Consider the following 144,179-nt stretch of genomic DNA (forward strand, 5'->3'; position numbering starts at 1 on the left):
TGCAGTTTGGAGGAGCTCGATGAACTGTTGTTATTCTCCTGACTGAGTAGATAAAATATCACAATTACGGCGATGTCTAAACTGCTGCATTAGCTCACACCCACTGACAGAAAAGTTGTTAGGATGAACATTTTTTTTTTTTGTTGTTGTTGTTGTTGTTTACAGTGAGTCTACATCGCTTGGCAGTGCTCTGTGGAGATTGAGAGTGCATCGAGTGCTTGGCAGTATAGGCTTAAGTATTATAACGTGGGCTGGTGCATTAATTTCTTTGTGTGGAGTGGAAACAGGGCCTGCATTGTGAAAGATTGTGTTTTTGTGTTTGTACTGTGGTGTAAGGTGATGTGTGTGTGTGTGTGTGTGTGTGTGTGTGTACGTGCAGTGCATGCCACTAGTTTTTTTTTTTTTTTTTTAAATGGTGGTCGTATGATCGAACCTACTGTTAAAGGGATGCTTGTTAACACACAAATAGCATTCAGATAGAAAATACATTATAAGGATAAAAAGTCATGGTCATTAATTCCTGATGAAGGGGAGGGAGGAGAGGGACGAGGGGAGGGGACGGAGGAAGGAGAATAAAAGGCCTTTTTCAATAATTAGAGTGGATTCCGTTTAGGAGCGATGAGTTCATATAATTATTCCTTGTTACTTCTCCTCCTCTCTCCTCTTCCTCTCCTCCTCCATTTTTCACCTTCTTGACATTCTTCCTCCCCCTCACACCTTTTTAGAGTCATCATTTCATCTCAATTTCTTCCGCTCCGTCCCACCATCAAGGAAAGTGCCCCAAAAAATCACAAGCATGTCAAGTCATCCGTACTGGCCCATCATCTACATCCCATTATTACCGTCTTCATCCCCCTCGTTCGTGGAGCGCGGCTTTCAGAGGAATCACCTCACATCTCTGCTCCTTCCTCTCCTTTAGTCTGAAAGTGAGAGGACGAGCACATCCTCTCCTCCTCCTCCTCTCTTGTCCCCCCAGGTTTGTCCACTCCTGGTCCTCTCGCGGCTGTCTTCAGCAGCTGGAGGTGCAGGGGTTGGGGTTGGGACTCGTCTCCAGACTGCCTTCTGGACTCAGCGGAGGAGGAGGAGACAGAGACGGAGACTCCAAGGCCAAAGTAGGGACTTGGGCTGGGGGTGCTGCCAGAGTCGTGACCTGGATTGGAGACACTGAAGCTGGGGCGGCGGATAAAGAATTTGCGGGAGACAAGGGGACCACAGCTCCACAACATCCTCCTCCTCCTCCTCCTCCTCCTCTGCCATCCCTTGCATCCCTTTCTCGCAGCAAGTGAACCAGGGCAGCATGCTGGGCACTGAGGGTGGCAGAGAGGTGAGCCGGGAGCGCGTTGAACCCAGCAGTGAGCTGCTCCACCCGATGCTCCAAGGACAGCATCTGGCGCTCCAAGTCCTCACTGCGGTCGTTGAGCTCCGACATGAGCTCATACATGACACTCTGCATCTGTGAGAGGCAGAGTATTCAAGGAGGGGAGGCAGATACAAATACATTAACAGGAGCATCATTTCTTTATTAAAGGTCACATAGAGTGGTCCTGTTGCACATATATGTTAGTTATGGAGGTCTACTTACATATATTAACTTGTTTTTATGGTCAAAAACCTCATATATGCTGTAAACTAGCCGATAGAAATCCTCTTTTCTGACGGTGTTTTTCTGCTGCGATATTTCAGAGTGAACTTTCACCCCCAGAAGACAGAGTCTTGTGATTGGCCAGTACTATCCAGCACATCCGTTCTCAGAAGCGCAGCGCCCCCCTCTGGAACGGCGGATGCACTGCTACTCATTATCAAAACATTGTTTTAACAGTGTTTAAAAATAGCTTCTTCACGACTCCCCGCCGCAGTCCCTTTTATGACTTTAAACCAGAGTCAGACCCAGAGTCAGAAGACACTGTTGCTCGTGAAACACCTCCACAATGGACGTTATTCTTCTTCTGCGGTTCAATGTACGCAAACCGGATGTGCCCGGACTACCGCCCGGAGCAGGACGATCGATTGTTCAGGAGAACCGCTGCTTACGTAACTATTACGGGATTTTCAGTGATCTCGTTGAGCCCCGAGATTACAATAAAACACAACGTTCTCAGCAATGGCTGAACTGTTTGTTTCGAACCGTCAGGGCTTCATAAACAAGGTAATGACGCAGATACACACTAAAAAAAACAGCGATAATAGGAACTTCTGGTCTAGTTCCGCTTTAAAGCTAGTTTATTAAAAAAAAATCCTTGCGTATGCAATGAAATAAGACAGATTCATAATGAAGCAAAAAAAAAAAAAGGGCAAGCAAAAGGTTAGAGAGGAGTGAATAATAAAAAAAAAAGAAAAGTCCATCAGGGAGTATGAGCTGGAATCATGAAGAGGCTGGAGGGAAGTCTCTACGTGGGCGTTCTAATGTTGTGAAGAAAGAGAGAATAAGAGACAAGAGAGCATGAAAGAAAGGCGGCCGTGTTCCTGCCTCGTACATCCTGGCCTCCGTAACCATGGTAAACGCACAAGTGGCCAATTGAGATGGAGTCATTGAGATGCTAAAGCTATTGCTCCTTGGAAAGACACACAGTAGCACCCACCATCCATCTTTTTTTCAAGTCTCGTTTCAAGGGAAACAAGAATCATTCTCCTGTTCTCTCTCTCTCTCTCTCTCTCACACACACACACACACACACACACACACACACACACACACACACACACACACACACACACACACACACACACACACACACACACACATGAACACACAAACACAACATTCTCACTCACACACCCACACAGTAACAGAAAAACATGAGCACCCCCCCCCCCCCCCCCCCCTCCCTCCTTCTCATTTCCTCTTCACTCGCTCACTCAGTCATCCCTCTTTCAACACTTTTTTTCCTGGTTGCTAGGCGACACAATGCCACATAAACGGGCTGGTCAACATGGAAACGCAGGACTGTTTTGGTATGGACGCTGGTATGGGTTTTGACTTGTACGTTAAAAAAAAGATGTGTGAGTGTACGGTGTGTGTGTGTGTTGTGTGTGTCTCACCTTTGAAAGGTCCACTAGTGTGTTGGCCTGATCGCTGAGTTTCCTTTGCTCCATTTTTACACTACGTAATCTGCAAACAGAGACACACACACACATTAAATAAACAAACAGACACACATACAAAGTTGAAACCTGCTAAATAGATTGGGCTCGGTCCAGAGAGCTGATCCCTCCAGGTCCAGACAGCGACACAGTGGAGCGGTCACCTTGCCAAATCCTGCCTCATTTCTACACCTGCAGGGCGTCACTGGATATGAATGTACTCTGAAATGTGCTCTGAAACACGGCAATTTTGTAACGCTGGTAAAAAAATATACACATATTTACCGTAGACTGTGACCTTAAGCACTAGAGTAAAACAAACAAGGTTGTGAATATTCATGAACCTTAAGGAAACAATTAAGGGAATGAAAGAAAAAATATAAAAAATTGAAGCAGTTACCTAAAATAAAGTTAATTTTCATTTAGTGAGATCACATTTGAGTATTTTCATGAATGGCTTTTTCCATTTAAGTGAACTGCACACTGATTTTGTAACGCTCCACCTCCAAATGAACTTGTCTCACCAGCTTTGTATCAGAAAATGTACTCAAATCCCCATGAAATCACCCCCGTCAGCCAGTCGTGCTTCAAGATTAACCTTAAAAGAGTCTCTTGACACAATCTTTTCAAGGCACTTATTAACGGTTTCAACTCCAGACTGAAGGAGGAAGCCAAAAAAATAAATAAAATAAAATAAAATAACAGGCAGCTTGACAGTGGCTTTAGGAAAACACTTTAGCAAAGCAACAATTCAGCGTCTCACTGTCAGTTATGGCTGTTCAAATATAACTGAACAACACTGTGAGAGAAATGAAAATGTCCTGTGTGTTCCTGTATTATATTACATGTTTTTGTTTCGATATGGAGGTCAAAGGTCCATTGTGTAGGGATTAGTGACATCTAATGGTAAAACTGCAGATTGTAATAAATGCACTATTCTCACTGGTCAAAAAGCTGTTTAAACTCAGCTTTAAACAGCTTTTTGTACTTTGTCCCAAATGACTCTGAAATGCAGTTTCAGTATCAGTCCTATACTGGTTCTGGCAGATAAAAATGGAAAGTCTGATATGATCACATCACTCACTATGCACTAAGTACAAATGTAAATAAAAAATCAACAAAATCATTTTAGCTGAGTCATGTTTGGGCTATAATTTGTTCCACAGGTGTAGTATTAAGTATTTGAAATGACAAACGTGGTGCTAACCGCATCATAAGTTCATAAATGGTTCTAAAAATGACTGTATCACACTAATATGATAATAGGAGTTTGTGATATCCGTATTCCTACATGAAAAAGTTATATCGTCCCATCTCTAGTTTTTATTGTGTTCAGCTCCAATTGTGAAAATTTCTTTCATTTCTTCTACATCTGCCTCATTTCTTCTCATCATTTCCAGCACAACGCTACAGAGCACAGATATAGAGATAAGATACATTTTCTCGCCGTTAGCGTAGCCTAACGTGCCATTTCTGATGGCCATGAATGTTTTTGGAAAACATTACCTTCTTACTACTTGGGACACCGTATTCATCAGTATTTTTTAAATTTCACTAATTTTAGTGTGAAATAAGCTAAACAAAGAACTCATCTGCTGAAAGCTTCCTCTCCAAAGTGCGTCATGTAATAACTGCGGTGGCCTTCGCATACCGCAAAGGATGATGTTCTTCTATGTTTGCGTGGAAAGCTTTTCATTTCATAACACAAAATGCTCGTCAATTCAAGCTCTTAGAACAGAGAGCGTGGCCACCGTTAAGCGAGGAAAATTAAATTCTGTTTATTTGTATTTTTCTGATTCAGATTGAAATGTTATCTCTAATCGTACACGCAGTCCAGGCCTCACATAACACAACACCTGTATTTGCCTGTAGTGAAGCTGCTCTTTAGCAGCTGATGATTCATTGTGTGTGTGTGTGTGTGTGTGTGTCTGTGTGTGTGTGTGTGTGTACTAGGGATTCATGCACTTCATGTGATTATCAGCATTGATTCAACCTGTGGGTGGATAGAAAGTACAGCTGATTTTTAAAGCTTTCATCAGTTCAGCAGCACTGCTGTGTATGTGTGTGTGTGTGTGTGTGTGTGTGTGTGTGAGAAGTGGCCTCACTGATGTATCGCCTGGAGAAACTTCCGCTGGTGTTTGCGGACCCTGGAGTGGTCGATCTTCTTCATCAGCTTTGTGTGTTTGTAGATGAGCCAGGTCTCCCTCAACACGTTAGCCGCTGCGTTCTTTATCTGCTCCCAGACAACACACACAAGGACACATAGATACACACATATTGTTAGCAACAGGCAGAGGTGGAAAGTAACAAAATACATTTACTCAAGTTACTGTACTGAATAGTTTTTTTTGTGTATTTTGTATTTTTTAAGTACAATTTAAAGCTCACATAGAGTGGTCCTGTTGCACATATATGTTAGTTATGGAGGTCTACTTACATACATTAACTTGTTTTTATGGTGAAAAACCTCCTAGTTTCTGTAAACTAGCCGATAGAAATCCTCTTTTCTGACGGTGTTTTTCTGCTGCGAGATTTCAGAGTGAACTTTCACCCCCAGAAGACAGAGTCTTGTGATTGGCCAGTGCTATCCAGCACATCCGCTCTCAGAAGCGCAGCGCCCCCCTCTGGAACGGTGGATGCACTGCTCCTCATTATCAAAGCATTGTTTTAACAGTGTTTAAAAATAGCTTCTTCACGACTCCCCCGCCTCAGTCCCTTTTATGACTTTGACACCGGAGTCAGACCCAGAGTCAGAAGACACTGTCGCTCGTGAAACACCTCCACAACGGACGTTATTCTTCTTCTGCGGGTTCAATGTACGTAACCGGATGTGCCCGGACTACCGCCCGGAGCAGGACGATCGGTTGTTCAGGAGAACCGCTGCTTACGTAACTATTACGGGATTTTCAGTGATCTCGTTGAGCCCCGAGATTACAATAAAACACAACGTTCTCAGCAATGGCTGAACTGTTTGTTTCGAACCGTCAGGGCTTCATAAACAAGGTAATGACGCAGATACACACCAAAAAAACAGCGTTAATAGGAACTTCCGGTCTAGTTCCGCTAGATTTCTGACCCCTTGTCATATTTCTACTACCCTCACACCACACACAAAGTAACAAAGTAACTTTTACTTCAAGTACATTTCAAATTAACTACTTTTTACTTCTACTTGAGTAATATTTCAACAAGTATTGGTACTTTTACTTGAGTACAATACTTTAGTACTTTTTCCACCTCTGGCAACAGGTAAGCCCTCGGCAGCTGAAGCACTCAACAGGTTTGTAGAACCCTGCTCTCTTTCACTTTACCCCCCCCCCCCATGCTCCGTTGTCACCCTGCAAAAATGAAACAAACTAAAAGAAAACAATACAACATCTTTCTCTTCTTAAAGGATGCCCTCATTCGCTCTCTCTACACACACACACCGACTTCCTTGCCAATGCTTTTCAAGCGTGCATAAACAGCTCGCTCCTTAGGGAGATTTGGCAATGAGAACCAACAGGAGTCTCATTGGCACACACACACACACACACACACACACACACACACACACACACACACACACACACACACACACACACACGCGCACACACTTTGTGTCTGTCTATAAGCCACATTGTGTTTTAGACTAACTCAAATGGACCACATTATCTTGGATGGTGGAAGGTAATTCAGCACATTTCGACGGTGGTTCATTAAAACCAATGATCCTCCATTTAATTATGACAACAAGCGAAAGAAACAACAGTGGAATGAGACGCTGCTCTTGAAGCCACTGTCGGAGGCAAACTCTCAGCCTCCTAGAGAAATGGAACTGTGTCATAACATATCACGTATACGGAAAGTGTTGATAGCCATCAGAGTCAATAGCAGGATAGTTATTTCTCTCCATTTTACTGGTCAGAAAAAGGCTTTTAGTTGATAGCATCTGAACGTGAGATTGCTGTAATTTAATAAAATACAGACTCAAAATGTCAGAGTAGGCTCCCGGTGGATTTCCGTGGACGAGCAGCATCATCAGCATCCTCGAAACACTGCTTTGCATCCATATCTGCTGCTGTGTATTACATGTGTCTGCAGGTTGCTATGTAATTACAACACGGAGGTTCGGAAAGCGTCGAGAAAGGGAGCGAGAGACATTCTGAGGACATAAATTGAATGAAAGACTTCAAAGAGGAGCCGAGTGGCGAACAAAGAACAATTATACCCCCCCCATCTGAGGAGCACAAAAGACCTCATGCAGCTTGGCTCATCAGCATCCATCCACCACAGTCGAGAACTGCTCACATGCATACAAGCCTACACGTATGTACACACACTACAGGCCATAGATGAAGAGAGTACGAGGTCCTGAGTCTTGCAGGCTTTTTTTTTTTTTTCAATAACACAGAGGAAGTCGTACCAAACGGAGCCAACGTTATGTAGATAATAACGATCCCCGCCGGCAGCTTAAGTCGTACTTCAAACCTGCCATATTACCAGTCAATTGCATCACAGTTATTACTTCAACGTGTTTACCGAGAGTTTATTCAAATATAGTATGTAAACCTTATGAAAAGAAAGGCAATGAAATAATAATAATAATAATTAAAAAAAAGGAAATATGTTTAGGGCCATGACAAATATGATTTAAATGTAAAACTAAAGCTGCAGTAGGAGGTTTATCCCATGTCCCTCTGTGTTTGTACAAACAGGATTACAGGGCTGCAAAAGGTCCTAAAGGAGCAGCAGAGAGCACTGTGTTCATATCTTGATGGATTTAATATACATTTTTTTAATCATTTACAAATACACACACGGTTGTAAAAGATATCTATCACCAGCGACGGTGAACAAAGAGTTAATTTGTCTGGATTATGTTGGAACAAAAACACAGATCGGCGAGTTTTAATCACGGCCCAGGTTACCGAAGAGCACATTTAATACCCCTCGTTTCTACAGGCACCATCGGTAAATTGATATGTCAAATCCTATTTATCATTTGATTAATCACTGCGGGGTAAGTGAAATATGATGAATGATGGCATCTCGTGTCCGTTGGGCTGCCTCACTGTGGAAATGTTCACGCAACATCTGTCCAGCGGTGCAGAGGGAGCCTGTTACACGGCTTCAGGACATTTAATTAAGTGATGCTACAGCTTCAACGTTCATTAAAATCCCTGAAACTGCTTCATGTGCAAACAACAGGGACACATAATACCGGATTGTTTGTGTTGTGTAAAGCCAATTCCCTACAATACACTTTATGTCTCCCCCCCCCCCCCCACCCCCACTTTCCCTCTGGGGTTTCTCTTAAAAACAGAGGTAGAGATGGCAACTCCATTAAGAGATATAAAAGACTCAACATGAGCTGCTAAGAATACTCCACGAGGAACCACGTGACGGCAGCAGCAGCCGTTTCTGGGCCATATGGCCTGTAGTTTGGCGACCATGTTGGGACCATATGGCTGCTTTGGGTCAAAGACTTGTTCCGGCTGCGTCCCTACATGACAAACCTTACGGTAAATGGGGGGGTTCCACACCTCAGCATGTTGGGCAGTTAATGACATACTGTGGAACATAAATCAATCTGTACAAATATTGTAAAGAAGGCATTACAAGCCTGGGAGGGTAATAATGGGCACTGAAACAGTATGGTAATTAAAGGTGCATTATGTAATAAATCTAAAGCAACTGGCCATAAAATCCTCCTAATATGTCACAGAGACTCAGGAATAATGTTCATGTAACAAACTGAACTCACCAACAACAACAGTACAGACAAAATATTTGCATTAAAAGAAATATTTTGCAGACTGCAAATCATGTTTATGTTTTGAAATCATGTTTTGGCATGTGGCGCCACCTACCGCCGTCTACCAATCATTGCAGTCAGTAGAGTCTCAGCTGCCGAGCAACCACGGGTTGCCACTTACGTCAGAAAACCAAACCTAAAAGACCTCGGTATTTTGAATTTGAATGTAGTAACTGTTTTTGGCCACATTCTTACATATGGCACCTTTAAAGCTTTTTGAAATAATTCTGCTCCTGTGAACACAGATGATGCAAACGTGAGCAAACTGGGCTCCGTCAAGCAATACTATCAGTGCTGTCCACTACATGATACAGGTGCATTAAGAGGAAAAACATAGACTCAATCTCAATATCAGACCTGATTGAGGGAGCGTTTTTGTGTATACACTGGCGGTGCAGGGGCTGATGGGGGGTAAGAAGTGTTTGTCCCATCAAACTGCTGCATGACTGGGTGAATGGCAAAAAACTGTAGTGTAAAGCAGCTTTGAGTGGTCATCAGTGCTGTATACTGTAAATAGAGACCATTTACTGTATTTTTGAGCAGCATTGAAAGTGTTTTCTGGGCACTTCTTTGTGTTCTCAGTCGTGCTCCAACCTACTTGTGGCTGCCTCGCTTCGCTACTTTTACTCGAATGTGCATGTTGGCATCATGAATTAATTATTAAAGCTCACATAGAGTGGTCCTGTTGCACATATATGTTAGTTATGGAGGTCTACTTACATACATCAACTTGTTTTTATGGTCAAAAACCTCCTAGTTGCTGTAATTGAGCCGATATAAATCTCTCCTTACTGACGCTGGCCCCCAGCCGCGATATTTCAGACATAAATCTCACACCCAGAAGACCCAGCCCCCATAGAGCCTTCCCAACTGTCTTGTGATTGGCCAATACCCGGAAGTGACATAATCAGCACACCAGCTCTCAGAAGCGCAGCTCCCCCCTCTGGAACGGTGGATGCACTGCTACTCATTATCAAAACATTGTGTCAGAATACACTGTCGCTCGTGAAAAAACCTCCACATCGGACGTTATTCTTCTTCTGCGGTTCAATGTACGCAGCCGGATGTGCCCGGACTAGTGCCCGGAGCAGGAGGATCTGCTGTTGAGGAGAAATGCTGTTTACGTAACCAGACCGGGTTTTTTCAGAGATCTCGCTGAGCTCGAGATTACAATAAAAAACAGCGTTCTCATCAATGGCTGAACTGTTTGTTTCGAAACTTCAGGGCTTCGTAAACAAGGTAATGACGCAGATACACACTGAAAAACAGCGTTAATTGGAACTTCCGGTTCTAGGTCCGCTTTAATATTAAAAATAATGAACTTAATTCATTTTTTTTAAAAAGCAGAAAGAGAGTATTCTTTCCCCATTATTTCTGCTGCAGGGGTGGAAATGTTTTCTCTCACAGTCACTCTCACTGACCCTTTCAACACAGTGGGACTTTAATGACCTGTGTATGTAATTAGTAATTATGGTGCTGGGGACACAATTGTGCCACCAAGAAGAGGAAGAAACATAAACAAACAGGCCAATTACCCCGGCAACAACCTCTCACCCCATTCATGCGGCCACACATTCACACAGCGTTTGCTGCTCTGACCATCTCCTAACAGGCAAGGAACGAGTCTCACACACTCACATGTGTGCACCTACACACACAAAGAAGGACAGACACAGACACAGTCACATATTTTTCCTCACATCTAAAGCAAAAACGCTGAGGGGGTTCACTAAAGAATCTAACTCGTGACGCGTTCGCAGCGCTTTTCACGGAGTTAAAATAATTGCATCTGCACTAATAAGGATCCATCTGGCGTGAGTGTGTGAATTGAAAGGCTTTCAGATGAGAAGTTATTTTTACCGTGCGGAGTGAAAGCTAGCAAAGAAGAAAATCTTCGGGGGGGGGGGGGGGGGGGGTATTAGACTGCTCCCGTTTGGCCGGTGGTGCACTGCATCTCCTCCTTGGCCAGAGAACAGAGTGCACTCTGAATATTCACGGGGGGGGTGAAACTCTGATTATGCCACGGCAACATCTGATAATGCATCACGATTAACCAGCGGTTCGATGTGGACAGCGAGTGCACATCCGGAAACACAAATGTACATACACAGAGCTGACATGTTCAATTTAAAAAAACGCTTGACATAAAAGCACTGTCCACAGAAACCGACTCCATTCAACTCCAGTTCAATAGGCTTATTGCTTCAATGAGTGGCGTTGTATTGACATTGTACGGCGCTATCAAATGGAAGGAGACACCACTCCGCCCCACGAACTTAGCACTGACAGTAAAGGCCACATTATACTTCACCGACTGCGTAATGCGTTATCCGTCTGCGTCACCACGGAGACGACTCGAGCCTTTATACTTCTGCGTCGTGGTGACCGATAGGCGCTGCAATTTCCCACCCGATCAGTAGGGGTCGCTACGCAAGGTTGTTGTGCTTTTGGCTACAGTGAGCAATGGCGTACGAGGGAGAAAGACTGTTGTTGTTGAAACAGCGGCCGTTTGTCACTTTTCTGTGTCCCGGAACGCAGTTTTAAGATAATTTGAGGCGAGAAATTGGCCATTTAGAGTCTAAACATGTGCTGTGTGTGTGTATAGATATGACGTATTTATAGTTCGGCAGCGACGAAGTCGGCGGTGTTCAGCTCCGCCCCCTCTGTGGTCGCTCGGTGCTCACTGTGAGCCGGCACAGAGCAGCTTCGCTCGGCCTGTCCTGAGGACCAATCGCAGCCCTTGCCGTCTCCGTTGTCCCTTGACGGAGTGACGGACACTTAAAAAATATTCCGTGCACCCGGAGACGACGCAGAGGCTCTTCGACAGGTTCTGCGTAGACGCAGAGGACTCTGCGTAGCCTACGCAGAGCACTTTACGCAGGAGTATAAATTGGGCTTAAGTGTGTCCTGCTTTTTTCAGCGTCTCTGTGAATGTCTGGGGGCAATATTCTGACCAGATGGATTTCCAGCAGCGCTCTAAATTAACCAGTACTTCAGCCAACGTAAACCGCATGCGCCGTGCCGGCACTTTGAAACACACCTTCAGCTCCGTGTGCAAGGACACACACAAAAAAGAAAAAAAGCCCCGGCATCAAACACGAGCAACTAAACCTCACACGCATAGTTCAGGATATTAACTCTTATTTAATTAACAACCGTGTTAATCCCATCAAAGAGAGACAGAGAGAGAGAGGAACACTTCACTTCAGTGAACGCTGCACGGAGAATTATCCCTGCGCACTGAACTTTAAACCGTGTCTTTAAAGCACAGCGTCCTCCCCGATAAGGCGATTTAAGCCACTGTGCCACTCTGCGTCTGAAACATGTGTCAGACATTTTAAAGACTGCCACGCAGATTTCATTCTAAATATCAACTGCGCGCGGAGTTGGCGCGTGCGTGCAGATTTATCGGTGCTGCCCTGTTCTCCGACAGCGTTGACAAGCACAAGGACATTAGCAGAAACACAGTCTGCTGAGCTAACAGCTTCACTGATTGGCATTTAATTGACATTCTTGTTAATTCTTCAAAGGGAAGAAAACTCATTTCATTGATGGAGAAAGCCAGTGTGTGTGTGTGTGTGTGTGTGTGTGTGTGTACATGAGACTGAGTCTACCATTGCATTATTCATTATAAAACCTTGAGTGATTGTACGCTCTTGTTACGGCGTTATGGAGGAGAACGGCCCCAGCCATGTAAATCAAAGTGCATACAACAGCTTCAATCATTGGGCTCTCAGTAATAGAGGGCAGGAGACAATTACCACTGCATTAAACTCAGATCCCTTTGAAGGAAATGTCAACACACAGCGCGGCGTATTGTGCTGAATGAAACTACTCAATGGCACCTCCCTTATTGGATGATGAGTGTCTTTGATAAGACACTGATTTAACACTTTTGGCTATTGCATTCAATTAAAAACATATAATCAAATCTCTATCCATCCATCCATCCATCATCTACCGCTTCATCCTCATATAATAAAATCATTGAATGAAATTTTATCTCAGCTTGTTATGGCAGAATAAAACTCTAACATATAGGCATTAATGCAGCTAATGCTGTTGTTGATACGAAACAACATATACTTACTAGACAGACGTTCAGCTAGAGGTAGCCCAATTAATCTGTTGCCATTTTTTTTTTAAATAACTGTCTGATAAGTTCTTATTTATATACATTTAAAGGTGCCATATGTAAGAATGTGGCCAAAAACAGTTACTACATTCAAATTCGAAATACCGAGGTCTTTTAGGTTTGGTTTTCTGACGTAACTGGCAACCCGTGGTTGCTCTGCAGCTCAGACTCTACTGACTGCAATGATTGGTAGACGGCGGTAGGTGGCGCCACATGCCAAAACATGATTTCAAAACATAACCATGAGTCTCTGTGACATATTAGGAGGATTTTATGGCCAGTTGCTTTAGATTTATCACATAATGCACCTTTAAACTCCGAAAATTCATAAATGCTGCTAATTTATTACAATTATATTATTTTTCATGTGACAAAGTTGAGTAGCGGCATGGGATCATGAGCTTCAGCTCACTTTCTGATTAAGTGACTGATCCTCTCTGACTTTTTTTCCCAAAGCGGTTTTGTTTTCCACCTCTTTTTTTTTTTCACCACCCAACAAGAAGCTGTTTTTAAACAGCTTGACATTGATGTGACCACTAATCAGTGCCTTCCACAAACACAACACGTCCCGTACCTATTGCAAAGGCGGCATTTCTTTTGAACGAGGCGTTTATTGTGAAATATTTGTGGCACCAACAATTCAGTGGCTTCACACTGAAGAGATCTGGCCTTTTTATCGAGTAGCGTTTTAAAGTTTATGATTTAAGGTGATTTTCAAAGTCAAAACACTTTGAGAAACAGTGCGGCAGCTCTGCAAAACAGATGATGTCATTAAATGGCAAAGAATAAAACAGTCCGTTACCTTCGATAAAAAAAAACCCCAAAATAGATCTCTATGGCAGTGCTCGGCAATACAGACCACAACTGTTGTTCAACTCAAGCTATTTTTGTCTTTATACTGGTCATCAAGAGACCTGCATCAGTCACAGTAAAAACATATTGGTCGACCTCTACCTAAAAGCCCATGGCAACAAATTAGAAGTCATAAGGATTCCTGCTGAGCTGACAACAAATATTAGTACAGAGTTTCACAACAATCCAGTACAGGAGGTACTGAGATATTTTAATCTACTGACAGATTGATATTGAGCTAAAAAAAAAAGCAAAGACAAAAAAAGTTAAGTTTGACAAATCCCTTATTGTTACTTCTTCTTACGCTGGAAAAACAATACATTTTTTGTACCAACAACTGTTGTCAAATGAAGTGAGAAATCCTTTTAAAGTGAGGGTAAAAATCTTCATTAACAACTTCTGTAAAGCTCTCTCTTTCACACACACACACACACACACACACACACACACACACACACACACACACACACACACACACACACACACACACACACACACACACACACACACACATGCACAGACAAAGGTGTTAAATACAGGAAGACGTGGTGACGGCTTAACTGTTAGAGACAGATTAATTAAGGCTCCTCTATCGATATTTCATACCGACTGAAATTATTGATCATTCTGCCCTGTTTAGTTACACAGATATACCCCACTGCCATAATGTACCCTACATATTTGATATGGGAGCTATTTTTAAAACTTGGCTCTTTCAACTATATGAAAAATTGAAAAGGACTAGAGGGGAAAAGGAGGAGGTGAGGAGGGAGGGAGGGAGGGAGGGAGGGAGGGAGGTGGGCAAGGAAAACAGAAAGCAAAAGAAGGAAGGAGAGAAGCTGACGGATGAAAAGAAAGTGACCGAGAGAAGTGTTTACTGTAAAATGTCAGACGAGGGATGAAATGGAGGGAGGGGGAGATAAGAGATGGACGGAAAGAGAGGAGGATGGTAAATGAGGGCGCTGAACAGAAAGAACGAGAAAGGAATGACCTTTTATTGCCTTTACTCACTCAAAGAACACGGCACTGGCTCATAAAGATACACAGTGATAGTGGGCTGTTGTGGTTGGGGAGGTTGTGTGTGTGTGTGTGTGTTCTTGTACTTGTGGCATACTGAGGACCAGTGAGGGTTTTTAACCAACAAAGTGAGGACATTTTTACAAAGTGAGGACATTTTGGCCGGTCCTCACTTTGTTTTCATTGAAATCACTTCCTTAGGTTGTAAACATGCTATAAGTCTATAGAGGTCATCAATTTGGTACAAAAACCCGTTTTTCAAGCCCTGGTGTTTCACACACTTTTTTCTCTGGGGCTCCACCTGCAGACATTTTTTACTTATTGCGCGACAAATATGCGGCGCGTCTGGAGTGAACACAGTTAAAAAAATGTCCCTTTCTTCCGTCTCGACCTCACCTCGCTTTGTTTTTTTCACCCCAACCTGTCTTGGCAGATGCTGCAGCGGAGTCTGGACGCCGATTGGCCGCCGTGTCGTTGCGATTTTCTTTTAGCAAAGGTTGAAAAATTTCAACATGAGCATCAGACATGATTTGCGCGATAGATCGGCCCGGATGACTCGAGTAACGTGCCCGTGCATTGACTTTGTACGTCGACTTGTTGTCCGACAAATTTGCCGCGTGCGTCCGACGTGAACGCAGTAAAAATTGTCTCTTTCTTCCGTCTCGACCTCACCTCGCTTTGTCCTTTCACCACAACCTGTCTAGGCAGCAGATGGTGCAGCGGAGTCTGGACGCCGATTGGCTGCCGTGTCGTTGTTTTTTTGTTGTTTTTTTTCGCAAAAGTTGAAAAATTTCAACTTGAGAATCAGACGTAATTTGTGCGATAGATTGCACCGCTAGGCCCGGATGACGCAAGTAACGCGCGTTACTGACACTTTATGGTTCTGCACCCAGTGGTTCTTTATAGATGTCATTCATGAAGTGGAAATGCTGGTCCTCAATTTGTCAGCACTTTGACCCGGTCCTCAGTATGCAGCAAGTACAAGAGTGTGTGTGTGTGTGTGTAAGGACAAGCCATTTAGATGACTTTTCAAATACCTTGTCGAACAGCAGAGACATTCCCAAATCAACACAGCCAAATCCCACCAAAGGGCATTTACAGATAAAAAAAACGTCAGTTTTACAAATTATACTCCTGTCGGGAGCTCAATTACGTTGCATACAGAGAACACGCCATTTATTTCGCTCACCATTCAGCAGTTTTGCCTCGTTCGTGAAACATAACGACATGTTCATTCATACCACACAGGCCTACGCACCCTCTTGGTGAGTTGCGTGTCCATCATGAAGTTGTGTACGTGTTTCTCAGCCTTGGTCAGCTCCAGCTTCCTGGCTACCACGGCAACCACCAGAGCCGTGCAGCCTGCGCCCTGAGAGAGGGAGGAGCAGAAAACAGAGCACTGAGTCAGTCTGTACAGAGGAGGAATCGGCAAATCGGCGGCTTTTGGCTGGGGAATTAGCCCAGATGATTGAACGGACCAAGGACAAATAGAAAGAAAGAAGGGAGAAGTGAAAAGGAGAGAGGAGAGAGGAGAGGATTAGGAGGGATAGCTCTGTTCCAGATCCACATTTCCTCATGTTGAAATGCAAGCCAAGTCTATTTTCACTTGCAATCCATCTGGTGTGAGATCCTCTCTATATCACCACTACAGCTGAAAGATATGCCCCTTTTATAGATGGGAGAAAAAAAAACACCCGAGATTGACACAACCTAATTTCATTTAATTAGATGCTGTCAATCTGAAGTACGTGGTGTCAATCTTGCGCCGTCGACCGTGGTTCAAGGTTTGCAGGAAGTCGGTCTAAAGCGTTAGGGCTGCTTTGTATGTTTTTCCAGCTTGACCCACATGAAACATATGGCAAAGTCATTTGGGAGAGAGTGACAGCAGTCTCTCATCCAGGAAGACATGCTTGAGAGGAGAAGAGAAGGAAGGAGCATGGTGGGGGGAGACAGACTTAATTAACTTTCAGATTAGACGCTATTTTTCAATGGGCTGTTGAGTGCTAACTGGTTCTCCTGATGGGTGCAGGAAAAAAAGGGAGAAGGGAAGGAAAAGATAAAGAGAGCAAAGAGCTCGGAGTAAATACAAATGGGGAAGGCAGGAAACGTGAAGGGAGGGATGAATGCAGGAGGAGAGGGTGTGTGCGTGTGTGTGTGTGTGCGTGTGTGTGTGCAGGGAGTAGGACGAGAAAGCGAGAGAGCGAAGAAGAAGGCCGTGTTAATGAGGTCACATATCTGATAAGTAATGAATTAAGATTAAGGGCGTTTAATGAAAACGTACGAGTGCTGTTTGTGAGTTTGTGCAACTCACAGTGGGAGAGAGAGAGAGAGAGCGAGAGAGAGAGAGAGTGCGAGTGAGAATAAAGGAGAGAATGGTAGTGAGATAGAGGGAGAGCTTTTTTCGAAGCATGAAGGGAGGGACGAATAGTCGGGTCTTCATCGCGCACACTGCTAAGAGATAAAAGACAGGTTTGCCAGAAATAACTTTGGCTGGGTTCAGTAAAAAATGTAACGCACAAACGGGCATTAGTCTATACACGTCTATACACTCATCTACTCTATTTGTGTTTATTCAACAACTACGATGAATAAAATATGACGAAAACTGACGGGGGGGGGAAAGCCTCAGAGTACGTTCGTACGCGTCTGTGCTCTGGGCGAAAAAGATCCCTCTCGGCGCGTCGAACTGTTCCCAGTTGTGTTTGTGCGCACGTGTCTGCGAGCGTGTTGGAAATTGTCCTTCTCGGTCAAAAACAGCGGGGGTGCTGATTGGTTTGTCGAGGCAGGCTTTGTGCATGCGCCGGCGTGTGTGTGTGTGTAAGAGAGAGCGAGCGTTTGTTTGTGTGCACGCCTGCATCCATTCGATTCCAGCAGGCTTCCCTGTGCAATCTCCACAGAGTGACACGGCTGATGATGGCTGCGCTGTTGTGATTTGTTTCATATGCCTGGGTGTTTCCCCCTCGCTCCCTCCACTACAGCACAGCCGTCTACTGAGCTGTCAGAGAAATGGGGGAATCACCGATCTCTGCCTCTGTGTAATTCACACTCTCCAGGTAACAATTACTATCTATTACTCATCTTCATGAGGGGGGGTGAAAAAAAAAAGAAAAACTCAAGTTTAAAATGGTTCTTTCTCATCCTTCTCTCTCCCCTCTGACGACTGAGTGTCAGGAAGCTGAAGACATAATAATAAACGCTCATTTGTATGGTGACACTTTGTCTTTATGCCACGTTTAGCATGTATAGCGTATACGCTCGTAAGTATATACGATCAGCATAACAATACACAGACATGATAATATTTGGAATGCTTATTTTGATGTATTTTTGGTAGATGGAATCCATTCAAATGTACCAAAAATATTTCATTTTGTTCCCCTTATCATGACTTAAAGGTACCATAGGTAAGAATGTGGCCAAAAACGGTTACTACATTCAAATTCAAAATACCGAGTTTCTTTTAGGTTTCGTTTTCTGACGTAACTGGCAATCCGTGGTTTCTCGGCAGCTCAGACTCTACTGACTGCAATGATTGGTAGACGGCGGTAGGTGGCGCCACATGCCAAAACCTGATTCCAAAACATAAACATGATTTGCAGTCTGCAAAATATTTTTTTTTAATGCAAATATTTTGTCTGTACTGTTGTTGTTGGTGAGTTCAGTTTGTTATATGAACATTATTCCTGAGTCTCTGTGACATATTAGGAGGATTTTATGACCAGTTGATTTAGATTTTTTACATAATGCACTATAAGTGCTAACTTTGGGTCTGCTTATTAATGTATAGCATTTGTCAACAATTATACTCTCTCATACTGAAAATATTTTTTTTCATATTATTATTAACACACGTTTGTTTGTAAGTGTGTTTGTACAATTACCTTATTTTGTTCTATAAACCACATATTGCTTATTAAGTAAAACTTAAGAATCAACACTGCTAACAATGCATGGTTGGATATATCATGAAAAACACATACATCAATCGTGCAAACAAATAGTTCGTGAAGCGCACTGTGCATCATCTGATATGTGCCCTAATTTGGAAATCAGTCATCTTTTGCTTTATGTAAGTACAAACGTTTTGCTGTAGTCTACTCCACCACCATCCGCCTACGCACACACACACACACACACACATGAAAGCGCACACACACACACATCTATGCACACTTACACCTTGCACACCCCCAAGTAGCCTCGGGGCAGTCGTATATTCCAACAATATTGGCCTTCATGTGTTGTCATAGTAACAAGGGCGAGAATTTCTCCTATAGAGACTCATTACAATAATTTTCAACCTAGAAAAAAAAAAAAAAAAAAAAAAAAACTACATCCTGTTTCCTGCCCCCCGACCCGTCACTCGTCACCCCTGCTCCCCACTTTTAAAGAAATCTTCTATTAACTTCACTTCCAGGAAACATGCTGCTGCGCCTGCTCCCCCTTTTCACCTGCATCCTCACTCCCTTTATCTCCGATTATCAACGAAAATAAACCACTCGTGAACACTCTGACGAGTGTGTGTGTGTGTGTGTGTGTGTGTGTGTGTGTGTGTGTGTGACAGGGGAGGAGAGTGTGTGTGGGAGTCATACTAAGAGTGTGTGTCAAGTTCTGTGTCAGTGTTGTGTGGAGGATGCAGTCTGTAGCAGCGGGCTCGGGACAACCCGCGTATCCACCCCCTGTTTTGTTCCTTTATGTGTGTGTGAGTGTGTTAACATTACAGTAAGTGTTCTCACTCTCACACACTAAACACTAAAGCACCGATTGGATGATTCACTTAGCGACTGGACATTTGTGTACGTCTTTGTTAAAGTGTGTGTTTGTTCGGTTAGGGAAAAAAGTGCGCTGACAAATGCAGACATAGTGATTATATAGGAATACACAGAGGTTTTTTTAGTTTAGTTTAGGGTTTAGGTAACTACAGGGAGAGATATCATTTTTTAAATGCACAATAGACACAACCATCGGAGCTAAATTAACAGAAAAATTACATTCTGAATTTGAGGGTCATGTTAATGGATCTCTAAAGGCCATGGTTATACTGCTGAGCACATGCCTCATGCGCCTAGGTGTGCGTCGCATATCGCAGACCCTGGTATACTCTCATGTCAGGGAACTGTAGTATCTCACGTCATCATCAGGTGGCAGTACAAGTCTGGACGCATGTAACAGGACGTATTCCTACTAAAGAAGAAGAGAACAACGCTACAGCTTCCCTGATACGTCTGGTTTGAGCGGCTCACAGCTGAAAGGTCCCTTGGGCAGGGGAGTCAGCTGGTTCCTGGGTTGCCAGGTTAAGGCTAATTAAGGAAATTAAGGAAAATGTTTTTTCTACTTGGTGAGTGGGGCTTATACTCTACGGAGCCCCCAAAGTTACATGAGGAAAAAAAAAAAAATATGACGAATTTTTTTTTAAATCTCAAGTTTCCCAAAAAAATATGAACAAAATTTTTTTATTTTTTTTTAAATAAAAAATGTTTTCATCATGTTTTGGAAACTCGAGATCTCAAGTTTCCAAAAAAAGTTGACATTTTTTTTTTTTCATAATTTTTTGGAAACTCGAGACCTAAAAGTTTCAAAGTCGAGATCTCGAGTTTCTTGTGACTGCCAACTGGTTAAACATTTTCAATTGCACCATGTTCAGGGCTTCTTTGGTTCAGCACTGTGGACAGCAGTTTTTTTTTTAAACATTTTTTTTTTTTTAAACATTTTTTGGAAACTCGAGATTTCGACTTTGAAACTCGAGATTTCAAGTTTCCAAAAATTATGAAAAATATATTTTTTTCCAAAAAAATGCAAAAAAAATGCAATTTTTTTTTTTCATTCTTTTGGTAAACTCGAGATCTCGGCTTTGAAACTCGAGATTTCCCTCATGTCACTTCGGGGGCTCCGTAATACTCCACCTATTGAAATTCAGTTCGCACACGCGCTGTCCACGCGCTCTTTGCAATTCCAAAATCGCGTTGCAGGTTCATGACGCATTTCACATCAGGAAGTATACCTGGGCCTTAATTAACTCTCGTGATTTTTCTTGAACCTTAAACAGCAACTATTAAAGGTTCCAGTTTGTCAGAATTAATGACATCTAATGGTGAAACTGCAGATTGCAACAAACAAAAAACTTCTCTGCTCACCCTGAAACACATGTTCTGGCTTTTTGTCTGTTCTGGCATAATGTAGAAACATAGAGGTTTAAGATGGCAGCGTCTTTAAAGCACGGCCCTTGCCTAAAGCACATAGCTAACGCCGTGTTTCCATCATGGCACAGTTTGGTATAGTACAGTAAGGTACAGTTTGGAACAGTAAAGCCCTGGGTCAGGCTTGTGTTTCGACTAAGATCGGTACCTTTACTTGGTAGATTGTGACGTTGTACCTGTGCAAAAATGGAATGGTTGGAGCCTGTTATTTTGGTCTTATTCCTAATGGAAACGGCAAAAAATACGTACCATTCCGTACTGAACCAAACCACTGAGTGGAAACACGGCTTAATTCTAATGCTACGAAAATGGCATGCTTTTTTTTTTTCATTTTTAGAGCAATTATACACTTATACACACATACTTATGGATATTAAATTCAACTCCTGCCAAAAAAAAACCCTCTTAAATGTTGCACACTGGACCTCTAATTGGTTTTTAATGATGTCAAGACGGTTGCCACTTTATTTCAGGGACACCTTTGCTGAACACTCAAGGGTGTACTAGACATGTAAGTGTGTAAATGGAGCATGGATGTCTGCAGCAGTGATAATAATACTGACAATAAAAAACGCTGCTCAGCAATTACATGGTCAAGAATTAACAATTTCATGATACGAGTCAAACCGTTTGGAAGCTTTGCTTGTTGAATTTATATATCATAATTATAGCATGTTAGTGGACTGATCTGAGTACTGTTTAAAGATGATTTCATCTATGTGAGTGCCATTTCTCTTTTGTATGAAAAACAAGCAAAAAACATTTCCTTGACTTCAATCAAAGTAGAATTACTCAAAGATTGACCAATGGCTGCCTTAGCTTTTAAAAAGGCAACATAAAAAAAAGATAAGAAATAATAATAATAGACTACTTACTCTCATTTGACAAACATGACTTGGTGTGCTTAATGCAATGCACAAGTCTGCAATTGAAGAAATAATGAATTGTTATGTAATTTAGTAATTTCAGGTGAGCACCCACTCTGCAGTGATTTTCACTTTCTAGCTTTACACTCGTCTTCTATTACTCACTGTTCTCTCTCCCCCTGCAACATAAAACATGTGGAACACTGTGTCCTGTGACCAAAGCGTTCCCAGGTAACATTCTATTTTGTCTTTCATCAGCTGCCGTACTTATTAGCACACCTTATTTGATATTTCCCTTGCATTTAAAAAGAGACTAACTCCCTTAAATGTGCCATATATAAGACTGTGGCCAAAAACGGTTACTACATTCAAATTCAAAATACCGAGGTATTTTAGGTTTCGTTTTCTCACATAACTGGCAACCCGTGGTTGCTCTGCAGCTGAGATTCTACTGACTGCAATGATTGGTAGACAGCGGTAGGTGGCGCCACATGCCAAAACATGATTTCAAAACATAAACATGATTTGCAGTCTGCAAAAAAAAAAAAATGTATGCAAATATTTTGTCTGTACTGTTGTTGTTGGTGAGTTCAGTTTGTTATATGCACATTATTCCTGAGTCTCTGTGATTTTATGGCCAGTTGCTTTAGATTTACCTTTAAATAATTCCAAATAGTGTGTGTAAGTGGCAGCATGGAACACAATGAGGGGTGTCTGCATTCACATCAGTAGATTTTTTTTTTGGCCCCCAAAAAGAGGCAAGAAATGAAGGAGAAGACACTTCACTAAAGAAGAAAATAATAAAAACTGAACGCAAAAAAAAGAATTTGGAGGACGGAGGAACACCTGCGAAGTGAAGCAAACAGAGTAGCAGTTGGTAGCTTAAACACTGATACTAACAGATGGAGGGGAGATAGAAATAAACACATGGCCTCAGGGAAGAAGACACGGACGCAGAGGAAGAAAGAGATGGATGGATGTATAGAAAAAGAGAGAGATGAGAGAGCGGTCCAGAAGGAAAGTGACTGACAGACAGAGAGAGATAAATTGAGAGTGGGAGGACATGGCACACTGAAAGGAGGGACCTTCATTATGCAATAAGGGCAGACACACACACACACACACACACACACACACACACACACATGCACACAAAACACAGACACACAGATGCAGGTTAATTCAGAGAGGATTGCCCAAATTACGCAAATGGCGGCATGCTCGCTAATCTGCTGACCTTTGAATGACGCCAGGACGGCTGCAAAAGGGGAGGGAGAGTGACACGGCGAGATGGACAGAGAGGACAGAGGGGGAGGAAAATCTACTTACCATGATTCCTGTGAGGAGACAGACTCCTCTGCCACAGTAGGTGTGAGGGACCATGTCTCCGTAACCGATGGACAGGAAGGTGATGGAGATGAGCCACATGGCTCCCAGGAAGTTACTGGTCACGTCCTGAGCATCATGATACCTAAAAACAAAAGACCAAAGGTTCAGAGGCTGCAGGTAGTCAACTTTATACATATAAACCCTGCCTTTCATTTCTGCAAAATGTGCAGAGCACGTGCCTCCAACACGTGCCCTGCACATTTTACCTGACACGGAACATAATCATGCAACTGCAGCTCATCCTTTTATCATTTCTAGCCCTGCACACCAAAATGGTTACCGTAGTAACTGAGCCTGGTGAAAGATCGGAAAAACAAAGTTTTCACCAAAAGTATTTGGCAGAAATGAAAATGTGTGTGTTTTTCCCTTTCCTTAGTTTGTCTGTGTCATGCCAGACGTTTTTTTCAGCAGCTGTGCAGCGATGCGTTCAAAGCTTCACACCCAACTGATATCGAAGACAGTTAAAAGCAATACTATACAATTATTATAAAAGTCCCTTTAAGTGAAGTTATGTAACTCAAACTCTCTAATGACCGGCCTTTACCATCCGGCTCTTTTCTCCAGTTTGAGCCACATTGTCCTGTTGACTAGTGCAGTAAATGTGAGGCCACTTTACGGCAGTCTGCTTTTCTTAATGCTCCGTTTCCTGGTGCTACGGGGATTCACATTGGCTTCAGCTCTCAAGCCGCGTGGAGTTGGAATCTCATTTGTTGCCTATTCGAAGGACATTTGGAGGAACAGTTCTGCTCTGCCACCATCACTAATCCCCTTAGGTGTTTGTGTTCGAGTTATAAATACTGAAGGAGGTAAGGAGCAAGTAAAATGAAGTTTTTAACAAACTATGATTTGCTGTACACCACATACAATTACACAACAGCCTAATAAAGCACCATTGATTTTAAGGTTTGTTGGCGAAAATTAAATAGAATAGGCATAGTTTATATTTGTATCATTTTTTAATCACTTAAAAATATAAATTCCATTTTCTGGTTCTTGTTCTTCACTCTTAGAAATAAGGGTTCCAAAAGCGTCCTTCTACAAGAGCTGAGGTTCTACCTGGAACCATTTGCTTCCGAATAAACCCTTTCCAGAAGAAAGGGGTTCTTGGGCTAGCTTTACACGATCTGAACACAAACCGCAGAAGTAGCGCTGCGTTCCCACTTTTTATTTTGGCGTTCAGACGAGCGTCTTTGGGTGGAACTCTGCATGCACACGGTGACGCAAAGGTGTGTGAAATTTGATGTAGTATGCATGCCAGGTGGCTAGGTGGCACTGTGAAACTGCCTTCTACTTCTCTTTAGTAACGCAAAGTAGCCCACAGTCGAAAAACCAAAACATTAACTCGGCTTAATTTTCCTGAAATGACTCCTGGACAGGTATCAGAGCAGCTAAGGCAACTTGAATGTCCGACTGATGGATATAATCCGACATGTTTGCCGTCGCCGTCTAAACGAAAGGCACATCTGATAAAACATTTTGTCTGTTTCACGCGGGAGCGTTGTCGTGTAAAGCCAGCCTTGGTAACGCTAATGGTTCCAGTAAGAACCATTTTGATCCAGAGAAACCCTTTTAAACCCCTTTCCTGAATAAAGGGTTTTTAAAAGGGTTCTTGGTGGAACCCTCCAAAAGAGTTCCGGGTGGAACCTTTATAAAATGGTTCTACCTGGAGCCAAAAAGTCCATATACATACAGAAATGAATGAATGAATTATATATTTTCTGGTATGTGAAGGCCACAAACGGAGGTCTCAAAATTAGATGGCACTAATTCTTACACACGTTTAATTCAGCACAACAGACACGCACCACAAACACACACGCAAATGGACCAACTTTGTTACTGACCTCTCACACACTCGCACGGTCCAGGCAGCGATGATCCACAGAGAGATGCTGAAGACCAGCAGCACCGTCCCAGGGCAGATAGTCATGAGGGTTTTCATTACAAACCGCGTGTTGAAATGCACCTAAAATGCATGGACGCACACAAACATACTCACAATTAGTAAAAAAACCAGAGGTGAAAAATAACATCGTAAAAGACATTTGAGTCAGTCAGTCATTATTGTATTGCATTTATGTATTTACTCATCAGAGTAGCTTTGAGCTGGACTCTGCAGTCATGTGAATCAAGTTCCGGGCTCATCCTCTGACCCGGGTCAACCTGGACAATGTCTCTGAGTAATTGGCCTCATTTTAGTGCAGTTTTTTCTTTTTAAATATGTGGCTCATTTGTCAATAAGAGGCAGACCCTCATGTCAGGAAAATAGATCATCAGAGAACAACAATTCTTGCCCTGGAAGGGTAAAGTAGCTGATAAATATGCCGTCACGTTGGAGCTGCACGTCGACGGCGACTTCACCTCTTCTGTCTGTGACTGCAGCCTGAGGGTCAGCATCGTTGCCACGGCAGATACGCTCTCAAACTGCTAAATCACTCATTTGGAATTGACTTCATCTCTTCCACCGTTCTCCTCTCCCCTCTACTTCCTCGTAAGACCGCGTCGTTCCGACATGCCGCAAAAACACCCGCTTCCTGATTTGAGAGTAATGTTTTTAGTTTAAACTCATTAGGGAAACTGGCACCAATCATTTATTACATGCTCCGTGCACGTTTCCCCCGCGCTCGCATAGCAATCTCGTTCTCGTACTTTATTTTTATGCCCCATTTGAGCCGTATGCAATATCTTGTTCCCATTTCACGCCCCCGTCTCATATTGTTTTATGAAACCATAGCTTACATCTAAGTCTCTATTGACAATTATTGCAAAAGAAGAAAAATGGGATTCGGAGTGGTAGATAAAGAGGAACAGGGTGTCTGCAAGGACGTAAAGGAAGGACTTGAGACCGAAGCCGGGGGAACAGCGTGGACACAGTTTTAATTCAGAAGAGAGAGCTCTTGACCTGAATACATCGACAACTCAGTCGCCTATTTCCAGTGAAATGTCTGACAACCACGTTTGGAATGCATCGTGCACAGACACATACCTGCAAGCAAAAAAAAAAACACAATCTAACCTTATTTAGGGCACCTATACTCCTGGAGGAGGCATCGGTGAAGAGTTTACTGTGCAGGAGCATGACTCTGGCGATGAGGTAGAGGCGCAGGAACATGGGCACACTCAGCACCATGTCCAGGTCGGCCTCGGCCTGCGACGGTGCGTACGAGAAGGCCAGCCGCGCCCGCCACTGAAACTTGAAGTCCCCCGGCACCGGATGCACCGCAGACACCAGCAGCTCCAACGCAATCAGCAGGACCCTCTCCATCGTCATGGCGATGCGCCAGTCGTCGGCTCCGTTGTCGATGACAAACAGCTGCAGGGACAGGAAGGACACGAGGAGAATTATAAAAGTGGCGAGGAGTTGTTTTTAATGCAACTGTTCATTGTGATCCTCGGCCGGCACAGTCCACTCATCGGTACAGTCGACCGATCGGATGATTAAAGGAACCAGAGGCAATTTGAAGTAAATGTTGTTTTCTTGAGATTGTGAAACAACATCCATCTAATCAGTAATCCATTCAGTCTTCAGTCAGGGATTCGGCTCATATTCATCTAAAGTCTCAAATTAAACCAAAGATGCCAAGTCATCGGAAGCTGCTGCTCTTTAGTAAAAACACCTTCCTGTTTATCACAATCATAACAATATTCAAATGACAATAAGGGCATTTCTACCAGTCTAAGGACCACAGAACCACTGAATGATATGACTTAATCTGCAGTTTCTGCCTCTGCGCATGGGGACATTTTTGTGTCCGTAATTGCTGCGGTTACTCTTTATATTAACATCAAAGCCTAGTTGTTAAAAGCAAGTGGTAAGAATCGGGTTTCATTAAAAGGAATAAAGATGGCTCACCGGGGGGAAAGGACACCATGAAATATAAATGTTTCTAGCATTGAGAGCTCCAGTTTAAACGTGCCTGTGAAGCGATGTAAAATATCCTCCGACTCTGTCGCCCCCCACAGGAAAATGTCTTACGAACCACTTTGCCAAATTTGAATGATTAAAGAAGGTGCTAAGTGTTCAAAACTAAGGTTTCAAGTCATGCAAAATTCAGCAACATTTTATGCTCTTGAAACGATGTGGACGAATACAGACACAGACACAGACACAGACACAGACACAGACACAGACACGCTTCAGTGGGGACCAAAGCAGGCGAACGTCTCTGTGTCTGTCAGTGTTTGCACAGAACGTAAACACTCCGGTATCAAACTGCCTGTTCATGCAGAAGTGACACTTTCAACCATTTTGGTCACAGTCCTGTCCTCTATTTGCCTCTTTGTCTATCAGCGGTGCCTGCAGCTTCACAGCAGGACTCTGGGGTTTATTACCTTTCAAAGGTAAGACACATTTTTGGGACGAAGAAATCCCAGGTAGCAAGAAAAACAAAAAAGGATGGAGTGTAGGAGCAGGTGCAGTTACTCACGAGCGAACAGGTGAAGTGCTGATAAAGCTGAAGGGTTTGAGGAAGAGCTATGTTTACTATGGCTGCAGTGTGTCATTGAACCATATTTTTAGACACGGAAGACAGAAGAGAAACAGTTTTCAGTCTTTACTCCACAGTTGTCATTTTTTTGTGAAGCAGTGGTCTTTAAGAATCATTTTACTAGTACTTGAACAAATGATTCACTTTGGGAACAAGTTACAAACTTAACGGTAGAGTAACTCACAATATGATACACGATCCACGATACCAATAATATCACGATACACTGATTTTGTGATATGGTGATTTAGGGTGAACTCAAAAATGCGCTGTCCCGGTTCTCAGAAAAATTAAGTTGAGGGGCAAGTTTAAGGGCTGTATCGCCCTCAATATTGAGATTTTCCGAGACTACCCAGAATGCATTGCTCGTTTTCACATAACAAAGATGGCGCTGAAAGCAGCGAAACGAGTACGCTACAAATTAAGCATTTTCTTTGTTAATAGAGATATAAAAATGATGAAAACCATTGTATTATCTTAGTTTAGGCCCATATTATGGATTACTGACGTCATTGTTGCGTAACATTTATTTTTATTTTACGATCTTTTGTCAATAGCCGGCCGGTGCGGACACGCGATGGTTTGCTATGGTTTACTTTTCAATAAGTCGTGGTGTGTGGTAACTGTCAGCTGAATATGTCCGTGGTTGTGGTATTTGTTTGAGTATCATCTTATAACTAACTGACAACCTAATAACTTGACTGACAAACGGATCGTAATAAATAATCCTGACGTAAATGTGTTCTTCTTCTTCTTCTTCTTCTTTTTTTGGAGTTGACAGACTGGACGCAGCTTTCGCGCTATTCTGCCCCCTACAGTCTGAAGATGTCTCTGCATTTAAGGGGTGTCCCATTTCTAAGTGACAAAATAACCCTCAACACTTGGTTTTGAGGACCAGTTAAGATTAAGGGTTGAGCTTGAGGGTTAAGATTGAGGGTTAAGATAGGAATTGGAATTGGCCGTTAAAGTGATAAATCACGATATCGGTCTAACCGAAGAAAACAAAAGGTCAGTGAAAAGTTAAAAGTGCAGTAATTCTCTAATTATTCACAACATAGAGAATATATATAAAGTCTATGTATTAAACGTGGATGGAGCATCTCTTAACGTAGCTTTCCGCACTATTATCCCGCTGTTAACTCACTCTTCTTCAGCCAGGTAACTTCCACCCAAGTTTCCCCTAATTCATTCGAGCAGCGCCACCACAAGGAGACATCAGGTAGCGACGCCCCAGTGAATGAAACTTGCTGACTGTTTACTGTAGAGCGCCCCCTATCAATGATCATATTGCACAAGTAGGCCTGTCGCGATATTCAATAAATCAATTAATCGCACGATAATTAAAAATATCGCGATCATTTTTCTGGCCGCGATAAATGCCATTTGCATGTGTTTTTGTTTTCCCCGTCTCTCTCGGGTCCTAAAGTGTGTGAAATTTGATGTAGTACACCAGGAGCGCGCGCACTCGCTGAAACTTCCTTCTACTTCTCTCTAGTAGCGCCGAGTAGTAGCCCACAGTCGAAAACCAAAACATTGACTCGGCGTAATTGCTGAAATGACTCCTGGACAGGTATCAGAGCAGCTAAGTCAGCGTACAGGAGGATAGCCAGCGTGACGACGCTGAAGTTGGCACCACATTCGTCCCCGGTCCTCTTAAGAGAACCTGAGGCGAATGCGGTGCCAACTTCAGCGTCGAATGTGGTGCCAACTTCAGCGTCGTGCCAGCGTGAGCAGCTCAGAAAACACTTTAGCGTTTTCAACCCTTTAGACGGGAACGCGACAGCGGATCGTTTTTAACATTTCCACTCTGGAGGGTGGGTTAATTTTTTTGCGTTTTTAAGCCCCAAAAAGGCCGTCGCCGTCTAAACGAAAGGCACATCTGATAAAATATTTTGTCAGTTTCACCCGGGAGCGTTGCCGTGTAAAGCCAGAGTAACGATGAGTGTCAGTCACTAGTCAGTCGCATGGTGTGTGTGGAGGCGGGACTCCTGGCGTAGCCTACCACAGCAGAGTGCAGCTAACCCATTTTATTTATTGCTTTTGCTTGTTTGTTAATTTATTGTGTTCTAGTGTTAAATATTCTTTAAAAAATAAAAGTTAATTTCTCTTTGAAAAGGTGTATCTGCATTATTATACCATTATCATTGTATTAGATGAAAGTTATCTCAGAACAACAATATTATCGATTATCGCAATCATTTCTGAGACAATTTATCGTCCGCCAAAATTTGTTATCGTGACAGGCCTATGCACAAGGAAGGACGACAAATAGAAACGTTGACCCACTCCTAAACAACAGCGTGTATTCCCTCCATTCTAATGTCTCAAACGTGGACACGGACGACCTTAATAGGGGATTTTTTGCAGTGGACAGAAAAGAAGCTCATAACAGAGATGATGAAGAAAAGGCCAGGGCTCAGAGAGAAAAATGAGGAACTCCCCTGCTAAAAGTCAGACAAGTTTGTCATACGCTGTACTGCCTCGAGTAACAGCCGGCGCGAGCGGTTGCTCTTTACCACATGATTCATCTCGAGGGGGCTTTCAGCCCACACAAACATTTATTTAGGAAGACAAAACACAGGGACAGGTAAGAGGTTGAATGTCAGAACAAAGCGCGTGGCGTCGCGTCCAAGCGGTTACTGTGAACCGAAGCTCTGTCACTTCTTCTTCTTCAGCCAACATCTACAAACACGGCCGGCTTAATTCTTCATTATCTGTATCCATGGCTCCGCGGCGTGGAGGACGCTGTCTTTGCTCTGCCGTTGTAACACATGTGTGCACGCATGTATTCAAGACACACACACGCACACACACACACACACACATATGAAGCCTACGCACATGTCTGAGTCATTGTGTTAGCTATCATCTGAACCAGGGGTCACACACTGGCTACAATCTCGAGTACTTTCTGTAAATGTGTGTGTGTGTGTGTACTGTATTTGTGTATGCCTGGGTGAGTTTGCGAGAGTGTGCAGACCCAGCCTCATCGCGGTGACTGTTGCCAAGGCGACGACATCAAAGAGCAGCCAAGCTTAATTAGGATCCCCAGCGAGCGAGAGAGAGAGAGAGCGAGAGAGAGAAAGAGAGAGAGAGAGAGGGAGAAGCAGCTTCAGACGAAGAAAGGAACAAGAAGGTGCAGGAAAAAGATGGAGAGGTGTGTGACGAGTGTAGGTGAAGGTGAAGAACGGGGAGGAAGTAAATGTTGTCTCACTCTCATTTTCTTTGCAGTGTGTGTGTGTGTGTGTGTGTGTCACTCTCACTTTGGCGTCAGTGATCTATTCGACAGGGATTTTCCTCCCAATCAAGGACACAAATCTGATTCCCACACAGCTAACGACTGAGAGTCAGGACTAATGATTAGAGTTAGGCATGTACACTTGTGGTTTAAGATTGGAAAAAAAAAAAAAATCTCCAGGGGATGAATGTAACAAATAAAGCAATGTATGCATATGCTTGTTTAAAGGTGCATTATGTAATACATCTAAAGCAACTGGCCATAAAATCCTCCTAATATGTCACAGAGACTCAGGAATAATGTTCATATAACAAACTGAACTCACCAACAACAACAGTACAGGCAAAATATTTGCATAAAAAAAAATCTTTTGCAGACTGCAAATCATGATTATGTTTTGAAATCATGTTTTGGCATGTGGCGCCACCTACCGCCGTCTGCCAATCATTGCAGTCAGTAGAGTCTCAGCTGCCGAGCAACCACGGGTTGCCAGTTACGTCAGAAAACGAAACCTAAAAGACCTCGGTATTTTGAATTTGAATGTAGCAACCGTTTTTGGCCACATTCTTACATATGGCACCTTTAAAGCTTTTTGTTATAATTCTGCTCCTGTGAACACAGATGATGCAACGTGAGCAAACTGGGCGCCGAGCAACCACGGGTTGCCAGTTATGTCTGAGCTAAAATGGAGAACGAAACGAAACGAAACGAAACCTAAAAGACCTCGGTATTTTGAATTTGAGGCTAGTAACCATTTTTGGCCACATTCTTACATATGGCGCCTTTAAGTTTGACATAATACGCCACTAAATGTCTCGTATACTCATTCACACACGCGTATATCGTTCTGTTTTGGGTTTTTTTTTTCACAGAGAGTTTGTGTGTCTGTGCTGCTCCGTCAGCCGTGACCGTCCCTCGTTCTCATCTCTGCTCCACCTCTCCGTTTTTCCTCCTCCTAACATCACTCACACTCCTTTCTCTTCTATCTGAATGACATATCTCCAAATCAAAATAGAGATGATCCAGTCTCTCTTGCCACTGGAGGAAATGAGCACCTCTCCCTTCCTCTTTGCCTCCGCCCGCCCGCCCGCCCTCCCTCGCCGCGCTGTCCTCCCTCACGCTCCCCCTGTCGGTCTTTTCCTGGCTAAATCGCCATGAGGAAGGGATAAATAATTAAATTCCATTAGGAAAGTAATCTGTCAATGGGAGTGAGTGAGCGCCACTGCCCCAACATGACCAGGACAGAGGGAGGGAGTTAGGAGGAGGAATCGTTGGTATAGAGGAAAAGTAGGTAGGGATTGTCAAGGTTTATAAGCATGTGTGTGTGTGTGTGTGACACACCCTGTCAACTCTATCACTAGAAACACCGGACAGGGAGGGAAGAGAACAGCAAAACTAAATAAAACTAGACATAAAGAACAAGCCCCAGAGGATAAATGACAAAAAAAAAACAAGTGTCTTCTGTGGGAGGGGGAAAAGAGAATGTGGACAGGACAGAAAGAGGGCAGTCGGAGAGAAAACACACACACACACACACACAGAGCAGGCCAGTGTGAGATAAGAAGGGAAAAAAGAGACAAATGTGTGAAAATGACAGGAGGAAAGACTGGCAAAGGTATTTTCACAAGGGAAGGTGTGAGTTCTGAAAGGATCCTCTCGACCTCCTTCTGTTCTTGGCACAATATGTAACCTGTTCAAGGAGTTTGCCACCCATCCATCCATCCACCCATCCACCCATCCATCCATCCATCCATCCACCAACTGCTCGTCAACCTCCTCCAGTCCCTGAGGCTGCTGTAGCTTTCGTAATCGCGTTAAGTCCCTTATTGCAGATGTCTCTCATCATGGAACCAGACACAGCGCTGGTCAGACTCCGACGGAGCAAACAAGCGAGAGGCTCTACGAAGAGGTAGAGACTGCCAAATACGTCGGCATTTCTCACGGGAGGGGGAAAAAAAAAGGCTAAATCTCAGTCTGGGATGCAGACACTCCTGATCACTGAAGGAGATGAAGACATAATGAACACTGAGCAGCGTGCACACACACACTTTACTTTGACACACACATAGTCACACCTGTGGGAATTGTCTGGGTGCTACAGCATGGAAATCTGTGGAACGAGGGAAATAAATAACTGGGGCAAGCCACACACACACACACACACACACACACACACACACAATTACACAGGGAGAAGAGAGCAACCCCAGCACAGACGAGACAGAAAAGAGAAGGAGAGGGTGTCAACTAAGTGCAAAGGAAGTGTTGGAAAGAGCGAGCGATGAGGAGAGATTTGTGGTTGTGGTGTCTGCATGAGAGATGTTTGTCTTCTTTGCCACTCGAAAGTCTAAAAAAAGCAACTGCTGTAAAAGAAACGGGGGATTCCACCTGTGGCGTCTTACGACGAGGAATTCCCTTCGTTTGAAATGAAGGGAACATTTTTATTAAAAATGGCAACGTGTGAGCGAGACACAATATAACGTTCACATTTGTTGGAAATAAATTGGTCCAAACGGTTATTTTTGCCCCCTACAGCAGAGGTCTCAAACTCACGGCTCGTGGGCCACACGAGGCGCCTCCAACTGATTTCATGCGGCACTTAACTCATTGGCTGCCGGCCATTTTCAGCGCAGAACTGCCAAGTGTTTTACAGCATTTTGACGGATTTTTCCAAGACGATGACTATGTAAACACCGAAAAAATACTCTCTTCTTTCATCAGACGTCATTGGCAGTGAACGCAAGTATCTATCTATAGACGTCAATGACAATGACAATGAGTTAATGTAGTTGCATTTTGCATTCCAAATATTAACAATTAATCGCTCCAACACTTTTATTTTGAAAATTCTGTAAAATATTATCACAAATATTGCATTATCATGATTTGATAACCCTACTAAACAGTTGCTTTTTTCAACATATTATACTTTGGGTGAATTCCAATTCTTTGCTTAACCCTCAATCTCAAAAATGTGTGCTCCCTCTAGTGCAAGTGCTGTCCCGATTCTCAGAGAAATTAAGTTGAGGGGCGTGTTTAAGGGCTGTATCGCCCTCAATATTTAGATTTTCCGAAACCACCCTTGGGAGCAAGGGCTACCCAGAATGCATTGCGTGTTTTGACATTACAAAGATGGCGTCGTAAGCAGCGAAGCGAGGACTCTACAAATTAAGTATTTTCTTTGTTAATAGAGATATAAAAATGATGAAAACCATTGTATTATCTTAGTTTAGGCCCATATTATGGATTAATGACATCATTGTTGCGTAAAATTTATTTTTATTTTACGATCTTTTGTCAATAGCCGGCCGGCGCGGACAAGCGATGGTTTGCTATGGTTTACTTTTCAATAAGCCGTGGTGTGTGGTAACTGTCAGCTGAATATGTCCGTGGTTGTGGTATTTGTATGAGTATCATCTTATAACTAACTGACAACCTAATAACTTGACTGACAAACGGATCGTAATAAATAATCCTGACGTAAATGTGTTCTTCTTCTTCTTCTTTTTTTGGAGTTGACAGACTGGACGCAGCTTTCGCGTTATTCTGCCCCCCGCAGTCTGAAGACGTATCTGCATTTAAGGGGTGTCCCATTTCTAAGTGACAAAATAACCCTCAACACTTGGTTTTGACGGCCAGTTAAGATTAAGGGTTGAGCTTGAGGGTTAAGATTGAGGGTTAAGATAGGAATTGGAATTGGCCCTTTTTCAGCAGTTTACACAGTACATGGTACCTGGTACTTTTTTTAGTACCTGCACTGACGAGGTGCAAAGCAGGCTGATACCATGCAACATCGTCAGACTGCCGGCAATTGTGTCAGAGTGTTGTCACGTCAAGAGTCACGAACAAGAAGCCCGACATAAGAATGGCACCGAAAAATGCCACAACTGTAGAGCAGATAAAAAATACTTAAAAATGTGGTTTAATCTCCAACATTTAGCAAGGAAAATGTCTTACATCTCATCATTTAACAGAAGAGTCTGGTGTATTATTTGTGCGTCTCGTATAAAACAAAGTCACAGCATTTTCATGCAGCCGTGCAGTGATGACTCCACCAATGTTGAGGAGTTGTTTACACAGTTGTTTACACGACTGACTGTATATTATGCAAAATAACTTGCAGAACTTGACATCATAAAATGACTGTTGAATACATTCCAGGACCTGGGGAAACATTCCTCTATTGAAGGCTTTTGCTCACTCACATTTTCCTAATGCCATCTTGCCTGTGAGTGCCAAGCCGGTGTCTCCTTTATCAATGGATAAAATCCTCCAAAAGTAACCAAATAACACAGTTCAGTAATGCATAATGTAAGTGCACTAATGGACTGGAGAAATATCCCTTTCTCACACTCTCTCAGCATTTCTATTTGATTAATTTCAACAACAATTCAATTTTGCCTCCAAGTCTGGATTTCTTGATTTCTTTTCGTGAGCAAAAATGAATCCATTTGTTTGAGAGTACTTTCTTTCATGTTCCCACGCTTGTAAAAGTTGCTGTTTTGTACGAGTGAAGGAAAGAGGAAGGGAATCATGAGCAGATTAGTGAGTCATGCAACAGAATTTAGAGAAGTAGAAGCCTAATTAAATTAATAGTTAAAAAATTTTAGTGATGTCGAGGTCAGATTGCAAATGCTAAGTTAGTGTATGATTAGATCTCTCTGCAGGTCTATCACAAAAACACTATTAGCAATTAACATACACTGCTTTTCATCAGGGTTTGTGCAGCATGAACATGTGAGACTGTGAGATGGGAGGAAAATCGGGACTCGGAGACAACAAGTGTAGTGCAAAATGTGCCATCATAATAGTCGGCATCGCCCTGAACAAGGATCCGTTGAAAATATTGCAAACCTCTTAAGGAATCATTTTAATTAATTTTTGAAATTCAGGAAATAATCCATTTGCCCTGATGCACTTTGACAGTGAGCTGACTTTTTTCTCAAAAACAAAAAGTATCTCGGAATGACTTGAAATTTACCATCATAATAGTCAGCATCGCCCTGAACAAGGATGCGTTGAAAATAGTGCAAACCTCTTAAGGAATAATTGTAATTAATTTTTGAAATTCAGGAAATGATCCATTTGCCCTGATGCACTTTGACAGTGAGCTGATTTTCTTCTCGAAAACAAAAAGTATCTCGGAATGACTTGAAATTTACCATCATAATAGTCGGCATCGCCCTGAACAAGGATCCGTTGAAAATATTTGCAAAGCTCTTAAGGAATAATTTTCATGATTTTTTGAAAATCAGGAAATTATCCATTTGCCACTTTGACAAAAACAAAAAGTATGTAGGAATGACTTGAAATTTCCCATCATAATATTCGGCACATGTTCGTAATACTGTTAATATATGTAATATATGAAGTGGCCGGAGAAAGGGAAGTCTGGGATTCCCTGCTTAAGCTACGCCCCCCGCGACCCGACCACAGATAAGCGGTAGAAGACGGATGGATGTATGTTCGTAATACTGTTTTTAACATGCAGTTTGTCCAGCATGTGAAGTTTTTACATGTCATCTTTACATTCAAATAAAAGTAAAGTGCAATAAGAAGCTGCTTTTTCTCTTACATTTTAATCACATGAATGAAAAATCACTCAGTTAATTTCATTATGGTTTGCCTTCCGTGCTCGTGGCCAGGTTCAAACAGAGCGCCTTTAACTGTGTGCAATCATATTTTTTTTTAATAGATTATTGAAATGTACAAATAATACAAGCTAAATAGTCATTTAATTGTAAAATACAGTGAAAGTAATTTTAAGTATCAGTTTACACTGTATTTTTCATTTACAGGACAAAACTGTAATTTTCAGTGACAGTAAAAAATTAGTGAGCGTGGAGTTAAAGGATTTCATATTATATCAATAGTAAGGCACTGTAGTTGCTTGCAGCATTTATCTTATAAAACTGTGAAAATACTGTCTTATTAGCAGTAGACTTCATTACTGATTTTTTCCGTGGATGTTAGTAGCAGCAGTCTTGCTTTATTAGCATAATGTTGCCTCCATCTGTCTTCAATGTCAGTGTTGTGTGAACTCGTTTGACATTGGGAACATTTGGTTTCATTTAAAAGTTGCAGCTTTAATATATATTGATACAACTGAGACACTTTCCATTAAAACAAGAAAATATCTTACAATACTTAATATTAAATTGGAGCTAAATAAGACCTAGCTTTAATTGAATATGTTGACAGCAACATTTATTGTACAAATGGCTAATCAGGTCTTGACAGGATTGTTTAACTGTTAATTGAAACGTTCCTGTGACGACTGGCTGTAAACTGGTCCAATGACTCCATTCGTACCACTAAATGTCTGAGGTAATATAGTTTTCTGATTATAACCCTTGCCACATTTGTTAATGAGTTGTGGAAACTTTAACATGTGACACACACAGACAACACAACATTAACAGTGACGGACATAAATCTAATTCAATGATCAATAATTGAATTACTCTCCTTAACACTTGTCCAAATTTCCTCTGTGAAGAAATACCTTTGATCGGAGATGATATGAAAGAACAACAGAGAACAGAGACACACAAATCGGAAAAAACCATCCAGAAAAATGTTGGAGAATGAGAAATAAAAATCAAAAGGTCGTGTATTTTATCAGCAAGTGTGTCACTGTGATGAGATTTAAAAACACCAACAGCTGAACACTAAAGATACAACAGTTTGCTTTTGTCTGGGCTGTAATTGTTTGGGGCTGAATGTGTTTCATTTAAATGAAAAACACTTTTCACTGTAATGCTTGAATGACAAGTGCTGTAACATTTAAAACATCTCATCCCTGTGTTCTTTGGCAGATAATGCAAAGTAAATAAGAACTTAAAGTCTTCAAGGGAATAAGGGTGAATTCCAATTCCTTGCTTAACCCTCAATCTTAACCCTCAATCTCAAAAATGTGCGCTCCCTCTAGTGCAAGTGCTGTCCCGATTCTCAGAAAAATTAAGTTGAGGGGCGAGTTTAAGGGCTGTATCGCCCTCAATATTGAGATTTTCCGAGACCACCATTGGGAGCAAGGGCTACCCAGAATGCATTGCATGTTCACATAACAAAGATGGCGCCGGAAGCAGCAAAACGAGTAGGCTACGAATTTAGTATTTTCTTTGTTAATAGAGATATAAAAATTATGAAAACTATTGTATTGGGGGGCCACATGCGGCCCCCCACTTAATATAATGTTCTAATGAAAACTTGGCCCACGACCTCACCGTCTTTTAAACACAGTGTGTAGCTGAGGCACAGCTGCCATAATATATGTTTGCTAGCAATGCTTTTTATAACAGTAATTTTAAAGACATTTGGTCATCATTATCCCATTATTAAATGTATCATATAGAACATTTAATTACATATATAAATACTCTTGTTAGGGCCCGAGCCACAAATGGCAGTGGCCGAAACGGCTCCTGGTACAAATTTTAATTACAGTTGTCCACACTATTATTTATGTAATTGTAAATAAATGTCTGTTTTTGATATTAAAGGTCACATAGAGTGGTCCTGTTGCACATATATGTTAGTTATGGAGGTCTACTTACATATATTAACTTGTTTTTATGGTCAAAAACCTCCTAGTTGCTGTGAACTAGCCGATAGAAATCCTCTTTTCTGACAGTGTTTTTCTGCTGCGAGATTTCAGAGTGAACTTTCCCCCCCAGAAGACAGAGTCTTGTGATTGGCCAGTACTATCCAGCACATCCGTTCTCAGAAGCGCAGCGCCCCCCTCTGGAACGGTGGATGCACTGCTTCTCATTATCAAAACATTGTTTTAACAGTGTTTAAAAATAGCTTCTTCACGACTCCCCGCCGCAGTCCCTTTTATGACTTTAAACCGGAGTCAGACCCAGAGTCAGAAGACACTGTTGCTCGTGAAACACCTCCACAACGGACGTTATTCCACTTCTGCGGTTCAATGTACGCAACCGGATGTGCCCGGACTACCGCCCGGAGCAGGAGGATCGGTTGTTCAGGAGAACCGATGCTTACGTAACTATTACGGGATTTTCAGTGATCTCGTTGAGCCCCGAGATTACAATAAAACACAACGTTCTCAGCAATGGCTGAACTGTTTGTTTCGAACCGTCAGGCCTTCATAAACAAGGTAATGACGCAGATACACACCAAAAAACAGCGATAATAGGAACTTCCGGTCTAGTTCCGCTTTAATACGTTAATATAGTATTATAAAGTATGTGTGATATTGTGAACAATTGGTTTTTTTCCCACTTTTTGTTCTCTAGGCCGGCCCCCTCTTGACCACAATAGATGTGCATTGGCCCCCAGGTCATTTGAGTTTGAGACCCCTGGACTAAAAGGACAGTGAAGGAGACAGAGAGGATATGTATGTGATGTGAAGTTTATAAGGCAGAGAACCACTGTATGAAAAGAACACACAATTATACAATTGTGTGGGTTTCTACGAGAGAAGTGCAGGTGAGTGTTCAAGTACAACGGGAGAAGGTATCGAGGAATGAGAAGAATCAGAGAAGAAAGGATGTGAAACTCAACAGCACAATTGGATTTAGGGCCCCGTGGAGGAGAAGGAAGACAGATCTAATCTGATAAAGACGGAGAAGCCTGGAGAAGAAAGAAGAAGGGAAAGGAAAGAAAAAAAGAAGCACGCCGGTGGAGGTAAAACAAAAAGATACCGCGATAAAAAGACATGAGTGTGGGGAGAAACTGAGAGAGATCAGGGAATGAGAGCGAGAGAAAGGTGGTATAAATGCCAGCTAAACCTGATAACATCATTCTGATGTGCAGCAGCTCCAGCCTCCTGCACAAGTGTGTATATTATGGCTGTGTGCGCATGAATGGCTGTGTGTGTGTGTGTGTGTGTGTGTGTGTGTGTTGTGTGTGTATACATGTGTGTCATATCCTGTTACATGGGCAAAATGCTGCAGCAGAGTGTGCCATAATCTCACAATGAGATCTTTATTGAAGAATGCCCTTTCATTGTGTGTGTGTGTGTGGTATCAAACCTGCCGTTCCCATGCTAATCATGCATATGAGCAAAAGGCGTTAGCCAGTAAGGGCAGGTGCTGAATATTAAAAATGCAATGAGTATGATTCATGCGTAGCCTTCATGAAAGTAGTTTGTGTAACTGTGTCACTGATGTGACATCTTCAACCACAAATTGTCAATTTTACGCGGCCAAAAGGCATCACATTACATTTTTACGGGTTTAAAGCGGACCTAGACCCGGAAGTTCCAATTAACGCTGTTTTTTTAGTGTGTATCTGCGTTATTACCTTGTTAATGAAGCCCTGAAGTTTCGAAACAAACAGTTCAGCCACTGCTGAGAACGCTGTGTTTCATTTTAATCTCGGGCTCAGTGAGATCTCTGAAAAAAACCCTTCCAGTTAGGTAAACACCGGTTCTCCTGAACAGCAGATCCTCCTGCTCCGGGCACTAGTCCGGGCACATCTGGTTGCGTACATTGAACCGCAGAAGAAGAATAACGTCCGTTGTGGAGGTGTTTCACGAGCGACAGTGTCTTCTGACTCTGGGTCAAAGTCATAAAAGGGACTGCGGCGGGGAGTCGTGACGAAGCTATTTTTAAACATTGTTAAAACAATGTTTTGATAATGAGTAGCAGTGCATCCACCGCTCCAGAGGGGGGAGCTGCGCTTCTGAGAGCGAGTGTGCTGATTATGTCACTTCCGGGTATTGGCCAATCACAAGGCAGTTGGGAAGGCTCTACGCTGGCTGGCCAATCACAACACACTGGGTGTGAGATTTCAGTCTTTAACAGCGCGGCTGACGAGAGCGTCAGAAAAGAGAGATTTCTATCGGCTCGTTTACAGCAACTAGGAGGTTTTCCTAGTTGCTGTAAACCATAAAGACCATAAAGACCATAAAAACAAGTTAATGTATGTAAGTAGACCTCCATAACTAACATATATGTGCAACAGGACCACTCTATGTGAGCTTTAAATCAACAACATACAATGTGCAAATCTCACTAGTGTCACTGTGACTACAGCTAAGCATGGCTAGCCGTTTGCCTTTGCGTTCCTTATTTGTGCTAAGCTAGGCTAAACACAGCCTAGCTCCAGCTTCTTGCGGCTTAATCAATATTTCATTAATGTTACAGATGGTTCACTCTCACTTCATCGGCATGCTTCCAGCAGATGATAAATGGAGTATAAGTGGACTGTTTGTCTCTCAAACAGCAGACAGACACGGTTAGAGACGAGCTGAAAGTCCAGTAGCATTTTCTTTTAACCCTCTTATGACCATCATGATATTCAGGCCGCCTGGATTTATTTTGATTTTATGGCTGTAGAATTGTCAAAAAAACTGTTCAATGAGTGAGTGCTTCTGAAACCTTTTTTTCCAAGATAACTTGTCTGTCATTGGACTGTTTGTTCCGTGGCAGTGTACCATAATGACAATAAGCTCTTATTTCTCTGATTTCCAGTAGTTTTAGAATTTTGTAGATATCACACAGGGTCTAGTAGTTATGGTAATGAGAAGTATGCATGCCAAATCCAAACAGGGTTAAACAGCCAGATTATATAAGTGGGGAAAAACTAATAGAAAAGGAGTGTGAATATCCATCCATCCATCCATCCATCCATTCATTCATTCATCTTCTACCACTTTATCCTCCTCATGAGGGTGCTGGTGCCAAACCCAGCTGACATAGGGCAATAGGCGGGGTACATCCTGGACAGTTTGCCTGTCCATCACAGGGACACAGACACAAGGACACATAGAGACAAACAACCATTCCATACCACCCCTACGGTCAATTTAGAGTGACCCATTTGCCTAATCCCCAAATCTGCATGTTTTTGGACTGTGGGAGGAACCCGGAGAAAACCCGCGCACACACAAGGATAATGCAGAAAGGCCCTTGTTCTGACCTGGTCACAAACCCAAGTCTTCTCGCTGCAAAGAGTCAAGAGTGCTTACCACTTATTATGTAAAGATAATTTGTTTACTACAGCGTGGGTCGTATTTGTTGAGCCATCTTTTTCCTATTGGCCTAATTAACATTGTGCAAATCAGGAACGCTGCTACACAGAATAACCACTGGGCCAAGACAAGAAAGCAGACACATGATCATACAGGTTTTATGTAAATTAACCAAATTACCCAAATGGGACTTCTTGTCTTGAGTTGCTTGACATTCAAAAAATAATGTTGTGAAAATAGCCAATCAATGGTAATACAGCAAGTATTACTCACAAGTTACTTTTACACAAGTTGTACATTTGATGGCACTAACTTCACTTGGCAGTACCCACAGTTATCCTGTGCAAAACATTCAGCTGTATGCACATACTCCTCATTGAACGCTTCATGAATTAATGAATTTGTATTAAGACATAATATAACAAGCGTTAGGAATTGACAAAAGATAAGAATAGGAAACTTGTGTAAACTTACAGTAATGAGCTACTCCTTTTCTAGATTTTGGTCTTTAGTCTCTCATTTACATACACTGCTCAAACAAATCCGATTACCTGGTTAAACTGTTTAGAGCTTGTCTGACCATCTGATCACAACATCTCTCATCTCAGCAGCTATTCTGGTGACTAAGACCTTAGTGTAGCTCAGTGTTTCCTAATCCTGGACCTCAGGGAGCCAGTGTCCTGCATGTTTTAGATGTTACCCTGCTACAACAACACACCTGATTCAAATGAACGGCTTGTTATCAGGCTTCTGCAGAGCTTACTGATGAGCTGACCATTTGAATCAGGTGTGTTAGAGCAGGTTAACATCTAAAACATGCAGGACAGTGGCTCCCTGAGGACCAGGATTGGGAAACGCTGTAGCTGGAGGAAAGGGCAGCTAAAAGAAAAAACAACACAAATATACCAGACATATCTTTTAAAGTAGGAAGCTGCTAGGGGCTGAAAAAATGTAAATTATCATCACCCATACTGAAATGATTATGAAGTGATTTGGGGTTTAATCCCAACATCACCTCCCCCAACCTGCTGTGATTCCCTCCCGTACTTTCACAGCACCCTCGCCAAACTCCTAACTTCATTTAATCAAAAGGAATTATCTCTCTCTCTCTCTATCTGTCAGCGTTACAGTGGCAATACTCAATCCCTTCTTCTCCTGTCAGCATTAGTGCGTCTGTCACGTGCAGCGAATATGACGTCAAACTTGTGAGCAGAAACTAGAGCTTTTTTTAATCATTCATTCATTCATTTTCTATCACTTTATCCTCCACATGAAGGTCAAAGGGAGATGGAAGCCAATCCCATCTGACATGGAACGAAAGACGGTGATTACCCTGGACAGGTCGCCGCTCCATCACAGGGCCAACGGAACACAGACATGAACAACCATTCACTCTCACATTCATACCCATGGTCAATTTATCCATCCATCCATTTTCTACCGCTTTATCCTCCACAGGAGGGTTTCGGGGGGGGGAGTGATATAGGACGATAGTTCGCCAGTCCATCACAGGGACACATATAGAGACAAACAACAATTCATTCTCACATTCACACCTATGGTCAATTTAGAGTGAACAATTTACCTCTGTGTGTTTCTGGACTATGGCAGAAAACCCTCGCAAACATGCAAACTCCACGCAGAAAATCCCTCAGTCGAACCAGTATGAAAGAAAAAGTGGTGACTTGCTTGCTCATTGCTCTACTATGTGACCCAGTACTTAAGTACAGCAATATTTTCTAGCAACTTTTACTTTTACTCGACTACATTTCCTCTAACTATCTTTCTTACTGGTTACTACCAAATAAAATCAGAAGAAGAAGAGTTGGTAATGGTTTGTATTTACACTACCGGTGTAATGTTGGGGTCGCCTATACAACTGTTGACCCCAAACTTTGAAAATGTGTGTTTTCCATTAAAAGTCACACTTTTATTCATCAAAAGAGTTGCAAAATGAATATGAACATTTAGTCAAGACATTGACGAGATTAGAAATAATGATTTTTATTCAAAATAATAATTTTGCCCTTCAAACTTTGCTTTCGTCAAAGAACCAGCACAACTGTTTTCAGCTGTGCTAACATAAAAAGGGTTTTCAAGGGTTTTCTAATCATCCAATAGCCTTCTAACGCGATTAGCAAACACAATGTACCATTAGGAAATGGGTCTCTATACACCTATGTACATATTCCATTAAAAACCAGACGTTTGCAGAGTAGAATAGTCGTTTAGCACGTTAACAATGTATAGAGTGTGTTTCTGATTCATTTAATGTTATATTGTGAGCCAAAACTTTTCACCGGTAGTGTATAAAGAGATTTTCACGCCAACGTGGGGTTAAGTGTCTTGCTCGAGGACACACATAGACTAGCAGAGCCAGGAATTGAACCAACAGCCTTCCAGTTGAAAGACAACGCACCCTACCACTGAGCTGTGTCATATACTTAAAGGGACACTGCATAGGATTGATGGGTTTATATTTTTTATACATATTATGTGCTCCTGCATTGTCTAGTCGCTGTATAATAGTTTTTGTTTCATTTTCGTAGTGTTGTCATGTAAAATAACACGGTCACTGGCCGCTGTTGCATTGCCACTGTTAGCAGCGAGACGCCATGTTTCTACCGCAGCCTGTACGGACAAACGCGAGAGAACAAATCAAGCGTCGCTTTACTTGTAGCGGAAGTCCCACCTCCACTGACGGAGCTAATACGATATACAAAAGACAAACTTATACATCTGAATAAATACTAGAACCTCATCTGCTGACACGGAGAAAGTCGACGATGACGACATTTGACCGGCTGAGGATACCGTAGCGCTCAGGGAAGGGAGGGGGTGAGCAGAGGAGCAGTTCGTTGTCCTCTAGATGTCACTATAAACTACTTACTTCACCTTAAAGATATATTATTTAAAAAAAAAAAGAGACTTCAACTTCTACCAAAGTCATTTTCTGGTAAGATACTTGTACTTTTACTCAAGTATCCCTTTTAGGGTACTTTACATCGAGTCGTCTCCCTTTCTTCACACATCTTAATACGCAGCGCCTGCATGTTATGGAGTGATTACCAGTCTATCAGTCCCTGTGTATGACAGTGAATAAGCAACAGCCAATCTCGTTATTGATCCAAAGATGGAGAGGCCTGAACCTCAGAGCAGAATGCATCAGAATCCCCACCACAGACCTGCTGGAACTTTAATAGACATTTCCAGCAACATCCAAGCTGTGATGTAATGAAAAAAAAAAAGAGCCACAGCACTAAACTAATATGTGGTTAGATGGATGGGAGAGGCTCCATGATTTGGTTGGTAAGAGTAATAGCTGGTGTGGGGGCACTCATTGGGTCTGATTTCCACAAGGCGCCTATAAATAGTCAATGTGTATTGATCGCAAATGGCTTCGGATGAAAACCCCGGCGAAGTGACTGTGGTACCATTATATTAGTGAAATGACAAACAGCAAAACAGATATTACAAAGCATGAAAGCATTTGGGATTGATTGTTTCAGCCTCACAAGAGGTTGAGTCTGTGTGTGTCTGCGAATGCCTCGAGTGAGCGCGAGCGTGTGCGTGTCGATGTGTGTTCTCTCTCCTGCATCTGTCGGATTACAGGACCGTTATTGGCCGAGTGTGCGTTCAACATTTGTTAAACATCTACTTGATGCAAAGCCACGCAGAGTGTTTCGCATAATCCCACAAAGACTCTCATTAATGTCATTAATTGGCTGTAGCCGACACACACCTGGGTCCCCTGGTCTATTTCTGGAGCCTGTGGGACATAATCGACATAATGTGAACACTATGGACACACAGCTATGTGGGAAATTTGGGAAATGTGCTCTCTTGCCAAGAGTGAGAAGCTCAATGCCACTCTCTCTGTTTTTAAATGTGAAGCTTCCACTAGCAGCTGGTTAGCTTGGCTTGGCGCTACGACCGGAGACGAGGCCTGACTGTCAGATATATTCGTGAATAAGAACGATACATATGCAAAAACGATAATTCCTTCAGTTTCAATAGGGTCGTCTGGCCTCGGACCATAAATATAAAATTAAAAAAAGAGGATACAAAGGTTCTCAGTGTTGCATCATCAGTGCATTCATACCCATAATATTCAGCGTACACTCTCATATTTAAATGGACTACAGATGGTTAATCACAGTTATTGCACCGAGTCAAAAGAACCTTTATGAATCGTTTTCTTTGCTGTGTACAGTTGTGTCATTCAGATACACAATTATATACTTAATAGACTGTCGGCAGTCTATTATCTTCCCTGCTGTCTTTATACATGTGTATAAAGGCAGTGTGGACCTCCACAGAGGCTGCAACTCACATTAGTATGTATGGGTGGGGAAAAAAATCGATTCACATATGAATCGCGATTCTATTCATCCAATCGATTCATAAACTTAAATGTTTTTATTTATTTTTTTAAGTTTCTATTTTTCTATTAAAAAACGCCAGTTTCTTATTTGTGTACAGTTTATTTTTGTAACTTCTGGGAGAAAAAGGCAGCTAGTCTAAGCTTTTATTTATGCAAGTTATTTTTTTTGTACAGTAAGTAAGTTTTTATTTGTTTTGAATGAATAAATGTTAACTTTTAGTCTTAAAGGTGAAGTAAGTAGTTTATAGTGCCATCTAGAGGAGAGGCTGAAATTTACAACAAAGAACTGCTCCTCTGCTCACCCCCTCCCTTCCCTGAGCGCTACGGTATCCTCAGCCGGTCAAATATCGTCCTCGTCGTCTTTCTCCGCATCAGCAGATGAGGTTCGTGAGGTGAGGGAGAGGGCGGAGCTACCGCCGCCGTAGCAAACGAAGCGGAGAGAGAGGAGGCGGGACTTCTGCTACAAGTAAAGAGACGATTGATTTGTTCTCTCGCGTTTGTCCTTACAGGCTCCGGTAGAAACATGTCGTCTCGCTGCTAACAGTGGCTATGCAACCGCGGCCCATGTTATTTTACATGACTTTTTGAAACACTACGAAAATGAAACAAAAACTATTATACAGTGACAAGACAATGCAGGAGCACATAATATGTATAAAAAAGTGGATTTTGGGTTATATAAACCCATAAATACTACATATTGTCCCTGTTTTGATGCCATAATTTGCCTTAACACACTATGCATTGTATCAATTTTTGAATCGAGAATCGTTAGAATCGAAATCGAAATCGAATCGTGAGTCACCCAAAGATTCACATCCCTATTAGTATGTTCCGTGCAAAAAAATAGTTTAGATCAACAGTGTCTGCTGATGCATGAATCCATGCAGCATGTCGCATGTTTGCACGTTTGACATTTAAGCCGTAACAGAGATATGGAGAGTCTCTGTATCTCACAAAGTGTTAGTGATAGTGCTCACATCTCTGTTTTGCTTTGTAAATCACGCCATTAAAGTCGCTCAAGCTCGCCACTCGACATCATAAACTCCATTCAGACCCTGATATTAACATCTGTCCTGAAAGCACAGAGCTAAACGCGACCAGTGTGTCCTGAATGTGTCGTATTCAGAGGTGGTTTGGGGACACGAGCCAAAGTCCATCCCTAACGACGTGTTAGAGACTTCCTCTGCAGCTGAGGTCCTCTGACCCACGGCAGATTCACAGTATTTTATTACATTTCTCAGTCGTCGTACATTATTTATATGTAGCCACCACCACAATATTAGCGCTGATCGCCACATGGCTTCTTTCTTTATAATGTTTAAAAGTATTTTTTTCATGTAACAGCTGTAGGAGTAGTGCTTTGATTTATTCATCCCCTCATGACTTTTTCTACTCTCTCTAGCAGTCACTCTCATGGACACACACACACACACATTCTTGTACTTGCTGCATACTGAGGACCAGCATTTCCACTTTATAAATCAACACAATTATAAATATCTACTTCATGAATGGCATCTACAAAGAACTACTGGTTGCAGTACCATAAAATGTCTGCAGGTGGAGCCCCAGAGCAAAAAGGGCTGGAAAACTTTTTAGATTTTTTCAAATTTTTGGTCCAAAATTTTACAAAAACATCACACTATACTATGTCGACCAAAGTAAAAAAAAAAAAATTTGACCAAAAATGTTTGGTCCAAAATTTGACAAAAACGTCAAACTATACTATGGCGTCCAAAATTAAAAAAAAAAATTTGACCCAAAGTTTTTGGTCCAAAATTTGACAAAAACTATAAAAATACTATACTATGTCGTCCAAAATGTGAATTGTTTTTGGACAAATTGAGTATAGCATGTTATAGCAACCTAAGGAAGTGATTTCAATGAAAACAAAGTGAGGACCGGCCAAAATGTCCTCACTCCGTAAAAATGACCTCACTTTGTTGGTTAAAAACCCTCACTGGTCCTCAGTATGCCGCAAGTACAAGAACACACACACACACACACACACACACTGACTGTGGACACATATGTACAGCCAGATCATTTTGTTCTCACCAACAGAATTACAGGGACATGAGATCTGTTGTCGTCAAGTCGTCTGGGTATTGATTCAAGAATTTCAATACGGTATCAATGTCTGAACTCTGAAACCAATACCACACGTACGAGGTGCCGTTTGTAAAGTGGCTCAAGCTGAAAATAATATCAACATTTTGTCACATTTAGCTTCAAACAATGTTTAAAAATGTGTTGTTGTTGTTGTGTTTACACCAATATTTGTTAACTCACACATATATTGTTAAATTTAAATATTACATTCAAATCTAAATGTTAAATCTAAATATTAAATGTTGAATATTACATTTAAATATAAATGTTGAATATAAATGTTGCTGGGTGAAACCAAATATTTAGCTAATATGCAAATTCACAGTCTGTAACCAGAAGTACCAAAATAAAAGCTATAGATAGATAGATAGATAGATAGATAGATAGATAGATAGATAGATAGATAGATAGATAGATAGATAGATAGATAGATAGATAGATAGATAGATAGATAGATAGATAGATAGATAGATAGATAGATAGATAGATAGATAGATAGATAGATAGATCTACTAACATACATTAACTTGTTTTATGGTCAAAAAAAACCTCCTAGTTGCTGTAAACGAGCCGATCTCTAAATCTCTCCTCACTGAAGCTCTCGTCAGTCGCGCTGTTTCAGACTGAAATCTCACCCCCAGAAGACAGAACTATGTTGTGATTGGCCAGCCAACGAGCGCTTTCCCAACTGTCTCGTGATTGGCCAGGTACCTGGAAGTGACATAATCAGCACACCCACTCTCAGAATCGCAGCTCCCCCCTCTGGAACGGTGGATGCACTGCTCCTCATTATCAAAACATTGTTTTAACAATGTTTAAAAATAGCTTCTTCACGACTCCCCGCCTCAGACTTTTATGACTTTGACCCAGAGTCAGAAGACACTGTCGCTCGTGAAACACCTCCACAACGGACGTTATTCTTCTTCTGCTGTTCAATGTACGCAAACGGATGTGCCCGGACTAGTGCAGGACTAATGCTGTTCAGGAGACGGGATCCTAACGATTCCAGGCTTTTTTCAGACCGCTTGCAAAGCCAGAGATTACAATAAAACCCAGCGTTCTCAGCAGCGGCTGAACTGTTTGTTTCGAAACTTTAGGGCTTCATAAACGAGGTAATGGTGCAGATACAAACAAAAAAAAACAGCGTTAAGTGGAACTTCCGGTCTATGGGAGCTTTAACAAAAAAAATCATTGCCCACTAAGGGAAACATTCTTTAGTTTTTGCTGGCGCAGTTGTCTTCTCGTAGCCAAACAACTTCCTGCTCTCGTATTTTTTTTTGTATCAACTGTTTCATTAAATGTGTTTTGTCACTTGAGACCTTCACAACATACCTTCCTTCATAAAAAAAGAACACAACACAACACAGACGCACACAGTCCCTGCCTTCCTCTTCTTCTTTCCACAATGAGCTCCGTCTCTGGTCGTAATTTTGTGCACGCCTCGAGACAGCTAATTACAAGCACTGTTAGATCTTGGTCAAACTTGCTGCATGCATATTGGCTCATTGACGCTGATGAGATGAACTCTTAAGTATTTTAAATATTTCAATATTCTATACCACAAAAGTATTATAAAGTTCAAGCCCCAGCTTCACAGGAGACTGATCCTGGAGCTGTGAACAACCACACTGTCCGCTTATGATCAGATCTCTCAGGACGGATGTTAATACCAGGTCTGAATTGGCCCATAGTTGTGTTTCACAGTGGGTCAAGTTACATGAACTGTGAAACCACAAACAGTTGTTTTTGGACTCTTTCGTGATATTTTTTTGTACAGAGCGAATAAACGAGATATAACATCTTAACGAGTGAGCTTTAGGGGTACTTTGGGCTGATTATGTTACATTTAAACGGCACAGAGTTATGTTTCCCTCAGCTCTGAGTCTTTAAGTCGAGCCGAGCTAATTGCCTTCCAGCTTGAGCTCCATACTTCATGCACAAATATTAGAGCGGTATCGATCCTCCTCTCTAACTCTCAGGGAAAGCGAAGCTATCAAAGCTGGCAAAATGTCAAACGCCTATCTGGGGGTTTTCTTACTGGTTATAGAGGCTATATTATGTGCAGCGTGTGGTGTGTTTTACCTGAACTTCCCGTGCATGGTAGGCGATGATGAGGCCCAGCAGTATGACTGTGGACAGGCTGATCAGACACTTCAGGGCCAGAGAATACATGGAACTCTGTAGAGAGAAAGAAAACATGATAAACATGACTAAAAGAAAACAATACATCATTCAGTTTAACAGTCAGAATACAGTAATAACAGACATTATAAGTGATTTAACTCACAGATGTCACATCGTGCCCATGTCACTCAGCAGCGAGAACGGCATGTGCACCTCATACCCTAGTAGAACGGTAGTATTCTCTCCGTCAATATCTTTCTGCAGTCAAGCTTTAAATCCACTACTTGTCTGGTTTCATAGGGTTTATAATCAATGCACTGGGGAACTTCCGATCAATACAACTCATAGCACTTCAGTGGCTTCTTTAACCCCCTCACCTCACACACAGCGACACGTTATCATACGTGTGCACACACACATCACACACATCACACATTTACATTTACACCACTGCATATCAATTAAAATTTAACTGAAAATAAAAATGGGGAAAAAGTTGTTTCTATAAAGATTATTACAATACAGGAGACAACAGTTTTTTTTTGTCAGCCACTTTACTGCACTGATTTTGTGACAAAGACATCTTAAAGGAGTTTCTTTTGTTCATATAGTGAAAAAACAGTGTTTATTGAGGTTAGACCAATACTGCCTTTATTTGACATTTGATTTGATCAAATTCCACTATATTTGAGTGTTAATATATGGTTTTGAAAGCACTCCCGACCTATCAAGTAACATGTTAGTAAGCAGCAGTTAATCTTCAAAACCATAAAAAAAAAAAAAAAAAACTAGCTGCATTCTGTGTGCAATAGTTTCTGAAGCAACACTGATTCATTTGTCTACATCAGCTCAAGGACTTTGTTCTGAATAGCAGAAAAAAGGAAATATTCAGCTAGAATCACCAGCTCACAGTTGTACGTCTCCAACAACCTGTCAAGTCGGAGGAAATATGGTCACAGTTTCTTGCTCTGTTCCTTTTTGAAGAACATTATAATGACACGGTCAAGCTGATCTTTTCTTATCGTAATTAGTGATTCGTTTGTTGACAAATGCCCCAAATGCGTGTGTAATGTGGTTTTTTTTTTAAACGTCAGAATGACCTTAATGACTTCTCATGGATTTTGTGTCAGATGTCAAGGACTTTGTGACACCTTTGCATTTTCTCTCCTAATATATCACGTACACAGGAGCCCAAGGTGACAGTGACCTTGACCTTCGGGCCACAACATAACTAGTACGTCCTTGAGTCCAAGATTTGCACCACGTTTGATGCCATTCCTTCAACGTGTGTCCGTCATACTGTGCTTATGAGACAGGAGTGGATTTTTACAAACAGATGGACAAACAGTAACAACACACTGCCTCCAGAAAGGGTTGTTTGCCGCATGCAGATGTTCTCGCTATCACCGAGGTTGTAAACAAACACGATAGCCCGTTCAAGAGAAGAGTTGAGCTACTTTAAAGCTACTGGTTTATTTTTACACTCAAGCTGTTTCAGTTCCAGGCATACCGAACACACACACTGATGCACCAGCTACGTTGAGTGACGTTAGACAACAAAGCTCCGTGTGAAAAGCCGCAGTAGCAGCCAACGTGATGGATGACACAGACGGTGTTGCTTGGTCCAATGGGATGTAAAAGTTTCACTTTAACAAACTGGAAGCTAGAGCTGCAACTAACGATTATTTTCGTAATCGATTAATCTGTCGATTATTTTCTCGATTAATCGATGAATCGTTTGGTCCATAAAATGTCAGAAAATGTTAAAAAACGTTGATCAGTGTTCATAAAACCTGGAAATGACGATGTTCTTGAATGTCTTGTTTTGTCCACAAACCAAAATTATTCAGTTTTAATGATCTCTTTGTTATGTGGAGCAAATAAACCAAGAAAATATTCACATTTAAGAAGCTAAAACAATCAGAAATCTTGTTTAAATCATGAAAAAAGCTTCAAAACGATTATCAATTATCAAAATTGTTGACGATTAATTTAGTATTCGATTAATAATCGATTCATCGATTCATCGTTTCAGCTCTACTGGAAGCTTAGACACGAGCAAGGAATGTGCATTATCGCCGAAGCATTTCAAGTCTCCGGTATCACCTCAATGCTAAACGTGTAGCAGCAAGCACAGACTCCAGAGCTAACCTTAACGGTTACGGAGGACGAGCACACAGTGTCGCCAACGCACACTTTGGCCAGATGACGCGTTTCAGAGCCAAGATGAGTAAGTCCATGTCTGACAAATTAACAAACGCACTGGCGAAATGTATCTCAGTAGACTGTAGACCACTGTCGGTGGTAGCAGATGACACACAAACATGTTTTCCAGACAAAAACTAAACTAATCAACGTGATTTTGTTGTGAAACGTATGTCTACGTCTATGCAGTTAGTCACCAATCGAACAAAATCTGTTTAAATTGAGAAATGTTGCTTCCTGTGTCAAATATTGATATGCGATTAACTGCGATTAATTAATTAAAAAGGACCCTAATTAATTAGATTGATTTCCCACCACTAGTTCATACACCAGCAGCAGAGGGGTGGGTCACCTCCTCCTGTCTTGATGTACAACAAATCACTTCCTTTGATTTTAATCAGCATTGTGTGAACTAATTTGACTGTGCCGTACATCCGTATCAGTGACCAGTTTGCTGGTCTTTGAAGCTGGCGAAAGCTCATTTCAGGCCCAGTTATTTATACATCAATTCTGCAAATGAACAACTAGAACAAGGAAAACGCGACAATTATGGAAAACTGGAAATGCTATAATAGTGTTTTTCTATGTCGCCAAGCAAATAACACACGACCAAAGGCTCCACTGTTGTGTTTGTGTTGGTTTCTGCAACACTGTCGACTCAGAGAGAAGCTGAGCTTCCCTGGAAGTAATGATTTTGCCACATTTCCCCAATCGCCGCAGCGAAAAAACCTATTCTGTGTCGTCCCATAGAGAACAGTTAGAGCTTAGCTTCTAGTGGTTTTAATCGGAGGCTGCTACGGGAATATGAAAATCAAGTGTAGTATTGAAACCGAAAACACAACTCAGTGCATATTTGACGACATTTTGGAGGAAGCTGAGCTTCCCTTGCTGACTTCATCACCGCTGATTCATATTTAAAACTCATGCACGACACTTTTTTAACCACTGCCGCATCTCAAATGAGATAATTCAGTAAAGACGCTGTTAAGCATTTATCACCAAAAAACTGTCAACTGTGTTTCTGTCATGACACTACTACAGTACGAAGAACAGTGCCGTGCAATTTGCGCTGCATTTTAAGAATCATGAATTTAAATTGCAAACCGCCTCCTGGAAAAATGGAGAGTGTTAGTTTGTGTTTCCCAGAGATGCTTCATGGCCTTAAAGGTGCATTATGTAATAAATCTAAAGCAACTGGCCATAAAATCCTCCTAATATGTCACAGAGACTCAGGAATAATGTTCATATAACAAACGGAACTCACCAACAACAACAGTACAGACAAAATATTAGCATTAAATTATTTTTTTTGCAGACTGCAAATCATGTTTATGTTTTGAAATCATGTTTTGGCATGTGGCGCCTCCTACCGCCGTCTACCAATCATTGCAGTCAGTAGAGTCTCAGCTGCCGAGCAACCACGGGTTGCCAGTTACGTCAGAAAACGTGACCTAAAAGACCTCGGTATTTCGAATTTGAACGTAGTGACCGTTTTTGGCCACATTCTTACATATGGCGCCTTTAACGTTGTTAATTCAACGCCACACAAACATGCAGTCTAGTTCTTTACTCCTCACGGGTGCGTTCCTCTGTGGTCGTCTTCTCATAATCATCAATGAGTGATTGTGTAGCGTAGATGCCCTTTTCCACCTTTTATATATCACATACACATGCACAAACACATAAGAGTCACATAAAGGAGAACATTCAGTGAGTGTTGTTCATTTGTTGCTTCCATCAGTGCGATTATGGACCGCTGCACACCACTCTAAAATACCATCTCGCTATGACGAGCTAGATTTCCACTGATTTCCTCCATCATTGCACCCAAACCACTCAAACTGTCCCCGAGTCTGTATTAGCTTGTGCTCTTTTTTTTTTTTTTTTTTTTTTTTTCCTCCAGCCTGTCTCTCCTCTGCTAACATCTCATTTGTAGTCACTGGAGCAAACTCGGTGCAATGGAAGCCAACATTGTTTTGCTAATGAGAGAAATGTAGAGTTGGGTTTTTAGAAGCAAATCTGTTTAAATATACTGTCACTCCGGAGAGCTGAAATGAGATTTGCTGCCGAGTTTCCTTCCTCTGCCTCTCACCTCTCTCACTGCGTCGTTTACCTCCAACCGTCTGTTGGATGTGTTTTTTAGTTCTGCCCATCTCATTGTCAAGAGCATTTTGTTTCTGCCTGTTTCCACTTCACTTACTCTATCTTTATAGGAAATGCCTCGACTGTGACAGTCATGTGTGTGTGTGTGTGTGTGTGTACTGTTTATTTCAGATTTTATAGCTTTCCATCAGTGACAGTTGTTGCCTGAAGCACTGCGTTTTGGCGGTTATAAGTCTGTTTGTTACGTCAGTACACATGTCCATCCAACATTCAGGAACATTTTGGGAGGAAATTTTCTCAAATTTGTAACAAAGACTAAAAGGCAAACTGGTTGTTATTTGCTCGCAGTCGCCTGTCCCTGCCATAGACGCTCAGTTTTGCACGTATGTCGCCTGTATTATGTGTGTGTGCAAGTGTGTGTATGTTTGCATTTGCCAGTTTATTTTTGTCCAGCTGTATTTATCAAAGGCTCGGTGGAGAGAATACAGCATTTATTTTGGTTTTTTTTACGTTGTTGTTCTATCAATTAGCGTGCACGCACGTAGCTGAGGGCTTCCCCCGTCTGTCCCCGCGTCACCCTGATTGTCGCAAATGCAAATACACTAACGCTAACCAAACAGAGGCGCAGTTTGTGAACAGGCAAGGCAGGCAACTGCTTTGGGCCCCGAGCAGATAGGGGGCCCCCCGACACTCGGAGCCTGAGGGTTGTTTTTTACTGAAATGTGCAGTGACCAGCCGCCTCCCCGTCCCCCCTTAAAAAACAATGGGCGATTTGCAATGACATCTCAGTAGGAAACCTCCCTAAAGGGGCCCCACCTCACTTTAACCTGTGTGACGTTATCGTTCTGCAAGTTGGAAAATGAAGAGGATTATTTACAGTGTAATGCATATCTTTTTTTAAAAGCTATTTACAGTATTGTATTGTTCTTTACATTTATATTTTCACATACTTTTTTAATTACAAGGTTTTTCCATGTTATTTCATCCATTTTGAAAAAATAATTATTTTGAAATCATACATTTTTTCGTTGGTGTCAGATTATTTGTAACACAATGGTGATGAACACTGGTTGGAAGGAAGGGCCCCCTGGGAATTTTTGCCTAGGGCCCCTTCAGACTCTAGAATCGCCTCTGCTAACCAACACGTTACCCACGTAGTTCTAAGTTGCTCCCAATATGTGTAATAAACATAAATGTGTGTGTGTGCGTGTACGTGTACGTGTGTGTGTGTCCACGCACAGACTGTGTGGTAATAGGTTAGCCTTGGGGTCTGTCCATGTCAGAGCAATGCCTTTTTGCAATCAGTCTCCAGGGAAACAGGCAATAGACAGAAGAGCGATGTCACCTTACTAGGATAATTACACACTCGCACACACACACACACACTCACACACACACCCACACACACGCTGCACCACATTATTATGGCCCTATACACTCAATTAAATCCAGACAAAGGGGGTTATGAACACACACACACACACAAACACACACAATACCAGGTGCATCCACAAGTACTTATATGACAGAGCTCAACACATACGTACAAACACTCCAAAGGTGTGTGTATACACAGAGGAGACGCCCACACACTCAGTGACGTCAATTGTTACCAATGGATGATGCAAGTTTTGTGTACCAACGCCCCTCACACCTGCTCACAGGGGGGAGTCTAGCCGCGTTACCCTGAAACAATCGATCATATTTGCATTAGCGCAAGCGCCGTGATGGCTGACGGCTGCTTTCGAGAACACGGTGGCAGTTAGCGAATTCAATTCCCCGGATGATAGTCATGTCTGCTCTGATAAATAAAGCGCGAATGTGTCCGCTGTAAGTGGAAAGGTCCAGAAAGGTCTCAGAGTAAAATGTCTGCGGGAAAATGTCACAGGCGGAGGACGAGGGTGGGAGAGGAGACGTGGAGGTAGCAGTGGGGGGGAATGTGGGAGATGACTTATGCCCGGCTGAGATGGCAATGGCCCCTTTGTGGAAGCGGTCATGTATTTAAAGTTTCACACTCCTTACAGGCAGAATGAAGGAAGGAAGGAAGGAATGAAGCTACTAGAACATGGGCATCCCTTTCTATCTTCAACAAGCTCTTGGAGACCCAACTTTTCAAAGAGCATCTTGTGTTCTAGCACTAACCCTAACCCTCTGCACAATCTTCTTCTGCATCCACTTCTGCACCCTCACCCTCTGTCAGTCCACTGGATCTCTTTCCAAGACTTAGGGCCAATTCCAATTCCTATCTTAACCCTCAAGCTCAACCCTTAATCTTAACTGGCCCTCAAAACCAAGTGTTGAGGGTTATTTTGTCACTTAGAAATGGGACACCCCTTAAATGCAGATACGTTTTCAGACTGTAGGGGGCAGAATAACGCGAAAGCTGCGTCCAGTCTGTCGACTCCAAAAAAGAAGAAGAAGAAGAAGACATTTACGTCAGGATTATTTATTACGATCCGTTTGTCAGTCAAGTTATTAGGTTGTCGGTTAGTTATAAGATGATACTCATACAAATACCACAACCATGTGTTACGCAACAATGACGTCAGTAATCCATAATATGGGCCTAAACTAAGATAATACAATGGTTTTCATCATTTTTATATCTCTATTAACAAAGAAAATACTTAATTTGTAGCGTACACGCAATGCATTCTGGGTAGCCCTTGCTCCCAAGGGTGGTCTTGGAAAATCTCAATATTGAGGGCGATACAGCCCTTAAACTTGCCCCATAACTTAATTTTTCTGAGAATCGGGACAGCACTTGCACTAGAGGGAGCGCACATTTTTGAGATTGAGGGTTAAGCAAGGAAGTGGAATTCACCCTTATTCTATGTAGCTTATTCCTCTTTTGTAAGTCGCTTGAGATAAAAGCGTCTGCTAAATGTTTAAATGTAAATGTAAGCAAGGAAGCAGCGTACAAAGGGTGGGTACATACTCTTACATGACACATAAAAGCCTCATCTCTATGCTGAGGTGTCAAACGTGTCTATTGAGAGTGTGACGGGTGACGTTGACAACAGCTGTGCATTCCCTCAGCATAGTCATGTTCCTTCGTGGTTTCAAGTGGGTCTTTGTGAAATGATCTATTGACGCGGCAGAGACAGGCCACATTCTAAGGTCCCAGGAGTCCCGCGGCCTCAGTTATTCTCAGATAGAGATACGTGTCAAACAGGGACCCTTTCCCCTTTAACCTGTTCCTAATAAAATCAATAATAGAAGCTCATATAAGTGTTTTTTTTTTTTACCGTTTGAAGTGTCAAGGTCCTGCGTCTGTGTGGCAGGGAACGGGTGACGGCGGTCTTTAAAAGCGGCCACAGAACATGTCGCCATTAAAATGCCGTAGTATCGCTGTAGTTTCTTACAGACTATGAACTTAAAGCCGCATGCTGTTTCACTTTTGTGTGGGATGGGGGGGTTTTTTTTGTGTGTGTGTGAGAAAACACAAATCTGTCCTTTGGCAAAAATTGAATTATTTCACGTTCATAAATGATTTTACCATGCAGAATGTTCTTCGTGTCATCTATCTACGTGTGGCTGAACACCATTTAGAAGAACGTCAATGTGCTGCCTACAGACTGCTGAATACCACATGCAGTACAGTGTTTTATCTGATCTCAGATCTTGGTTTGTCTTCAACCAAGTTGGACTGTGATATCAACTGAACACAGAGGTTATAAATACAACGAATAGGCCGTATGAGCTGAAGGTCCAGTATGAGCTGTCAACAGGGTGTGAAGGCTGTTTCTGCAAATGAATATACATATGCTTACTCACTAAAATCCACAGTCACGAAGGCTCTGCCCTCCTCTGTTTACATCTGCTCTTTATCCCTGTTACCACAGACACACACTCACACACACACCACACATCCCATCCCACTTAGTTCCATTCTCTATTTTTGGCAGCCACACAGCAGCTGGACACTGTAGGCAGTAAACAGTGACACCGTCCCATGAAGCGGTCGAATAATAATACACGTTCCACGACGATCATGTCGTCTCCCCCACAAGCTCTCAGTTCCCCTCTCAAGGATGGTCTGTCGATATACAGCACGCAATACGGCACCTCGGAACGTCGGCATCCGTTTTCAATACGCGCGATTGTACGACACGAGTCTGTGGGGGGTGGAGAGTGCACGTGTGGACGAGTGATTATCAATAATCAATCGAGAAGCAAAGATCATTCAAGCCCCCCCCCCCCACCCCCACCACCTTAGACAGGTTTGCACGATCCTCCCATCCATCTCGTTTCCCGATCTCCTTTTTCATCCTCATGATCTCTGACCGTTTTTCCACAACGACCAGCGGGCTTCCATCCACCTCAATTATCTAAGTGAGGGCTTGAGCCGTTTAATAGGACGCCAGTATCTGTTGGAGTCAAACCAAATCCGCAACCATAAAAAAAAAAAAAAAGGGACAAAATATATAACTTGGCACTCAGTATTTAAAAATTAATTTTGATTGGGCTTTGCTGAAGCACACACCTAACTCTATTTCAACCTCTCTGCGACTGTAGGATCTAAAGATATTTTAAAAACTCTGACCTCTGACACGTGTTAACGAGATGTTCTTAATGAACACACATTAATCAATATAATCACCAAACACAGTAGTTGCTCTGCTCTCACATGTCCGTCAATTCTTATTGACCAGGATGGTCTTGGTTGTGGGTTAATAACCTATGACAGACTTTTCATTATCGCATTTCCTTTTTTTTTTTTTTTTTTTCTCTTCCTCTCATCTCCTTCTGCAGCGTTTCATTTCTCGCACAGCCGCTTTTGCTCTTCCGATCACACTCCCCCAGTTTGACGCCTACTGGAACAGCAGAGGAGCAGAGGGAGCGAGAAAGTGAGGGGGAAAATGAAAGATATAGATGAAAAAGACAGAAGGCGTGGAGTTGAATTGGAAAAGAGACAGACGGAGAGAGAGAGAGAGAGAGAGAGAGAGAGAGAGAGAGAGAGAGAGAGAGAGAGAGAGAGAGAGAGAGAGAGAGAGAGAGAGAGAGAGAGAGTTGGCCATTTTCTACAGGAAGGAGAATAGGTCAACAAAAAGGGAAGGAGAGAAACATTCAATCCATGAACTGTCATGAATAAAAATAAAGACTGCCTCTAAAAACTGTGATTTTCTTAAAGTAATAAACAATCAAGATACAGCAATCAAAGCAATAACAGAGAAAGCAACCGGAGTCAACAAATCTGACTGAAAGAGAAACAGGGAGGAGGGAGATGCAGATGAGAGACACACCCATGCTGACCTATTCTAATGGACCACCTGCACTTTCTGTCATTACAAAAACAAAACCCTCATCCTCTTTCACAGGATTAGTGATCATTATATGACACGGCAGCAGCTGTGGAACTCATGCGTTCAACCTTTATCAGCCAAAGAAAATCAAATCTGCGATCTGTCAGAGCGAAAGTAAGGAGTGGATCGAGGATCGCCGCACCTTGAGATCGGGAAGGCTGGTACGACAAGATCAGAGGGACTCACACACACACACACACACACACACACAACCAAAATAAACCCACAATAGCAGCCAGGGGCCGATTCAGCTTATTACACTCCCCATTACACAGACAAATGAGATCCTGGCCTCCTGCTGATAACCTGATCCCTGTGTCCTCCACGTTGTTGCATTACATCACCCACACAAGCAGCGACTGTCAGGCCCGGTCATTAGAGCACACAACCCCATCACAACATGGGCACACGGTCGCCGGTCAGACGTGAATTTGGTTATCGAACCAAGAAAAGCCCATTGTGGTTATGTAGCCGGTGACCCATCCACAGCAGGATAAAGGTTGGTTCTGCCTTATCCCGACTGGATCTTACATTTAACCATAATGCAAATGTCTTTGATTTAGACCCTTCGCTGCCTGGTAAAATGCCAAAGTCCTTGATAATGCCATACGCACCCATTTTGTTACACTGCACACAACTGGAATGCTGCTCATTCACTTTGAAACATAAAGGCTTTGAAATGTGGCCATCGTCACATGTTGTTAAACTGCAGCAGATTTAGGGCAACAATTCAGTCGTGACATAACTTTCTTCAAATGTCAGTGATGTCTTAGTGTTGTGAAGTCGCGCCATATTGTCATAATACGTGATTATGTTTCGCATTTGCTGTGATTCTGTTGTGTAAATGTGGTTTTATTACGCTGTTCTCCAGCAGAGATGCTTCCTGCCCAGGGAAAAAGCAGATGTAAATTAGCTAATTGGCTAATTCTGGAGCAGCCAACTAAACTAATAAATACAACAAAGGTTAAATATACATCGATATAATGTTCATGCACTGTGTAAACAAACTCTGAGACAAAACTTGGAATCGCTAGAGGATGTTTTGCCTCAGGAGCAAAACTTATTATTTTACCTATCTGACATTTTATTGTGATGATTATCAATATCAAACGATCTGAAACTTTCTGTTGTAATAACATTGTTGGTAATATCACACAGCCTGAGGCAGATGTCGGAAATACTTTAAACTTTCCAGTATCTATTTGTATTTTTTTTAAATTATGATTGCTATATGACTTGTAACTTGAATTTTTTTTTTTTTTTTTAAAGGTGCCATATGTAAGAATGTGTCCAAAAACAGTTACTACATTCAAATTCAAAATACCGAGGTCTTTTAGGCTTCGTTTTCTGACGTAACTGGCAACCCGTGGTTGCTCGGCAGCTGAGACTCTACTGACTGCAATGATTGGTAGATGGCGGTAGGTGGCGCCACATGCCAAAACATGATTTCAAAACATAAACATGATTTGCAGTCTGCAAAAGATTTTTTTAATGCTAATATTTTGTCTGTACTGTTGTTGTTGGTGAGTTCAGTTTGTTATATGAACATTATTCCTGAGTCTCTGTGACATATTAAATAATTATTGTCATTTTCATTTGAATAACACATTTTAAATTATTACTGTGTGCTATTTGTACAAATCTGAGAGACAAATATGTTTTTTTCAGTCTGTAGAATATGATGTGTATAGGTCAAGACAATTTCATTTTAAATGGCAACATAGCACACATTTTGCTCTGAGTAAAAATTGCTCCTCCTGCGATCGGAAAATTTTAAGGAAGCCTTGTTGCCATTTTGATAAAATGTTGAATTGTTCAGCTTAAAGTCCAGTAGTTTTGACTTTAAGCTGACACAGTGGACATTGTGTTTTCATTACTTTAGCAACTCTTTGCTGTGAAGTCAGGCAGACACAAACTTTTCCGCTAACTTCATTAACATTAGCACCAAGCTTCAGGTTGCCCATTGCCAAGATTAAGGCTGAATTCCAATTCTAACCCTCAATCTCAAAAATGTGCGCTCCCTCTAGTGCAAGTGCTGTCCCGATTCTCAGAAAAATTAAGTTGAGGGGCAAGTTTAAGGGCTGTATCGCCCTCAATATTGAGATTTTCCGAGACCACCCTTGGGAGCAAGGTCTACCCAGAATGCATTGCGTGTTTTCACATAATAAAAAGATGGCGTCGAAAGCAGCGAAGCGAGTGCGATACAAATTAAGTATTTTCTTTGTTAATAGAGATATAAAAATGATGAAAACCATTGTATTATCTTAGTTTAGGCCCATATTATGGATTACTGACGTCATTGCGCACACGCGATCGTTTGCTATGGTTTACTTTTCAATAAGTCGTGGTGTGTGGTAACTGTCAGCTGAATATGTCCGTGGTTGTGGTATTTGTATGAGTATCATCTTATAACTAACTGACAACCTAATAACTTGACTGACAAACGGATCGTAATAAATAATCGTGACGTAAACGTGTTCTTCTTCTTCTTCATTTTTGGAGTCGACGGACTGGACGCAGCTTTCGCGTTATTCTGCCCCCTACAGTCTGAAGACGTATCTGCATTTAAGGGGTGTCCCATTTCTAAGTGACAAAATAACCCTCAACACTTGGTTTTGAGGGCCAGTTAAGATTAAGGGTTGAGCTTGAGGGTTAAGATAGGAATTGGAATTGGCCCCAACACTCTAAAGAATGCGTAGTCTCCACACCCAAGCCATGGTGACCCTGATGACATGAGTGACATGAGACATTGTAGTAGTACCAGAAGACACTCAACTGATTTCCCAGGCTGAGTAGCAATAACTATGTAACTATATAACTAATAACTACTGATAAAGTGATCTTTATAGCCTCATTTCCACCAAACAGTACAGTGCAGTTCAGCTCGCCACGGTTTGGTGCAGTTTGGAGTGCAACACTCTGGTCTAACATGCATTTCCAATGAGTTGTGTGGGCCAGATATGTAAATTTCTAAGCCAATTACGCAATATCCGTCAGCTAGGTGAATAGGATAATGTCGTAGCGCGACAATAAATTCCACAAAGAAGAGGAATTAGAGTAAACAATGGAGGACAGCCATCGTTGCATGTGCTTTCATCTTGGCATGTGGCTGTTTAACACGAGAGCTTTTTAGAGAAAAGGCTACAGGGGAAATTAGTACGGCTTTTCCCTACTGTCTCATGTAAGTGATGATTCTGTGTCGACAAATCAAGCGCATCTAGCTCCAAACTGTAGGAGCTGGATTGCTGTGGACTGCTCATCATTGTGTACCGTACTGAACCAAAATGGGCTGCTTGGTGGAAAACGATGTGTTTTGAGTTGAATCATTGTGCGTCGACGCTATTTCCCGCTCACCTTTGTGTATACGCCCCACGACAGCTCCGTCTCAATCACCATGACAACGATTCCAAACATTCCGAAGATGAGGGCATAGTCACTTAGCCTCTTCCTCTTCTCAAACAACGCCCTCCGATGGCCCAGTTTATAACCAATATTTTGGTTCTTTCGTTTGTGGGCCTTGGACGTGCTGCCCCTGGCGCCGGTGCCTGCAGATCCACTCCCTCCCTGCCTGCTGCTCCTCCCCCCCCCTGACTGTGTCCGCCTGCTCTCCACCAGAGTGTGGTTCTGGTGGTAGATGGACATCTGGTTAGATGTGGAGTCAGTGATGTCATACCCTCCTCTCGGGTACGGCAAGTCTTCCTTGGATGAAATCACAATCTCCGGAGGGCTCTGGATTGGGGGTTGATTGGTGGATGACTGGGACACGGAGTAAGTGGGCGGGGCGTCCCTTGGTCGGTCATGGCCCCCAGTGGCCGTTGCTCCGGCAACAGCTAAAACACCACCACCGCCGCCCTCTTTGGTTTCACTGCTGCTGTCTGATTCTATAAGGTTTCTGCGGGAGGCGCTGAGGCGGCTCAGGGGCTTCATGACGCCACCTGTGTACTTGCAGGAGCTCATGGCAATTTCTGTGAAAGGGTTGCTGTCCCTGCGATGAACCAGAGGGCTGGCCTGTCTGTGCTTGCACCCTCGCTCTCGCTCCCTGTCTCGATCTCTGTCCCTGTCCCGGTCCATGGAGGGCGAGTGGGAGGAGTAAAAAAGGGCGTTGTAGATCGGGGAGTTGTCCCCACTCAGGCTGTGCTGTGAGCCCAAGCAGGAGGACAGCGGGGTGCTGGTGGGGTGCAGGGCGTTGGGGATGGGAGGGGGCAGCGGCTGAACTCCGGAGGACGACATGGGCAACTTGGGGAGCGATGCCGGGGTTAAGCTGGGCGTGGCGGGGGACGGGGTGCTGCCGTTTAGGCGGTCGAGGCTCGAACCTCCCATGTGGTTGGAGTGGTTTGATCCTGGCTGGTTGCCCGTGCCGGAGGGATGGGATATGATGCCCAGGGGAAAGAGGAGGCGCTGCTCCTCATCCTCGCTCCCTCCTAGCAGAGCCAAGCTCAAAGAGGGGGGAGGCTCCATGGTCACAGCTGTGGCCACACACACACCTGTCTACAGAGACACAAGAAGGAGAGAGGAGAAGAAGAAGAGCTGTGAAGACTGATTTTCTGTATTTAAAGCAGGATGTAACACACACACACACACACACACACAGAGAGAGGGAGAAAGAGAGAGGGGAGCAGTGTTGTGACGGACGATGGTTAGTCAAAACAATTACGGGGGAAACTGAAGATGTCTGATAAAGAAGGGCAGAAGACTAAAGAAAAGTGGCCATAATTGGGGAATATGATATTCTTTGAGTCACATTTGAGTCAGCTGTCCAGTCAGCGTCTCTATCTCACTGTGTGTGTGTGTGTGTGTGTCCAGTGTCCTCCTCTCATATGGCACAATGCTTCCAGCAATCCATGTCATAAAATGTCCTCTGTGTTACATTGTTAGTCTGGTGAACGGTGCAAATCATCTGGCTTTGCAATGTGGAAATGAGCTCAGGCTCAGGCTGAGAGACTAAAGGACAATGGTTTCCACATCAGTCCATTCTGATAGCAACGCACGCAACTGTGACTGGAGTTAACCATAAGCTGTCTGCGTTTGATTGATCCAAAACAATAACCTACTTTCAGTGTGATATAACCAGACACCTCCACGCCCCTCCTCCCTGTCTGTTTCTCTACCTACCTCCTCCTACCTCTTCTCCCTCAGTCCCTGTCCTCCAGGTTAGTTGTGTGTTGAATCACTGGCTGGATGAAAAATAGACCGCCACACTTTTTCTTTTTCATGTTGTCACGGCCATCCCATCATCCGATCGCTTTCCTTTCATGTGGCTCCTCCACAGGTCCCCTCTCGCTTCTTGTGTCTCTCGGGGGGAATTGCGCGTCGCTCCTCGCAAGATTGTTGCCTCCGCGTCGTCTGCTTCTCTGGGTGCGAGAGAGAGATCAGTTTGTTTGTGTCATCTCTAATCTGTGGACCGTGCCCATCTCGAGAGTGTCAGTGGCGATCGACGCGAGACGGAGAGCGGGAATAATAATCCATGGTGACTGGATTAAATCGGTCAACCTGTGGCTGCCCGTCAAAAACGTGCAGGAGCATCAACCCCGGAGGGGAAATAAAAAAAAAAATGCATAACAAACAAACAAAAATAAATAAATGAATGAACAAAAACCCCGCAAAGCTGCACGTCAACTAACAGTCTTCAGATAGAACAGCGGAGTCCGTGATTTAATATGCGACTCGTCCACCGACTTCCACTCAACACAGCTCACCATCTCCCCGGATGCGTCTCTCACTCTCTCCTCCAACTTCTCTCCCTCTTTTCTCCGCCCTCAGTCTCACCGTTCGCTCCCATTGGACGGAGTCAGAGGCGAAATCAGCGCTGGAAACAGGTGGCACGGGATTCACCACAACACTGATCCGACTAGTTTAGTATAAATAGGTTTTAATTGTTATTTTATTGGTCTCGGGGAAACACGCGATCCATGTTTGCTCTGTTTGGACTGTTTGGGCGCGTCTGGCACCTGTTACGCGCGCCATAGGACGCATGGACATCATTACAGTTATTTATAATTAAAAAAAAAAAAAAAAAAAAAGTGTATATATATGTGTATATATATATATATATATATATATATGCACTTTTTTTATATACATATATATACACACATATAACATGTTATATTTCCAACACACACACACACACGGAGCGAGAGCCTGGTTTCCATGACTTCAGAGGACATTACATTGACTTACATATTAATTTCCTGGAGACAGAGGCGATTCTAGAGTCTGTAGGGGCCCTAAGCAAAAATTCCCAGGGGGCCCTTCCTTCCCACCAGAGTTCATCATCATTATGTTATAAATAATCCGACAACAACGAAAAATGTATGAGTTCAAAATATATATATTTTTTCTAAATGAATGAAATAACATGGAAAAACCTTGTAATTAAAAAGTATGTGAATCTATAAATGTAAAGAACAATAAAATACTGTAAATAGCTTTTAAAAAAAACTACATAAACTTAGTAAAAAAAAAATACATTACACTGTAAAGAACCCACATTATAAAACAATATAAATATATAGAACAATAAAATACTGTAAATAACTGAAAAAAAAACAATATAAACTGATTAAAGGGGGATGGGGAGGAGGCTGGTAACTGCACATTTCAGTAAAAACAGCCCTCAGGCTCCAAGTCTCAGGGGCCCCCTATCAGCCCGGGGCCCCAAGCAGTTGCCTGCACTGCCTGTTCACAAACTGCGCCTCTGCCTGGAGATTTACTCTAACCATAACTGCTGCTGGCCCAACTCTAACACCTCATCCTAACCAGAGAGAGAGATCTAAAACACATGGTGAGGAGGAGGTGGGTGTAAAAGCAGTGTCTCGCTTTGCATCTCTGTTCCTTCAGCTCAGATGAGAAAGACCTTTTGCATTTTAAGATATCACGAATACGCACAAATCCATTCAACACTGATCAGAAATAATCATAATTATACTTTGTTTTGTTTTTTTTGCCTTAACCGAGAAGCTCTAAGTTAAATTATTTAGACCAAACTGAAACAATTTCCATTATTTCTTTCTGTTTGTGTGCGTTTTTTTGTTTGATCTATTTGTTGTACAGTGATTCATGTGGTGAGTTTTAAACTAACTGTGAAACATGATGATGATAGTAATATTATTATATTTAAAGGTGCATTATGTAATAAATCTAAAGCAACTGGCCATAAAATCCTCCTAATATGTCACAGAGACTCAGGAATAATGTTCATATAACAAACTGAACTCACCAACAACAACAGTACAGACAAAATATTCGCATTTAAAAAAAAATATTTTGCAGACTGCAAATCATGTTTATGTTTTGAAATCGTGTTTTGGCATGTGGCGCCACCTACAGCATTCTACCAATCATTGCAGTCAGTAGAGTCTCAGCTGCCGAGCAACCACGGGTTGCCAGTTGACCTTGGTATTTTGAATTTGAATGTAGTAACCGTTATTCTGACAATATAAAATATACTGTTTGTGTGAATAAATGTGAGTATTTTTACTTACAGACCCATCAGCCCATCTGCAATACCTCCAGGATCCACCAGTGGGCTGCAGCCCACACTATGGAAATGACTGCTTTAGGCTACATGATAAAACGCCATAGGCTGATATGTTGGACGTCCTAATTTATCATTTTCTTTCTTTCATACATTAGTGTTGTGATGAGTGCATCTGTGGAGAGCTGTGAGGTTAGAGCTGTGAGGTTAGAGCTGCCTTCACGGAAATCATTAAATCTGTATTGAATTTCATGTGAGTGATGAATTCCTTGAGGGAAAATTATGTCAAAGTAAATTTCTGATCTTTCATTTAGGCTACAGAAGATGAATGTGACCACAGTCTAGCTTTCATTGGGGATTCTCTCATTTCACTCTTTTTCAGCGGACTAATAGATGTATAATTCCAAGTCTAGAGAGTCTATATACGGGCCTGTGGTGTAATCCTGCATAATTAGACTATTCCACCTGACCTAATCGGTTTAAAACTATGGTTTTTATTGTGTGCGTTATGTGCTTATACTTAATCGGATGAGTGTCTGCGCCGTGTGTGGGAGCGGATTAGGCCCGTTTCCTCATAACAGGTCAGGCCTGTCCTGCACTTATGCAACCTGACAGACATCACATCAGTAAAGCAAATCATATCATGTGGACGATTCCAAGTATTTATACAACACCAACGCCTGCCTCTCACACGTGATACAGAAATGGCTGGAGCACATGTGACGGAGAAAAAGAAGATTTAACCCTGGTGTGACATCATTAGCTGTGTGTGTCTGTCTGATTTTCCTTCCATTCCTTCACCGCTTACCCTGTGAGGAGCACGTAGACACGTTCGTGTGTTGTTTTCATCCCCGGGCAGCTTCACGACGAGTCGGTGAGGAAAGACTCGCCCGCTTCTGTGACTTTATCTCGGACGCCTGAGGAAAAGTCAGAGGTCACATATGTGCAGTCACAGACAGGTCAACATATGGTTCAGGGTTAAGGATTTTGATGACATGGGGATGTTTCAGTCAACAGACCATGAACTTCAGCTGTTCAGATAATCAAGTATTGTTTTTCAATCAAAAATGCCAATGGCTTTTTTTTTTTATTCAGACTTGTAAGATAAACACCAGCTGGATCTTTCACCTAGACCAGGGCTATTCAACTTAAGGCCCGGGGGGCCAGAACCCGCCCTTCAAGCAATTTGGACCGGCCCGCAGCCCGTTAACTCATAAATAATGAATGTAATATTAATATATATATATATATTTCTGCAAAAATAGCCTCTTATGGCCATTGGACCTTAATGTTGTTTATATTGTTACCTCTAATTTTGTAATAACCATTTGTGACTGTTATACCCAAACGTTTGTGGTACTGTAACTGTAACCTTTTTGCACTGTACGCAAATTGTATTGTACCTGAATGTTGGTGGTTTTGTTACTTACCTTTTTAGCACAAAACTAGCAGCTATTTCAATAAATAAGTGCTAAAAAATTTATAACATTTTGTATCTATTTGTATCCGTTTACTGTACATGCAACACAAAATAGTAGTACGGGGTTGACCGACCCACTGTCTGGACAGCCTTACGAAAAGCTGGCCCTCTGGGAATTTTGGTTGACCGAGACTGTTATGAAACCAGGGGTAAACGTGTATGTATGTGTGTGTGTGTGTGTGTGTGTGTCTTCCACCTCCTCGTTCCTCCAAATAAATAAAAGCCAAATAAATCAAAAGTCAGCTCAACCGAGTGCAGCAGTTAATTTCAGGAGGAGGAACAATGCCAAAATAACAAACCCAAAACTTCTTGTTTTAAACCTAATCTTACCTACACAAAGAAAACAGAAAATAAATGACAAAAAAAAACCACTTACCTAAGCTCCGAACTGAAAACAGGAGAAAAAAACCGATGAAACAAAATGGCTTCTATCTCTCTCTCCTACTTCATAAAAATGAACAATCTTTCGCAAAATGTACAACAATTATTATTTATCTCAGCAAAAAATCGACTTAATTTTTCTGAATTAACTTAAACACCATCTTAATTATCCTAACTAAGTTTCCAAACGTGACAAGAGGTAAATGTAAATGTGTTGTTATTGTAAATGTCGGACATGTTTGAAATAAAAATCTATCTATCTATCTATCTATCTATCTATCTATCTATCTATCTATCTATCTATCTATCTATCTATCTATCTATCTATCTATCTATCTATCTATCTATCTATCTATCTATCTATCTATCTATCTATCTATCTATCTATCTATCTATCTATCCATCCATCCATCCATCCATCCATCCATCCATCCATCCATCCATCTCAAGGCCCCATCTCTTCATCCAATCATAGTGAGCCAATCTCCTTCAAATGAGCCACTCACAGTGTGACACCTGGTTGCCGACATCCACCTGAGACACTGACAGACACACACTCACACAGACACACAGACACTCACACAGACACACAGACACTCACACAGACACACCCACACCACACTCACACAGACACCCTCTCAAAGGAGAAGAGAAACTGCAAATAAACATACCAAACAAACCCAAAACATGTGACCTACAGGGTCACGACATAGACATACAACCAACTTACCTTTAAAGCTACGCTGCGTAACTTTTCACACGTAAACAAATGCCCGCTGCATTCAAACTACTGTCATAACAGTTGACACGATACCGATTAAGCGCCACAAACAACCCTCTCTGTGTTTCTCAGTATAGAAGTGTTCTGTTTTCGTGTTGCCCACGACATTCCCACGCTGCACAGAGTGACACATTTTATGTCAAGACTGTTGGAAGCAAAGGTGGAAGCACAGCCCTACTGTACTGTGTAGTGCTGGTGAAACGACACAGACAAATATGGCTGAACGAAGTGCAACACAACAAGTTTAAGTTACCTCCCCTAACCCTAAATGTTGTGCGTTCTCGTGCAGGGGAGTGTGATTTTGCCCTTATAATCAACCCTCAAAATGTAGTGAGCTCTGATGCGGGCTTAAAACAAAGTGGAAGATGAAATTACCCATAATGCTTTGAGAAATCAGCGAGCCGGCTGATTTTTTCAACAAAGATGGCGGCAATTTTGTTGCCATATATTTTCGCAAAATAAGAATGTTACAATGTCGAAATGTGTTGGTTTGATATACATCCAAAGGACCGTTGAGCTTTGAACACTAATGTCAGAAAATAACTGTCGATTTATAAAAGCAGCTCGCTAACTAGCTAGCTAGCTAGCGGCTATTTGCCGAGTGCTTTCGAGAGAGTATACGGGCATTCTGCTCTGCTCTGCTACATCTGGGTAGTTTTGTCAGTGTTTTGGATGTGTGTACCGGCGTTCACTTGAACACGAATACCATGGACTTGTCAGATTGTTCAGTCACATTCGTGATATAGCGTTTACGAGGACGGAGAAAAAAACGGCGTTGACGGAGAAAAAACACAACACAGCCAACGCAGCAGGCAACACAACAGCTGGATCCACCGGCATTTTTCCTGAATGAAAATAGTAGCACGCTCCACCGGTAGAATTGTCAACATGTGACGTAGGTTAGCACGTTCGCTACGTTCGCTACGTTCGCTACGTTCGCTACGTTCGCTACGTTCGCTACGTTCCCTATGCTAATTCGCATATAGTGGTGTCCCAATTCCATAGGGAAGCCACTTCCCTCAACAAGGGGGAATTTACGTTACGGGATTCCAAATCAAGTGGAAATTTTGCTTTTTTATTTATGCTGTAAATGCACCTGTACGTTGAGTAGGGACGTCTCATTAGTATTTTAACCCTTTAACACTGGGCGTATCACATGACACGTTTGCACAAGCCCACTTTGCATTAACGCAATTATGCGGCGGTTTGTGTCATCGGAAAAAGTCCAGCAGTTTTTCAGAAAGCTTAAAAGTTGCACATCAAAGCCAAAGTGCGGTTATTACGGTAATTTCGGGAAGCCGGCAAATCGGCATCTTTGTCACCAGAGAGGAGAGAGTCGGAAAAAAACGCCTGTACAATAGTTTTTTTGGCCTGTTCTTGGACCAAAACTCAAACACAGGTTATTTTAAATATTTTAAATATTTAAACACTGTTCAAATTTCAAATTGAACACTCCAAAATCTGGTGTTTGTGTACAACAACTACAGTGTTTTGTTTTGTTTTTCTTCATTTTAAATTGTAAATAACTGCCAAATACTGAAAGTAATTCACTTGCTCACAGGAGGATTTTCTGGCTCTTCCAGATGGACATTTTTGGGTTAATCACATATTATTTGTCCAGTATTGGAAATTCATGCTCCCTCCACCAAACAATGCAAATCAAGTGCTCCCTGAACACATCATGTCGGCATGTGTCAGTCGCAGCTGCTCTGTGTGTGTGTGTGTGCGTGTGTGTGTGTGTAGAGAGAGAAAGAAAGAAGACGTGGTAGGTCATGTAGAGATGCTGGCAGTGCTTTGATAATTACTCAGAAGTCCTCAGGGGAGTGATGATAGAGCGATTCTCTTCCTGCAAACTAACTAAATTTCTTTGCATTTAGGCAGAGAGGGGGGAGGGGGGGGATTATCAGCCAAGGGAAAGTGCTACAAGTGCACACAGCGAGAGTTGTCATCAACATAACTAATTTAGCTTTACAAATAATTCATCGGCTCACTCCTGATGTTTCTCCCACAGCTTTTATTTAGGGAGCAGAAGAGCGACAGAGTTATCGCTCCATTACATTGTTCGGTATCGGCACCGTTCTAATCTGTACAATACTGACTTCATCTATTTTATATCACCTCATCAGTTTGATAGCGGTATTTTAACAGTAGAAAAAGAGGAAAAAAACAACAAACAAACAATGAGGACAAGGATTCGTCTGAAAGTACAGTATATCAGAAGAACTGCAAAAAAGAATATCAATGCTCTACCAAAGCTGGGATTATGTATGAAATAAGAGATACTGTAGCAGGGGATGGAATAAGAATTAGTGCCTCAACATTGTGAATTCTGAAATTATATAGAAAAAGACAACGTGCAATTTCGGTACACGTCCAAGTGCAATAACATGAAGGAAATGTATCTAAATTACAATAAGCACATAAACACCAGTGACACCATAACTCCTGAACTGGTCACTCAACAATGGACACTTCTACAACTGTGCAGTTTTTATATATGTGCAATTTCTTATAGGATGTTTTTATACAACAGTCCATTTTTTTTCTCCTGTCACATGATATAAACCAGAAAAATGAAGTTAACATCTATTCAAACTCACTTCTTTTGTACACTCGGTGTTAGATTGTGCAATGATTTCATTCTTTGGGCGTATTTCTGTTGTAGTGTGTGTTTAATGAGTTAAACTCATTTTCGAATTTTCCCTTTTTTTCTTATGTCACATGATATAAACCTGAAAAATGAAGTTAGTATCTATTCAAACTCACTTCTTTTGTACACTCTGTTAGATTTTGCAATTATTTCATTGTTCGGAGTGCAATTTCAGATTTTTTATTCTCTTATTAGCCGGTGTGATTTTTATATTTCTATTTTCCTAATTGAGGTTCTTCTAGTCTTTATGAAGAGAATTTAATTGTACCTTTGTATTATGACAATCAAGTGCATTCATTCTATTCTATTCACTTTGCTACATCGCATATATTACAGTACATGTATATAATTAATAGTCAGTCTTCATTTCACTGAAACACGGCTGCTTCTCCTTATTCGATCATATTGTTGCTATTTTTCTACACTTTCTTGTTGTGTCACCCATTAATGTGTAAAAACTCTCTGCATCTCTGTTTATTCCATCAACGCGTCGAGGGATGATGATGATGGAAAAAAAGTCCAAATAGTGGCTCTAAAATGGCTGCATTTGCTTTCTTTAAAAACAGACTTTGATGTTTCACTGATGTTTCTTTGCAGAGACAGAGAAAAAAAGAGATTAGAGACACAATAACATACAACTAGCAGGATCCCAGGGATTTATTAGGGCCGACAGAAAATAGTAATGGTGGCGAGCCGTGCTGTATATCCTTCACGAGACTTAATACTGTGGCAGAGGTTAGGGGGCAGCAGAGTAAGATGGAGGGTTTGAGGAGCAATGAAAGTGGAGACGAGTGACAGGGAGGAGGAGGAATGACCGGCCCCCCGACCAATGAAAAGGTTACTCTGCCATAGTCTTAGCCCGCGGCACACGGCGGATATATTGACGTGAGAAATATGTGAATAATAGAGAATACAATAGTGTTCACTGTGAAATGCCTTTCGGTTTGAGTGGATGTCGCGATGCCGCCGCCGCCGCACTAACACTTACCCCACTCTAAATTTCGAACAGGTATACAACCTAGTTACCAATAGAATACAAAGAGGAATGATAAAGAGGGATGGCAGTTGCTATGCCAACGATGTAGTATACAGATGAGGTCTTGCTGAGCGTGATCAATCTCTCGCTCTCTTTCTTGTCTCGCCTTTGAGTTTAAAGCCAAACAAACGCCCGGATTATAGGCGATGACCACGTACGACACGAGACGAGAAGAAGAAGAATTTGAAGAGTAACTGTTACAGTAAAATGGGAAATGTGGAGAATATAACGTAGTATGATGTAGAGATGTATGGATCGGACTGTGACTGAAAGGACAAAGGACCACACACACACACACACACACACACACACACACACACACACACACACACACACACACACACACACACACACACACACACACACACACACACACACACACACACACACACACACACACACACACACACACACACACACATAGATGGATAGCTGTACAATTACTTTGTTATTGTACATAAGTACACAATTCACGTATACGTACTTTACTTTGTTGTTTATATTTCTAGCAACGTTTACTCCACTACATTTCCTCTAACTGTTTTTGTGACTCGTTACTACCAAATAAAATCAGAAGAAGAAGAAGAAGAAGAGTTGGTAATGGTCTGTATTTACAGTATATAGAGCAGGGGTGTCAAACTCATTTTAGTTCAGGGGCCTCATACAATGCAATTTGATCTCAAGTGGGCTGGACCAGTCAAACAATAGCCTAGTAACATCAAGAACTCCAAATTTTGCCCTTTGTTTTACATTTAATGAAGTATCTTTTTAGAAAACATAATTTGAACAACCTGAAATTTCTGTTTAAATGTGCATTAGCACTTACAGATCACACAGGTATCTAGAACTGAAACTGGAACTGTGGTATTTCAATTGGTATTGTGAAAATTTCATAAATTCATCATGCGGGCCAGATTGGACCCTCTGGGGGGGCCTGTTCTAGCCAGCGGGCCGTACGTTTGACACCCCTGATATAGAGCTTTTCTAGTCTTGATGAGCTGCTTTACACTGTTCACCCGTTCATACAACTTGCATATCCATTTACACGCTGCAACATGGGGTTGCAGCTTGTTCAAGGACACACACAGAGTAGCACGGCCCGGAATTTAACCCGCATGCTTCCAGTTGAAAGACAACTCGCCCGACCACTGATCTACCATGGCTCAATCCTCTCTCTAAATGTCATATACTTTAAGACTTTTACATAAGTAATATTATATAAAGTGACTTCAACCTCTAACAAAGTACTTTTCCAGTACTTTTCTCCCTATAGTATCCCTTTATTGTACTTTAAGTCTGATTTCAGCAGCTTAACCAAAGCCTTACCTGTAACCTACACAATGACTAGTTATTATCTAACAATAACTTTAACCAGAGCCTCAGAAAGTACTTCAGGTTCTGCCTCATTAGGACTAAGCCAAACTCAGGGTTTATGACCCAAAAAAAAAAAAGATCCTAAACAAGAAAAACATGCACACACAGACACACAAAAATAGCAATTATTGCATTTCCAATCCAGTTTCACCATTTCCTCCCAAACCTAATCATGCTAATCTAATTGTGGGGGTATAGTCTAAATGAGAACGGTGTCTATGCTCTGATAAAACTCAACACATAGTGAATAAGTCTCAATGTAAGGCAGATGTAAAGCAGGACCACTGTGGTCATAGGTGACACTGAACCATGTGCTGCTTAAACAGAAGCACAATTAGAATTAACAGAAGTGAAAGAATTCCATAATGTAGTCTGTTACACAGACAGTTTATCTAAAGTAACTGTCATTAATGAGTAGAGCTGAAACTCCAAAAGCCCTGAGAGAGTTCTTCATTAAAAAAAAAAGAAGGGAGGGTTGAATTAAACTCATCATTTGTGAGACGACATAAACTTTTCAACTCAACTGTTAAACTCTTAAATAGTCTTCCCTCAAGGAAAAGACGAAATAACACACTTCAATTACAAGTTAAAGCCCTGAATTGAAAAGGTTTGCTTTAGTAAAAGTAAAAAAATATACTCATTCATTTATGGTCTCGACTGCTTTATCCTCCACATGAAGGTCACGGGGAGCTGGAGGCAAATCCAGCTGAGATAGGGTGATGGGGCGTTCAGGTCAGAGGTCGTCCATATGGACATATGGATAGATATATATATATATATATGTATATATATATATATATATATATATATATATATACACACATATATATATATATATATATGTGTATATATATACATAAATACACATATATATACATATGTACACATATATATATATACACATATATATATATACATATGTATATATACATATGTATATATACATATGTATATATACATATATACACATATATACATATGTATATATACATATATACATATATACACATATATACATATACACACACATATATATATATATACACACATATATATGTATATATATACACATATATATATACATATATACACATATATATACACACATATATATATATATATATACACACATATATATATATATGCACAGATATACAGATAGATAGATAGATAGATAGATAGATAGATAGATAGATAGATAGATAGATAGATAGATAGATAGATAGATAGATAGATAGATAGATAGATAGATAGATAGATAGATAGATAGATAGATAGATAGATAGATAAATATACAGATAGATAGACAGACAGACAGACAGACAGACAGACAGACAGACAGACAGAAAGACAGACAGACAGATAGATGCCCTACTATATACAGTAGAACCCCGTTGTGGATAAATTCCAAATAGTGTAAATAAATGTACATTTCATGGTAGCATAACTGCATGAATAAACACAGATTGTTTGATTTGTGTCATTTGACTATGATCAGCTTTTCCGAGCAGCATGTGCTGAGCTTCTTTGCGCCCAATCAAAGAAAAGGGAATCAACGCACATTTCAAGAGACTAATTATTTTACTCATATGTGTGTAATCGCTTACTCATTTAATACAAAATGCTCCAGATAATTAAGTGATTCTGATGAAGGCGCCATAGGTTTTTTTTTTTTAAGCGTGCTTTTTGTCTCAGTTACTTAAACTCATCCCCTTGGGAAAATGATGTTGAATGATGTGCTGAATAAAAACCACACAGCTTTGCTCTGACTCAACTTCAAGGACACACGTTGCACGGAAAAGTAGATTTTGCACTTTCTCTTACACCGACGTTCCTCGCTGACCAGATTCATGATGAACTGATCAGCGAGTGCACTGCACAGTTGCAGTCGACTCACTTTGATCATTGGCCTGCACTGGCTCCCACATACCCCTAATGGCTCAGATTACATTAAGGGCCTTAAAGCTGTGTGGGCAAACCCACAGTCTAAAACCGGGCCGCTGTGTGCAGATGGATTTCTGCACAGCAAACAGCACTCTGATGTGAATCTCTGAAAGAGACTAATCAAATACAGAGCGGCAAGATTTCCGAAGGGTGGAGGGATGATGGCGAAGCTCGGAGGAGGAAAGCCGTGTCCGCTCTCTCCTCTTAAAGTCTCAAAATGCCTCAAAACAACTGCGTCCTTTTTAATGAAAGGACTGACACGCACTTACGCTGACTATTCTAATGCACATTTATCAAACTAACACGGACACAGATTGTACCACAAACACTCACTGCTATAAGACAGGATTCCCCTCTTGACGGGGGAGAGCAGTCGGCGAAAGTGTGCCGCTCCCGACTGTATGAAGCCGTCATGTCACCAATACATGGAAGTGTCTTTAAAGGTGACATAGAGTGGTCCTGTTGCACATATATGTTAGTTATGGAGGTCTACTTACATATATTAACTTGTTTTTATGGTCAAAAACCTCCTAGTTGCTGTAAACTAGCCGATAGAAATCCTCTTTTCCGACAGTGTTTTTCTGCTGCGAGATTTCAGAGTGAACTTTCGCCCCCAGAAGACAGAGTCTTGTGATTGGCCAGTACTATCCAGCACATCTGTTCTCAGAAGCGCAGCGCCCCCCTCTGGAACGGCGGATGCACTGCTCCTCATTATCAAAACATTGTTTTAACAGTGTTTAAAAATAGCTTCTTCACGACTCCCCGCCACAGTCCCTTTTATGACTTTGACCCGGAGTCAGACCCAGAGTCAGAAGACACTGTTGCTCGTGAAACACCTCCACAACGGATGTTATTCTTCTTCTGCGGTTCAATGTACGTAACCGGATGTGCCCGGATTACCGCCCGGAGCAGGACGATTGGTTGTTCAGGAGAACCGCTGCTTACGTAACTATCACGGGATTTTCAGTGATCTCGTTGAGCCCCGAGATTACAATAAAACACAACGTTCTCAGCAATGGCTGAACTGTTTGTTTCGAACCGTCAGGCTTCATAAACAAGGTAATGACGCAGATACACACCAAAAAAAACAGCGATAATAGGAACTTCCGGTCTAGTTCCGCTTTAAAGAGTTTAGAGGCAAACTGCACTTTCACAGTGTCAGCATGATCGCAGAGTGCTGTGATGCTGATGTACTGAATGTGTTTTTTTTTTGCGTCAGCCGTCTGCCGACTAAAGACCACGAGTCAGCAGGCCAGCGACGCCGCTGGATTTCCACTCAAGTGCACGTCTGCTGTCACTTAAACATTCAGGACATCTCACCCATCTCTATGAAGCTACGCGGGGAGGGACGGGACAATGTTATCGCATATAAGTAACGTGTAAAATGCTGTCCAGCTGACCAGCATATAGGGTTTGGTGACGCCTGGTACTGAATTCAGATGTTTCAATCAGGCCTCATCTCCAATTCTTCTTCACAATCTTAAAAGGCGCCATATGTAAGAATGTGGCCAAACACGGTTACTACATTCAAATTCAAAATACCGAGGTCTTTTAGGTTTTTTTCGTTTTCTGACGTAACTGGCAACCCGTGGTTGCTCGGCAGCTGAGACTCTACCGACTGCAATGATTGGTAGACGGCGGTAGGTGGCGCCACATGCCAATATAAAAGTCAATTTTTTGGAAACCACGACGTGTGCACAAAGTTATTTTGGAAAACAGGGAAGTGCGGGGGAAAATATCCGTTTTTAAAAATATCCAGCTAGTGTAAATGTAGCCTCAGAGAGCAGGTACATGCTGTAGTTAAAGGCGCCATATGTAAGAATGTGGCCAAAAACGGTTACTACACTCAAATTCAAATACAGAGGTCTTTTAGGTTTCGTTTTCTCCACCATTGCAGCTCAGACATAACTGGGAACCCGCGGTTGCTCGGCAGCTGATACGCTACGGACTGCAATGATTGGTAGACGGCGGTAGGTGGCGCCACATGCTAATATAAACATACATTTTTTGGAAACCATGACGTGTGCACAAAGTTATTTTGGAAAACGGGAAGTGCGGAGAAAATATCCGTTTTTAAAAATATCAAGTTGGTGTAAATGTAGCCTCAGAGAGCAGGTACATGCTGTAGTTAAAGGCGCCATATGTAAGAATGTGGCCAAAAACGGTTACTACACTCAAATTCAAATACAGAGGTCTTTTAGGTTTCGAGACAAATTGTCGTAGAAACACTTCAAAATCTTGAGTCTTCCAAGAAGTTTGGAAGCAGTTAAAGCTGCAAAAGGGAACCAACTCCATGTTAAAGTACTGTATATGTATTTAAATACGTCATTACAGTCCCAGTTGGTGCACCAAAATGGTCAGGAGTCTGAATACTTGTGTCTATATAGTGTATTTTTTAGTGGCAGAAGTGGGAGCATGCATTTCCCCAGTTATTGCATGTACTTTTTTTTTATTTAAAGGGATTTATTTTAGTAAGTTTTACTTAAAAATGATTCGTTAAAAAAATGACATATTTGTAGTAGTATTATAGTATAAGACAAGTTCACCTTTGTTCCTCTGTACATGTCAAAACTATGGAAATGTGCCCATACTTGTGCACTTGTTCTTGAAGCTTGTGGATACAAATACATTCAATGTAGTGGTTTTGTTCAATATCAACAATGGCGAAAAGAATATAATGGTCAGGATAATCTTGATCCATTCTTCATCTTTCCATGCCTATTAAATTGTAGTTTTACTGGAAGATTCTTTCCCTTTTTTTGGTCTCACACAACAACTTCCTATCATTATAAGCTTTTTACAAGAACGAGTCGTTAGTGTGTCGGCTGGTCGGCAAACGTGACCCCGCCCGCTTCCCGTTTCTACGCGTCCCCCTGTTGTTTTTTGCATTCGCGGCCCGTTTTCCTTCCAAACGAGCACTTTTCCTTAATGCGTTCATAACAGCCGAGAGGTAACGCGGCAGAGGAGAGACACACAAAGCTCTTCAGCCTGTAGTTACGCTTCAGTCTTCACACTGTAAACCCCCCCCCCCCCCCCCCGCAAATCACTGATTGGCCAATTGTCACTTTAGCCAACAGCAGCAGCAGCAGCAGCAGCAGCAGCAGCAGCAGCAGCCGCTAATGAGCACAACAGCAGGTCTATCTGAATCCCTTAACAATATGACATGTACACATAGGCAGGATGTCAGATATCTGGTCTGCTATTCCCTCATCCCTCTTCTAATCCTAGCGTCTGTTTGACCCTGCTGTCTGCTGGTGTTCTCCTCCTCACTGAACACTCGCCTCTGGTCTATTCATAGTGAAGAAAGCTAACGTCGTTGTTGGGGAAACAAGATTGTGCGACAACCCGCCTGATCCGCACCCTCATATTTTTGTAGTGGCGCGACTCGAGTCAAATGTAGGGCACTTTTTCCGAGGACCTCGAGCCTCAGGACGAAAGCTTTATCGTACGCTGTGTGTGTGTGTGTGTGTGTGTGTCAGCCTTGATTGAAGAAGCAATTGACTAAATAAGCCCGCAGCTGAACTGATACTACTTTTTAGAGGTGTTAAAATAGTTCAGAAAGTAACTAAGTTTAACAGTTTCACGTGTGTGTGTGTGTGTGTGAGAGAGAGAAAGAGATAACTGCATGTCTACCTGAGTCAGCTGTCTCTTAAATTTCCTATATTTTACATTTCTGTATTTTAAAGGACTCATATTATAGCCTATTTCTCCAAGTTAAACTAGTTCCCTGGTGTCCTAATGAACATGTCTGTCACATGCTTTGGTCAAAATACCATAAGGATGAAGCACCACATCAGTTCAATCACTCTGCCCAAAACAGCCCTGTTCAGAACGCTCGGTTTAGTAGCATCTCTTTAGGGTCCACCTTAAAAAAAAAGTAAAAACGAAACTTAAGGGACAGGAAATGACATCAGCCACAGAGGCTACAGGGAGCTAACAGCAGTTAGCATTTGGAAAAGTGATCATTTGCAGGCTCTAGCAGGCACATTGCCGTCATATATAACATGTATCCGCTGGACAGATAAATCCCCTGAGGCTGGAAGTTTGTGTAGAACTCTGTGCTTCGGTTTTTCGGATACCGCTGCCCTCGCCAGCACTCTCGCGTGTTTTACGCACAAAGCAGAGCTCCGCGAGACAACAATTCCAGGAATTTAGCGCATTGCGACGTCCCAGTGAGCGCGGAAGTCAACATTGCGTGTTTTATCTCCTGGACTTAGACTGAGGAGGACCACAAAAACATGAACGAGTCATCTTTTTTCACACTGATAGGGCCTCCAGAAGTATTTAAATGATTAAAAAGTTGATTTTGCATAATATGTCCCCTTTAAATGTTTCCATTCTTTCTTGCTCTTGTAAATTTGAGGTTTTGTCTGTAATCTGTAATCTGTACAAGGGTTTTTTTTGGGGGGGGGGGGGTTTCCTCACTTCATGTGAGGTTCTAAGGATAGCGGGTGTCACTTGCAGTACTGACTGTAAAGCCCTATGAGGCAATTTGTATTTGTGATGGACAATATGAATAAAATGTACTTGTTAAAAAGCACCGATGCATTTGTGAGCCAATTTTAAAAGGGGAATAGGCTAAAATACAGAACAACTACTATATGTGTGTGTAAGAAAACAAGAAGAACAACATCCTTTCTGGTGTGCGAAACCCAACGTAGTTTCTTGAGTCGTCCGTTTGTTCCAATCTGCAGTCTCACCATTAGATGTCACTAATTCTTACACACTGGACCTTTAAGGGGAATAAACTTCTCCACATGATCTGCTGAAAAAAAACCAAAACATCACAACATAATAAACTATACTGAAAAGTCATCAGAAATAAAAGTATGGCAAAAGCACAAAATGGCTCACAAAGACTCTAAGTAAAGTTGTGTGTTATTATGAGTGCGTCACTTGTTTTGCTGGAACATTGGTCATAAAACGAAGCCCTGAATAAAAACTAAACATTTGTGAGAGGACTGACAATATCAGCATATGCCATAAAATCCTCTCAGCAATCTGTCCAACATTCCACTTTAAAACACAAACGTTCACTTCATGATGGTGCAAGAGGAAACGTCTGCAGTTTTTCGAAAGTATTCGTTCCAAATTTCACTGCAATCCATCCAGTAATTCTGTAAATAGACTTAAAAAAAAAAAAAAGAGATTTACAAAACGGTAAATCTGCTTGTGGTGCGAAAAGAAAAGCCAGGCATCAGCAAATAAAATGACAAAAAAAGATTTTAAGCCAAATCATCATCGGCAAAACTGTTTGTTTGTAACATTCGCCCGAGACTTAAGTACAAGTGAGACACTTTTATAATGTATCGTGTGTCGTAGATCCACAAAGAAGTCCATACGCGTGAAAGGTTGAAATAAAGCCAAGAGGCTCCTTCATGTTTTATAAGTGACAACACATGGGTCTAAGTAGTGCTTCACCTGCAGAGTCCTGGTGAGATACTTGAGAAGACACTCAGGCTACGGTTACACTAGCACGGGTATTTTTTAAAAACGGAGACTTTCCGTTTTCACACAACCGGCGATTTCGCCTCTGAGAACGATTCTTTCTATAAAAAAAAACTCCAGCAAAAGTGGAGATTTTGGAAAACTCTGTTGTTTTGCGTTTGCATGAAACGGAGAAAAACAGAGTTTTAGGCAATCTACGCTCCAAAAGTGCAACCTTTATACATTTGGTTATGATCATTTTTACATGTTTGCATTTGCAAACACAGCTCCTATATTACGTAGAGGAGTCTTGTAGGCTTGTATGGCTTTCTCCTTCTTCCTACACTGCCTCCTACAGGCTTGGCGTAGTTACGACGGCTCTGGACAGCTTATTCATGCGGGTTAATATAAACGTACATTTTTTGGAAACCATGATGTGTGCACAAAGTTATTTTGGTAAAAACGGGAAGTGGGAAGAAAATATCAGTTTTTTAAAAATATCCAGCTAGTGTAAACGTAGCCTCAGAGAGCAGGTACATGCTGTAGTTAAAGGCGCCATATGTAAGAATGTGGCCAAAAACGGTTACTACACTCAAATTCAAAAACCTGAGGTTTACGTTTCGTTTTCTCTGCCATTGTAGCGCAGACGTAACTGGCAACCCGTGGTTGCTCGGCAGCTGAGACTCTACTGACTGCAATGATTGGTAGACGGCGGTAGGTGGCGCCACATGCCAAAACATGATTTCAAAACATAAACGCGATTTGCAGTCTGCAAAAGATTTTTTTTAATGTGAATATTTTGTCTGTACTGTTGTTGTTGGTGAGTTCAGTTTGTTATATGAACATTATTCCTGAGTCTCTGTGACATATTAGGAGGATTTTATGGCCAGTTGATTTAGATTTATTACATAATGCACCTTTAAGATGTGCAGAGGGAAAATAACATGGCAGTAATGAAACATTATGAAAGAATGCAAACCTCCACCCTGTGTTGATATAATATAGCACAAATACTTTGTTACTGAATTTTGTTCTAATTCATTCATCTGCATTTTACTTTTTTATATGTATTTGTAGCAACTTTTACTTCTTCTCAACTACATTTCCTCTAACCGTCTTTGTTACTCGTTAGTACCAAATAAAATCAGAAGAAGACGAGTTGGTAATAGTTTGTATTTATATAGTTTTTCTAGTCTTGATGAGCTGCTTTACACTATAGTCCACCCACACATCTTTTATACCCATTCACACACATCAACGTGGGTTAAGTGTCTTGCTCAAGGACACATACAGACGAGCAGAGACAGGAATTTAACCCACAACCAGCTGAAAGATAACTCAGCTACCATGGCTCAATCCTTACTCGTCACACAAAATTACTTTTGATACTTATATCAATATGTCATGTACTTTAAGAATTTTAGCATTAAAATTAATATTATAAAAAGTAACTTCAGCTTCTAGTCATTTTCAGGTAAGATTTACTACTTACTTTTACTTAAGTATCACTTTGGGCCAGTTGTTCAAAAAATGGAATCCGGATCAAAATGATCCAGATTTGGAAATCCCATTTTTCCCTAACCAGGATCAGGTAATCCGTCCTACTTTTAATTCGGTTTTTCAAAGCAACATTGGATTGGATCACCCTGATCCAGATACACAGTTTTCAAGATGACCAAATCCGGATTACCAGCTATGTAAAGAACAGGTAGAAGAGCCAACATTGGGTCACTTTAACTGTTTATTTTGTCAAAATCAGATTACCTTTCAACAACTGGCCCTTTAAGATACTTTATACAAGACTGCCTCCACCAAAGCTGCACATTTGGTGAAGGAATCACCACTAAAATCCAACTATTCTTACTTTTGGCTACAACCTACTTCCTCGGAAAATGCAATCAAAATCTGTTGTTAACTAAGAACTTTTTTATTTATTTACCGACACATAAATGGAGCCAAAATCCCTCAAACTAAAAACCTAATATAGTTAATGGATGGACGCATATTCAACTGCAATCCTGTCGTTTACGAAGTATAATTTCAAATCCCAGTACCACGAGAAGATTGCCCTCCATGTTGGCAAACATTCCTTTAGTGACTGTCAGATTGTGGCAACTCTGTTGTACTTTATGGCAGCAGCTTTGTTGACAGTGTTTGCACCTACATTATTTTGTAATAAGGGAAAAAAATCAACCGTCAGTGCAACGGTGTCATGTTTATATTGTGGCTGATGATGCTAAATTGAAAATACCACTCGTTACACTCGCACTTTCTGCAGTCGTACAGTCGTAAAGCACATACGTAAGATATAAGGCTTCGTCCGTGATGACACACATTTGATTGCTACCGTAAATTTGCAAAGACTCCACAGGTTCATCAGGGTCTTGTCTTCTCTTCTTCCCCTCTCTCATTTATTTCCGTTGGAGAGCATCGATTGGATCGTTTAAGCCCTTCTGTCTGGACTAATATTTCACTCTCATCCATCCATTCATCCCTCCATCCTGCTTCACTCCTCACACTCTACTGCGGAGAGGGTGTGAACGCAGCTTCACGTGTTGAGACAGGCGCTCGCTACGGTCACCGCACACACGAGCCTTTATGCACATTTGTGTTAATATTGATTTGAATACAGTGATAACCAGGAGGTAGGGCTTATAGTTAAATCAAACATGTTTTGTTTTTTTGGCCATGTTTGATTGTCAGTTTGTGATCAATATAATTGAAAAAAGTGAATTTCTGGGCATGTAGAATTTCAATAATCAGTACAACGAGAAGATGCACAACACTGCTTTAGCGATTGTCAGATTGCGGCACCTCTCTTGTACCTTACACCTTATGGCAGTAGCTTTGTTGACAGCTTTTTGCACCTGCACTAGCGTTCAAAAGTTTGGGGTCACTTAGAAAAAACATCATTATTTTGGAAGGAAAATCACTTTTTTTCAATGAATATAACATTAAATGAATCAGAAATACACTCTATACATTGTTAATGTGGTAAACGACTATTCTAGTTGCAAACGTCTGGTTTTTAATGGACATTAATATGTACATATGTGTATAGAGGCCCATATTCAGTGTTCTAATGGTACATTGTGTTTGCTAATCGCGTTAGAAGGCTAGAGGCGATGATTAGAAAACCCTTAAAAACCCTTGTGCAATGATGTTAGCACAGCTGAAAACAGTTTTGCTGGTTCTTTGACGAAAGCAAAGTTTGCAGGGCAAAATTGTTATCATTATTATTTCTAATCTCGCCAATGTCTTGACTATATTTCCTATTCATTTTGCAACTATTTTGATGAATAAAAGTGTGACTTTTAATGGAAATAACAGAAATCAAATAGTACAGAAGTACGAGACTGTGCCTAAAAAGGTACAAATGCTTTGTCGCTCCAGTTGTACCCTATAAGGATACAAGCACTGCACCTTTAAAATGTGTACTTGCTTGTTTGTACCTCTGAAGAAACATTTCTGCACCCCTAGTGACAAAAATGCACCTGTACACACTGAGAAACTTACAGTGCTTGTACCCCGATAAGGTACAAATGGAGCGACAGCAAAAGGTAGGGTATCGTACTTTGATTTCTTCGTGTGTAGTCTTCATGTATCTCGTAATAAGGCAACGTGAACCTGTCAGTACAACACTGCCATGTTTTATGTTACGGCTGATGACGCTAAATTGGAACCACTACTCATTACACTCGCACTTTCCGCAGTCGTACAGCAGTCCACGCCGAACGCTTCAAGATATAAGGCTCCATCCGTGATGACACACAAACAAAAACGACTCTGTAAACCTTACGAGAAGGTGGAGGAGTGCATCGACGCTGCGGGGAAACCGAGCACTCTCTGTAGTTTCCTTTGTTGTTGGTATTTGCTCTGCTTGCTGCGTTTAGTCAAACGGGCATTATCAATACAACTATTTATAAAGGCACTACACTGATTGGCTGGCAATATTCCTGCCATCATCTTTTTCACTGATGGGAACATACAGTAACAGTTCAGGGCTGAAGCGTGCATCAGTGTTTGTCCTCAGTGAGGCTTTTATTTTTATTCTATTCTTTACTCTTATCTTACATTTTACTTCTTTTTACTTATATTAGAGCATATTGTATTTTATTTTATTCTATTTCTTACTCTATCTTACATTTTACTTCTTTTTACTTATATTAGAGCATATTTTTACCTTATTGTATTTTATTTTATTAGTCTTACTTCTTTTTAGAGTGTGATTTGTTTACCATATTGTATTTTATTTTTTACCCTATTTTCACTCTTATCTTTACGTTGTCTTTCTTCTTAATAATTATGCCCTTGCACATTTCTGCACCTCTTGTCGCCTTAATTGAGCTGTTGTAAATGTGCGTTTCCCCCCCCGGGGGAGGAATAAAGTCATTCAATTCAATTCAATTCCTTCTCATGGCTCTTTTCCAGGGTTAATGCAGACACTGATGACGGCGTGGACTGAAGTATCATCGTTAACTCTGTTGAGAAACGCATGTTTGTGTCTTTGTCTGTCTGTTACAACTCAAAAAGTCAAGATTTGGATGTGAGTTATGGCCCTAAAATAAGACACGATTAGATTTTGAGGGTGTGACGCGGGGGAAACCTAGCAGCCGTGGTCGAGGCTCACGTTCACCGAGCGCCGTCTTTACTTATTCAGTATTATAATCTGACAACACATAACTAATGCCTTCTCATCAATACCCATGATTTATTACTCACCCACCACACTAATGAATCATCTGTTATTCACTCGTGCGTTCTTCACTCTCTATATAACCACATGTACATGTACAAGTTTGCTTTCTCATTACATGAGACAACTCCACTGAGTGCAATGCCAAAGTGGAATCTATTATACATTAAACCATACTGTACTTTTGCATTGACCTGTTTTAGCTTTCACGCTCTCCATCTTTTATCCCTCGATGTAATGTTTTCATTCCCTTTCAGGGAGAGGTGTTGCAAATCAGATTCTTCTGTTAATTCTTATTCTATTGATATGTACTTACATCGAGTGTTTTCAGTTTTCGCCCACGTACTGAAGCCGTCCCTGTGGAATAAAGACATAATGACAGTTTATCAGGACAGAGATTTCAAAGGTTTCAAGAACGATATGTTGTCGAAGTGAAGTGTCAGTGCAACACCGCCTCTGATAAGACGATCTTCCAAAGGTTTCCAATCTCACATTCGCCATAAAATATCAGGCCACCGGTGGCAAACTGCTTCTTCTCTCCCCTCACACAGCCTCCAACCTTAAGGTGAGGACATGTTTCCATCTGCTGATTGTTTTGTGGCACTGCAATGGACTCTGCAGCTATTAGGACACAGACTCAATTTTAACAGCACCCCGAGCAAAGAATCTCTCGCCTGTCACCGTTTCTTCCAAAGTGTAATCCAAAGATTTACAACGGATTTAGAATCACAAGGTGCAGCTTTTATGAAATAAACATCTATAATCCACGCTGAAATTTCCCCATTACCCCATTCAGACGACTCGTTCCCCAGACGACGCAGCTGCAACAGAATCCAATCGGAGAAAAAGCACAGACACGTGACTCCACTCAAACATCACTACTTGTTTTTTTATTGTGTCTAACTTTCCAGACTGGATTGGTAAAAAACAAAAAACAGCCATTAAAACATCAGGAAAAAAATTATAGAAAACTATTTAGATGGTTTACAAAATATATACATTAACCCTATACAAATACACACACACACACACACATATATATCATCATACTGAAACAAACAGTGGGATTCAAAAGTCTGAGTGCAAAAGCAAAAAGCGAACATTACATCTCTTCATCTTTCTCAGCCTCTTTGTCAAACAAAGGTAAAAAAAAAAATTATGGAATTGTTTTACTGAAAATAAAAATGAGTCTATGTTTTCTTTATATCACATCTGCTGGAAAATGTATGCATGTGAATGGTACTTTTAAGTACAGCAATGAGAACTAATAAAACTTCAACCAGAGCGGTGTCACTCTGGTCTACAGAGGAGCATCATCACGTAAAAGCATTTAAAACATTAATCTGCTAGTAAAAATAATAGCTCTGCATGCACCGAGGCTATAGCAAAAACAAACTCTTACAAATGTCATGGAGTGTTGGCTTTTTTTTTTCTCTGTAGTTACCAGACCACAAGCTCAACGGAAAGCTGAGGGACTCAGGCTGTTGGACCCCACTGTACATCTGTGTACATGTATTTGTATAAACTTGATGTATATATTGCATCATCTTTGTACATGTAACCAAAAACAAAGAGAAAATAAAAGAAAGTACATACTCTCCTTAAACAACAAAAACGTTCTCACCTAGCAGTCCTAGGTGAGGTGTAAACAAACTGGCCATGCAAGAGAACCCCGGAAAAAATCTTCCATTTATTTCTCGGATCGAGACGTTAAAGAAAATACGCCACGTCACGTGGAGAGGATTCATGACTCTCTAACATGGCCAAATGTTTAAGAGGAAAACAAGGAGACGTACTCAAAAACACACAATCAACAAGAACAATACATTTTGTACTGCTTTGGGGTCTTGACATCAGTAATTCCTGCATATACAAGCATCAAAAGCACAGAGAAACCATAGGACTAAAGGAAGGGCTGCACTTACCTATGCTGTGCTAATGGAAACCATAGCAACACGATGTGGATGGATGAGCAGCTAAATGGCGTACGGTAAGGTTAATTCTTACAGCGTGTTTAATTTAGAAAGGGGCCGGTTTGAAGCCTTCAAATCTCAAAACCTAAAATGTTGAACGGTTAATGTTTTTTAAGTTGTGTAAAGTTGTTTATGTACAATGTAAGCTGGGACTGTACGGAGTAAACACCGACTTCCAAATGTACTCGTGATGACATCCAAGTTGGGATGAGTGCTAATTGAAAAAAGTTAAAAGAGAATCAAATGGTTCCTTCTGCTCTTTTGTCATGAAGCAGCAGCAGGATGACGTAGAACACACAAAAAAAATAATCAGCACTTCATGACAGAGGACTGTCGAGGACAACCGTAAATGAACTATCACAACCGCAAAGGCTGAATAACAATGAGCAGCGCCTGTCAGCGACTCACGGCAAAATAACAGACAACCAACAGCTGTCAAAGCAGTGGTCAAAAATGATTAGAACCAAATGATGCCAATCACGACATTTACAAACACAAACTGAAATGACAATGTAAAGCTAACGTAGAGCTATAATCGGCACAAAGGACGATGACAAAGCTGACAGGCGAAAACTCTTGCTAGGTCTGTTTTGTAGCAGCATTTGCTGTGATGATTTACTGACTTCAAACCAATTCCTATTCCATGTAGTGTATATATTTTCTACAGCCCCAGAATCTATCCCTGCCTCAGTGTGTCTGCTGTGATCCTATTCATCATCAGGCTTCGCTCTTGCCGTTTTCCTCTCAATTCACTCTCCCTGCACAGCTTTTAACTACGTTCAATCAGACAACACAGTTCTGGCCACTTGCTACGCATAGTTTGATTGTCCTGTTCTTCTTTCACATCAGCCCAAGGGTTGTGCTTTTCTTCCCAACTGTATACAGTATCTCTTGTTACCCACTTCATATTGCTCTGTTCTATGCCTCTTCCTGCTTGATGTCCATTGGTCCTGGTGCTCCGTTTCTACTGCTCACATAATCCATAGGAAGAGTGGCTCCATTTTTCCAGACTACATCTCCTGCCTCAAAGTTCTTCTCTTCCATCGGTTTGCTGATCCAGGCGCCGTAACCGTGGGCACTGAGACCTTCAAAGAATTGTTGCTTTGTGAGCTGGAAGGATGTGGCAGACATCTTGGCCTGGGCGTACGAGGACATGGTGAGCAGGTCTGTGCGGCCGCACCGCGTGCACACAGAGCGGAACAGGGAGAACAAGTTGGACTTGGACACACGGGAAATGCCCAGTTTGTTCCTGCAGGGAAGACGACAGGATTCTTTAGGTGAAAAGCATAGATTTTATCTGGTCCAAATTAGGGAGGGTTTCACATTTAGGGGCGATTCACATGCAGGGTCATTGATGTGAACATCCGTTCTCAAACTGGTCTATCTCAAACTCTGAATTAAACTCTGAACCACCTTCATCCAGACTAATCTCCTGAAGGGGACGCATACAGACAAGGCAACTGTTTTTTGTGACACATGCATCAAGCAGCAAAACCTGTGAGGAAAAAGCAGCGTTGATAACGGATTGTCTTTGTGTTGATTATTTGTCTGAATGAATTCTGTGAGGCTGGTCATCTCAACAGCTACCTTGTTATGGTTGCTTAGTAATGACAGATGCGGCAGGAGTGTGAAAACACCTTTGTTTTACATTCATTTATCAGTGCTGCATGTGAGCCAATTCTTACAGTATGGGCCAATTCCAATTCCTATCTTAACCCTCAATCTTAACCCTCAAGGTCAACCCTTAATCTTAACTGGCCCTCAAAACCAAGTGCATGCACCGTGCAATCCATGCTGCCGACTGTTGGATTGCAGGAAATTTGAGGTTATCCATAATAAAAACAAAATGTTCCAAAGGAGTTTCCTACATACCCGTCCAGTTTGCCTTTGGTCCCATCCAGCACCTCCACACTTTGCTGGTCTGGATAACTCCAGTTCACACTGGACTCCTTGGTCTTGCCCGTGTGACGCGTGGAGTCGTACACACTCACTCTTCCCACCTTAAAGTCCAAACAGGTGGTACGAGAGAAAAGGCGGGGGGAAAGAGAGCATATTTTGTTAAGTTAGACGTCAATGCGAGTTCAACTATTGTAAACGGAGCGTGTTAAATGTGTTGTTCTGGGTGTGATGCCAGCATCACAGTGTGTCTTTTGGCGATTGTCGTTTCACTGATGCGTAAACTGAAAGCAAACCACGTCTACCAAAATGGGATAAAACGGGAAGCAGATTGAAAGCCTGAGGTGCTCTATACACACACACACCTCAGGTGGAAGTCAAATTTAATGATGAGCGATGAAGAATCAGTTGTACTGGTACGGAATATGTGTGTCTATATTTGGAGACGATTGTCTCCCGCTGCTGAAACCTTTTGGTGCTTTACCTCTGGGTGGGTTAGCATAAAGGGAGGAGGAAGACTCTGGAAGAACGCTTCACTGTCTCTGGAAAGCCGACAGCAAACTGCACGTGTCAGGTGCCCGTGGCTGTACAGATAACCTAAGGGAACACAACAACAAGTTGTAAAACAGGAATGCGAGACAATAAATGTCATGTAAAACCAGACGTTCATTTCATTTAACAGATGTCAACTCAGTTTGATCACATCGTCTCTTCTCCATTTGGGTATAACAGAGACAATGCAACAGCTGTTTTTACCAAGTGTAATGGACTTCAGATAGATGGGATGCATAAAATGGCTGAGCAGTGCCCCCTGCAGGCCGAGCACATTCCAGCGGAGGATCTTATCGCTGCAGCTCATGGTCCGCAACCTCTCTCCGTGCTGGATGCCGTCCCAGGTGGGCACGATGGCACTCGACTCCACTGGGATGGTGCCCTCACCTGGTACAAACAAACAAAAAACCTCTTGATTCCATGCATTTATACACAATGTTTACAAAGACAGGTGTTTAAGTTTCATTTCTCACCATTCTCCACTTTGGTGCGAAGCTTGCCCTGTTTTGCGTTCTCAAATAGAGGCTGGTGGCCTGCAACCTCATCCCCGGACTCACTGCAGGACTTATCAAACAGAGCCCCATCCCCACATGGCGCTGTGCTGTGGACGCAAAAAAAAGACAACACATAAGATATTAATATGGCGCACAGCAAAGTTACTGATCCATACAAGGAAAATAGAATACATGCGGTTCTCCCACCTGATGTAAAGGTGAAAGGTGATGTCAGGTTTGAGCCGCAGTTTGTTTTCATCCCCGAGCTCAAATATACTGTCGTCTGAGCCGTCATAGTACTTGAGCAGCTCACTGTACAGAAACCTGGGAGGAAAGGAGACGGCGAGTTAGACCTAAAAATAATGTCCTGCAGACTGGGACTGGGCAAAGATATTTTTAGACCCATGTGAGAAACAATGATAAAGGAGCAAGATCTATTTCTACCGAAGAAACCCCCTTCTGGAGATGATTTCGGCGTGGCAGTCATTTACAGTCTCTCCTTTAAGACTCAGCTCCTCCCCTTTAACGCAACGATTTCCTGACAGACAAAAAAATAAATACAACAGACAGACATTTGAATGTTAAAGAACACAACAACGCAGCAGTGACCTTGGTTTGTTTGCTTTCCGACAGTGCATGACTCAGAAATCCATAAAAAAATACCTCACAGACGCAGTAACAACACATTTTCATTTGTTGCTCACACAATTCTGTTTACTCTCGGTTTCATTTTAAATAAAATGGACATACCTGTCCCGAGGCTGACAACAGTGCCCAGGCCCTCCCCCTTCCTCATCACGATAGTGGCCAGGATCTTACGCCCCAAAAGGCTGTGCTGGATACGCGTGGTCAGGGCGTTGAAACGCTGGTAACTCAACATTGCTATCTGGTCATGCAAAGTGCTGCCACTCACTGGAAGCTAGAGGAAGAAATACATGACAGGTTAGAATAGGCAAAGGGCATTTGACAGAAAACATTTGTTATTATTAGCGATCCAATGACAAACGGATACTAAAGAAAGGTTGTCGAGTGTGAAAATATGAATAAAATTGTCTTATTATACAGCTTGGTGAATATGAGGTTCCATTATCTGTTATTTATGAAAAGCAGACACTGTTTTGATCATATAAAAGACCCCAAATTACTCCACCGAGGGAGGTTAACAGAAACATACTGCTGCACAGTCTGGAAAAACCTAAACACCATTTGGGCAGACTCAAACATTGGCTTTATGATTGAAGGTGCACATTTCACTGGTTAAGAAGAGAAAAATGTGGACAAAAAACTACAGCACAGAAGAAGCAAGGGAGTTTAGGAAGCTCACCGAGAGACGGATAAAAGTGAAACAGGTTGATGCGAAAACAACATCATAATTTAAAAATAAATACAATAGTTGTTTTTAATAGTGTTTTTAAAAGTAGCCACATAATAATTGAAATGTGCAATGAGCTGTTTATTATAAGGAAAACAATATCTCTTTCAGTGCGATTCAAGAGTGGCATCACCAGGTCGCCCTCCCCACATAATAACCAGGTCACTGCTGCTCACTACAGTTTAGCTGTAGGCAAATCTTTCGGTGAAGATAATGAAGGCAAACAAAACCTCCTGACCTGCCTCTATATTTCATCGTGTGCTCCCATAGGCTGTATATAAATGTGGACGCAGTCTTCCAGTTGCAAGAAAAACTTCTGTATTAAAGCCTCAAGATTTGGGATTTGACAGGCACTGTGATATTTTTTTTCCTCACCTCAGTTGGGATGAGCTCTCCAGTGCGTGCTGCCCTCTCGGCTTCTCCTATCAGAACCCGGAGAGCAGCATCTGCTGCCTCTTGTTTTCCCTGCTTCTTGTTGGACGCACAGACTGGTGGAAACCACCTTCCCCCGAGCTTGGCCTGGTAGGTAAACCTGAGCGGGTGGGACAAAGAGCAAGGTGATCAGAGAAGATTTTTGAACCAAGGATCCAACAGAAACCACAAATATAGGTAGAAAAGGTTAGTCATTAGATAAGACAGATCATAGCATGGTCAGAAAGAAAAAGGGGAAGACACAGCTAGCTAGCCTTGCAGCCTTGGAGCATATGCATGTTTACCCGGTCACTTTTTTCTTGAGCATGTACAGTACAAAAATAGTTTTTGGTGCATTCAGGCAGCTCACACATACTTAGGATCATGTGGTGGACCAGACTGACCCACCAGGCGGATCTCAGCAGCAAAGCCCCGGGCTCTGGCGTACTCCAAAAGACCCGACACTGCGTTGTTGTTCAGGTAATTGATGAGGTCCCCGACCCCTGCTTCATGAGCTGCTCGCAACTCATCTGCTGTGAGAGGGGGCAAAGGGGGGCACGTGGCACAACTTCCATCTCCATCACCGGAAGAGCCTAGGGGCAACTGAGGCTGGAAAAGAGAAACGGGAGAAGAAACAGAGAAGTGAATGTTACTCGCCGAAGGTAGCATGAAAGTGTCATAGCCGTTCGATGGCAATGTCTCTCTTCCATTGTTGTTTCTCCAAAATCACGTCAGACAACTCCAGTCATTCTTTGCTTTTCTCTCCAGACCTTGTTGAGCTGCAATCTCCCGTCAGCCATTAATTCTTTGACGGCTTCCTCTGCTGCCAGCTGGCGGGCTGCCTTCTTACTTGGAGCCGAGGCTTCAGCAAACAAGTTCTCTCCAACTTTTACCCGATAAACGAACCTAAAGACAGGAGAGGGGAGGCAAAAGGTGCGGACAGAGTAAAAGAGAGAGGGAATTCAGTTGGTTTGTAACTTGAATTTGAGATGATGCCGCACTAAAGAGAGTCACTATTCTAGACTGAAGACTTCTCAAATTTAGACAAATCAGCAGATGTGCCAGGGTGACTGTAACACTAGAGCCCGTGGTGCATAAAGAACCAGAGGCATAGGGCATTTTTAGAACGAAGGAAAACAAATTTGTACTGCAAAAGGGGTGGATCTTAGATCATGTGGTACTCCAGCACTGAAGACAGAATAAATAGAAAAGACTATCAACTGCTTCCCTGAGGAGAAAATGTATGAACACAAACAAGCTCTATCTACAGTGGCAAGAAAAAGTACCCGAAGCCTTTGTAATTACCTGGTTGTCTGCATAAACCTTTCATAAAAGTGCAGACAAACACAACAAGCTTATGCTAATGACAAGAAACAGCGCGGGGATAGCGATATTAAAAGGAACAGATTCCAAGAAACATGAAGGAGCCAGTACCGTGGGTCATGTGGCGGGCCTGCCTGCCCAGTCATGATGAATTCAATTGGGTTCCCACTGCGTTGGCTGTATTCCATCAGGACAGACACTGGATTTTTGCCACCAGGGAGAGAGCGAGAGATTAGCTGGCGAGGTACCTCCACCATCTCTATCCTTTCCACGCTACTGGACTCAAATATTTCCCCCATGCTCTCAACTGCACCCTGGTAGACGTGAAGAAATACAAAAAGTCAGCTTTTACTTCAGTTCAGCATCTCTTTCTGATCGAGTGATACTTTATGACTTTATGCAAGAAAAGAGCCAGTCTAACACATATATATAAAATATGAAGGTGAAAACTTACACTGGTGTCTGGAAGCGGGTCGACGGTTTTTTCCAAAGTGTCAGTGGGTTCTTCTTCCTTGGTGCTGGACTCTCCCTGCATCTCTTCAATAAGAATGTGCAGGGTGGCTGCAGCAGCATCCTTTTTTGCAACCTTCTTACTGGAAGCCTCTGCGACAGGGTACAGCCTCTCGTTCAACATTACCTGCATACGGAATCTGACGAAAAACATACAGATACGAGACATAAGAGTTCGGTCCAACACATGAATGCAGCATCTCGTCTTCAAACTGAGGCTGGTTTATTTCTCACTGAATTTGAACAAATAGTTTTTGTTTTACAGACGGCAACAACTTCAAAAGCTTAGGTTTGTAAAAATAGTAGATAGATTGTTGTGGCACTAAAATGTATATCAGAGGCCAGGTTGTGATTTCATTTATTTAACATATAATTACACTGCATTTCATTTGGAACCTAAGCCCTAATATAAATCTGAACATTGCAGCAGGATCATGCAAACAATAATCCCAGATGACCTTTGTTGTGGCAAAAATTGTCCTAACTTGAAGTAGTGAACTATGAAGAAATAAAGCTAAAGCTCAACCAAAGTTGACTATTCTTTGCAACGAGAGTCAAGATGGACAACAGCTCAGAGGGAAGCCCAGGATGACTCTGAGGAGCATGAGGAAGTTTTGCACGGTTTATAGTTGGTGTTCGCACTCTAAGTGTTACCTGTGCAGTCTGTGAATCAGTTTTGTGGGTGGGTATAATTCAGCTTGCTAGGCGTTTATAATGTGCTAAAGTGAGAAGAGCTACGAGCATGTAGGTTTAGGTGAATGTGTGGTATGAAGCTACAGCAATGTGTATATCGAGATAAATAAACAAATGTAAATGTTATTCTCCATGACAACCTTTTAATTAAAACACTCGCACCAAGGGAGAATATCGTGTCACTAACCTTGGGTCGTGGGCAGGCCCCGACTGGTCAAGTAGCTGAAACTCACAGTTTTGGCCCAGGTATTGGGCATATTCCATGAGGCCGCTCACCGGGTTTTTGAGTCTCACTTCTTGTAACTTAGCCCACAGGTTCTGGGGAGGCGGGGCAGCCAGTGATACGGCAACAGTTCCAACAGCACTGGCCTCTGCGGCCCGTTTTTCAGCGTCAGTCTCCCTGCGAATGGCATTGAGGAATTCTGGAATGTCGTCAGTGGCCCACTCTGTTTCATTGATGGCTTTGACACGGATTGGCTTAAACGGGGGAGGCTGGAAAGAGGAGTCGGCCTGGAGAGGGGAAAGCAAAGAGATGAAATGATAAATACAACGAACCCCTAGGTTAGTAAACCCAGCTAAATAAATGCAGTACAAAGATAGCCTGCAAATTCTGGAGATGTTATTGTTCAACAATTTTGAAGACGTGATGTTTTTTCTGAGGCACAGATTTCTTTGTCCTTAGATTTATGGTGCATTTCTATATTTAACATTACATCAAGACAAAAAGGAATTATTTCACCTACTGCTTCAATGTGACTTTGCTTTAACATCCAGGCCTCTGGTAAAGCAGCTGGCTCAGGGGCTACCACAGGTGCTAGTGGTGAGGATGGCAGGAAATTGGACCCTCCACCTATCTCCTGTTTAATAACTTCCACATCCATCTGACTCTTCTCAGCGTGGGCGCTTTGCGCGGCTTTGATGTTCCTCTCCATCCTCTCTCTGCGGTGGGTGGAGAGCTCCCAGGTGGGAGGGTTGACTTCAGTATTCTTAGTAACATCTCCTTGCTTCTCTAGAACATAAAGGGTTGGATTGACCTGCTTGGATGTCCTAAGACCAAGATTTTTGGCTATGACCAGAGCATTTGCCTCCTTTGAATTCAGAAGGTACTGAAGAACTTGCTCCTTCTGGTCTGACATTGTGGGAAACTCACTTTCCTGATCGGGGGAGTTGGTAGACCTGGGACGCTGTTTCTCTCTGTGCTGACCTTTTGAATGAGACTGGATACCTTCAGATTCAGATGACTCTAAAGAAGAGCTGTAGGAAAAACTGGATTCTGAGTCAGAGTCCTCCTCCTCTTTGATCTGTTCCCTGTTTTGTACTGCTTCTGTTTTAATCTCAACCTTAAATTTGGTTATTAGAGGTTGCTCTAAACTGACAGATTGGACGCAGAGTGGATTTTGCACTAAAGAGTTTTGATTGCCCTGGCGTGTAAGAGGTTCTCTGTAAAGAGTCCACTCAGGGGGGAGAAGTCCTTGCTTAGAAGCTTTCTGTGAGCTCTCTAAAGAGTAGAGGGCCTTGTTAACAATCTTTTTGGGCAGACGCAGCTTTTTGGCTAACAATTTTGCAGATATGTTCTCATTTGGCTTCAAAGCAGCCAAAGCCCTGTATACCTGGTCCTGGTGGGCAGGAGTGAGAGTGATTGAAAATGTTGAGCTACTGGGCTGTCTGCCAAACCTCTCTTCTTTGTTAGGTCTGTCCCGATGAAGAGACAAACTCTGAAATCTGTCAGACAAAGAGTCAGTCTGGTTGCACCACTGTCTGCTGGAGTGCTGGTTGTAGCTCTGATCATGTAGCTGGTTTAGATTCCGGTGACGAGGGCCTTGGGGGCCTCGGGTGGGTCCTACAATGGGTGGATAAGCAAAACTCTGGTCTTGGCTGTATCTTCCTCTATTCCAAGGGCTGCTGGTTGGGTTTGGATATCTAGTTTGTCCTGACTGGGACTGATATGAGGAACTGGGTGGCCTGCCTGGTACCACTACCCCTCCTCTTCCTCGTGGACTGGCTCTGAATTGAGGAGCCTCAGAGATGTGTCCTCGCAGAAACTCCACCTGTTGGGACTGAAAGGAATTGGGAACGGGACAAGGGTTCCGATTCTGAGATCTGTCAAGTGCCACAGATCGATGGTCGGCTTTAAGGTGGCTTGGGATGGGTGGGGCGGAGGGAATGACAGAGGTAACTGGGTTCTGTGTGGACACTACAGTAGGGACAGGACAGTTGTCGTAATTTGAAAATGGGATCTGCTGTGGGACAGCCCTAGGGTAGAGTGAGGCCAGGCCAGGCCTTGTATTCTCCTTGACCCGGAGGTGGGGTGCTGGGTATCTGTGGAAGTGTTCTTTCGGAGGCCCTCCTCTACCTCTGCTCATATCGCAGGGGGTGAGTGTGAAGGGGGCCGGAGCAGCTGGCTGTGCAGCTTCCGTGTGAGTTTACGTCCTTTGGCAAAAACAGCTCACCCTGATGGAAAGTCAGGGCAGGCCAGCTGCACAATGAGAGCACCTGAAAGGCACACAGAAAAAAGGACAAGGTCAGAAGGATACAAGAAAATGCAGTTCGTAGTGCACGTATCACATTGCTGTGCGTGTGTCCGGCTATGTTGAAAGCAGCTGGAAAATGTAGTTGAGATAGTGATATATTATATTATATATAGCATATTGTGTGTGTGTGTTCTTTTTTTTCAGTGTATTTGAATCTCAGCGTGTGATTATAAGCAGTGTTTTAATTATTAAAAGAAATGTTCCACGTCTGTTCCTTCACTGCCAAAATGCACATAAAAGACCCTAGAATGTACGCACCCCTAGAACAATCCACGTTTAAACATATCAATGCATAAGACTCACCATAAGCAAACTATGAAAAATGTATGTCTGACACACAGTCAGCAAAATGAACACTGGAGTGTGTGTATAAGGAAGAAAAGCTGACGTCGGTGCACTTGAGGAGGAAAATTGTGACAAAAACTGACTGCTACAATAAGTACACTGTGTGAAAGAGAACATACTTTGCTACAAAATGTTTTCAATTGTAAATTTGTGGCCTGGGAGCTGAAAAAGAAGAAGAAAGGAGAGTGAAGGTAAAAAGATAAGAACTCATGCCTTGGGAAAGGGAAAGGACCTTGTGTCATTATACAACCTTATCTGTTGGTGTGTGATTCACCTGCCTTGCCTGCATTAGAAAAGTATGATAATAGTTGCAGAAATGTCCTGAAACAAAATGCTGACTCAACTGAGCATTCCCAACTAATTAGTAAACACAAACAGTAAAATAATTGAATGGTGGACAGCCAAGACTGTTAAGGACAACATCATTCCAGCCAAAAACACGGGTTCGTGGCCTGCTGATGAACCGACAGCCAGCTCAAGTGTCTTCACGCGTCACTGAATCTATACCAGCTCCAATTATATGGTTATTAACATGACCCTTCAACTCGTGCCTTTCTGATGTGCAGTAAACGGAGAGAGGAAATATCAGATTGTTACGATTGTTCTTTTTTGCAGGTGATAAACTTTGACATGCACCATTAAATGCTGCCTATGCTGCCGAGTATTTTCAGATTATAACCCAACAAAACTTGAAGGATACTGCAGGGTGACATACTGTCTCTCCCAGTCAAGGTGAAACTTAATCCCGGGGTAAAAGGACAGTGATTAATTATGCAGTCTTTCGTCCTGCTTGCGACCATCTCGTTTTATTTTTGTCACAATAGATTATTGCTGGATCTAGATCCATGGAGTTGGACACACACCGATGCCCCAAAAGGAACAGATTCAAGGACAGAAGAACATAAAGGAGTGCATGACATGTTTTCCTGAGGAGGGCGGCATTACACCTCACAGTGCACAGCCTGCTAGAAATTATTTTTAGAAGAGGAAGGTTAAATGGGGAAGAGTATGTTAGTATAGTTATCAATGAAGTTCTGACTAGGGCTGGGCATTTGAATATTCATTAAGATTATTTGCTGAATATTCAAATATTGAGAGATAGTGAAATGAATGCATGGTGTTGAGCAGCTCCAAGATGCATTCAAGAAACAAACATGCTGCAAAGACACATGTAGCCCACTGAACAAATGCTTAATGCTGCTGCCAACTTGCGACATAAATACACAACTTAAATTTCCAGATTCCAGGTCACTTTTTCCAGATTGTACAGTTAAACTGATCCCCGATATCCTCCTACGGTAACAAACAAACATTGATTAAGCCTCTAGTTTCATATCGGACAACACTCAATAATGTCTGTATCAGAGAGACTGACAACAACGAGACATTCATACAGAGTCAGGTTTCATCCCCTCTGGTCCAGTCAGCACCACATAGACCTTAATAAGATAAGATAAGATAAGATAAGAAGTCCTTTATTCGTCCCGCAGTGGGGAAATTTCCAGTGTTACAGCAGCAAGACAATAAGGATAAGGATAATAAATAATAAACATGCATAAGAACACAATGGTGTTGGTGCATCATTCTAACATGGACAGACAGGTCTGGGAGCCGGGGGGACAAACAGGGCTGGAGCTGACTTTCCTTGACACTGATGTAAGGCAACAGCTGACAACCAAAAATCACAACTCTGACTTTTCACAAATCCACTGAAATTATGCTGCACTGATTTGAGCCTTGGGCAGAGAGGCATGGGAAAGGCAACCGGTGACGTCATCGTCTCTTTTATTTACACACAGTATGCCGTCATATCATTAAACAGCCAACTACTTTGATGTTCAAAGTGACCCCTACATCTGTCACTGAGATCTTTGAATTATTTAGCAGTGCAGGAATTAATCCTGGTACATGCTTCAAATGCAACACACTAGGGATGTGAATCTTTGGGTGGCGCGTGATTCGGTTCGATTCCGATTCGGTTCAAAATCGTTTCTCGATTCAAACATTGATACAATGCATTGTGTGTTAAGGCAGATTATGGCATCAAAACAATACTGTTTGTATAAGATAATGTGATAATGTGATCACACGAAGGCAAACTTGAGACAAAAGTTAACATTTATTCATTCAAAACAAATAAAAACGTACTTAATGTACAAACAATTAACTTGCATAAATAAAAGCTTAGGCTAGCTGCCTTTTTCTACCAGAAGTTACAAAAATAAACTGTACACAAATAACACAAAGGGGTGTTTTCTTCAAAATAGAAACTTTAACCCTTTAAGGTACACGCCAAGAAAAAAGCAAAGGAAAAAATATTTATATTTATTTATTATTTTATTTTATTTACTTATGATAACAATAACGACAATCAATATTTATTTTTTTAAATTGACCCTACAGTATTTCAGATATAGGCCTCTACCAAACGGTTGAATACGACCATTCATAATAAACCTGGTTTGCATAATAAAAACTATAATAGTAATAATAATAAAAAATTAAGTGTTAGTGACTTCAGCTTGATGCACTTTTCAGTGTCATATAGAGACTTAAAGTGTGGTCGACCAAATGGTTGAGTAGTACATTCAAGGGTTAAAAAAAAAAAGAAGAAAAAAAGTTTGATTTTCAAATGATTTTCAAAAATCGACGTTTGAAGTTGTTATTAATAGATTCCGAATCGTGAATGAGTAGAATCGCGATTCATATGTGAATGATTCCCCCCCCCCCACCCCTACAACACACCAATTAGAGATCGGTGTGTGTACTGTGCATATCTCACCTGTACGTACTTCAAACCAAAGAGTCCGCGGTGCAAACGAGTAGCAAGTGGTAACGTAGAAAAACAGCAACAGCAACAGCTTAGAATTATTATGAGCCACAGAATCTAAACTGTCTCATCAAATGTTGAATAAAGAAAATGAATCTCCAACGTGCAGCGCCGTCCGCTTTGGATGAACGATGTCTCAGTTTCCAAAACAACTAACACCAGAGAGCTTGTCACTACCTTTTTATAGGCTTCAGTTCACGCACAACTGTTTAAAACGACACGTTGCTGATGAATCATTACACTGCACATTTAGGGTAAACTCGAGCATCACCGCGTGTAAGAAAACGGAAATCACGGTCATTACACTTTCGCTTTTCTTTCGGGGGAAAGGGTCGGTTTCTGGTTTCTATTGTGGGACCACGTGACCTACAGACGCGCATCATGGGCGGACAGAGTCACAGACATGCGGACTTGATAAGACATAGCTCTGTTGTGGTTCGTAAAGCGTCCTCTCTTACACGTGTTCCGTAAACATGTGCTGTATATACTGGTGCTAAGATCGGGCTGTCTCACCGGGAACAACACAACTAAAAATAAATGACGTAAAATATTGGATTCTGCGTGTAATGTAATACAGTATACAATACAAGTATCACTGCGAAAAGCCCACATCTCAGACAAATAATAGTATTATATTATAGAAAGGGGGAAAACAGCACTACGATGTGTGCTAAATACGAGAATTACCTGAGCACGTGCTAATACATTCTTCTTTAACTAACTAACAAATAAACAAACATACATTCACAGTTACATTCACCCAATAGTTCCACACTTTGTACAAAAGAAAGAAGAGGCAGCAGCAATGCAACATTAAGGATATCAACATTCATAAAACACCAAAAGAAGATAAAGAAGAAAGGAACATCATTATCGATAATTATAAAGTGTATAAATGTTCATAACTATTCAAATGAACGTTAAACTATATAAAATAGTGGGATGAGATGGTAAGTCAAATGTGATGGGTTCTTACTGTTTTATGACACATTTAAAAAGGTTGAGACTGGGTTAGTCAACATCAGAGGGAAACCTGTCTGACAACAAGGCTTTTGTTATTCTTTGGTGAAATATCAAAGTTACAGGCTAAAGTCTTAATGGCGGAGCAAAGCCGACATGAATAAAAAAACAGCAGAGGCAAACGTGTTCGGACTTTTTAAATTTAAAGGACACGATGTGGACAACGTCCCCCTCCTACAAGCTAACGTTAGCCAACATGCTAGCTAGCTCTGCACTGGCCACTGCACCACTTCTCCGCCTGCAGCACAGTCACTTAAAGGTCTGCTAACGCCACAACACACACACACACGCACACAGACAGACACTCTGCTCTTCGCCAGAACCACGACACACACATCATAGAGAAACGTTCACTGGCTGAAATAATCACCTTTTACTCGCGGTTTTCACCTCCGTGGGCTCCTGTTAGTGTGTGGCTAATGTTTTAATGCGGTGAGCGAGAGAGAGGAACAATCGGCAGAAGTGACGCCATTACGCCGGCGACGCACACAAACAGCAACGCCGTCGCACACGAGTGACGTAACGTCAGCGGCAAGGTTCCAATACTTGCTGTTTTACCAACGGCTGCGTCCTTCATGTTACTCCCTATGGAGCCCGTTTACTACACTTGAGTAATAAATATATATTAGCGGAGGTGGAAAGTAACGAAATACATTTACTCAAGTTACTGTATTGAATACTTTTTTTGTGTATTATGTATTTTTTAATTACAATTTAAAATCAGGATTTTGTATTTTACTTGAGTACGTATTGACTCAAGTATTGTACTAATTACTTTTGTAACTTTTACTTAAAGTATATTTCAAATGAACTACTTTTTACTTCTACTTGAGTACATTTTCAGATTAACTACTTTTACTTCTACTTGAGTAATATTTCATCAAAGTATTGGTACTTTTACTTGAGTACAATATTTTAGTACTTTTTCCACCTCTGTATATTAATAAGTCACAATTACGACTTATATGACATATACTACTTTATTACTATCAACTATAAACACTTACTTTTTTTGTTTTTTTAAAGACTATTTAGACTATATTTTGTCCTATCACTATTTCAGAATAAAGTCTCATTTTAATTTTTAAACATGTGGATTTATATTTATAAATATGTAACTGTAAATATAGAAGATAAGAAGTAAGAATTCAATACAGTCTCATCATTCATTCATTCACCATTAATCAAAAATAAATGATCACAAATGCAGAATGATTCACACAGATTATCTCTGCATTATTATTATTATTTTTTTTAATAAAGTGGTCTGTCGTGAAATTGAAATGTACACCTTTAAAAATCACTTCCCTAAATTAATAACTACCACATTACTGTAAGTAAACATAATACTTCTTTTTATTCCACTTTGTACTTCATTTTATGATCCTTTCATTGTGTGGATGCTTGTGGCATATTTCTGCTCCATAATTTGAAGTAAAGCCTGAAATGTATTTAGGGTCTGTTGAAGAAATAAACAAAACAAAATACCAAAACCAAGTCTTGAGTCCCTGTTGAAAGAGTCCAAGGAATCAAGGGTGAATTTGATGTAAAATCAGTAAAAGCAAAGATTCATGCAAAATATTAATTTCATTTGAGCAAAAACTCCAGAAGTAGTCCTTTTGTCTCCTTAAAATAAACCACATATTGGTTGTTGGTCTGCAATGTTTCTATAACAGTCAAAAAACTGACTTTTCCATTCAGTGTTCTGAATCCTATATTCATTCATTGGTATCATATTAGTTTGGAGACAGAGTTTGACCTTATAAAAAAAAGGAATAACATTTTCCCCCTCCATACTCTGATGTAAACAGATTTCAAATGTGGGGCTTATGGTAGACCGTGGGTTTGTCTGGTGACTTGTTGCACTCCATCTACTTCTCCTGTAGGTGTCAGGGTTTCTCTGTGAATATGCTGACATCAGATCTGAATAATAATGAAGCAGCATCTTGGATGGTGACTGCCTCAAATAATTCCCCGAAAATTAAACTCAATTTCAATACATTCAAACAGATTTAAAATGTAATTTTACCTATTGTTATCTTATTTTTTTTAAGCTCTTTAAACACCTGTATGACTGCAACGCAAACTGCAAAAAAAACAACAACAACAATCCTTCTTCGGATCCGTGAAGCGCAGTAAATAAATGCATGGCAAAGAGATTTAAGATGACAGCTGTGTGATGACAGGTAACTGCATATCAGGAAGTCTGCAGGAACGTAACGTACGAGCAGAGGAGCATGAAGGGTGAGCTGGAGTCTGTAGGTCAGCGTTTACTTGACTGACTTAAACACACAAGAGGAATTTCACTGCATTTCTCACCCACACTTGTTTCTCTCCCTCCTCGCTCCTTCCTGTTCTCCCCTGCTCCTCATTTCTGTGCTCCACCACTCTTGGCATCACACTCTCTTTACTTGTTTTTTTTTTTTCTTCCCCACAGTCTTCTCCTCTCCTCCTCTCCTCTTCTCTCTCCTCCTCCTCCTCCTCCTCCTCCTCTTTTGTCCTCTCTCTCTCCACTTCTGCTCTTCCTCTGTAAATTCAGATGAATGCAGTATGTGGCAGGCTGTGGCTCTTTGGCTGTTGATACTCGTGACTCTTCTGCAGGGTGAGTGACTTTCATCCGCGCTTTTACGAAACAAGTGTTTGTGTTTTCTCTCTCCTTGCGTTGTGCTGTGTATATATTTCTGCATGTGCTCTTTAATGCCTCAAGTGCTCTGTTCTCTTGCATTTTTTTCTGTGTGCACAGCACTGGACGAGTGACTGTGGGAGTGCAGGCAGACAGAAAAATAGATTTATTTTGTGATGAGCAAGCAACTGTATTAAATGTAATCATCTTTACTGCAGATTAGAAAGCTGACCTGTGCATTTTCTCTCGTCAGACCGATAGATAGATAGATAGATAGATAGATAGATAGATAGATAGATAGATAGATAGATAGATAGATAGATAGATAGATAGATAGATAGATAGATAGATAGATAGATAGATAGATAGATAGATAGATAGATAGATAGATAGATAGATAGATAGATAGATAGATAGATAGATAGATAGATAGATAGTCGAGTTGCACACATTTACTGTCGCACTCTTACTGTTTTACTGTAGGGGCTTTTGAAAAGTTGTGTACGCAGCGTGTGTTCTCTGGTCAGGGAAAATGCAGAGTATATGCCTTGTGGGACTATTTTAGATATATTTTACACCTTTTTGCAACCACCAATGATGACCCTCCACACACACACACATACACACACACGCGCTCGCTCACAAACAAGCACATCAAGAGTGAATCACAGCCGTGGTCAAAGAGAGAAAGTTCCCCTCTTTCATCGTCGTGAGTGCTGTGTCTGTCTGTCCGGGGTGTTTCAATGTTTAATGGCCTCACTATTTCCTGCATAGAATCAAAGTGACACTTTTACAGCGGTGGAGAGACTCTCACTGTTCGCCAGGTGATCAATCAGGGATGTAATTGATTAGGAAGAGTGCATTTTTTTCCCCCCTCTGCTGTCCTTTTTTTTTTTTATAAATTCCCATGTCCTGTCCTCTTTTGCTCCTGCACCTTTTCATTGTGTGTCCTTGTTTCACGTCCCTTTCATGTTGTCATCTCCTCTATATATCTGTGTGTTCTTCAAGAGCATCTCCGTGTTTAAAACTGTAGTGCCGAATGTACGCTTAAATCCAAAGCCACTGAAAGTCTTCAGCTGTGGTAAATGGGCTTGACTCGTAGGCAGAGGCGATTCTAGAGTCTGTAGGGGCCCTATAAGCAAACATTCCCAGGGGGCCCTTCTAACCAGTGTTCATCACCATTATGTTATAAATAATCTGACACTAACGAAAAATGTATTAATTAAAAAAAAATTTTTTTTCAAAATGAATTAAATAACATGTAAAAACCTTGTAATTAAAAAGTATTGTGAAAATATAAATATAAATAACAATAAAATACTGTAAATAGCTTTTAAAAAACTATATAAACTTAGTAAAAAATACATTACACTGTAAAGAACCCACATTATAAAACAAGATAAATATACTGTATATAACTGAAAAAAACATATACAAACGGAGTAAAAAAGATATAAAAATATGATAGATATGCAAATAATCCTCTTAATTTTGCAGACTTGCAGAACGATAACTTCACACAGGTGAAAGTGAGGTGGGGCCCCTTTAGGGAGGTTTCCTACTGAGATGTCATTGCAAATCGCCCAGCTAGTCACTGCACATTTCAGCAAAAAAAAAGCCCTTAGGCTCCAAGTGTCGGGGGCCCCCTATCGGCTCGGGGGCCCCAAGCAGTTGCCCGCCTTGCCTGTTCACAAGCTGCGCCTCTGCTCGTAGGTACTGTTTTAATTCATCAATCACGAAAGGCAAGAGAAAGTCATATGAAGGGTTTGCACATTTATTTCCACTTGAAGTTACATTCCTGTTCGCGTGTACCTAAGCCTGTCTAGGATCATCAATGCATAGAAATATTCCTTTGACATTCCAGGTGGTGAATGACGATCAATAGGTTCAAACGGTAAGACAACGTAATCCAACATCATGTAGTGACGGTCAAAAAACCTTATTACACCTAACTTAGTACAGCTAAAACGGACACATGAGACCCTTACCTGCTGGACGTTCTATAAAAGGCTAAAGGCCAACAATTGACATTAAAGGTGCCATATGTAAGAATGTGGCCAAAAACAGTTACTACATTCAAATTCAAAATACCGAGGTCTTTTAGGTTTAGTTTCCTGACGTAACTGGCAACCCGCGGTTGCTCGGCAGCTGAGACTCTACTGACTGCAATGATTGGTAGACGGCGGTAGGTGGCGCCACGTGCGAAAACATGATTTCAAAACATAAACATGATTTGCAGTCTGCAAAATATATTTTTTTAATGCAAATATTTTGTCTGTACTGTTGTTGTTGGTGAGTTCAGTTTGTTATATGAACATTATTCCTGAGTCTCTGTGACATATTAGGAGGATTTTATGGCCAGTTGCTTTAGATTTATTACATAATGCACCTTTAACTATTTACAAATCACAATGTAACAAGTACGGTAATCCTGCACCAACCAACCAAACCAACTACAAACTAAACCCCACATTGGCTCCTACAAAAACCTTGTATTATAGGTATAATAGTAAGTTCACCATGTTTATGTTTCCTCTTTACTTGCATTTTTTTCTCCTGCCATTGCTCGGCCTCCGGCTTGCTGACAGTAACTCTCACTTTCCCCCCCCCCTTGCTCTTCTTCTGTTATTCGCCCACCTCTCTCTTTCCCCCTCTAATAACCTCCTCCCTCAGTATCAGTCCAGGGACCTCACCAGCGTTTTCTGCTCAAGGAGCTGCTGAGGGACTACAACCCCATGGAGAGGCCAGTGGCCAACGACTCCCAGGCTCTTACTGTTCAGTTCTCCTTCTCTCTAATACAAGTCATGGATGTGGTATGCATGCACGCACGCACACACACACACACACACACACACACACACACACACACATTCTTGTACTTGCTGCATACTGAGGACTGCGTTGCTGACAAAGTGAGGACCAGCATTTCCACTTTATAAATCAACACAATTACAAATATCTACTTCATGAATTACATCTATATAGAACTACTGGTTGCAGTACCATAAAATGTCTGCAGGTGGAGCCCCAGAGCAAAAAGGGATGGAAAACTTTTTCGATTTTTTTAAATTTTTGGTCCAAAAAAATTTGACCCAAAATTTTTGGTCCAAAATTTGACAAAAATGTCATACTATACTATGTCGTCCAAAATTTGAAAAAAAAACATTTGACCCAAAATTTGACAAAAACGTCACATTTTTGATGTATGTCGTCCAAAATGTGTGAGAAAATTTGACCCAAAATTTTTGGTCCAAAATTTGACAAAAACGTCATACTATACTATGTTTTTTTTTTGACAAATTGAGTATAGCATGTTATAGCAACCTAAGGAAGTGATTTCAATGAAAACAAAGTGAGGACCGGCCAAAATGTCCTCACTCCGTAAAAATGACCTCACTTTGCTGGTTAAAAACCCTCACTGGTCCTCAGTATGCCGCAAGTTCAAGAACACACACACACACACACACACACGTGATGTTACAGTGACACAATACACACAGAAAACTACAGACATGAACAATAGTCTGTCTTTGAGTCTTTATCATGATGGATTGACCAAATCAAATAGTAATTTATGTCAACATTGAACATCTTTAGCAGAGATGTTTCTTGCTATATGCGGACTATAACATAGGGCTGCATAGGGCCCGCAGCCACCAGGGGGCCCCCAAACTCATATTTTATTATATTTTTGAGAATTAAAAGTACCTGTCTTTATTTGCATGTATTGCATGCATTCATTATGCATATATTTGCAAAGCATGTAAGTGTGCGTGGGTTAATCAGGTAAAAATCCCCTTTGTGCTGGGCTGTCATGTGGTAAGTTAGGATGATTGACAGCCGCCCACCTTCCACTGACGTGACGAGAATAACAGGACACTAATTACAATGTCATCGGAACGCACGTATGCGTCTGGAGAGAAATGCGACATTTTGAAAAAAATAGGGGCCCCCAAATAGTATCTCGCATAGGGCCCCCAAACAGCTAGAAACGGCTCTGATCTTTTTGACCTGATCTTGCTGAGCTGCAGTGCTGCGATAGATAAACAAGGTAAACATCTCTACAGTACAGACTGTAACTTATATTGAATTTAGAGACATATTTTTTCTGTATTGTCTATTTTTTTTTTTCAACAGTCTGTGAACATGATCTGCCCCCACCATTTCCATTATTTGGACAGAAAGAACCACTGTTTTGACTGAATAATTCTTAAATGCAGCCCAGAGAATGTTGTCCTGGAACCTAAACCCCTCTGAGCCTACATCCTTAAACAATGAAATCACGCGTTCTGTTATTTGATTTGTGTTTTGCAAGGATGAGAAGAATCAGATCCTCACCACGAACGCTTGGCTGCAGATGGTGAGTATAACGGAATATGCTGATAATGTGATATTGATAATGCATAGTGAACATTTGCACTGTATAATAATAATTGGCTGGGATTCAGTGTGGTGATATTTTAAGACTTGTAGACGTGAATGTGCATTCAGCTTTTCTGCAGAGTTGAACGTAACCAAGATCATATTTAATGCTGTCCCTTTATCTCTTAAATCAATTCAGAAAGAAACATATGTATAAAAGCTCCACTGTGTGATATATATAGGATTAATTTTTGATAGAAATTGAATACACTACCACAAGTATGTTTGGTTTTCAAAATAAATATTTTATATGTACAGGCAGGCAGCACTAGTACGCTTAAGGCAGGCATGTCTAAAGTGTGAAATGTGGCTAAAGGCAGCCCAGCCCTGGACTCTGAATATCATGTGGACCTCTACGTGGACTTTGAGAGTCCATAGGAGATTGACATTTTCTATAGAGCACTGAATATGCGTTCCTCTCAGGACAACGTCATGTCGGGCCAGTAGGGAACTTCATAACCCCTTGCTTGTGCACCGCTACTGTGCAAGGGGTTTGCATTACAGAGGTCACCATGTTTCACGAGCACACACTATCCACACAAACAACAACATCCTTTCTGGTATGCAAAAGGCCAAACGTAGTTCCTGGATGTGCTTGGGAAACGGGAGGAGCAGAAGAAACAGAATAAAACAATTGCGATTGTTCAAATTCTAATATGGAACACACACAGTACAACAGTGTGTGTTTAAACCACTGTTGTGTTTGTGTCTCCCAGCAGTGGTACGACCACTATCTCCAGTGGAACCAGTCAGAGTATCCCGGAGTTAAGAACCTCCGTTTCACTCCAGACCAGGTCTGGACACCCGATATATTACTTTACAACAGGTATATGACATATATGATCACACACACACACACACATACACGCAGGCATTTGCTGATATCTAACCCATGTTCTCACTGTTTTTTCAGTGCTCACGATAAGTTTGACGCCGCCTTTAAGACCTATGTGCTGGTGAACTCCAGTGGGTTCTGTGAATATCTGCCTCCAGGTGAGTTTTCATTAAAGGTGCATTATGTAATAAATCTAAATCAACTGGCCATAAAATCCTCCTAATATGTCACAGAGACTCAGGAATAATGTTCATATAACAAACTGAACTCACCAACAACAACAGTACAGACAAAATATTTGCATTAAAAAAAAAACATTTTGCAGACTGCAAATCATGTTTATGTTTTGAAATCATGCTTTGGCATGTGGCGCCACCTACCGCCATCTACCAATCATTGCAGTCAGTAGAGTTTCAGCTGCCAAGCAACCACGGGTTGCCAGTTACGACAGAAAACAAAACCTCGGATGAATTTGAATGTAGTAACTGTTTTTGGCCACATTCTTACATATGGCACCTTTAATTTTACATTTATTAAGATGAATTCTTTACTGCAATCAGATATTTTCCTCCTTGTTTACTTGCACCAAGGATGTTATTCCTCCCACACATTGCACTTGACAGCACTTCAGTGTAACTTATTTTCTCTTGTGTTTTTAAAAAAAAAAAGGGATATTTATCAGCACATGCAACGTGGACGTGAGATGGTTCCCCTTCGACATCCAGCATTGCGAGCTGAAGTTTGGCTCGTGGACATTCGATGGTTGGCTGTTGGACATCCAGATGAAGGAGGCGGATGTGTCAGGATACATGCGCAACGGAGAGTGGGACCTACTGGGTAAGACACGTGGAGTAGCCCCTGCATAATAAACTGTGTTGCTTAGTAACTGCTTACATCGCTGCCATACAATCCTGTAACAGCAAAGACCTAAGGATTCAAAAGATTTTTTTTTTTTTTTTGAATAATCAGATTGCAGCAGGAGACGTCGGAGTATGCCTTATAAAAGTTAAACTAAATAAAATTCAGAGGCCCTATACTTACAGCGTTGATGTTTTTTATGTGCTTTCAGGTTCTTACACTAAAACACTGTCCTTTCTGGAAAAAAACAGGCCCTGATTTGAATAAACCGGATCTTTTTATTTCAGTAAAACCTTTAATGATGCTGGTCCTATGTCTGGCTTTTTTTTTATATGCATTTATATCACGACACTTTATGACTTACTGTGTCTCGCTTCCATAAAAACAATTCAGTAGTCACAGCAGATTACACTCCACTGGTTTCATTGAGCTCCTGAGTCTTGTATGTTACTTTCTTGCTTTTCTCGATTGTGTTGTTTGTGAGCGCTTTGCTCTCCGACTGTTCACACAGAGGTCCCTGGTGATCGTCACGAGGTTTTCTACGACTGCTGCACAGAGCCGTACCCCGACGTTACCTTTGTGGTCACATTACGGAGGAGGACCTTGTTTTACGCGCTCAATCTCCTCATCCCGATTGTGCTCCTCTCCTGCATGACCTTGCTCGTCTTCCTGCTCCCCGCAAACTCCGGGGAGAAGATCAGCCTCGGTGAGGAGTGATACGAGGAGTTAAGAGACGAGCATGAGCTGAGGGAGTACAGCTAGGACAACTATGGAGCCCCCGAAGTGACATGAGAAAAAAAAAATGACAAAAAAAAAAAAATTGAAATCTCGAGATCTTATATTTTTTTTGAAAAAAATTCAAAAAAAAAATATTTTTTTCGAGTTTCCAAAGAATTTAGAAAAATGTTTTTTTTAAAAAAAATCTTTTTGAGGAAACATTTTTTTTTTGAAAAAAATCTTTGAGGAAACTTTTTTTTTTTTTTTTAAATCTTTTTGAGGAAACTTTTTTTTGAAAAAAATCTTTTTGAGGAAACTTTTTTTTGAAAAAAATCTTTTTGAGGAAACATTTTTTTTTTAAAAAAAAATCTTTTTGAGGAAACTTTTTTTTGAAAAAAATCTTTTTGAGGAAACTTTTTTTTGAAAAAAATCTTTTTGAGGAAACTTTTTTTTGAAAAAAAATTTTTTTTCATATTTTTTGGTGAAACTCGAGATTTCAATTTTTAATTTTTTTTTTTTTTTTTCTCATGTCACTTCGGGGGCTCCGTAGAAAACAAAGATATTTACAATATATTATTAACCAGAAATTCTTTGCCCTATCCTTGTAAAAGTATTGGCTTATTTCACTCTGTGTTAGTTCGCCATGTCTCTCTGTCTACTGGAAAACATTCAATCAGCTGTGCAGCGATTTTGCCTGACGTCAGAAGGGCCAAGATGAAAGGAAATAGAGACTGGATAAGACAACAGTAGAAAAGGTGGGAGGGAAGATGAGAGAGTAAAATGTAGTTTTCCTGGGAGTGTCAGGAAGACAGATGGTTGTAGAGATAAGTCAAATGCAGCATACCAAATGTACTGTTTGACTAAGTGTACACAGAAGGAACTCTCCTAAGGATTCTTTGTTCTTCTTGTATTTTCCTTTGCAACCCACGTCCCACATGTCGGTCTGCCTCCAGGCATCACGGTTCTTCTGTCTCTGACTGTCTTCATGTTGATGGTTGCAGAGATTATGCCTGCCACTTCTGACTCGGTCCCGCTCATAGGTTGGTTTTTTCCTTCTGTGCGCCTGTAGGTTTAAAGAGATTTTTGGAGAGCACTGATGTTGTTGTTGTTCATATTTTGTCAGCCATGTGAGTGAAATGTGCTCTGTCTGTCGCAGGTCAGTACTTTGCCAGCACCATGGTGATTGTGGGGATGTCAGTAGTAGCAACGGTCATCGTCCTCCAGTTTCATCACCACGACCCCAACAGTGGACACATGCCGCGCTGGGTGAGTTACAGTGACAATTGTATTCATGGAGCAATTTTGAAAACACATATTCACCATTAATGTGGTGCTTACTAACATGCATATAAGTAGCATACTAGCCCTTTATTATAGTAAACATTAAGCACATATTAAAGCAGACCTAGACCGGAAGTTGCAATTAACGCTGTTTTTAGTGTGTATCTGCGTCATTACCTTGTTTGCGAAGCCCTGAAGTTTCGAAACAAACAGTTCGGCCATTGCTGAGAACGCTGTGTTTTATTGTAATCTCGGGCTCAGCGAGATCTCTGAAAAAACCTGGTCTGGTTACGTAAACAGCGGTTCTCCAGAACAGCAGATCCTCCTGCTCCGGGTACTAGTCCGGGCACATGCAGTTGCGTACATTGAACCGCAGAAGAAGAATAACGTCCGTTGTGGAGGTGTTTCACGAGCGACAGTGTCTTCTGACTCTGGGTCAAAGTCATAAAAGGGACTGTGGTGGGGAGTCGTGAAGAAGCTATTTTTAAACATTGTTAAAACAATGTTTTGATAATAAGTAGCAGTGCATCCACCGTTCCTGAGGGGGGAGCTGCGCTTCTGAGAGCTGATGTGCTGAATATGTCACTTCCGGGTATTGGCCAATCACAAGACAGTTGGGAAGGCTCTACGCTGGCTGGCCAATCACAACACACTCTGTCTTCTGGGTGTGAGAGTATAGTCTGAAACAGCACGGCTGAGGAGAGCGTCAGTAAGGAGCGATTTCTATTGGCTCATTTACAGCAACTAGGAAGTTTTTGACCATAAATACAAGTTAATGTATGTAAGTAGACCTCCATAACTAACATATATGTGCAACAGGACCACTCTATGTGACCTTTAACACCTTATGTCGGAAAAATCTTAATTTGTGTCAAAATAGAGGTAGAATAAGTGTATGTATAATAAGGTGTTAATACGTGCTTAATGGTTACTAATAAAGAGCTAGTATGCTTCTTACAATATATGCATGTTAGTAAGCATCTAGTTGATGGTGAATATGTGTTCCTTAATCTAAAGTGTTACCAATGTAAATACTAAATAGACAATCCACAATGGTGCAATACAACTATATACAAAGCCAGAACAATATAGGACACATTCAAAGTGGTAAAAAAAACAAGTGATTGAAATAGAAAATAAGAGAAAGTCACAGTGAAGTTGTATAGTCTGTAACTTTTATAGATCAACAAATGTCTGTTAAATTCAAACCATCGTCAAATTAGTTTACACCACGCTGATAAATCAGCTCCACACGACTCTCTCTCAACGCTATGTTTGGTCTTCAAGGAGGAAGGACAACAGCTGAGGAATTATCTTAATTCTCTGAGAACATTAGGTTAAGGAATTAACCCTGAAACTCTGCTTTAAATGCTTTAAAGTTTACTTGATGCAATTCCTAAAATAAAAATTGAAGAGAGCACATAGATGCTAATACAAATGTAAGATGGGTTGTGTTTTAACTCTAACGTCAAGTACAGGTCAAATTTCAACAAAGTTGGTGGTGATAAAAGTAATGGGGATTAGATGGGGATTAAAAGGGATCAAATGCCATTATATTTTTAATCTTAAAGGTGCATTATGTAATAAATCTATAGCAACTGGCCATAAAATCCTCCTAATATGTCACAGAGACTCAGGAATAATGTTCATATAACAAACTGAACTCACCAACAACAACAGTACAGACAAAATATTTGCATTAAAAAAAATCTTTTGCAGACTGCAAATCATGTTTATGTTTTGAAATCATGTTGTGGCATGTTGCGACACCTACCGCCGTCTACCAGTCATTGCAGTCAGTAGAGTCTTAGCTGCCGAGCAACCACGGGTTGCCAGTTACGTCAGAAAACGAAACCTAAAAGACCTCGGTATTTTGAATTTGAATGTAGTAACTTGTAGTTGGTCACATTCTTACATATGGCACCTTTAAGTGTGCATTGGCGTTCCTTAACTTCCTCATCGGTATTATTTGTCACTGTGTGTCAGGTGCACTTGGTTCTGCTGCAGTGGGTTCCTTGGTTCTTGCGGATGAAGCGTCCAGGTGAGGGAGCGGATCCGACTCTTTCCAACAGCCAGACCGACTCTCAGAGCAAGACTATGTCCTCTCCCACCACCACCGTTACCACCGCCACAATCCCGACCCTGGTGCCCTCCATCCTCCCGCAGAGCCTCAACTCCCTGCAGGTTACCCTCGCTCAGATCAGCCACCCACTGTCACATTCACAACCTCTCAGGCCCAACTCTCAGGCCGTCATCCTCCCTAATCCCATCAACAGAGATCCCAATCTGCATTCCCAGCCTAACGGTCATCTGCCTTACATGGGTTTCCAGACCTTCCAGACGACTGTCGAACTGGAGCCATTTCAGAGGAACAGGTCCATTAATCATGGGAGGCTCAACAGTGGACTAGGAGAAGGAGAGGGATCAGCACCAGGGGGAGGAGAACCTGCTGGAGATTCACCAGTCCATTACCACCTTCCATCCTCCAAGTTTGGGCTCTCACCTCAGGAACACTCCCCAGACCCCGATCCGTTAATCACATCCTCTTGTGGACCTTGCGGTTTAGAGGCCGGAGCAGGAAGATCGGCCGCCATGTCTGCCCACAGCGGTGTGAACCGATCCGTCGCCGTGGACAACCAGCTGCAGGCTCTCCTGATGGAGGTGCAGTTCTTGGTCGAACGTGTCCGCGAGCAGGACCGGCAGCTGAGCATGGCGGAGCAGTGGCAGTTTGCCGCCGCCGTGATCGACCGCCTGTGCCTGGTGGGATTCAGCGTTTTCAACATCATCTGCACCATCGCCATCCTCATGGCTGCACCCAACTTTGGAGAAGCGCTGTCCAAAGACTTCCTGTGAAAAGGACGAACACACGGAGGTTTGAGAAGAAAATGGGATAGTGACGCATGACACGGATGAGGATTTATTGGAAGCACAATTGTCTGTGAAGGACACTGGACATAATAGCAGCAAATATTTTCCTTTTAAGGAAGCTTGATTGGACTGTGGCACATGTGGACTACATATTACACTTCATTCTCTTCCTTTCAGAGTATAAGTCACTATTTACTTTATCTGGCTTTTGGTTTCTGTGGATGTTTCGTTTACAAGACTTCTGAGAATGAGGATCCTGAAGTAAAGCATGACTTTACGAGCTTTACGAAGTATTTGTATTATTCTCAGACATGCAACACAATGTTGCTCAGCAGAAGAAAAACACGGTCACTGCAGAGCTTTTTACATTCAAATGAGGACAATATTTCATTAAATTGAATGAATTATCATGGGAGAGAGATTTCTGACGACAGCTCATCATTTGTCACTTTCTTCTCTGATGTGGGAGTTTCAATTTAGTTTTTCTTACGTTTACATTTAACAAGATGTTGAGAATGATCGTGACAAACCGCGTCACTCCAGAAATCCCAAGAAATTAAAAAGAAAACGTGTTTTCATAAAGTCTGAAAAGGACAATTGTGTGAGTCGAACATTGTAACTGCAGAGCTGCAAAGGTACGAGCATTCTTCCATAGGCGTCTTTTGTTATTCACCTTTTCTTCATAAAACTGAACACTACACTGGTGATAATATCTGGAATTAAAAAGGCGGAACAGCTCCTTCTGTTCCTGTGTAATGGAAGATGAGTGAAATAATACAGGTTAAGTCTATAGTCCATATGTCGCAAAGCTTTATTCATAACCTGGAACATTACTGTCTTCAGTGACTGCAGTGACAATTTTAATCACACACACACACACTCTTGTACTTGCTACATACTGAGGACCGGGTAAAAGTGCTGATAAAGTGAGGACCAGCATTTCCACTTTGTAAATCAACACAATTACAAATATCTACTTCATGAATGACATCTATAAATAACTACTGGGTGCAGTACCATAAAATGTCTGCAGGTGGAGCCCCAGAGCAAAAAGGTCTGGAAAACTTTTTTTTTTAATTATTATTTTTGGTCCAAAATTTGACAAAACCGTCATACTACACTATGTCGACCAAAGTAAAAAAAAAATGTGACCAAAATTTTTTGGTCCAAAATTTAAAAAAAAAAAAAAAAAAATTTGGTCCAATATTTGACAAAAAAGTCTTACTATACTATGTCGTCCAACATTTTTTTAAAAAATAGAAAAAAAAAAATTTGGTCCAAAATTTGACAAAAAAGTCATACTATACTATGTCGTCCAAAATTTGATTTTTTTTTTTATTTGACAAATTGAGTATAGCATGTTATAGCAACCTAAGGAAGTGATTTCAACGAAAACAAAGTGAGGACCGGCCAAAATGTCCCCACTTTGTAAAAATGACCTCACTTTGTTGGTTAAAAACCCTCACTGGTCCTTGGTAAGCTGCACTTATAAGAACAAACACACACACACTGAGGACCGGGTAAAAGTGCTAACAAAGTGAGGACCAGCATTTCCACTTTAAAAATGAACACAATTACAAATATCCACTTCATGAATGGCATCTATATAGAACTAATTGGTGCAGTAATATAACATGTCTGCAGGTGGAGCCCCAGAGCAAAAAGTGTGTGAAACACCAGGGTTGGAAAACGAGTTTTTGTACCAGTTTTTGCAGAGGACCTCTGCTAAAAAACGTACAGAGTATAGCATGTTTACAACCTAAGGAAGTGATTTAAATGAAAGCAAAGTGAGGACCGGCCAAAATGTCCTCACTTTGTAAAAATGGCCTCACTTTGTTGGTTGAAAACCCTCACTGGTCCTCGGTACGCCGCAAGTACAAGAACACACAGTCCTTCATCCTTTCATTCACCCAAACAGAGAAACAAACTGTTTCTTCAGCTCCGAGTGTAACACAAACACTTTAATGAAGTGTTGGACATTTGAATGCTTTGTTTCGGCAGATTGAGCTGAAAGAATTGTGAAATAAACAGTCCTGTCTTCTTTTTTTCTTTTTTTTTTACTCTCCAGCCATGCATTCAATTTTCATTTCTCCTCTAGTTTTTTTTTTTTTGTACAAAGAATAGGAGAGAAAACAGTAGGAGAGAAAAATGAGTGCGGGCAGAGGAGGAGGAGGAGGATAATGAAGCACAGAAATAAAGAGGGCAGGAAACAGAAAGAGAAATGGGAGGTGATGGGTGGAGAGGAGTTAGAATGCAATACAGAAAGAACAAGCCTGGTTGAGGGAAATGTGCTGAGAGAGCACAAAACAGACCAATAAAGTTTTTTTTTTAACTGATTGCTCATTAATAAGAAAGGGAGAAGGGAAAAGGAGAGGAGTGAGTCCCTCCTCCTCCTCATCTAGAGCTGCTGCTGCTTTTAAACTTGTTGTTAGACCTTGTGTTTTCCGCAAAATACTTCCATGTAAAATGGAAGTACACTTTATGATAATTGAATTTGGCTAATTGGTGTCTTGGCAGGGCTCGACTCAAACCTTCGACCCCTCGGGCCATTCGTTTTGCTTAATGCGCTCACTGTTCTGGAGGAAATTCACAGTGCAGTTCAGTGTCACGCCCGAGCTCTCTCCGTCTGTGTTACCGGAGGGTCTGCTGATGGGTGCAATACAAGCACAGGCAATAAATCTGAGATACTCCCCTCCTCTTTGACCGGGACCTCAATCGTTCCACCTGCTCACTCAGAGTCAACAACTCGCGCAGTGCTGTGTATTCAGAGCAGAAGCAGACCCTGAGTCTTCCTCACCGTGCAGGAATCACTGCTGCAGAACACTTTGTCTTTGGTTTTGAGGGATTACTGACTGCAATGTGTGGCTGCACAAATGTCGCACAAATTTGCGTGAACACAAAATCCACTCGTACATCAAGCGGTGAAGTAACGACCCTGCTGCAGATCCTAATGCAGTGACCAGCGCGTTCTCCGGAGGCTCCCAGGCTGTCACACACCTAAACTGCTGCTTTTGCAGCGCTGTCACTTCTGCGTTGTATTTGCTCATGAAGAGAAAACCAGAGAAGATACAGAAGAGCTAGAGCAAGGAGGGCTTAACCCATTTAAAACGCTCCAAGCACAAATTGATTTGTTTGCCCTCTTGGTTTCTGAATGTTTAAGCTTTTCACGCGTTAATATAGAGAATAGAGAGAATGGTCACAACTCTCCTGCCTGTGTGTTTCTGCAGTGTAGGAGGAAAGTGTATAAATCCACCAGTGCAGGTAGAATACCACAAATAGATTCACTGTGAACGGTGACAAACAATGAGGCAGCAGTGTTACTTTTAGTAACATTTTTTTAAAATCTAAATTTCACCTATAATTAAAGGGACAATATGTAGTATTTATGGGTTTATATTACCCAAAATCCACTTTTGTATACATATTATGTGCTCCTGCATTGTCTAGTCGCTTTATAATAGTTTTTGTTTCATTTCCGTAGTGTTTCAAAAAGTCATGTAAAATAACATGTTCGCGGGCCGCGGTTGCATAGCCACTGTTAGCAGCGAGACGCCATGTTTCTACCGGAGCCTGTAAGGACAAACGCGAGAGAACAAATCAAGCGTCTCTTTACTTGTAGCGGAAGTCCCGCCTCCTCTCTCTCCGCTTTGTCTGCTACGGCAGCGGTAGCTCCGCCCTCTCCCTCGCCTCACGAACCTCATCTGCTGACACGGAGAAAGACGGCGAGGACGACATTTGACCAGCTGAGGATACCGTAGTGCTCAGGGAAGGGAGGGGGTGAGCAGAGGAGCAGTTCTTTGTTGTAAATTTCAGCCTCTCCTCTAGATGGCACTATAAACTACTTACTTCACCTTTAAAGGTGCATTATGTAATAAATCTAAATCAACTGGCCATAAAATCCTCTAATATGTCACAGAGACTCAGGAATAATGTTCATATAACAAACTGAACTCACCAACAACAACAGTACAGACAAAATATTTGCATTAAAAGTATATATTTTGCGGACTGCAAATCATGTTTTGGCATGTGGCGCCACCTACCGCCGTCTACCAATCATTGCAGTCAGTAGACTCTCAGCTGCCGAGCAACCACGGGTTGCCAGTTACGTCAGAAAAACAAAACCTAAAAGACCTCGGTATTTTGAATTTGAATGTAGTAACTGTTTTTGGCCACATTCTTACATATGGCACCTTTAACCATTGAAGTTGTGTCTTCTTTCTTGTGGAGGTTTTTTTTTTTTTTTTTTTTTATGTTTTAATTTACTTTTGCTTAAAGCTCGATATCGTCCTCCGACATTAACATAATTACAATGAAGGTTTGGCCTCCCAGGAGAAGACATCTTAGCCACTCAAAATTCAAACATTCCAAAGATTATATCCCACGCCACAAGCGGTCGATACCCATTAATTACGGCGCGCAACACAGTCGATGCAGGTCAATATAAAACAGACATTTCACTGCCTGCTGGGTAATTGTTTCCCAGATCTCATTAAAAGATGTTTGAAGTGCAGGAGAGCAGACGAAGAGAGGAAAGAAAACAGAAATGAGAGTAAAAAAATGGTGTTTATTTCACGATTATTACGCGTCTCCGGCTCCAACAACGCAAAAAAAAAAAGACTCAAAAACCTAAACCTTTGCATCAATAAATCGGTTTATTAAAAGAATATGTTACAATTTCTTACAGTAAGCGACATAACCAAACAATTTTTACATTTCAGTGTTTTAAAAGAACCTGCAGCTTGTCAAGTCAGTCTCCTCTTTCTTGGTGTATCTTTAAAAAGTCAAACCATATCGGGCGGGGAAACTTAACAAGCGATACGGTGTTCGAATCTGTATTTTTTACTGATATAAATAATGCATCGGTCTGAGAATGAGAGCGAGAGAGAAGAAGAAGAAGAAGAGAGGTGAGAATAAAGAGAGCACACTTTGAGGATGTGGGCAGAACAGACAACGCGAGGTACGGTATATCCAAGAAATGGGGTTCGGGCCTTTTAGGCTGCACATACGTCCTCTCAGCTCAAGCAACCAGTTAAATCTCCTTCATGCCCATTCATCGCTCATTAATCACCCAACGTGATTCTTGGAACAGCTCCATCGTCGCGATAACAAGCACTTATGATGTCCACGCCACTCTTTTTACTTGCAGATTCTGTTAAAGGGATACTTCACCGATTTGAATGTGGCTTTGTATTGCTAGAATAGCAGTAGTGTTTTTTAGAAAATGTGCTTCCCTCTAGAACTGCAACTAACGATTCTTTTCGTAATCGATTAATCTGTCGATTATTTTCTCGATTAATCGATGAATCGTTTGGTCCATAAAATGTCAGAAAATGTTAAAAAACGTCGATCAGTGTTCGTCAAACCTGGAAATGACGATGTTCTCTCAAGTCTTTGTTTTGTCCACAAACCAAAATGATTCACTTTTAATGATTTATTTGTTTATGTGGAGCAAAGAAACTAAGAAAATATTCACATTTAAGAAGCTAAAACAATCAGAAATCTTGTTTTAATCATGAAAAAAGCTTCAAACCGATTATCGATTATCAAAATAGTTGTCGATTAATTTAGTAATCGATTAATAATCGATGAATGGATTAATCGTTTCAGCTCTACTTCCCTCCCTCAGTTTTTCACTGAGTTGTAAAAAAATCTGTTTTCCCTTTTCAAAATTTGCCCTACTGTGATGCAAAACGCGTCATTTGACTCACAGTAGGGCACATTTGGATAAGGGAAAACAGATTTTTTTTACAAGTCAGGGAAAAACTGAGGGAGGGAAGCACATTTTCTTAAAAAATACTACTGCTATTCTAGCAATACAAAGCCACATTCAAATCGGTGAAGTATCCCTTTAAGCCTCTCTTTTTGGAGCCTTTGAATTAAGGCTGCGATCACGTGACCCCATCATGGTAACATTACACTTATATTAAATCAAGTTTCAACTACTTTAACTATGATTTGTTTCATAAATACAAAGTTTAGCCTCACGTATGGTGCAATAGTGGAACTAAGGTCTTTGTGTGACTTTGCATAAATTAACCATGTTATGACATCAAGTTCATTAACATCCTTACCGACTAATACTTTACACTATGACTTCAGCCCCGACACACGCTTATCAAGTTAACATGAAATATCAGCAAGATTTAAAAACGTCAGCATGTGCAAGAGTGTCAAATTTATGACTCATGTCTATATTGCATCATCAGAAAACCTTATTACATTATCATTTTTTTCATTACTAACATTAAGGCCTTATTTAAGGTCGCGTTTATTACAACTATAACCAGAATCTGGAGTGCGTGAGGGGGGGTCGGGGTTCAAGGAACATAGGAGCTACAGAGACACATAGAGCTGTGCAAAAAAAGGACATTTGAATTACAGGCCTATTAGAAATCCTGAGGCAGCGCTCAGGAACAAATGAACCACTGGCAGGGGCAGAGCGAGAAGGACCCCTGCTGTTCTGTCTCAGCAATACACAGCGCGGTGTCCGACGCTGCTCAAAACTCCACAGCCTTTTAAAATATTTGCATGGATAGATAAGATAACATGATCATTTTTCACATAAAACATTTAACATAAAAAAAAAAAAAAGTTTGATGCATGGCTCCGCACACATCATCTCAATAATACAGTGCTTTATCATACTGTAGTCAGTCAAAAATGACTGGAAACTAAATAAGACCTGCCTTATTCCAGTATTATACCCGCAACCTGCTTCTTAGGTTTCATTTTCCTACAAATACTGTTTGATAAAGTGCAATATTACTCCAAAGTTCAACACAACTCCCGTTGGTGTCCAAACGACGACATCGATCTCCCGACACGTACGCGTCTACGTTCTCTCCTGCCTCTCCGATTACGATGTTGATTCGTTTCTTTCGTTAATGCTGATTTGGTGTTAAGGAGGTTAAAATGAGCATGGTGTGATTCACGTTGTGACTCACATTTCCAGAGCCTCGCTCTCGTTGACCTTTGCTTTCTTGGGCCCTCTGCATGCATTACTGAAGAGGACACTAAATGCTAAATGCCTCCCTGTGGTAAACCACCAGTATTGCTGATCATTGACGATCGGTAATAACCCGTGTGAGCCCTAAAAGGTTTCACTTTCCCTTGTTAGGTCAACTACTCCTATTTACTCCAGCGTTCTTGTCCTGTTATGACAGTCGATATTTTCCATTCCACTTCAAGTCCCTTTCAATGAGGAAAAAAGCTTGTACAGTTAAATTCTGTGATGTAGAGTCTCCGGTGGCCTCATTTCTTTCTGACAAGGCTCTGCTTTAATGCAAGATTACGAACGATTCAAGAGTTCCCGCTTCACGTGTGGTGCTTTTGATGCTTCAGTTTATGTGATTTGTTCATTTGAAGTTTCTTCATGGATCAGGGTAAAGTTCCTCAGGTTTGTTGTCGCTCGTTGATGTAAACGAAGACCTTATTGTAAATAGCCGAGTGTTGCTGCACACAAAAACCAAACAAAATTAGCGGAGTTGATGACAACAGTGTGTGATTAAGAGGTGACAATCTCCCTTCCTAGGTGCCTCCATCCCTTCTGTGTCTCAGCAGCTGGAATATATTCTGCAGAGATTGAACAGGAGAACAGACACTGAGACACACACAGTTGTCAGAAGACGGAGGCATTTAGCCAGGTTACTGCTGGGGTCAAACACGGGACAGAGGCAGGCAAAGCCTTACCTTGCCACACATACCATCTTTACTGCAGTTCTTATTGTCCTTGTCTGTTGCCTCTTCTTCCACCTATACACACACACACACACACACATTACACATGCACATTAGAATCAGCTGATGAAAATGCGAGAAGGGGGAAATTTTACATAAAAAAAGCTGAAGACAATATAATTATGATACTACTACCTATAACAACAACAGCAATAATAATAATAATGGCAAAAACAGGAACACTGTAGTTGGAAATGCTGTGTTGTGTAATGGTATGCAATGTAAATTCTTAGAAGGCGACGTGTTTTAATGAAGGTTGTTCAGTAAACAACAACAACGTGTTCATACCTCCTTCCTCCACTTCAGCTCACAGAAGACTCTCTCGAAGCATTCGTGCATGTAGTTGAACTGCACGCGGGTAGTTCACAGCAAATGAAAACAGACAAACAAACAACAACTTAGAAATTGAAGAAAATGCTTCAACTTTCATTCAGGTCCAGAATTCAGCTGCCCACATCCTCACCAGAATGCCCTCATTTCACCACACCACCCCCTATCCTACAACAACTCCACTGATTCCCTGGTTAATTTCAGAATTCAATTCAAAATCCTCCCGTACGCTCTTTCAAGGACGTCCACAACCTCGCCGCCTCCTCCCGCTCCCTCAGATCCTCCTCCTCCTCCATCCACCTCAGCACCATCTCTGGAACTCACTCCCACCAGACATCCGCAACTCTGACTCTTTTCCCCTCTTCAAATCCAGACTCAAAACTGCTCAAAATAGCCTACTCTTTATCTAATTTAAGTGTCCTTGAGTGTTTGAAAGGTGCTTACAAATGCATCATCATTATTATTATTATTATTATTATTGTTTCAGTTTTGGTGGAGAGATGAGGAAGAGGATAAAAAAAAAAAATTCATATACTGTCACCATTATATGTTTATTCTTTATGTTTGTATATTGTATTTTTATAATGTGCTGCTGTGTCAATGTGAATTTCCTTGCTGAGGAATAAATAAAAGTCAATCTTCTTATTTTAATATTGACACTTCCCTTAGAACAGATAGACAGCCTCTGTTTTTTAAAGCCCCTTTTTTAAAAAGTGATTTTATGGCTGTATTATCTTTTTTTTGTTTTTACTAGAATAGACGTGTCATGTGCAGTGTTTGTGCGATACTCACATAAGGTGTAAATATCTTGACCCAGCGTGGCTTCTTCTCTCCCCGTGCATATTCGAAACAGAAGGCCATGCCCTCTTCATCTGTGTCCCACCTCTGCATTTCCCCCCAGTCAAAAGCAATCACTTGGTTCTGCAACAAACAGCGAGGCTTCGTGACAACATCCCTGTTGTTACACATGCAAACTAAACTGCATATATACGAGCCGATGCCCGCTAACAAACAGTTGCCCTTGCCTCGAGTGTCCCTTCCTCTGTGCAGGCGTGCAGCTTGAAGTTGTGAATGCTAATGGCCGTGATGACGTGGCCTTTACGTCGGGAGTCACAGGAACAGTGAGGGAATATGATCTCGTTGTAGCCCTCGCAATCCCTCAGTAAACTCAGATACTGAGAGAGAAAGAAGCAGAGGACAGGGGAGAGGAGACATGATGCAAGATGTTGTTTTCATCACATGTTACAAGATGTAATTCTGCAGCTGACTGAGGTTCAGGTTAGGACTCGCTTGGAACAGGTAACAAATCTTTATAGCCATAAAGCAAAGTGAACAGCATTAGTCCTGAATAAGTTTTTTATATCAGGAGCCAGGTCAGCTTTACAAGAGGCCGTCATAATGGGCCACTGGGTATATGCAGGAATTCTGAAGTTAATTTTAATACCTTTTAAGACTTTTTCAAGATGTTCTCAAAAATGTTGTATTATTTAATTTATTAAAGGGGTCATATTATACCCTATTTCTCCAAGTTATACTCGTTCCCTGGTGTCCTATTGAACATTTCTGTGACATGCTTTGGTCAAAATAAGGATGAAGCACCACATCAGTTCAATCACCCTGCCATAACAGCCCTGTTTAGAACGCTCGATTTAGTAGTATATCTTTTTTTTTTTAAAAAAGAAAAAAGAAAAACGAAACTTAAGGGACAGGAAATGACATCAGCCACAGAGGCTAGTGGGAGCTAACAGCAGTTAGCATTTGGAAAAGTGATCATTTGCAGGATCTAGCAGGCACATTGCCGTCATATATATATAACATGTATCCACTGGACAGATAAATCCCCTGAGGCTGGAAGTTTGTGTAGGACTTTTCGTGGACTTTGGGGACTTCAGATTTTCTGATACCGTTGCTCTCGCCAGCACTCTCGCGTGTTTTACGGACAGAGCGGAGCTCTGCGAGACAACAATTCCAGGAATTTAGCACATTGTGACGTAGCAATGAGCGCGAAAAGTCAACATCGCGTATTTTATCTCTTGTACTTAGACTGAGGAGGACCACAAGAACATGAGTGAGTCATCTTTTTTCCCACTTTGCCGACTGAAAGGGCCTCCAGAGTCCCAAATATAAGGATTTAAATGATTAAAAAGTTGATTTAGCATAATATGTCCCCTTTAAAATAAACAAAGTAAAGTAACACTTTCACTGACTTATTTATGATTTTGGAGTTTATTTTTGATTGTTATTTCAGATATTATTTCGCGCCAGGAGGAGCGCGTTCGCTGTCGCAAGATGCATACTTTTTGAATCAAAATCTATGTACAAAATGTAATACCTCAGGAAATCATGACTAAGACTTTTTAATACTTTTTAAGGGCCTTAATTTTCCCAAAATTGATTTATCAACTTTTAATACTTTTAAGACCCCGCGGACACCCTGTTATAACACCCACAATGGACAGTGAGTTTTGATGCTAACTGAAGGCTACATAGATTTTCCAACACATAGTATATTCAGCTGCAATATACAACTTCACAACTAAATGTTGCTAAAAATTTTACACACAGTGAACAACTAACAACAAACATCAGTCTCTCTGTGTGTTAGACAGACAAACAACTGACCATAGACATCTTCTTCTGCTCTGCGAGCTTTTGCAGCTGGTAGGACTGCTGCTCTGCTTTGATGAAACCTTTCTTTGCATCATCCACCGCCTGCAAAGATAGAATCAGATCTGCTTATGTTGTACTAATAATAGCTCCAAACATACACGTACCGCAGGGATAAGATGCACACACACCTGGTGGAAGAAATAGTTGACAGCAAGCTGGTTATCACTGAGCAGAATCTCTTCTTCTGTGGTGAAGAGCCACTTACGTAGGGTGAGGCAGGTTCCTGGGATGGCTGAGGTATAGTTCTGTACATAGAGTTTGTGGGGGAACTCATTGGGGGCGAGCTTACGCACTGAAGAAGAAAAATTAAAAAAAGGGAGAGAATAGCATGGAAAATTACCAGTAAAACAATGAAGAAGAATCTGATAATTTCTGATGATTCTTTTTGCATGTTCGTACGTCAAGAATATTTATTTATATGACACTTCTCAAGTCTCGAACAAACACGCAAACGGATTTGCCACTCACCCATTCACACATGTATCACATTTGACACATTGCAATTAAAAAGGTACAGTGTCTTTACCAAGGACAATTTAAAACCACCTATCTTCATTGTTTGAGGACGACCAAATCTACCTCTTATGACTTGTATGGTTGGTGATATATGCAATTTATGAAAGGAAACGTATTTTTAAATGCACAGTATGTAACTTCTGCCAGTAGGGGTTACCTGGGTCAGAACAAAAACTAAAGATCTCGTTTGATGATGTTGTGCAGCAGTGTGTCATTTTGAGAATTGTTAATAGCCGAACGCTCAGCAAACGGAAGTGAGTAGTTATGATTCATTAGCAGGGCTGGGACAGAATATCGACCTGGAGACATCCAATATGATAATCGATACACCATGGCAATTATTCATAATTTGATAAACAAATTAAGGCGCTCTAAAGTAAGCAGTCCCTGAAAGATTCACTTGCTGGGCATCGCTACTTCATTTCTCCTTGCGGTGGCGAATGAGGGAAACTTAGAGTTTATAGACAATACACGATTTAAAAAGTAATAATAAGTATTTACTTCCTCACCTTGATCTTTTATAAGGGGGTTGCCGCAAAAAAGGTATAGCTGTCGTATTGTAGTGTACAAATATCCTTGTCCATTTACTTTACATGTACTTTACAGACGTAATGCTCACAGTGAGTACACTGTACATTTTAAACGGTCCGTTTCCATAGATTTAAAGAGTGTTTTTAATGTGTTTGGCGAATGAAAATTCACTACTCAAATATATGTATGTATGTATATATATACACACACATATACATATGTATAAAACATTTTGTTTTTAGATATTTTAGTGCAGAAATGTTACATATAATATATTTAAATCAACCCTGTATTTGAGAGGGAACCAGTGTGAAAACACAAAGGGAAAGGAAGCCATTTGTCATCTTGCTTTTGGCCTAAGAACAATTCTGGCTGCTGCTCCGGTTTAACAACATACAGTAGAGATGAGAGAGAGAGACTTTGGAGAATGGTAGAAATTCAAATATGTGTACCTTTATACGATATATATCTTTGAGGAATGAAAAAAAACCATTAATCTTTGAGTTGTCAGACAGAAACAAATAGGTTGACCTCTTGCGAAACTCATATTCCTCCTTGTTTTCACTGCTACTGTGTTTATGCGGTAACAGGCAGTCCACATAGTTCATGTAGAACAAATTCAGTTGTTCTGTGTGGGTTGAGGATTGATACTACTAGTTGAATTAATATGCCTCTTGTCCTTTGAACAATTCTTGTACCACAAGGCCTTGAAAACTGAGGACCTGTGCAAGTGGTGCATGTAAAGTCATCTACAAAAAGGATGAATGTTCCACAGAGGACTCAGAACACTCCATTAAAACTGAAACATTAATTTTGGAGAAAAGTGCGGACACAATCCTATGCTTCACTTTTATGTTCACTCTCACTCACCGAAAGTGTGGTTGATGACCTCAAAGAGAGCAAAGTAGCTGGCTGTTACACTGTCCATGCCTAACTTCATTACCACAGCCTGAAAGACAGAGAGAGATAGAGACAAAGAAAGGAAAGAGGGTGAAACAGAGACAGAGAAAAGTGTATGCAAGGAGACAATAATGAGGCCTCAGTTTCTTGTAAACAGGCTTACGTGTGTGTGTGTGGGTGTGTTTACCTGGTAGACCTGGTCTGTCGTAGAATTCTTGCGAACTCTGACAGTGAGCGTGGTTTTATCAGGCATGGCTATTCTCAACTCCACATCTGACACGCCGTTATAGTTCTGGCTCACGAGAAACAAAGATTGAACGTACGGTGAGTCAGAGACAGAGAAGTACAAAAACAAACAACAGATTTCTTTATAATTTTGTACCTCATCTGATTCAGACAGGAACTCCTGCATGATATCACTTTCTCCGATTACCCGTACGGAGCACACTGCAGATAAAATGCAGACATTTACAGTATGTGAAGACGTTGTTTGCATATTGATCAACAGAGTTGAAATGCTGAGATATACTGTTTATCTGTGTGCATGTGCGAGATAATTTCCCCCACATCATTCTGCCCCCATTACTTCTAGCTGACAACACAACACTCTTGAAAACATTTCTCACCTTTCTCCAAATATTCTTCCAGGCCTCTGCGTCGTGCATCCAGCTGCTGCTCCGACAGGGAAAAAGGCCATTTCCCAGGCAGCTTAGGGAATGCAAAGATGGAAAACTCCCGCTTAAGGTTTTGGTGCAGGATCACAAACTCCCGATAACGCTTGGAGCAGAGCTGTCTGCCTGCCATGTACACATTGTATACCTGGAAGAAGAAGAGTTCAGGTTGAGACAAAGATGAAAATGAATACTATAAAACAGGACAGTACAAATACAGTCACTAAAAATGTCTTAGTTATGCTTAGTTGGAACATTCATTGAATGAGTGAATTCACTTGTTGGTTTACATGACATCCTTCCTTACACCCACAACGTCATCCAGTTATACTTCCAAATACATTTTTAGACTTGAATAGGGCTGTTTATCAAACTGTAGCAGCATCAATTAGGTATCAAACTACCTCTGTATCAGCTAATATCAAATATGTGTTGTTATTCAACAAGGAATTTTGGTACCAAAGGCATCAGAGAGCCAATTGGCATACAGCATGTCGTCCTTATCTGTCTACCTACATGTGTACAAGCCAAAATCAATACGGCCTTTGCTCTCACTCTGTTCTAAAGACGATGGTCCCAGAGAGAAAGAAACTGTCAGCACTGATCTCTGTGGGGAAGTTTAAGTCGATGCCGAGTTGATTCTGCGTCTAATCCTTTTTCCAAGATCATTTTCAAAACTCTACCTGTATCATAACTGTTCTTGATTGTGTATTTTATTGGTTGGATACTGTGTTTAATTCATTTGATGTGTATGATAGTTGTATATGACTGTTGTGCTGCCTTCTTGATGAGGCTGGTCACCGGATTAAATAAAGGATATAACAAGGATATTCAACAAGAATATCCCTATGAAAAGTTCATGCTACTGTGATATTCTACCATGAAAGCAGGGCATTTAAGTAGAAGGATGCAATGGTAATTTCTTTATCTCAAACAGGAGCTAACAACAGTGGTGGCAATACCACAACAAAAAAATCTCAATATCTCAATAACAATTGAACCACTCCATCAGACAGTTGTCATGATTTTTGCGGTTAACAGCAAAATGCTATTCAATAAGTACTGAAACGCTGAACAATTGGACGTGCATTCAAAAGTTTAGAGAAGGTTCACTTAAGTTCACCTGTAAAGGTTATAGTGCATTTTAGGGGCATTCTGAAATTGAATCCAAGAGCCAAACATCCCTTTGTGAGTATATTTGACTGAGATCTAACAGTGTTAATGATTGGCTGTCTCGAGGCATCAGGGAAGTTACGACCAGAGAAGGAGCTCATTCCCCAAAGTGGAAAAGAAAGACAGGGAAAGAAAGACAACACCTGCAGGCTGGAGTTTAATGAATGAAAGTATTTTGAGAAGATCTAGAGAGCATGGAATATGAGACTGCAAGAAAAAAAAGCAGGTGAGCCAAAAGAGAAGAATTTGACCATAGTGTGGAATGACATTTTTTTTGCTAAAATTGATTTTTTTAAAAATGTGTATCTTCTGGGAATTGGCATTGAAGTAGAAATATCCATTTCATACCATAAAGAACATTTTTAAATCACTACCCAACGCCTTCCCCTTGAATTAGCCATCTATGCATTCATCCACATGTGCACTCACCACAAACTTTTCCTGGTTAAGCTCAGTGTGCTTGAAGCTGGGCACAGAGATGGGGACAGCCTGCTTGTCGGAGTAATCATAACAGGACTGAGCTGAACCGTCGTCTCCGGGATCCAAGCAATCAGCTTCCTGTGGCGGGACGGGGAGCACGGCTAACACAAGCTCCCTCTCTCCAGCCCGGATCAGGTCCACCACCTGCTTATGTGTCGCTCCCTCTACATTCACTCCATTGCTGTTGGATAAAGAAAACATGCAAATATTAAAGTGGTATTATTAAAATGGTTAACCTAGTTCCCTGGTGTCCTAATGAACATGTCTGTGAAATGCTTTGGTCAAAATACCTTAAGGATAAAGCACCACAGCAGTTCAATCACCCTGACAAAACAGCCCTGTTCAGAACGCTCGCTTTGAGTGGCTGTCTCTTTAAATGCAAATGAGACACAGGAAACTACGTCAGCGTCTGAGGCTCCGGCAGCTACCAGCAGTTAGCATTTGGAAAAGCCATCATTTGCCGACTCCAGCCAGCACATTGCCGTCATATATAAAATATATCCACTGAGGCTGGAAGTTTGTGTAGAACTCTGTGCTGCACTGTGCAGCCAAGAATAGAACACTTCGCAGACTTCCGCTCTTCCGGATACTATTGTATGGCCTGCACTCTCGTTTTTTTAGGGACAAAGCGAATCTCTGCGAGACAACAATTCCAGGAATTTGCACATTGTGAAGTCACATTGCATGTTTTATCTCCCGTACTTAGACTGAGGTGGACCACAAAAACAAAGAGTGAGCCATCTTTTTCCACACTTTGCCTACTCATAGGGCTTCCAGAGTCCAAAATATAAGTTTAAAATTATTAAAAGTTTGATTTTGCATAATATGTCTGCTTTGAAGTATTACTTAAAATATTCATTTTTCAAAATTAATACTTGTTGCATTGTTTTCAAAAGCAGTCCTTCCCCTGTTTGAGTCCAAATAAATTTGCATTTGATCTATATATGCAGTACACCTCTGCAGTATGGATGTGGTTTATCATCATCAGAGCACAATCATCTCTTTCAGGCCTGAAAACATGGTCACCAAAGAGTCCACTTGTGTTACTCATGTTCATCAGTGCTAATACTATAATAAACCAAAGGTCTTCTGACGGGGAATCTGTGAGACCAGGGTGATTTTAAGGACATGGTCTGGCTATGTGATAATTTGGTCTTTAAAAAAACAGCATTGTAGTGGCCGTCTGTCGAAAAAAGTCAAACTTGATCAAAAGACCACTATTTCACCATGGGGATGAATCTTATGCAGACAAAAGAAACATAATGTTAAATCCAGGTTATCCATTTTGTGTGGCAAGCAAACAAACGGAATAACAAAGGAATCCTTGTATGCCTTTTTTTGCTCTGGTAAAAAGCCATAGGTCCACGCAGGTGCATTCTGGTCCCTTACCAGTCATCTGATATAAATAACAAGCACACACAATGCCCAAAGCAATCATGTTAAATAACAAAAATATTTAAAAAACTAACTGTGTTAAACAAAACTGGCAATCTAAATAACAAAAATGTAGCTGGAGAGAATACTACTAAATACATTCATCTCCCGCTTTATCCTCCACATGGGGGTGTTACTAAAAATGTAATTCTAGTAAAAAAGAATGGATTTAAATGACTACAAAGCAATATTTAAACACCAAACAAATAAATAGCTCCTACAAGCATCTGTTTTGCTCGTTCGGTTACGCTTACAATGCAAAACTAGAAATGTGGCAATGTATATGTGCCATATTATTTCATCATATATTTTCCTCTAAATGGGAACATCACACACAAATTCAAGATAATGTGCAATTGAAAAAGACCTGAAACTAGTGATTGAGATGTTTTTTTCAAATAAATGAAGTTATTTTTGCAATCAGCAGAGTCACCACCTGATGTAGTGTGTTCTTATTTTCAGATTGTCCTCACCGAGCGAATTCTTCCACATTACCCCTCCATTATGCTTCTTGCAATCGTCAAAAATGCAACATGACTGCCGAGGTTATGTTGGATTTTGACATATTTTAAAGCATGCTGCAAAAAGAGACATCACGTTAATAAACGTGAAAGCACTGCTGGATGTAACTATGAGAGTTTTTTTTTTTGTTAAAGTAGGATAAGTAATGCTTCAGATAGAACGAGAGACTGCCACACAGCTGATCTGTTATGTCAGACATTATGTCATGGAATGGCTTATGTTGGCACGGTGACACAGATTTAAAGCCCAGTGGACACAGCTCTGTAATACCTAATAACACAATGATGCACATGGATATTGAGACAGTGGAGGAATTCTGAGCCAGGGCCCACACAGCAAAGCTAAAATTTGCATTGGTGAGGAGGAGGAGGAGGAGAGACGATGACGATGATGATAATACAAATACACAATGACTAATAGGGAGAGACATGTAGCACAAATAAAACTACCTTGCAGGTGTAGGAGTTGAAACAGTCAGCATATTCTGTATCTTCTATAACAGAAAATCACAGAGTAAGCCTCTCACTTCTCTCTTTATGGTTGCATTATTGACACTTGATATAGTGGACTTTGCACTTCTTGCAGTATCAGCACTAGCTGAGCATCATAAACAGCTTTAAAGAGACATTTCCCATCTTTTAAAGTCATTCGCGGTAATGATTCAGTACTTTCGCCGCCTAGGAGTTAACCGATTTCCATGGTGCATTTTAATAAAAGCACATTTACTTACATAAATGCACAAAGGCACTCAATCAAACCTGTCAAAATAATATATAATACACGACTTTAACAGAGACGCGTGTAACATTATACATTATTAATTCATCATGAGGCATTAGGCCCGGAAAAAGGTTGTCTACCACTCACTGGATTTTTCTGCATCAAAGGAAGTAGGAGTTGTGTGTAAATGTGCAAAGAGGTATTGATTACTTTGAGAATAGAAGAGGCTGTGTATACCACTGCAGTACACACACAAGCACTTCACTGCGAGTGTTTGTACTTAGTTACTGTGTACATACTGTCCTTTGACAGGAAGGCAGAGAATTTTAAAAGTAAAGTCATTTCTCCATTTTCATCGTTCCATGTTGGCATGAGAGACAGTAAATCGTGCTAGGAATAATAATAAAAAAGAGATGATAATGGAGATTCTGGCCTATGTTTGATTTTTTTCCAGCATCTGTTTAAGTTTTCAGGATGTGCTTACCCTACACTCTCTTATCTGATTACACAGTAAATGACACCATCCCAAATGAAAGGTACTAGTTGGAGTGTACACTGCATACACTTTGGACAAAATAGCCCATACAGAGATCAAATAAAAGAGCATTTGTACACAGCACACAAACATCCACATAGACTGTATACATCCACAGGCTCACAAAAAAATAATGGGGTCAACAAACTGCCAGGTTACTGCAGACCATATATTAACAAAGCAGTGTGCAAACACCAGCCAATGAAACTGAGAGAATTCTTCAGAGTGGGGGCCAATCAGAATTGAATTGAAGACATCCTTTTTCTTTTCTGCATCTCCTTATTCCACACACAGAAACACAGTGAAGCGCCAGACCTGATCCTGGGCTGTAAGGCTGTGTGATGCTCTCCATAGCAACATCAGCAAACCATCTCCATGCATTTTAAGCTGCAAGTGAGAATCTCTCACTCTCTCCCACACACACACACACACACACAGGTTTGAGCAGCTTTTCTTGTAAGTAAGGATGCTGCATTGACCTCAACAGTTAATGCATACCACTGACATATTACTGTTTACCAGAGTCTCAGGAATGAGCAACATGTGGACAACTGTAAGGATAGTGATGACAATAATTAGACTTTTGGGATAAATGAAGGTAAAAGCAAGCTATCACACTGGATGCAGTGATGATTTAAGAATATTTGTGGATGAGAGGAATAGGTTTTCAGTGTGATGGGAATATCTAATGATCACTGGAGGGTTTTTTTTTTTTTTTTCCTCAGTCACACACACACAGACAGTCCTTTCATCAGGATGCTCTGCAGGAGGAGGTCCTGTGTGAGTCACTGCAACACACACACACACACACACACACACACACACACACACACACACACACTTGGGGGGGCTAAGAAGTGACGCTCACAGGTCTTTGCAATGTTTTTCACAAACAGTCATTCTGAGGTAAAATGGTCATTCACCCACTGCTCAAACGCTTCTTGCTGAAGCTGAGTAAGTCGCCACTTACACTTCGAGAATCCTGTCCCCCTTCGAAATGCCGGCTCTGTCCGCTGCACCTCCCGGTAGAACCGCACTGACATGCTGAAGTGGAGCGTACAGTTCCCCGTGAATGCTCCTCAGCTGCCCTCCTTCACTCACTTGTCCCCGGACATTGAAGCCGTAGCCCGAGTCGGACTTCACTATCCGAACGAGCCGAGGGCCCGAGGTAACGGTGGTTCCGGACTGGCAGCTGCCGTCGGTGCCCGGCGTAACGCTACCGCCACCGGAGCCGTTTCGAGAGGAAGGGTGAGGCAACGGAGGGACCGCTGAACAAACCCCTTGTCCCTCGTCGTCCGCCATTTTTCGACACTATCCAGTCAGCTAACATTAATAAAAATCCTACAAACATTAGCCGAGGGTAGCAGGCTAATCAACTTGGCTAGCTCACCGACCGAGATGCGCCGGAAAAAGCCGACAGAAAACGACGATAGGCGAGACCGCCCTAGGATACGTTCGATGTGGGTTACTTCAGAGCCTTGACTGAGGATAGGTGCACTCGTTTGTAGTACAGTAATGGAATCAGGCCCGGAACAGGATGAAGTGACTGAGAAGGGGGGAGTTTCTGGAGGGAGAAAAATGACAAATCTACCAATAGATAAATAAGTACAGAGATACATTCATTAATAAATATATAAATAATTAATTAATATTTGTTCTATCACATCTTTTGAATTGAAACAAGATAGTGAGCTTGGTGACCAAAAAAAATATAGGGCTAAGTATTTTATATAAGGGGCTGCTGTGCAACTCTGACTGGACAAAATTAAGGTCTCAGCATATTATGGTCTGTTTTATGATGGATGTGATTGTGTTTAAAAGTAGCCCTGCTGAAGATGTCCTGCAAATGATGGAACGACATGCAGAAGATGAACAGAGGCTGAGCAGAGATGGAGACACTGAAGAAGTGGTGGAAATCATGTGCACACAGTGTACACAGCACACACTTATTTTGTAAATGTCACATTTGGGACATCTAGTGCTCTTCAAGTGTTTTTGGAGTAACTAAAATAAGAATAATGATATGATACACGACAAAGAGATACATTTACGACTGAGTATTAGGGCCAGATTAAGAGAAAAAAATAATTTATACCTTTTGGAAATTACGAAAAAGTCATAATATTATGAGAAAAAGTCATAATATTACGAGAAAAAAGTCATAATATTACAAGAATAAAGTCTTAATATTACGAGAATAAAGTCTTAATATTACGAGAAAAAAGTCTTAATATTGCGAGAATAAAATCATAATATTACGAGAATAAAGTCATAATATTACGAGAAAAAAGTCATAATATTGCGAGAATTAAGTCACAATATTACGAGAATAAAGTCATAATGTTACGAGAAAAAAGTCATAATGTTACGAGAAAAAAGTCATTATATTATGAGAAAAAAAGTCATAATTTTGCGAGAATAAAGACATAATATTACCAGAAAAAAGTCATAATGTTACGAGAAAAAAAGTCATAATATGACGAAAAAAAAGTCATAATATTACGAGAAAAAAAGTCATAATATTACACGAATTAAGTCATAGTATTACGAGAAAAAAGTAATAATATTATGAGAAAAAGTAATAATATTGCGAGGAAAAAGTCATAATATTACTAGAAAAAAAATCATAATATTACGAGAAAAAAGTCATAATATTGCGAGAACAAATTAATAATTTTATGAGAACTCTTACAAGAAAGAGCAGTTTTACGACGGAGTATTAGGGCCAGACTAAGAGAAAAATATATTTTATTTCGTCCTATAAATTCATGTGTTAACAAGGCTTGTTTTCTCGTGATAACGAGATAATTGTGGAGAGATTGAATAGTGTCTGGTTTATAATTACACTTCCGTAAACAAAAACATTCTGGTCACGTGCCAAATCACTACAGGGCCAGTCCCGTTGCTGCCCCTCTCACAAGTTTGCCTCGTTACCATGGAAACCAAACCACCAACAAAATATTTAAAAAAAAAAGGGTCACCGCTGACCAAACGAGCAACAGACAACGGACCAAACAACAGCCTAACAAGTAAAGGAGGAACTGAAATGTTTTCAGTGTTTATCAGAGGGACTTTTCAGTGACGCACATGTTGGGCGCGATGCACCGCACTGACCGCAGCAGGAGCAGCAGCAGCAGCGGGAACAACAGCAGGAGCACGAGCATCCAACAACCTGTTGTCCTGGTGGAGTCAGTCAAGGAGACGAAGGTTCGATTTATTCATTCATGCGTGATATTATAATGACTATTAACGTGATGGCGTTTCTGAATGGTGGCTATGTATCTTCACAAAAGTCTGCAAAAGTTGAAATCACTGTCTGCTTTTTTTTTTTTGCCACTGGTGGTAATAATAATAATAATAATAATAATAATACACAATCTTCCAGCTCAATCTTCCCCCCTTTTTTGCCAGATTATTAGGAACACCTAGCTGAAACCAATGCAGGCGGATTCAGCTGTGCTGCAATACAACTGCGGTCAAGTTATCTGACAAAGTATTTTAATGCCCCCCTACAAAGTCTTTTACGGTAAAACGCCTCCGATCCAATGCCTGATTTGAATTTAGAAGCACATTTTTTTGGTGAAAAACAATGAAAATCCTCAAACTTTGTTTTAGAGACCTAATTGGAGCTATACTATATAGAGTTCTGTAAAAGTAAGTCAGAATAAGACCTACTGGTCAGCACACAGAGTGTAGTGGACGCAGACATTTAATATTATCAATTTTACATGTAATAAAAACTACATGTTCCATAAGTTCTGACCAGGGCCGGCCCAAGCCTCCATGGGGCCCTCCCTAAGCAAAATTAGATTTTGGGGCCCTCTGTTACTGCCAATAATAATGATTATTGATCATTCACACACCTACTATACTAAAGCTATTCTACTTATTCTACTCTGTCACGAATACGCTTGTAAAACTAAATGTGAGAACTTTTTGTTGCATTGGAAGCAGACGCCAGATTTGCAAACTTACAGAAAAATCTTTCAATTCATATTTGGCAAAATCAGCAACTCCCCCTACTGGCGACACAGAGAATCAATACATAAAACCAAACGGTTTATAAATAAAATATTAAGATATTAAGGTCTGAAAATCTAAAAATGTGGAGGATGAGGATTCAAAATACACTCCTGTAATACAAAGATTCGACTTTTATATGCAAAAAACCCCCAAAGCATTAAATAAAATAAACAAATACTTAAATAAAATATTAAGTGCAGACAATATTAAAAAAGAAATTGATCACATTTCCCACACCTCAATATGGTCACATCCTCTTAGTCTTTTGTCCACAAAGCAAATATTTATAGTTTGCTGTCACAGAGGGATGAAGGAACAAACAACATCAAAAAAACAAAATCACAATTGCCAAGCTTAAGCTTCAGTCGTGTATATTGTTTGTATAGTAAACTCAGATAGATTAAGCAGCCCCTCCAGACTGTAAACTGGTGGTTGTATTATGATCCTTAGTCCACTAGATGGTAGAGTATAGTTACTGAAACTTAAGCATTTTACATGTAAGTCTTCTGATTACTATGGACCTATGTGGATTTTAGAAAGTATTAAGTTTGATTCTATGGGTGTAAAGTTATTTAAAAGCAAGGAATCCAACTTTTTTGTAGGTTTTTCCACTACCAGATATTGTGATCCAGTGTCAAGTCTGACAGTAATTAACTTTACTTAAAGTCCTGCGTATTAGACATTAGAGTATAAAAGAAACATCCCCTCACTATGACTAGAAAAACAAAGCAGAATCCACAGCCATGTCAGGATCACCACCACAGTCTACTTCTTTGGGCCATGACCTACATTTCAAGACTATTTCATCAAAAAATATTTTGCATTTTGAGATACACACACACACGCACGCACGCACACCTACTGTGGTGTCCAGCAAAGCACAACTCTCCAATCGACTGGTTTAATAATATTGGAGAAATGATTGACATTTTGTCTTTAAAAGCAGCGCAGTCATCAGTTTTCTCACCTCACCGTGACTGACTTTCTATATGATGAACCGTCTGATCGGGAGCTGCCACGAGACAGGAGAGAGCGACTGTAAATTATAAACGAGTCTGCAGTGAGACGTAAAAACACACACACACACACACTGAGAGCCTTAACACATCTGTCAGTCACGTCTTGATACAAGGCTCTGAAGTTTGAATTTTAACTTGCACTGTTTCTGTTTTCATTGACTTGGTGTGTTGCCTTCGTTATGTGAGGTATTGATCATTTGTCGTATTCTGTGGATATAACAGATCGACATACAGATGATTAAGAAGCTGTTCGGTGTGTTTTTGATGCCCACGGTGCAGGACTTGTTAGTGGTAGCCTGAGTCCATGTCATTCATGCCCCGTGTGGTCCACTCTGTGCCTTATCTTTGTGCTGTATGTGGTCCTGTAACTCGAGAGCTGATTCTTGCAGCTGCTGATGCAGTCGCTGTCCGAGTAATGTGACTCATTTGCGTACAGTTGTAATGCATGCTTTGCATATAATGAAAGATGCATTTACTGTGACCAGGTTTTCATTCAAATGTAATGCAAATTAGGTCATGGGGATAAGAAGTAGATATAGTCACCCTGGAACAGGGGTTCTCATAGTTTTGATACCTGAGGGCCAATTTAGGAACCCAATATTGGAGTGAGGGCTGCCAAAGGAAAAAAAAGGGAAAAAAAACAGAAAGAAATTTTAATGACCAGATTGCAGTTCTATAGTTAACACTTATTGGTCTGTATCCAGTAATGTCCAATAAACATTTAACAAGCTTAGTAGCTCCTGGATTAATACTATCAACTGTAATTCATTGCGGGCCACCAGAAATGTTTCTGCTGGCCACCATTGGCCCGCGGATTGCACTTTGAGAACCGATGCCCTAGAACAAGGCTATTCAACTTAAGGCCCGGGGGCCAGATCAGGCCCTTCAAGCAATTTGGACCGGCTCATTAACCCATAAATTCTGGCACTTTGCGACACTTTGTGTCCCTTTTTGGCAAATACTAGTACAGCTGTAATTGTAGGCAGCCTATGTATGTACCAGAATGTTTTGCACTATGAGCCAATTGTAGTGGTACCTGTGTCTTGTTGGTACTGTAACTTTTATTTGTTGTGCCTTTTGTGACAGTTTGAGACAGTTTGCCAGTCGATCGCAGGGACACATATAGAGACAAACAACCATTAACTCTCACACTTACGGTCAATTTAGAGTGACCAATTCACCTAATCCCCATATCGCATGTTTTTGGACTGTGGGAGGAAGCCGGAGAACCCGGCGAAAACCCACGCACACACGGGGAAAAGATGCAAACGACTTGCAGAAAGACCCTTGTTCCGTAGTTGTTCAAAACGGGGCTCGAACCCAGGAACCCGGGTCTTCTTGCTGCAAAGGCAAGAGTGCTATTTCAGTCATGTGATTTCAAAATGTCATCACTTCTCACTTCCCTTAAATGTAAAAAAAAAACTATAAAAGATTGAAAATGCAACATAAAAACAGGCAGATTAAAAACCTGTCACACAAGGCGGCAAAACCGCTTGTTGACTTGTCACCGATAATGATTTCTACACTGAAACACACTTGAATTTGTGTCAAGATTGTGCTCTTCAAAATAATGATCACACTTTGCATCCATACACTGCCCCTTTGTCGCTGCATCCCATTGTTATAATAGACTTGTAAGCTGAGTTCAGACCCTTGATAATTACCTGGCTGACAGGTGGGTCACCCGACACCGCTCGAGTTCGTGGTCCCCTTTTAGGAACTACACTCTCATAATAATTTTCTTTCTCACGTGGGTCGCTCACATACTGTAGCAAAGCCCGCTCCGTCTTATCTGTTGGACTTGTTGTCGCTCTTATGGCGTGAAATGCAAAAGCCGTCTCAGAAGGTGGAATGACTTGAGAAGGAGCGTCAGGGTGAGAGGCTGCAAGACGACGCGATGCTGCGTTTTAAACCAGACTATCAAAACAAGGTAAGGTGACCCAAGTGTTCTGAAGTTACACGCAGCCTGGCTTCTTGGCTCACTACATTGGCCAAATGTGATTCATCATTTATGTCTTGTGGATTCAGTAAACAGCTGATGTGTTTGTATCAAAGTGGACGCTCGGGGGGGCAAAATGAAGGGGGACGGTTAAGGAATCACGGTGCTTTTATTTCTGTGTAAAAGCCAAGGCTTCTCATCCTTGATTTCACCTGACAACAGAGTCAATGTATCGGAGAATGTCCTATTCCTTTTAAAAAAAAGATGTATTTCATGCAACACCTGATCATAGAGAAGTACCGTTGTTAAAAGGTGCCATATGTAAGAATGTGGCCAAAAACGGCCACTACATTCAAATTAAAAATACCAAGGTCTTTTAGGTTTCGTTTTCTGACCTAACTGGCAACCCGTGGTTGCTCGGCAGCTGAGACTCTACTGACTGCAATGATTGGTAGATGGCGGTAGGTGGCGCCACATGCCAAAACATGATTTCAAAACATAAACATGATTTGCAGTCTGCGAAATATTTTTTTTAATGCAAATATTTTGTCTGTACTGTTGTTGTTGGTGAGTTCAGTTTGTTATATGAACATTATTCCTGAGTCTCTGTGACATATTAGGAGGATTTTATGGCCAGTTGATTTAGATTTATGACATAATGCACCTTTAAGTTTATAAACTTACTACAGTGCAGTTTTATACGTGGGAATAACACCAGAGCTGATTTCTGTATTTAATTACTGACGTTTAGGGGAAAAACGTCTGTTGATTTGAACATATTTAGTTCAAATAAATGGAAGTTGTATGATATTTGCTGTCATAATTTGCATATTAACATACAGTATAATACAAAAAACCAGTAAATAAAACCTATACATATCACGGTTAATAACTGAATAAAACAATACAATAGAAACATAAAACCAACATTGTAATTATCCAACTGTCAGCATTTCACAAGACCCTACGTGACTGAGCTCAAATATTGCAGATTGTTTTACTGCACAGAAATGAATAGCACATTACACAAATAGATCTTTATGTTGATACAAACACAAAAAACGGTCATAAAATGTTTTTTCCCCTTTGTTATCAACATTTATCAACAGTTTTACTTTTGTAGTTATCTTAATTCTAAGGATCAAATAGGTTTTGCAGCTACAACAGATGCATTTTATTTGGTGAAAGGAGGACTAAAAAGGGCTCTTTTGATAGTAAAGATAGCAAAAACCTGGTCTATTTGCACTATAGTATGTTGTTGCAGTGATATCTCTGCGTCTATTCGCTGTATTCCTAGTGCTCTTTTCTCCATCTGCTTATTTTTATACACGACTGTCCTCAAACACTCTTAGATGCATCTGTACGTGCAGCTCATAAACCTGCAGGTGTTCTTCTGTGTGTTGGGACGTTGACCACAGCAGCCTCTGAAAACCCATACGCTGTTGACAGGAATGGCCATTAAACATAAAACAGGCAATGGCTTCAGTTCAGCTGGCTCGGCGTCCACTGCCGACAACTTGATAGGCTTAATCCCTGCGAGGGTGAGAGGATACGGCTTCCCTCCGCACACGCGGACGAGCAAGATTATAGAGAAGGTTTAGAGAGAAGATGTAGAAGGATTCGAGTTGGATTGACGAGGCGCTGTCATGTCGCAGGTGTTTACAAAGCAACTCTGGAGACAAACGGTCTCTAAGGTCATTCAGGTAAGATCATGCAAGCTGCACTGTTGTTGTCATGGTGTCATGAGTGGTCTATGTCCTAGTTTAGTGTCTGTCCATCCACATAACTCTTATTATCATTATAATAATACTAACATCAGACTCACCCTAGGGTGATTTATAAAGAGCTTTATCCTCAACTATTATTCTACTCTACTACTTTTAACAGTGTTGTGTTATTATCGAGGTTAGAATCGACTGGAAATATGAGATAAGTGAACAC

General features: G+C 41.3%; 5 protein-coding genes across 6 annotated transcripts in view; 2 read left to right on the top strand and 3 right to left on the bottom strand.

Annotated features, from left to right (window-relative positions):
* Positions 1-1,009: 1,009 nt before the first annotated feature.
* On the bottom strand, positions 1,010-64,693 carry kcnn3 (potassium intermediate/small conductance calcium-activated channel, subfamily N, member 3; the record flags this gene model as incomplete). Its single annotated transcript, XM_083910643.1, has 9 exons — positions 1,010-1,453; positions 3,040-3,109; positions 5,187-5,314; positions 16,141-16,251; positions 23,275-23,416; positions 25,179-25,300; positions 26,351-26,647; positions 50,580-50,675; positions 63,590-64,693. The coding sequence occupies 9 exons, from the start codon at positions 64,691-64,693 to the stop codon at positions 1,010-1,012; spliced, it is 2,514 nt and encodes an 837-aa protein (XP_083766769.1).
* A 23,798-nt stretch (positions 64,694-88,491) lies between these two features.
* On the bottom strand, positions 88,492-103,891 carry adar (adenosine deaminase RNA specific). The gene is made up of 16 exons (XM_083888509.1): positions 103,802-103,891; positions 97,449-99,198; positions 96,893-97,215; positions 95,957-96,152; positions 95,614-95,816; positions 94,950-95,085; positions 94,556-94,788; positions 94,144-94,300; positions 93,147-93,315; positions 92,841-92,934; positions 92,604-92,720; positions 92,376-92,503; positions 92,107-92,289; positions 91,835-91,947; positions 91,327-91,454; positions 88,492-90,703 (listed from the first exon to the last, which is right to left on the bottom strand). Exons 2-16 carry the CDS (start codon positions 99,066-99,068, stop codon positions 90,373-90,375), a joined length of 4,131 nt encoding a protein of 1,376 aa, XP_083744635.1. The 5' UTR covers positions 99,069-99,198; positions 103,802-103,891; the 3' UTR covers positions 88,492-90,372.
* A 2,090-nt stretch (positions 103,892-105,981) lies between these two features.
* LOC310935177 (neuronal acetylcholine receptor subunit alpha-7-like) lies at positions 105,982-117,020 on the top strand (the record flags this gene model as incomplete). The annotated part of the gene is made up of 10 exons (XM_083899023.1): positions 105,982-106,033; positions 108,728-108,867; positions 110,370-110,414; positions 111,193-111,302; positions 111,390-111,469; positions 111,981-112,148; positions 112,681-112,875; positions 113,840-113,926; positions 114,043-114,152; positions 116,154-117,020. 10 exons carry the CDS (start codon positions 105,982-105,984, stop codon positions 117,018-117,020), a joined length of 1,854 nt encoding a protein of 617 aa, XP_083755149.1.
* Positions 117,021-124,542: 7,522 nt separating this feature from the next.
* snx27b (sorting nexin 27b) lies at positions 124,543-136,559 on the bottom strand (the record flags this gene model as incomplete). Of its 2 annotated transcripts, none has more annotated exons than XM_083886573.1 (13): positions 124,543-124,610; positions 124,742-124,790; positions 125,064-125,123; positions 125,898-126,026; positions 126,131-126,280; positions 127,728-127,817; positions 127,904-128,067; positions 129,693-129,771; positions 129,910-130,014; positions 130,105-130,169; positions 130,349-130,541; positions 131,996-132,227; positions 136,228-136,559. In XM_083886573.1, the coding sequence occupies 13 exons, from the start codon at positions 136,557-136,559 to the stop codon at positions 124,543-124,545; spliced, it is 1,716 nt and encodes a 571-aa protein (XP_083742699.1). The 2 variants fall into 2 exon arrangements, with proteins under 2 accessions (XP_083742699.1, XP_083742700.1); XM_083886574.1 differs by having other exon boundaries at positions 124,566-124,610; positions 124,728-124,790.
* Positions 136,560-138,356: 1,797 nt separating this feature from the next.
* LOC310931943 (dynein axonemal heavy chain 5-like) overlaps positions 138,357-144,179 on the top strand; it is a gene marked incomplete at both ends in the record, with an annotated part of 50,876 nt that continues 45,053 nt past the window's right edge. Inside the window, 1 exon segment of the mRNA XM_083895189.1 lies at positions 138,357-138,464. Coding sequence (XP_083751315.1) covers positions 138,357-138,464 — 108 coding nt within the window.

Source organism: Microchirus variegatus, assembly GCF_963457635.1.
Source record: "Microchirus variegatus genome assembly, chromosome: 1".
Lineage (NCBI taxonomy): Eukaryota > Metazoa > Chordata > Actinopteri > Pleuronectiformes > Soleidae > Microchirus > Microchirus variegatus.

Excerpts from the sequence above, each read along its gene's own strand:
- adar (XM_083888509.1), bottom strand. The coding sequence starts at position 99,068 with ATGAGCAGAGGTAGAGGAGGGCCTCCGAAAGAACACTTCCACAGATAC. Across the intron at positions 97,216-97,448 it reads AGCAAAGTCACATTGAAGCA|GCCGACTCCTCTTTCCAGCC; the intron begins GTAGGTGAAATA and ends TCCCCTCTCCAG. Across the intron at positions 92,721-92,840 it reads TCCAGAAGGGGGTTTCTTCG|GTTTCTGTACAGTGAGCTGC; the intron begins GTAGAAATAGAT and ends CTTTCCTCCCAG.